Source organism: Saccostrea echinata, unplaced genomic scaffold (genome assembly GCF_033153115.1).
Source record: "Saccostrea echinata isolate AGI-Se365-2 ecotype Australia unplaced genomic scaffold, CSIRO_AGI_Sech_v1 ptg000009l, whole genome shotgun sequence".
Lineage (NCBI taxonomy): Eukaryota > Metazoa > Mollusca > Bivalvia > Ostreida > Ostreidae > Saccostrea > Saccostrea echinata.
The window spans coordinates 40,525,827-40,670,005 of record NW_026889758.1 but is presented as its reverse complement, the minus strand read 5'-3'; the positions used below and the strand labels follow the sequence as shown (position 1 = coordinate 40,670,005).

The 144,179-nt window shown below is 32.7% G+C and overlaps 4 protein-coding genes across 9 annotated transcripts in view; 3 read left to right on the top strand and 1 right to left on the bottom strand.

Moving 5' to 3' along the window:
* The window catches only part of LOC133183723 (uncharacterized protein C1orf131 homolog), a 12,626-nt gene extending 12,471 nt beyond the window's left edge, over nucleotides 1-155 (top strand). Inside the window, exon 2 of the mRNA XM_061318644.1 lies at nucleotides 1-155. This exon is cut by the window's left edge and continues 749 nt beyond it. Within this exon, the coding sequence (XP_061174628.1) occupies nucleotides 1-124 (124 nt within the window). The 3' untranslated portion in view covers nucleotides 125-155.
* Nucleotides 156-7,943: 7,788 nt separating this feature from the next.
* On the top strand, nucleotides 7,944-41,728 carry LOC133182381 (uncharacterized). Of its 3 annotated transcripts, none has more exons than XM_061317214.1 (5): nucleotides 7,944-8,078; nucleotides 15,329-15,454; nucleotides 35,701-36,951; nucleotides 37,233-37,334; nucleotides 38,086-41,728. In XM_061317214.1, the coding sequence occupies exons 2-5, from the start codon at nucleotides 15,389-15,391 to the stop codon at nucleotides 38,266-38,268; spliced, it is 1,602 nt and encodes a 533-aa protein (XP_061173198.1). In that variant the 5' UTR covers nucleotides 7,944-8,078; nucleotides 15,329-15,388; the 3' UTR covers nucleotides 38,269-41,728. The 3 variants fall into 3 exon arrangements, with proteins under 3 accessions (XP_061173198.1, XP_061173197.1, XP_061173199.1); XM_061317213.1 differs by having other exon boundaries at nucleotides 38,083-41,728; XM_061317215.1 differs by lacking the exons at nucleotides 7,944-8,078; nucleotides 15,329-15,454 and adding an exon at nucleotides 34,856-34,947 and having other exon boundaries at nucleotides 38,083-41,728.
* Nucleotides 41,729-50,440: 8,712 nt separating this feature from the next.
* Nucleotides 50,441-84,360, bottom strand: LOC133182380 (ankyrin repeat domain-containing protein 24-like). 2 transcript variants are annotated; one of them, XM_061317210.1, is made up of 22 exons: nucleotides 84,242-84,360; nucleotides 79,005-79,117; nucleotides 76,610-76,740; nucleotides 74,759-74,847; nucleotides 72,512-72,576; nucleotides 63,910-64,038; nucleotides 63,700-63,806; nucleotides 63,361-63,455; nucleotides 62,147-62,251; nucleotides 61,860-61,933; nucleotides 61,605-61,691; nucleotides 60,778-60,867; nucleotides 58,856-58,975; nucleotides 58,697-58,732; nucleotides 58,496-58,579; nucleotides 58,295-58,370; nucleotides 57,909-58,006; nucleotides 56,299-56,457; nucleotides 55,994-56,065; nucleotides 54,091-55,152; nucleotides 52,278-52,343; nucleotides 50,441-51,495 (listed from the first exon to the last, which is right to left on the bottom strand). In XM_061317210.1, exons 2-22 carry the CDS (start codon nucleotides 79,074-79,076, stop codon nucleotides 51,421-51,423), a joined length of 2,892 nt encoding a protein of 963 aa, XP_061173194.1. In that variant the 5' UTR covers nucleotides 79,077-79,117; nucleotides 84,242-84,360; the 3' UTR covers nucleotides 50,441-51,420. The 2 variants fall into 2 exon arrangements, with proteins under 2 accessions (XP_061173194.1, XP_061173196.1); XM_061317212.1 differs by having other exon boundaries at nucleotides 54,091-55,149.
* Nucleotides 84,361-84,613: 253 nt separating this feature from the next.
* Nucleotides 84,614-142,049, top strand: LOC133182379 (furin-like protease kpc-1). Of its 3 annotated transcripts, none has more exons than XM_061317208.1 (15): nucleotides 84,614-85,028; nucleotides 89,308-89,406; nucleotides 110,486-110,605; nucleotides 123,330-123,458; nucleotides 126,064-126,140; nucleotides 128,146-128,234; nucleotides 128,933-129,105; nucleotides 129,222-129,434; nucleotides 129,847-129,947; nucleotides 130,209-130,312; nucleotides 130,472-130,589; nucleotides 130,903-131,204; nucleotides 135,154-135,291; nucleotides 137,880-137,999; nucleotides 138,271-142,049. In XM_061317208.1, exons 1-15 carry the CDS (start codon nucleotides 84,861-84,863, stop codon nucleotides 138,879-138,881), a joined length of 2,562 nt encoding a protein of 853 aa, XP_061173192.1. In that variant the 5' UTR covers nucleotides 84,614-84,860; the 3' UTR covers nucleotides 138,882-142,049. The 3 variants fall into 3 exon arrangements, with proteins under 3 accessions (XP_061173192.1, XP_061173191.1, XP_061173193.1); XM_061317207.1 differs by having other exon boundaries at nucleotides 135,154-135,531; XM_061317209.1 differs by lacking the exon at nucleotides 135,154-135,291.
* Nucleotides 142,050-144,179: the final 2,130 nt, after the last annotated feature.

Below are 144,179 nucleotides of genomic sequence, written 5' to 3'. Positions count from 1 at the left end.
GAATGATGTTGGACGTGTGGACGGACAGGTTGGGAAGTATAAACATGGTGTTCAGTTTGTGACTAAACAGGACTTACAGCCAGGAGGAAGATCAGTGAAAAAGAAAAGAAAGAAAAAGTTTTAGGATATTTGGAAATTGCAAATGATTTATAGGAAATTAATTGAAATTATTGTCTTATTTGTATATGGTATATAGTTGTAAATAAAATGACCTGAAAACTAGTCTTCAAATCTTTTCTGCTTTTTACAAAGTCAGTGGAATCTGGTTGAACAGGAATGGAAAAATTTATTTTTCGCTATATTATTGAAATTTAAGAGTTAAAAAGTTCCAAGAAACATATTGAACTGTGGTATAGTACAGGTATTGTATTGTGTATGTACTTTTAGCTATTTGAAATTAATTGCATCAGTAGGTCAGAGACTACATGTAGTGCAAACCTTGGTGAGCACTATTGGTTATTGCATTTGTCATATTGGTGTGAAGATCTAATTTTGTGGTGACCATGATTAAATGCACTAAAGACAGCACAGCAGGCATTGAAATATGAATCCTGCTGAAGTACAACACATCACACATACTGAGAAGTTACAATGAGAGAGGTTTCATACATGATGGGCTTGTGGACAAAAGTGATAGTTAATTAAGGTTGCATACAGGAAGGGTGTGGTATATAATAATTATCATAGATACCATAGGCATGTACTGATTAATTGTCTGTTCATCTATTTATCTGTATGCCTTTGTTCTGAGAACTGAAAAGAATAGTGTTAGGTCACCTGAGTCACTTAAGTGTTTCTATCTGTTTTCATGCATCCATCTTCCATCACAAAATTTTATATAATGAATCTCCAAGACATCTCTTTTGAAATACAGTTTCAGCATAGAAAGATTGATATTCTCTTGATTATTTTTTTGTATTTTTTCCAAAGAAAATGTAAATATTATTTTATATGCAAATAAGATGCTTTAGAGTTTAAAATTTGCTGTTAATAAATGCACAATATATATATCCAAAATTGTGAAATTCATGTCCTGGGGTGAGGTTCTGGTGTTACAATGGGGCTCTTTTTGTCATTCAGCACAAATACATAAATTCTTTAAAAATCTTCTTATCCCCCCCCCCCCCATATGTATTGCAGACAAATAAAGTGCTTGGTTATGATGAGCAAGGGCATCTCTACCTAAATTGTGAAATTTATGGCCCCTGGGTCAGAGATTCTGGTGTTAGGATGGGGTTCTATTAATCATATAGTAAAAATATATAAATTAATTCTTAGAAAATTTTCTGTGCTCCTGGGCATCTAGCAGGCAAACCAAGTCAGTGTTGTAATGAGCAAGGGTATTTTTGATCAGATTGTGAAATTCATGCTCCTTGGATCGGGGGTTCTGGTGCCATGGCAGACCAGGGTGCTGATTTTACTCTACTTTTAGAGAAGTTATTTCCCTTTGATTTACCTGTAATTTATCATTTATAATGTAAGTGATAGTTATATTGAATAAAGAATTATTCAAGAATTTTTAATGTATAATACAAAAAGTATTTTATAGTTTAAATGGTCAAGTAGACCTGCACTTATGATTAGAATCGGGACTTAATTGACCCTTTTTGGTACAGGGTCCTGTACCCTTTCAGTTGGGAATTTTAACCAAAAAGGTTGCAAAATTTGGAAATATGGATGTCTTTTATTAAGTTTTACTGTAGAATAAAGAGTTACTTTGAGGTCTTATTCTCTATTCAAATTTTAATTTATGAATCATTAAAATCTCAAAATACAATTTTTTTTTTTTTTAGATATAAAGAGCACTGAAAAATTCAATCTGCATGTCATTTGGGAATTTTTACCTAAATTTTTTGGGAAAAAAGAGAATTTTCAATTGGGACAGGGTACTTTTACAAAACCTGGATGCAAGGGTTATTAAGCCCTGAGAATAATCCTGCTATTTTTTTTTAAACAACCTATACAGTGAAATAGTTTTAGTGCTATTTGCCTAATGGTGAAATAGTCAACAAACTATTCACCGGCAGCATTCAATTTCCCTTGCGTTTAAGCTCGGATCTTTTCTGGTTTTCTGACGTGACAAAAGTAATGTTTGATTCGTTATAATAAAACACCTATTTACTGACTACTGTTGATTCCTAAATATACGCGAGCAATTAATTTTCGTGTAATTTTGCGAGAAGCACCAAATGCAAAATGAAATTTATTTGATTTTATTTTTATGGTGCTGAAATCCATGTAAAATCTGTAGATCAACCGTCCACACATGAATTATCGTTCTTGCGATTTGACGTCTAGGGGCCATTTCGCGATATTAAATACTTGCGTAAAATAAGGAATCTACAGTATTCAGACAGTAGAAAGTTTATTGTCCTTAAGACAACAAGTATTTCCATTTGCTGTTCTTTGGGAAATGTTGGAGGACAGTAAACTTGCTGTTGTCTTTATAGCCAGTTAATAATAATACTATTAAGATTTTCTTGTAGTTCAGAACATTCAATGTCATAATACTTATTTTCTTTTTATTATCAATCATCCTACAGAATTTTGTCTTCATATTATTGCTTTTCTTCATAAACAATCTCACACATATTGCTCTGAAGACTTGGGGAAAGATTAGCTGCTGACACTATTACAGAAGATTTTGAGGCCATATACAAAACATATAAACCCACACGAATTTCAATAATGAAAGAGTGCTCAGGTATCAACTTTGTCCAATACAATTACTGTATGTATAGCTGGAAAATAGATGATATGATGGTTGCTGAAATGGAAACATATTTTAGCTGAATGTAAGGTACATGTATATGTATTTCGACTCTTTTACAAATGAAGAAAAATGACTTCATTGCATACATTTCTTTCACAGTAGTCAGTATGTGCAGAGGAAGATTATATTTTATACTTTTGAATTGTAGCACCTGTATGAGACAGAACAAACTTTCTTTACAGCCTTAAGAATAAAGAAAGCAAGAGTATCTTTCAGTGCATTGTTTTATATATGTAAATTTTTTTTAGCTCTACTGGTCAAAGGGTAGAAGAGCTTATGCATTGATAAGGTGTCCATCTGTCTGTAAACAGTTTTTTAGAACGCTTCTCCACCTACATGTTAAACCTGATTTCAGTGAAAGTCTAAGGTTACATGTAAATAACTAGAAAAGAGTAAGATACATTTAATTCTTTATACTTGTTTTTGATTTTGGTGAACTGTGTTTTCATGGTTACTGAAAATAGAATTCTCTGTGAAAATCTATCAAAATACTACTCGGAGCCTACAGTTTTGGTTAGATTTTAAAAATTGGAGGAAATGCATATGTACACAACATGAGATACAAAATTCTATCTATATCCATTTTTTATTTAGAAGAAAGAAGTCAAGGTTACTAAAACTAAAAATTTTGATAAGATTCATTTTAAATACTACATGTATTCCAGTTGTGGTTTCATTTCAGTAATATTTGATACACAAAACACTCAATAATTTATGAAACAGTTTTTTTATTTCAGTGACTTGTGTTGTCTTCAGGTCACCAGAAAAATAAATTTCTGTGAAATTCTTTCAAAATTCTTGTGCATGATATGGTTTCAATAAAAGTAAGCACACAATCTACACAAAGGCACATAATTCTTTTTATCATTTCTTGATTTTGAGAACCGATGTTGCCATGATTACTGAAATCAGAATTGTTTGTAAAAATGCTACTTCTTATATTTCAATCCCATTTCAAAAAAAACTGATTGTATCATTAGACTATACTAAGATATATAATTTAATGTATTGGATTTTGATTTAGATGAACAGTGTTGCAATGATTACTAATACATGTAGTAGAAAAATGTTGGAATTCATTCAGAACTCTTCTGCAGGGTTGTCCCTAAGAAATGAAACAGCAGGGGACATTAAAAAAGTAGATGGGATTCTGGGAGTTGAGGGGAAATACCAAGATAATGAGGGTGGGGGGGGGGGTATGTTATTATAGGTGGGGAAATACCCTAGCCCTAGGTCTTAAGGACAACTTTGCTACTGGTTTTAGTCTGCATGAATTCAAAAAAATTAGGTATAAAAGTAGACAAGATCAAGGATCAAAATTTTATTTATTTGTGATACCATAGCTACTAAGTTTCAAGTACAGACTTAATTATAAGTACATGTATATATTACTGGTACTAAGAGTTACAGTCTCTTTGGAGACTTATGGTATAATAAATTTACCTAAGGATGTTTGAGACATGCTTGAATCATTTCCTATTTTGTATGTGGGTGAAGCATATTTTATATTTACAGTTTACTGGCTTTAAAGAAAAAGACTTATGTTGACATTTCAATTTAAGTAAAGTGGATGCTGTCCAATTTATGTTAGGTTAAGCTCCAAGGACTCAATCTTTAGAGAGTATTTTGTTAGACTGGTCAACAAAGAAGAACAGCTGCAGACTTTCAGTAGAATGAAATAGTTTTTATCCAGCACATTTACAAAGGCTCTTCAGATCACATTGCTTTACTGTTTAAATATTTGTTTTTAATATAAATTCAATGTAAATTAAGTTCTGATTTAACTTCATATTAACTGTATACAAATGTACTCTTTTTAGCTGTTTAGCATTCTGGGTTGCTTTATAAAACTCTATTGAGCAAAGAGTTATAAATACTTAATTGCTAGTTTAACAATAATGAAATCAAATAAGGACTGAAGTATGCATTGTGTCAGTTTAATTGATATAATTTATATATTCTGAGTATTTATGGAAAGGCATGGCAATAGCAAATCTATCATGTTTTATTATCTCTCAATCTATGGATAATTACTGTTGATAACACGTTTTATATTTATCCACAAGGATATTGGCCCAGGATGTTGAATGGATGCTGACGTTATAAGTGTTTTTCTTTCTTTTTTTGCTGAGGATAAATTACAATTCATACCTAGAAGTGAATCATTTTATCTTAAATGGAAGCTGATATTGTCTACCACAAGTTTTTGATTAAATTTGAGTAAATTGCAGGAAACGGCCAGGGTCATTTACCTTTGATCCGACACCGATGAAAGCTTTACTAGGTCATGAAAAACTGATGTCAACACAGGAGACGAGACGTATACTAATAGTCCATTTACATGTGACTGTTTATGGAAATATTTACACTTTCTAAGAAGTTTTCATTGCTGTTTAATTTGTCTAATATCCGATATGACGGCTTGAGTTTGTTGGTCCTTACCTGTGCTAATAGGAGGTAAGATGATTAATGACAGTCATTAGGAATGACATGGGCAGGTTTGATTGTTGATTTTTCATGTTTGATGCCCTCCTAGGAATGTTTACTGGGAAATATCAGTTTTATGCCTTCTTTTCAAGGATTTTACATTTTCATGGATATCTGATTTTTTTGCAGAAGTAGGAGTTGGAGTGAATTTGTGCTTGATAGGATGTGTCATATTATGTAAGTACTAAGTAGAATTAGGTATTTATGTGTATTTTATCTCCTTGAAGAATCATATGCTGATAATTAATAATTATTCATGTTTGTCTTGCTTAATCTACTCCTTGTAAAAGATATATTTTCAAGTTAAAAAAAAAGAATTTCCAAAAGTGAATTCACCCCAGAATGTATATTTGTATTGATTTAAATGTATACAAACAGGTATAAGTGCAGGGAACCTCTCCTCCCATCACACCTGTCATGGACAAGCAGCTAAATTCTCTCAGATATCTGACTCTTAATTCCTAACAAGTCACAAGGGGTCTATGTTTTCTTTTTAGGGTGAGGGGATACAGTCATTTTTTTCATTTCTTTCCTTTATAAATTTAAGAACTATGAAAAATCAAAGGTTTGGATCCCCCTGACACCCCCCTTTTCCCCCCTCCCCTTTCTCTCCATCTAACTATGACATGATGCTTTTACAACTTGAAAAGATTAAGTATTCCTTGTAAAATCTGTTTAAAAATTGCCTTCATCAAATAGCTAGGTTATTTAATAATTACTACACACATTTCATCAGGGGAGGGGGGTTTAAAATAACCCTCTTAGGCTCTAGAGCTCTATATAAACACAAATATATAGTCTTTTTTTAATCTGCATGTGGAGTTCATTTGAATAAGTCAGTATGTACTTTATGATCTATAATATGAATGAAATGTAATGATGATAAAGCTCTTGTCTCAATATAAAGTATAAAAATGTTTGTTTTGTTTAAAACTGCCTTTGAAGTTAAGTTTTCCACTGCATTTCTCTATGAAATATCAAATACATTTTCTTGACCTTAAAGTACACTTTGAAATGGCTATCAATAGCTATCAATAACTGTTTAAACCAAATCCAGCATTTCCTTATAGGTTTCTGGTACATCAAAGTGATCTTTCATTTTTTTTTAAATAAAGGTGCAATTTAATTGTGAACTTTTGGATTGAAAAAAAAAATGTTTTATATTATTTCAGCATTAAGAGTTCATAACAAACCACAGTCTAAGGGAAAGGGGTAAAAAAAAAGGGGGGGGGGGTATTAATAAAATTTAGCTAATACACAGAATCTACAATGGATGAAATTACAGTTGGAAAAATTAAGTATTCCTTTAATTTTTTTTCCTAACCAACAAGATGTCAAATGGTTGTAGAGAGTCTTGTTTATTTCTTTGCATTCAGAAATTCAAGTTTTTGGGGGAGGGATGAGAGGAGGGGGTTTGATAACAAAATTGAATCAGCCATGCAGTGCCATTCTCTATTAATAAAAATTGAAAAAAAAATATGCCTTGCCAAATAAATTTTATACATATTAAAAATAGGGGTTCTATAGAACCCAGCAGCAGTAATCCAAACCTGTCATTCAGAATTACATTTATTCCATGAGATATACATGTATACATAAAGGTCAAGCATTCAATGACAGGGAATTTTCTTAATACCTGACATCAGGTCACTTTGATTTTTTTTCCATTTAAGCAAGACTTGATTGGCTAAGGTAGAACAAGTTAATTAATGCTGACTTTAAGAAATGATCAGAATTCAATTATGCATACAGTTTACCTGTTTTGTAAATGTAAATATTCTTATGTCTTCATGTGTGCAGTACTGTTGTGTCTTCAATTCTGTATGTTGACATTACTGGGTGCACCAAGGACAATTGTTAATTACTCTGTTTCTTGGGCATATTAACTCATTATTTGTGATTTGACTTACGTATTGAGGGTAAGTAATTTACATATAATTTTTGATGACTTTGTATTGCAGAAATAGGTATTTTCAACTCCCTCTCCATTTCACGACTCTTTCCATGGGAAAAAATGAATATTTAAAATTTCAATATGTGTGTTTTATTTTCAATTATTTCATCATTTTGAACTTTTTTAAATATCATGTATACTAAGTTTTCAAATATCTGTGATGAAGAGCTGCAAGTTTATTAATTCATGTGTATAAAAAGTTTCACTCCTACATTTTCACCGTTCACCTGGTTTCCAGTTAGCTTTGAGAAATCAAGTATATAAACGAAATGTTTACTGCTTTTAGCTTTATAGTTTTTAATGACTGACTGAATCTTATTTCAATGGAAACAAACAGGTACAAAATGGTGTTTATAGGTATATAAAAAAAAAACATCAATGTGAATAAAACATAATGAGTTCATCAGAACTTCCCTATATCAATAGGTAGCAGGAAAAGTCACTCAGATGCAAAATTGTGTAAATGATTTGCCAATAAGATGACAGTCGTCATCGTCATGACAGATTTCATAACAGCGTGATTCTTGTTTGGGTATATCACCTGTATAATCCTATTACCCTAGTATTAATGTGCCCATCAATGGATATAGTGATATACAGAAAAAAAGTAACGTAATTTTTTTTAACATAAAAGCATGATAGATATCAATTGTCACATGGTAGCTAGTTCACACATATTTTCAACACATTTTTTTTGTATTTGTGAATTGAGCAGGCACTGAGGAAAGCTGACCACCATTACTGAGCCTTATAGAGAGAATTGTCAGACCACTGAAGCACAACTTCTGTTGAAGAATTGGTGGCAAATACAATTTAATGTGCACAAACCATCAATAGCAGCCGAGATGGATCATTTATTGGCAGGTAAGTTCAATGGCAGACACTCTGTTTAACCTGGACTAGAGTAATTATTTAAAAAATGGTGAAAGAAGGTAAAGCTAATGGCATGTAAATGGTGGCCTTAAGTCATCCCCTGAGTATAGGATGGTATAATGCATTGCACAGGTAGGAAGGTGTAACACAAAAGGTTGCAACTTCTTGTTCGTCTGGTGTTTACATTGATCAAAACATTCAATTTGTCTTGTCATGGACAGATATTGATGAGCCATCATTGCCTTTAAGAGAATTTTTTGAAGCAAGTAGTAGGGGATATTAAGATTTTAATGGAAGTAAAGAAATTTCTTAAGTGGATGCTTTGTTGTTATCAAGATATTTTGAGACATTATTTTGAATATAAATTGGGACCCTGATGTCCAACACTCTAAAACCAAATACATCTCCATCATGGATCTAAATGGACACTTCACTTAACTTCCTGTAGATTTCATTCTGATTACTAATGTTTGGTGATATGGTCAGTTTTTCAATAGAAGTATATTTTAATATGTTAATGGAATGGAGAAGTGTATATGGTATATGCTTGTACCAAAAAGATAAGTTTTGAAATAAGATTTAAGGCCATTTTTATTGTAAATACATTTTTAAAAAATCAAGATAAACAAGGCCATTGGAATGGAGGTACAAAGGGTGTCGTCACATCCCCTTTAAAAAAGAACAGTTAAACATATCGTTTTGAAGATAAAATAAATTCATTATTCATCTGTTTTCTGTAAAAGCAATTAATCTGCTAAATTTTGTTGAATTCATATGTGAAAAATGACTTGAAGAATGCACCAGAACGGAACATACATGTATTTAAAAATTTCTGGTCGAGAAGAGGGAGTACCCCTCTTGGACCCTTGTTTGCACCCCCACCCCTCTTTTTGCAGAAACCTGGTGATGGCTCTTATAAATTAATTGAAAAGTCATGATCTTGAAACACTAAGGGGTCTGGGTTGCAATCTTTTCTCTTGTCTGTGTTGAAGGTGAGGAAGTGAGGACATGTTTTCTATGTTTCCTTTCATTTTTTAAAAAGAAATCTCCCCACATGTAGATAATGATTGGTGTATGTTTGTAGCTAAAAATATTGTTCTTTGATTTCCTGTTTTTCTAAGGTATTAGGATATTTGTTGGATTTCAAATTATTCAGGATAGTAAGTTATAGTGATGTTGTCTGATACTCCTAAAATGATCAAAGTATGAGTGTTTGTAGATCAACTGCTTTTTTTTTGCAAAAATTTTATCGCAATTCATACAAGTAACCAATGATTATATATATAACTGAAATATTATTTCCAGTAAAACTGAAATATTATTTCCAGTAAAACTGAAATATTATTTCCAGTTTTATTTGAACTTTCTATATATTTTTTACAAATATTATTCCTACTAGAACTAAATACCTTGTTTATTTATTGACCCTTTATATAGGCTTGGTTTTTCCAGAAACCTTAAAAGAGGAGATGATGCATTAAGTGTCTTATTTTCCTGAATGTTTCAAAATAGATCGTAACATATGATGACAAATTACATGTATCACTGATGTATGGTCTAGCTACTAATTAGAAAATTTTAACAAATCATTTAAAATTAGCAAGAACTTTAAAAAAAAAAAAAGATAGATTTAGACTTCATAAATTGTACGGTTCCATAACTTCCTTTCTCAAATGTAAGAGAGATTTATACTTCGCAAACAACATAAAAGTAAACAACTGTAAATTTTCATTTATATCAGGATCAATCTGCTCTCTTGTGAGGGGGTGAGGGACAAGGGAATATTGCTCTGCTTTTGCTGTGCTATCTAATGTTAAACTTCATCCAAATTAAAGGAACAACTATATGCAACACCAAACAACATCATTTACTAAATTTCAGCCACATTAAAGGAACAAAATTTGAAATCCAACAAACAAACAACATCAAACAACCAGTACCAAAGAAATCACATCAAATAAACAACATTAAAGTGTTACTATCAAAATAAATTGTATAAGAAATTATTATATGGCCTGTATTGAACAAAATATTCTTTTACAGCCATGCTTTTAGAATAAGTGATTTGTGGAGGTTGCGTACAGTTACTAGAGTTTGACACAGAGAATAGTTCGAGTACTTTAAACTACAACCATTGCTATTCCATTGAATTGTAATATGATTTAAGGACATATGCAATGTAGTATGAACTTTATTGTCTTTTTCCTTAGAGTTGAGTTCCAATACTTAAAGGAACTGTTTGCTACATTTTAATGTCTGTATATGCTGTTGAACACTTCTTCTAAAACAAGTTTGGATAAATAAGACATCTAGAATATATGTTTAGAAATTTTTGTATATTTTTCTTTGAATTATACAAGAATTTTCATCAATTGATATCTTTTCAAAACCCCTGGTAATGTACGTATGCTGATTTTTTGTCTAAGAACATCTGATGGCACTTGTAATAATCATACTGAAGAATATCTTGAAAAATTATCTGTAGGTAAGGTACGTTGGATATACAGTATAACATCTTATAATTAAGTTAGCATGTATGTGCAAACTGAAAGTTTGGACATACTTAATGCATGAATCACTGATCAGATTTAATTTAAAAAATGTGATTACTTTTCGATCACTTAAACGAGTTAATGTGGCATTACTGCCCCAGTGCTGTGCAGCTGTTGCTGTAGGTTTGATTAATTGTATAGAGGTTTGAAGTTGAACTATTTAATCACTGATATTATTCAACAGGACTCTAATGTACCATTTATTTCTTTGCATTTAATCAATTTCAATTAAGAAAAATGAACTAATGACTGGATGTTCATTGCATTGAAAAATTGCATTGACTATACGTGTACATAGCTACCACTTCCAAGCAGCCGGCCAGCATGGACAATTTAAATGGCTTTCTAATCTGGATTTAAATGTTTTCTATAAATACATTATGTACATCCCCATTGTATACAATGAAAGGTAGTGAAATTGACCAGTATATATTTCAGTGAAGTGTTAAATTAGGACAAAGTTACATATTTTATCATATTTTGTGTAATTAATCGTAAACGTCCAGGGAGTCTGTTGTGAACTGCTGACCAGTAGATATTGATTCTTTAGTTATGTTTGTTTTGTGGGGAGAACATTTCTTTTAACTTTGTGGTTGCTTTTCATATTTGGAATGAGGATTAAAAGAACAAATTTTCAAAAATTTTCCTTGATAGGAAAGTTAATAATTTGTCAATTGGTGCAAGGATTTTTTAGTAAAAGGTTTGTATAATGTTTATTATTTTTTCAATTGCATAATCAGCATTTCAAATATAGCTCTATACAGACAAAAACATAATGCACAAGTGAAGTTTTGAGCTTAGAACTATTGAAGGTGAAAAGTTTGAAAGTCCATAATTTTATTTTGAACAAAATGTGATAAGTTATGTACATTCATTTTTTCTTTTTTATGGATGTATGTAAAGAACCTGCAGACAGTACTTTGGCACCAACATAGACCAGTTTTATAATCAATAAGTCCTTTTTACTTTGGTTAATCAAGTATACCAGTAATCAACTCTTTCAATATAGAAAACATCCTGCATTTGGAATCTTTGGAGTGAATGTCCTATGAGTTGATCACATAAAAAAATGTCACAATCATGTTTTTCTTGGGGGTTGTTGACTTGTTGCTGTTAATCCAAAGATCCTTACCAAGTCTTACAATGGAAAAAGTCTTCTAAAATATGAGATTATTTCCTCTGATCTTTACAGACAACTCAGATTAGTTGTGATTTAAAAGTCACCTGTATGATTCGTTATGTATATTTTGTCTTCTGAGTACACAGGTTCTGATCATTTTGATTTGCTCCAAGTGTCACGTTTGAGAACTTTGCAATTATTTTGAATTTGAATGTAGACATGTAGAAGGAACCAAGTTATCAAATCAGGTAATATCTCCTTAAATCTGTAAATAAAACATCTTTGTCATAAATAGTTTTGTAAACAGGTCACCAAGAATTCTAATTCCTATTGGTTTAGTGGTGAACAATTTTTCTCTGATCAGTTTATTTCATACCTGGGTGAAACACAATGGTGTCGGCTTTATAATTTGTTATTCTTTGATGATCATCAGATCCAAATCTTAGTTTGAGGTATTATAATTGTTATTTAGATAGATATAACATGTTGGACTGAAATCCATTCTGCTTTCTACCTAAGTCCTCTTACATTACATCAGATATGTACTTGTGTTAAAGGTAGACTGACCAGTATGTGGTGCCCTTCAATTTGTCTCTGTCCAGGAGTAAAATTAGATTGACTACTTATACCACTAAAGGTGTAAGGTACTTTTGTAAGACTTAGGTATATAAGTACTTCTATAAGTACCTATTAAGTAACTATTTTTGGTGTGTTTGTCTAAAATACTTAAGCATCGGCCATGACTGTTCACTGTCATGTAATCTTAAGGGCTGGATTTGAAATAAAATAGTATACTTTTGCTGTCAGACCATTTTCTAAAGAGCTAACTACAAGATAAAGGGACTTTACATTAGAGAATAGTCATATTAAACTAGGCCTCATTGCTTCATCAACTGACTCATATGTGGCTTGAGGCCTGCAGAAAGATTTTAACATTCACGATCAGGAATATTTCCGTATTGCAGATATTTCTGCTTTTGCAAATAAAGTCGTTTGCTGCAATTTCAAATAATTATCTGCATTATCATTTGTACAGATGCATGATTAATTTGTAGGTTGCATGTGTCATCCCATATAGAACTATGTGTATAAATGTGGTATGATGAGCTTTAATTAATTAATCCTGCAAATTTGTTTTCTTTTTAATCTGTATTATGCATATTAACATCATTTGATATAAAAAATTCTGGAAGTATGGATGTCCTATTTATATGTTAAAATTTGTATCATACTTCAGAGCTCAGTGAATTGTATTAATTTAAGATTTATCATCCAATCCACTGTCATTTGTGAATCAATGATATTATAGTAATACATGTATAAGTATACCATAAATCACTTTTTATTTGTAAGAACTTTATTTTTGCACAATTATCAAGATTGTCTGCTGGCGAAAATTTCATTCTTGCGTATACTTTATATGACCAAAGGTTACAATAAAAATAACCATGATTCATGAAAATTTTGTCTCACTTTTATATACAAGATGAATATCTCTTGGAAATAAGTGTCAGAAAAATTTGATTATCTACGGTACTTAAAATCCAGATTCCATAATATATGGCAAGAAATTTAGGTCATTTAAGGAAATGCCACTTTGTCATCCATTTCTGAATAATGAGAATAGTGTTGCATATTTAAGAGATGAGGACACAATTGTTCCTGAAAACTATAGAATCTTCAAACACTTTATACAATTTCTATTCACAGACTATACACTAAGATCTCTGACAATATTTTTAAGAGCTAGTGTATGCTGAAATGTAGAAATCTTTGAATGGCCTGCAAAATAAGTGATAGCTTAAAGAAGGCTATGTAAGAGGTTCAGCACAAATTTCTGGTGTGCGAGACACTTGAGGTAAAATCTCAACTCTTACTCTCAGCATGTGAGATCATTATGTTGACACTTCAGACATTAGAAAGAGGTGATCAAGAGTTCCCTTCATTATAACCTGCCTAAATCAGGGGATGTAAGCAGGGAGGTTTCTTATGTGCCCTACTGTTTTGTACAATAGGAGTATAACTTGAGGTGATATTATGACCTGGAAGGCACACACTGTGCTTCAAAGACTACACTTATGGGTAGACTTAAGTCTTACGTGGCTATTTGGTACAGTGTATATTAATGGTACAGGTAGACAAGTTTTTTTTTTTATCATTTCATGACATAACATAAATGAAGGGCACAATGACCTTTTCGTCTAGCACTTACCAGTACCTCTAGCTTTTTTTTCTCAACATTGTCTTCTAAATTGCGGTACATCTTTAGCATAGGAACAAGGGTTTGGAGGAGCATGAAATTGAGCATTGGTGCTGAGCATTAAAACATTCATGCTGAGCATTTATAACATTCACAAAAATCAAGTACAACATTGATGAATAACATCAAGACCACTGACAATGAGAATTAGGAGCAGTGAATCTCAGCATAAAAGTGTAAAGGATAATTAACACAAGGCATTTAGAGCATTGATGTTGAGGATTATAAGACCATTGACACATAGAATCATGAGTCTTGAAGCTGAACTTAAATAGAGCACCGAAGAGGAGAATTTATACCAAAATAATATTGAGATTTAAGGGTTTGAAGAATGTGCAGAAGTATAGTATTTTTAGGCAAGACCATGCAATTTACTCTTTGCATTTATAATAGCTGGAGAAATATATATATTCTTTAGTAAACAAAATAAAAAAAACAAACATCAAGAAATATTTATCAATGCATGTCCTAATCAACAATTTTGCATGAATTTTAAAACCCTCTAGAGTATAGAATATGATGTGTCTGCTATTAACCCCATAATGATATACTGAATGTTTTAACTATAAAGTGTCTAGAAACTATGTACTGTGTTATAACCAATACACAGTCACGATTCAGCAATTTGATTTGTACTGCAAATCACAAGGAAGGATAGAACATGACATTAATTTGCCTATTTGAGAACTGTTAGCCTGCTAATTACTGAGCATCCATAGGTTTATAGATTTTTTTTGTACCTGCCCAAGGTGAATGCTGAACCAGAATGTCACAACTATGGTGGATGGTTCTGCCATTGTGTAAATGAATGTGGGCTGTTGTTTATTGACAAGCCATTTGACTTTCAGTGATAATTGCACTTTATGTATAATTTATTCTCCTAATACTCTCAATCTCTACATTATTTGTACATTTCCCTTTCAATTTTATGGTTTCAATTGATAGGATTATCATATTGGAAGGTGTTTTTTTTTTAAATCCTGTGTGCTATTAGTGACTGTGTTTCTCTCCAAGGGTGCAATTTTGTCTTCAGTTTCGTAAAGTAAAAAGTAGAAATTTCTAACTCATAATAGGACTGGTTGATTAGATAAATATAATTTCAATATCAGTCTTCATTATTGCCACCAGTAAGTAAAATGGTTTGATTTTAAGTTGCAATGCCTTGTAAGAATTGTTGGTAATACATGTCAGAAATCAATTTAAAGTTATTATATGTGAAATGTTGACCACAAGTTTAAAAATATTACATGAGTAGTTGCATTTTTTAAAAATTTTATATAATGTCTACGTTTGTTATGTGTTTGAACAGCCTCCCCTCCCTCCTCTATCTGGCATCATGGTATAGAAGTTTACAACAAAAGCAACAGCCATGTCCTGCCCACTGACAGTGGAGCAAATCAGCCACTGTAGGCGAGGTTCTGATATTGACCTTGAGGTAAATTTCTGATTTTTGATACTGGTAAAAGGTGCTTTTTTTTCCTTTTCCTTTTTTTTTAAAACAATATTACAAACTTGAAGCTGGCAGGAGTCACGTATTTGATATTCCTGTTATTCTCCATTGGCTTTCCTCACTGATTTAAGGGGACAGTTAGTTGTATTCACTCAATTAGAATATTCAGACTTTCTCTTACAAGACAGTTTGAAGTATTGATTTTGATGTGTTATGAAATGGGCAACAAGGGAGATAATCAAGACTCTGATTTTCATGCCCCTGCCATGAAATGGCCAAGGCATATTATGGTACCCCTTGATTTTCATCCATCATTTCATAATTCTGTCATTCCATCATAGTTTTTGAGACTTTTTTTTTTGGCTTTCCTCTTAGATAATGAACTATGTTGGGTGGCACATTTTTAGATGCCAGTCTCAAGATGGGACATTATATAAATAGTGCACGTTTTTGAGGGTAACAGTTGAAATTGACACCCCAAGGAAAACCATTGTCAACCGACGCATCAGCAGAGGTTGAAAATGGTTTTCCGAGGGGTGTCAATTTCAACTGTTACCCTCAAAAACGTGCACTATTTATTTTATTATACTGAATGTCTTATTGATTTCGGATGTCATAAAAAAAAATTCAGAGATCGTCGTTAAGTTCACACTTAGAAAGCTTTCAAACTCCCCGCTTCTATTATTCTCAATAAGAAAGCTTCGGAAAAGATTTGCCAACCTCTTTATTGTTTGTTTGCTACTCAAAAAGTCCTTTATCATCTAAAGTTTGCACTCGCAAGGATGTTTCGTCTGTCGTTTGTTGTTTTCAAGTAAGCTACATCGAACGCAAGCTTTAATTGACGTCGTTTATTTGGCTTCTTTCAAACGCACAACCGACGTTTTGAGAATTCTACGGTGAACCGTACGCGCATGATTTGAACGCATGTGATATTTTCAAAATGTTACCTGTTGTCAAGTATGTTGCTAACGCTGAGGGTAACATTACGGATTGTTAAATGCTTCTAAACCAATCAAATTTTAGTATTTAACATGAAAGTATAATAAACCAGTATATTATGGTATTGGCATTCATGTCAGACCATCTATCTGTTAGCTTTTTCATGTCTAGCTCATAACTTAAATACTCTGAGGCCTTGGAGGATTGTCAAACTTTGTCAGCTGATACATCTTGGGTAGAAGATGTGTCATATATTAAAAGTAGGTCACTGTCAAACTTTTATTGAAGATGGTATGGCTAAAAATGGCATAATCCTGTCCAGCTCATATCTGGAAACTATTAGACCTAGAATCATCAAACTTTTTCAATTAATGCATCTCAGGTAGAAGGTGTGTCGCATCCTACTTAAAGGTCACTGTGACCTTTAATTAAGGTGAAAATTTAAAAAAACTAAAATAAAACCTGTTTTAAACTTTTAAGTTACACAATCCATACAGATGTAAGAGTATTGCAGTAACCAGCCTATTAAAAATGTTAAATCATGAATGTACACATTTTTTTATGATAAGGTGTTACGCACATCTAGTTATGTCCTTGTCTTGGGTATGTAGAATACAGATTTCTCAAGAAACATGTGTGGATTTGTGTGCCTTAGCTTTGCCAATCACAAAATTTTTACCAAAATGGCTAACATCAAGATGTACAGCTTTTCAATTCTTTATACAACCATTCCCCACGATAAATTAAAGTCCAGGCCCCAGGATCATGAAACAGACTTAGGTCAAATTTTCAATTGCCTGTAAAATGTTCATTTATTATTGAATTAATCTCCGACTTTGCAGACAACGAGACTTTTATACAGCAGTATTGAAAATTATTTCAGGTTTGGTCTGCTTGACTTCTACAACATTTTAGTACAACATAAAGATTTTGACTAAAGCTTGAAGATGTTTCATGATCCTGGGGCCAGGCTCTTTGACATCATAGACAGCTTCTTTTTCAATAAAAATGGAACTTGTAAATTTACTTACCTTGTCCTTGGTCATTTGCAAAATTATTTTGTTAATAAGTGTTCTGATTGTACACACAAGTACTCTGAAGTTGACATTTAAAAGATGCTCAAGTTTCTGATTGACAATATCTATGTAGTCTTTGGAGATCAAGTCTTCCAACAGTCTTCAGAATTCCCATTGGTACAAATTGCACCCCATTAATAGCAGACCTATTTTTGTATTTGTATGAGGCAGAATTTTTCAAAAACTTCTATATGAAAAGAAGTCTCTTGCTGTGGCCTTCAAATCAGCATTTAGATATATTAATGATGTTTTATCAGTTGACAATATTCGTTTTCCTTCCTACTTGATTCGATATATTCCTTTGAACTCGAAATAAAAGATACCACAGAGTCTGACAAATCTGTTTCATATTTAGATATTTTACTAAAAATGACGTTAATGGTAACCTAAACAAAACTAATGATAAATGTGAAGACTTCAACTTTTCTATTGTCAACTTCCCTTATTTATGTAGCAATATACCATTGTAACCTGCATCTGGAGTTTAGGTCTCTCAGTTGATTTGATATGAAGGGCATGCCTAGGTACATTTGAAGTCAACCTTTCGCAAATTCTATGGTCGATACAATGACCTTGTCAGCAATTTGCAATCTGTCATTAAGTTGAATGTTGGCTGACATTTTTCATATAAATTGTTATGCCATTATTTTCACACTAAATTGTCTCTACGGATTTTTCCGTTTGCCTTATCATGACAAGGAGCACACAACAGGTGAGACAGGTAGGCAGGGGATGCTTACTCCTCCATGAATGGCACCTGAACCCACTTCTGATGTTTTTTGAGGTCCATGTTTACTCTGCCCCAAATCTGTAGTGTTTCAATGGACTTGTGAGCTTGATTACTGTTTGTTATCATCATATTTCACTTTTCCATCTCAAAATTTGGTATTGGATAAGTCAGACATTATATTGACATATGTAGGACATATGATAAGATCTAGATCAGACATTATTATAGCATTTGTTGGACATTGTTGGTATATATGTAATAATTTTAGGTCCAAAATCTGTTAAGAAACAAATACTGTACATGTACAAATTTTACACATGGAAAATTTTGCACTACCTTTGAGGAAATATTCCTCATTTTTTCAGTCATGAAGGTTGGTGTATAACAAAAAATAAACCCCAAAATTTGCAGAAACTCCTACATAAAACATTTTTAAATGAATGAACCATGTAGTTAAGATAAAGTTTTTTTCAAATCTTGGCATTAATGGCTATGTTGGAGCCTATAAAGGGGAAAAAAAGTTTTACACAGAAATACATCAACTGTCACAAAAAAGTGGTTTCAATTTGTAAACTTGACCCCAAACCTCAAAACTGTAAAATAAAATTGATGGAACAAGTGAGTATAACTTGATGGCTGTACAGTAAGATTTTTTTTAATCTTATAATTGTCAGGAAGAGAAAAATGACTTAGGTGAGTGGCCCATAGGTCTTTTGTTTAAAATGCATATAAAATTTTAGATCTCTACAGATTGAGATATTGCTTTAGATTTTGCTTTTATTGAAATACATTAATTGTTGAAATAACCTCATTTTGAATTTCATATGCAAGTACAGTCTACATTTAAGTATGAATTAAACTACATCATGATGAATAAAAGTATGAGTCTCATTAAACTGGATCTCTTTCCTTGTTTAAGACATGCTGTTTTTGTTAAATACAATTTGTTACTATTGCTTTAATAAAAGATGAGACAGAAAGAGAAACTTTGGATTCAAGAGGCTGTTAATCCTCTTCATTAATTAAGTTTATGTAATTTCAAACACATTTACATCAGATTTACCTCTTGTCTTATATAATATAATTTAGAGCAGTGTATTAAATCTACCATTTTTAATGCCAAAACAACAAGCATTCTGAGAGTAACTTGTGTAAGAATACTAGTCCCCTAGTCTCGTACAGAGGGACAGCTAGATGGACAGATGAGGAGGAAACCTCTAATCCCCTCTAGTTTTACCATTAGGTGCAGTACCTTAAAGTTAAAATCAGCTTTTGTTTGTTTTAAGTTCAACTTTCAATTTGAAATAAACATGGCAGGTTTTTGGATCTTTTACAACAGAACATGAAAGTGATAACTCAAAATCTTCTTCTTTCTAATGTCATCAGTCACTGTGGTGCATCTTAATTGATTCAATCTGCAAAGGACCTTCTCTATTATTGTGATAATGATGTCTTCTAAGGACTCATTTATTTTGTATTTCCTGTACAGTACAAACTTGATCAAGTTACATTAACTAAATGTGTAAATCTTTAAGCTGCTGAAATTTTTATTCACACCTGAATTTCGTATTAGTTCATTGTTTTGAAAGCTGCTATATTGCTTCACATCTCTTTTTTTCATTAAACCTGTGTGTCTTTGGATGAACCTTTTTAAAGCACAAAGTATTACTGAAGCCCTGCCATAAAATGGCCCGAGCATATAATGTTACCCCTTTCCGTCCGTCCTTCTCTCATTCTGTCAGTTTTCCGGACATTTTTTTGCTATGCTTCCAGATAATGGGTTGATTTTTGGTTTTACTCTTGATATTATTGACTTATAGATCAAATTAAAGTTTCATGTTGATTGACCCATTTGACCACAAAAGTAATGGCCCTTAGACTATGAAAATTTTTAATATTCACCATTTTCCAGATTTTTTTAATCTTGCTGTGGTTGAAGATTTCTAATAATTCACTGTTCTGAACTTCTTTTTCTGTCTTGTAGATAATGACTTGATTTTTTGTATGTTTCTTGATATTGATGACTTACAGATCAAGTTCGAGTTTTGTGATGATTTAACGTATTTTTTACGAAAAGTTATAGACCTTACACTTCAAAAATTTCTAATAATTCTCAGTTTTCTTGACTTTTTTTGCTGTGCTTGAAGATAATGGGTTAATTTTTGATATGTTTTTTTTTTATATTGATGACTTACATATCAAGCTCGACTTTCATGGTGATTAATCTACTTTTTAATTACAAAAGTTATTGCCCTTAGACTTTGAAAATTTCTAATTCACTGTTTTCCAGACTCTTTTCTTTTTTTGCTGTGCTTGTAGATAATGATCCATGGGTTGTTTTGATGTATTAATGACTTACAGATCAAATATGGGTTTTGTTTTGATTGATCCATTTTTACAAAAGTTATGGCCCTTAGACTTTCAAAATCTCAAATTATTCACTGTTTTTGTACTTTTTTTTATTACTTTGTTTGTAAGTGATCACCATTTCATGCAGCTTAAGTATGTTGTGGTGTAGACAACTTATTCCAGAAAATAAAAGCAACAGTATGATATTTTTTTTGTGTCATTTCCACTTATTTTTATTTTTTACACTCTAGGTCAGTAGGACTTTCATATATTTACCGTAAAACTTGCATGTCAGCGGGGGCATTGGTGTCACCCTGACACATCTAGTTTCTTCATATAGTACATGTACCAGTAAAGGACTTCCATTATGCAGTAACATGACATTTTTTACATTTTTCTGCATAATGTCAAGACTATATTGATATTTGTTTAAATGTACAGGAACCAAGACATTTTTCCCTCATGATTAGATGATATTTAAATTTTCTTTAATTTATTATGATACATGTGAAATTACTTCATCTACATTTTCTTACCATATGGAATTAAACATACATAATGTATTTCTTTTTACGAATACTGAGAGATGCATGGGGGTTCTTACAGAAAGAGTATATACAGGTAAATTTGTAATGAATGAGCATTTGCTCTATGAACCTGCAGTTTCCATGTGTTGTGTGAGCTAGCTAGGGCATCCTTCTGTCCAAAATTCACCCAGAAGTTCTAATATGCCACCCAGTTGCATTTTCCTTCAGCTTGTTGATTGCTTATTTAAAGTACTCTACAGAAGCTTCAGGCACTTAGCTGGTCTGAGTGATAATGAATATAGGTCTCCAATTTTGTTCCAAATTAAGGCTAACATGGCATGGTTGCTATGTAGTGCACTAATCTTCTTGTTTGTCCAGACACATATTTCAAGCTCTTGTGGCTTTTTTAATACCGTGAAACATTCAAATTAGATGCTTTTTATGGGATAAAATAGTCTCCTTCCTCAAGAACAAACTAAAAGAAAATCCTGATGTTATGGAGATGTTATTTTTAGAAAAGTAGCTTAAGTGGCAACATTTGGTTTTACGGAAGTTAAAATTTGAAAGTAAGTCTCCTTAGTGCTTTACATTAAGTTAATTAACTTTATGTTGTGCTTGAAGTTTATGTAAATTTGCATGCAAAATCTCTATTGACTTCATACAGTGAATGACATCAAATGTAAACTGGGATGAATGTAAACTGCAGTCTATGGAATTTTTCCATTAAATCAAGGGGAAAATGTAAGTAGAAACCAGCTATTACACTAAATGCATAGTAGTTGTGATTAAACATCTTGTTCACTGAGCAGAAATTTGAGAATTCCTCCATTAAAACAGGTTGTTGGTTTTCTACACGATTTATGTAGATATAAATGAAAACTACTGCTTTCTTGTTTAATAAAGACTGTTTAAAGGCTAGATCTTATTGTTTTCACAAAAAAAACCAAGTTGCCCCTTCTTTCCCAATTAAATCCTCAGCAACTCTGGATGGCATGATGACATGTTCTTGAATCTTATTATAACACTGCTGGCCATGTCTATATGACCTTGACATCATGAGCTTGACTTCTAGGATAGGACCTGCAACAAGATCATCATAACATCCATGGGTCATAATTGCAACAACATACTGTGGAATCATCATTGTGTGTGGGGGACCAATGTTTGTGGATTTTGAGGGGCACCATTACCCATGAATTGACATCCCCACAAACAAGAAGTTTGTCAAAGTATTGGTTCATTGAATATTCTATATAAATAAGTTACCCAACAGTAAAATTTCAATTGACCCTCACAAATAAAAATAATTCCACAGTTCTCAAATTTGCATTTTTACTTATATTCCAATCAAGAGCTTCAGAATTATAGTCTGGACATCAAACAAGTATCTTGTTGACCAGTAAATTTGATCTTTGAGATATGACCTTGAGTCAAGACACTCCCTAGGGTCTTGGGCAGCAACATGCAAAAGTTTGAAAACATTTCAAGAATAAATTCAAGAGATATGAATGATTTCATGTCAGACTGATGGTCATTCATATCAAAATCAACACGTCTTGTTTCTTTGGGGAGACATAATTCATTTGTTAACAACTTACAGTGAAACCTCATTATCTCAAACTTGGGATGGAGAAAATATTTCTAGATATCCAAGGATAGGGATATCAAGGTTAAAATACATAGAGAAAGAGTGACTGTGATTCCCAACTCACTTCGACATATTCATGGTATTTGAGATATTGATGTCCAAGATATTGAAGTTAAACTGTATGTGAATTAAATATATTTTCATCAACAGTTCAAAGATACTGACTTGATAAGATTTGTACAAAAATTTCAACATTTCACCCTAGTGACTTCGGGGCCTTATGTGCCAGCGGGCACGATGAGGATAGGTGAGGAGAGGTGAGGTGACCCTAGTGACTTGACCTTTAAACTTTGAGTTAGCTGGGTCATGGCACCTGCATGTATCAGCAGTAAACACCATACTCATGTTTGAATTCATTCCAACAAATGGTTCCAAAGTTATGGTTTGGACACTATTTCAATATCTCAATGCCCATTGACCTTTGAGATATAACCTGGAGATAGAATCTTATCACATTTTTTGGGTCATCAACAATAACATCTGAAAATTTAAATTCATTTCAGTTGAGTGTCCATTTCACCATCTCATTGATCAGTGACCTTGATTTTTGAGATATATCTTAAATTGAGTCATTGAGGTCCTAAGCAACAGAGTATAATTTGAGTCTTTTACAATCAAGGTTTTCAGGAGTTATGACCTTGACACAGTTTTATGATATACAAACAGACAACTATGCCAAAAATCATGTCTCTTCCTGTCTAGGGAGATTACAATGACAAACTGATAATTTAGACTGGACAAGAAGACAACACTAATAATCATCTAAATGGACTCCATGTTGAATATATATGTACATGCTTATCAAGAATTATACATGTAATTAAAACTTTATTTGAGTCATGATACATGATACAGAAACAATTAGCAGATACGAGTAAAACATAAAAAAAAAAAAAATCAGACATCAATTCTTTTCATTGATTATTTCAATTACTAATAGTTGTGGCTAATTTTTAGCCTGTTTAAACAAGCTGCAATTTTATACTAATCTAGTCAAGCCTAGATTTCTTAATGTCAGGTAGGATTCCAGCTGAGGATGGAAGAGTTTTTGTGACCTTAGACTTTTGTTTATTAGGGGCAGTGTATCCCTTTGGAGATTGACTTCGATTGAAATGTGATTGAGATGACAAAAAGTATGACTTGTGAATCATTTAATGCAAGCCAAAATAATTACCCACCTTCAGTACAGTTATATATAAATGACTGTATATTAATATAAATGATAACTGGGGCCTAGGTGTGTCATACAGTAGTTGGTTTTATTAGATGATGGAATACAAAGGGGAGGTAAATGATGGAAGTAAGGGGAGAGTTAAAATGATAAAATGCTCAAGGTAAGTAGATGATGGCAGTAAACACTCTTTTAGAATTCTTTGTGCAGAAATAAGTACCTGGTATATAAATACGAATAGGTGTAGTGTTGAAAAAATTTCCAACTCCAAATATTTGTGAATTGTGGATTTTCTGAGTCCAATATTTCTAACCATGGATATTTGCTTTTGCTCCCAGATAATCATAAAAACTACAACAGTGCACATGTAATAATGCACAGTTATTGACTGTCAAGAGATTTTGGTGAGCTGGAGGCTGAGGTAAAATGGAGAACACAGAGTTCATTTCTCATTGATGGATGTTGGTTTGGCTTTTCAGCTGTTGCACTGTAAAGCCATTGTTCTTATTTGTCATCAATGGGATTTTTGCTGTGTGGGAAATTGAATCTTTTTGCTTCATAAGATGCTGAAGCAGATATTTTTTAGACTTTAAATACACATGGAATAGATCATAATAGTACTGTTCATCAGTGTTTCAGGGTAAAAAGGTAAGGACCTGTAATGTGAATTTATTTTGAGATAGGTCTGAATCCAATTAACACACCTTGATGTCATATATCACAGGCCATTAATTGGTCATGTTGGTATTGATAGAAGACCCCAGGGACTCAATAATCAGCTAACTTCTCCAAACAAGGCTTTAATGGCAGATCTTTGGTTGCCATTATCTCTGTGTGTATGTCTATTGGAACATTAAGAACCAAACATCAGAGATGGAGGCATTTTTTGTCTTCTATAGCAACACAATGTTTCTTGACACTCTATTTTTCTCCTTTCTCTCTCTCTCTCTTTCTTGAGATTGGTCTCTTCTGCCTCACAACCAGTTCTAGAGCAACCACTGTGCAAAAATTTTTCCAAAAAAATCCTATGTTAGCTATAGCACAAACATTTTCAAATATTTTTTTTTTTTCATTGCACAAACATTTAAACAAACATTTTTCAAAAAAAAGTCCTTATGCCAAAGCGCAAACATTTAGAAAATGTAATCTTATGCCACAATGCAAACATCAAAGAAAAAAAAAATCCTGTGCACAGTGCAAATATCTAAAAAAAAATCTATGCCACAGTGCAAACATTTTTCAAAAAAAAATTTTTTTATGCCACAGCACAAACTAATACTAATCACTAGTATCAAAATGATACTAATACTTTCACTTACACAAGTACAAGACATTGACAGCTTCCTTGCCATTTCAGGTAGATTTATACCTGTATTAGCAAAAAAGTTGAAACTTCTACTATTTCATTTCCTCTCCATGCAGTTACAAAGTGTGGGAAATATGCTATCTTATTTCTTTCAATTAGTTTCTTTCATTCAGATGAAGCAGTGAAACAAGACAATGTGTATACTCATAAAAAAAAAAAAATCTGAAAAAATTTGCAGAAGTGTCTGAGATTAATGTGGAAATTAGAATTGATTGGGCATTTGCCACTGAGCATACACAATGATACACATCAAACAATAAAATACTTTTTTAAAAAGAAAATTTGCTAAATATATATTAAGATTGAATTGGGTGGTTGGGAATTTTTTTCTTTAGAATGTTATCCTTTGCAGAGTCATTTGGCTATAAGTTTCTGTGTTGCATTATTAGTCTCCTACCGGTGAAACCGGAGGGGACTATAGGTTTCCTCTGAGTCTGTCCTTCCGTCTGTCTAGCTGTCCGTCTGTCTGTCTGTCTGTCTGTCCCTCTGTCTGTCTGTCAGTCTGTCCCACTTGGTTTTCCATACTTTTTTCCTAAACGCTTGCAGATATTGAGCTGATTTTTGGCATGTGAGTGTATCTTGATGAGTTACAGATCAAGTTTGCATTTCGTTACGCTTCATTGATTTTTGACGGAGATATGACATTTTCAATTCTTAAGGGGAACCAGATTACACTTGCCGGTAGGGGAGTAGTATTGCTAATGCAATACTCTCAGAATGCTTGTTCTGTTAGCGATTTGGTTTTCGATATTTTTTTGTTTTTAATATAGAGAGTAATCAGTGCTGCCCTATAGGGTATATAACTATGTTCATCTTTTTTTTTTTTTTGTTTTATTTATCTTTTTTGTTTTGTTTTTGTTTTGTAATTTTTTTAATGCAAATTATCATGCAGTTTGGTGAGGCTATTAAGTGACTGTAACACATTCCTGTGTGTTTTATTTTAGTCTTCAAAATGAGCTGGAATTTCTTCTTTTTTTTTTTTCTTTTTTTTTTTTTTTTGACTTTTTTTTGACTTTCCAAGATTTTCATTTCATTTTCATCCCTTGACAATTTTTATGCAAAACAGTATTTGCCACTTTAAATATATTTGCTGGTATAGTCCATGTGGCTTGCAAATCCTTGAACTCTCCAGTAATTGGAATCTTAATTATCATAGTGGTATGATAGTCACTGCACAGCATTCTGGGTGGAGCAGTGTATGCGATATTGCCTCTGTTGATCTGCTTCCTTCCAGAACAACTCAGGTATTGCTAAATACGGTATGATGTAAAACAATGCAAGACCAGGAGCAAAAACATATATGGAAAATTAGCTCTGGGCAGCGCAGGGTATTTAAGGTATGATTTAAGTCATAATTGTCAGTATATTAATTTTTTTTTTTTACACTTTAATTGATTTATTATATGGGTAGTTTATAAAAGAAGAAAAATTGCAGAATATTGAACAAGATTTTATCCATAAAAGTTGAGGGGTTTAGTATATAGAAATATGACATTTACTTTAAAGTTATTCCATGGAAATGCAGTTCAATTTATAGGTGCCTCACAGAGGACAGGACATCAAACCCCCTCCCCTTCTTCCCCCTTCTTCCCACTCCCTCTAGACCCTTGGGCCTATTTATCTATGGCAAGTCTTTGTAACTCTCAAATTCCTACTAAGAATTAACTTATTGCTTAACCTAATTATTCCAAATTTGTTGATGTTTAGAAGTCTTTTTATCAAATATTGATAAGTAAAATTCCAAGACTCATTGTTTAAACTATTGCTGAAAAAGTCATTTTCAGAGATTGCTTATAGGGAAAAAAAATTTGAAACTTAAATTAATTCCCAACAAAACCTTTTTCAGCAGTATGCTATAAATACTAACTCATTTATTTTTCTTTAACTAGTTACATTAAAACAACTGCACTTTTAACAGCTTCTGAGATATAAATTACTCTGAATTAAATAAAACACTAAAGATTTAAAGTCTTGTATGGATTGATTTTATTTCATGACAATAATTTTTTTTGTACAGAGGTAACATTTCATGTTATATCCATGCACATTGCAACATATTCCTTTAAAATCAAAATACACCCAAAGAAATAATTTTTTAAAATATTATATTGCTTGTAATTTCTTATGATGTTTGCAAAATCACTGGATTTTTGTGGAGCTTGTCAAAGTGATTATAGCAAATATATAATGACATTGGAATATTTTCTGTAAATTGTTAAAATATTGTTTATTTATAGTCATGCTATATACAGTAAAACTTGGTTATAACAAAATTCTGGGGACCTGTAAATTTACTTTGCTATATCCCTAATTTTTTTTTCTTATCTGATAATGAATTTGTTGAAGTATATAGCAAATATACAATATTATACATTTTCCTTCAAGTATGGCTTCCGAATGTGTTCAGGGAATTTATTAAGTAGGTACTAAACTTATCTTAAAGTACTAAAATTTTCTGATGAAATGAATTTCAAATACATGTATAAATGTGTAAGAAAAATAATATGTCACTTCAATAATTTAGATTTTGGAATCTTTAAAAATTCACTATTAAGGATTTAAATATTGTTATTTTTTTTTACCTCTATTGGACACAAATTTATTTCACCTTATCTGTAAATTTGTTGTATCAGAGTTATAACTGTTGAACTTTATAAGGAATTGTTAAGAATTTTGCCAGGGATCCTAAAAAACTTTGCTTTTTCAAGTTCACTTTATACATGTTCACACTAAATGAGCTTTACTGTAGTTTGATTTTCGTGCAACCAAAAAGTATAAAAATATCCTTGTCACACGTTTTTTTTTTTTTTCAAAATGCCAATTTTAACCTAATTGACACATACTTTTGTGCATGTGTGTGTGTGTAGGTGTAGGTGGAGGGATTAAAATTGATTATTTGAAAGCTTAGTTGAAGATTGCATGTAAGCATTGAGAAATATAGAAAGTGATGAAATCAAATGAACAGAAATTCTCACGAAAGTTAAACATCATTACAAAGATACTGGGTAGCAAAGGATTGTGGTTCTCTCTCTGACTCCTGAACAGGGGTTAATTTACCTGTCTCTAAATTGTTAACCTGAAGTCGACCAATTAAAAACCCATCAATTAAAGTAAAGGGTTACCTGTTTGCAGTTGCTCCGAAGATGTTCCGACTTCTTCCTTTTTGTATTAGGATACTAAGTAATTTAAGATTTTGAACATCTTAAAAGATTTTTGTCATCTTGAATTTAAAATTTGGGAAAATCATAAACTGGACTCTAAGTTTGAGTGTTGATATTAAAGTTTCGTTGATTATAACTAGTTTTTCTCTTCCCCGCTGTATGCAGATGCAATTTGCATGTAAACAAAAAGGAATATATATTGTATGTAAAAGGATCTTTAATTTTGGAATTGTGTGAGAAATCACGTAAAATTTTATATATTGGATGATTGCGTTAGTATTCTGGTACAGAGAACATCCATTTTTAATCTTATCCTAACAGATGTGAATTTGTGATTACAAAATACTGAACTAAGGAAAAGGCTGTTATGGATATAATGACATTGTTGAACTAGGAGGGAAAATGTGACCAAAAGCTTTTTGTTGTTTTTCTGCTGTTCGCAAATTTGCAGAAAATGTCAATATTTAAATCAGAAATTCTCTATGAAAAACAGAGGTTAGGATTTCCATGGCAACATGACAGGAGTAAGGTAAGTGATCTCGTGGAGCTTTTCCTGCCCTCTTAATCAATAACCCTTGTTACCTGTAAATTGCATGCTTTTCAAATTGGATGGTGAATATGTGTACATATATATATATTTATCAATAAACAATTAGAAAATCTCACTTGTAGTGCTTACATTTGAATTGAAATTGATTTGCTCACCTTAATGAGAAAATGGGTTAGGTATATTTTTTTGCTGCTGCTGCTAAATAAGACAAATGATACTTATGTATATTATACAATTATTGCTTGTTTTTGAGGTCAATACGATGATTTAGGCATCTGAGGAGTACAATATTCACCGAGCCCGAAGGGCGAGGTGAATATTGTACTTTGAAGGTGGCTAAATCATCGTATAGACCCAAAAAACAGCAATAATTGTTTTATTATATGATTCAATGATTAAATGACACACACTCATTAAGCAATCCATTCCATCTTACTTGTTCACATCTACTGAAGTACTAGCCGAACATAATGAGAGAAACGGGGTTAAAGAAAAAACAGTTGTATTATTTTGGAAATTTTAATTCTAGTTTAGGTGCAACGTAGAAAAAATAAATGTCATGCACATATAAAGGATTGATTTTGAAAAAGGGGGCATTAAAAGGGGGAAAAAAAGGACAACTTGCCTGAAAACAAATCTTTGACTAGCCCCCCCCCCCCCCCCAGAAAGGAAAAGAATTCTCCCAACTCAAAATTTTATTTGATGGGATGTAAATGTCCATAAACGAAGGCAAGGGGCTTTTATTGAAATTTTTTATCCTTAAAATTTAAATTAAAACTTTACATTCTCAAAAGGTGGGGAGAGGGGCAGGCCTCCTGCAACATTACTCCCCACCCCTCACCCAAGAATCTATGTGCCTTAATGTTATGTTCATATGAGTGGAAGTCAGGTGCAAGTGAAATAACTTTCGAAAACTATTAACATCAATTTGGAATTTCCCTATCTATTTTTAGTGCAATGTAGAATAAATAATTCCTTATATTGACCTGGAAGGTCACGTGCAGGTCAATATAACATAGTATTTTTCTAACATTGTTGGATCTCAGCCAATCAGAGAGATTGGAATTATTCAATCATATAATAATAGTATTTAGGTACTACATGTATATGTATGCCAGGCTCTTGCTGTTCAATTTTCTGTTATGAAGGTTTCATTCTCTGTGTAAGGTTAATGGGTGTGACCATTATAAGGGGTACCTGTTTTGTAAGATCTGAAGCTGGTTAGGTTCTAACAATTATCAAAACTCCACATATATAAACATAACAATATTTATATGATTAAGATATCTTGACTGATTAAATTTGTAGAAAATTATCAGTTTTCCCAGAATGAGTCTTGTTTAAGTTCTATTATTGTTTTATAGATACATTACTGGTTATAATTACAAGTATAAGGTCAAATTTTTGCAAACAACCCGAAAAAATTTCCAAAGTATAGAAAAGGGGCATTTATATTAATTATTCGAAGAGAGTTTGACCAAAGTTCACATTTTGTCATAATTCTTCATCATATTTTTATTGCTTTAAGTTGGAAGAGATTTCAAGAATTATATTTAAAGATTGATTGATTGATTGTATGCTGTTTTACGTTCCATTCGAGAATTTTTCACTCATATAGAGACGTCGGTGAAGGGCTTCAAATTTTGACCTTTACTTGGCACTCAGGGCCATGGAACAGTGAGGGATCTTTAATGTGCCAACGCCTGCTGTGAGACTGGGCCTCGGTTTTTATCAGGTCTCATCCGAAGGACCCACAACTTTCACTTCAAAGTGCTGAGCGCATGGCGAAGGAACAGTTGCTATCTATTTTTTATCGACTTAGGTCAGTCGTGGGTGAGATTCGTGATCGAACTCACGACCTTCCGATCAAGAAGAGAGCGCTCTACTGACTGAGCTACCGTGAATGGTGGAGGTGAAATTTCATCAAATTTGATAATAAAAATATTTCATTTTTCCCTAGCCTTCAATTATATTTTCGAAAGTGCAAAAACACCTTTGAAAATCTTTTTCTTTACTCCTGGATATCTGGCTGTTAAACATTTACATGAATACAATAAGCACTTAGCCCTCTACCAGATTTGAGAAATTCATGGCCCCCTGGTCCATGGTTTAGGCTCCAGGCTGGGGCTACAGTTTGTCATATATTGAAACATAAAATCATTTTCTTTACTCATGAGCACATATGTATGATTACTTAACCATTTACCAGAACAGTAAAACTGAGGCTTCCTTGATCAAGTGTCTAGGCCCCAGGATGGGACTAAGTTGGTCTGTAATTTGGTCATATGCTTTAATTGTTGAAATGCGTCATTATATTTTGAAGATCTTACTTGAGGATTTTAGGAGGCAAACTGCATAGTGTGAGTGTTGTATGAAGGAGGGAAATTGTTACAAGAAAAGGTATCTCCTATTATGTTTAATATTTATTTGCTTGCTTTCAGCAGTTTTCTTCAAACAGAATGAAGTTATTATGATAGCAAGGCTAAATCTGTGACATTTGACCAAGATTTACGGACCTTGTTGCTTAAGTCCTCGGAGGTTTCTCACTGAGTTGAATCTGAATGATATGCATTATGTCTGCAAGTTGGAATATAGAGTAAGGGACAATTTAAGGAGAAAAAAAATTCTGTCTACAGTTAGAAGACTTTAAATCATCAGAAAAAAGTTTGAGATGTTTCAGGATTTGAGATACTAAGGTTAAAATACATAAAGAAAATATGATTCAGGGACTTCCAACTTACTTCAGCATATCCATGGTTCATGTATTTGAAATATCGATCTATGTTTGAAATACCAAAGTTAAATTAAACTGTATGTTAACTTTGAAAAGAGACCTAATGACTTTCAGTCCCAACTTTATATCATGTTATATCACCACTCACAAAATGCTCCTGACTCAGTATCAATACCAATCTTCTTGTCACTCAGGTAATTCAATTTGATTGACAGCTATCAGTGCTACCTGAAAATCATTACTTGTCTACAGCAAAGTCTTTCTGTACTGTGAAATGTTGCCCCCCAAATAAATACAAGTATATTCTTATTTGTGTTAATGACAAAAAAATTCTTAGTGCTAGCTAAATTGTTTTATTGTGTTATTTTTTTCTTATGCTATGCTTTTTCTTATGCCTCAAAAAATGTTTAATTCATTATAATTGTATCTTGCAAAAAATTTATCTATATTAGTAATCTTCAAATTGAGCAGGGGAATTATGAGCAACAAATCTGAAATCACAATAAATTACTGAGACTAATTCTTTTCAATGTAGCCTGATCGGAGACAGAAACTGTATTTAATATCAGATTAAAAATCATATCAACAATTTCTGGATTTAAGCTACTGATGTTATGTGTTATTAAATGTGACTATAGTAGCATTTTTTTAAAAACTTTCTGTGAGTGTACTTAAATATTAAAAGATTATATGGAAACCATAAGTTTAATTGTTACAAAATTTTTACTGCTAGTATGCAATGCTTGTGAGCGTGTTGACAATATTTATAGGGATTTATGACCTGTTGAACTTTTGATCTTCCAGGTAACATTAATGTATTAACGAGACCACTCCCACCCGTTCGGTAACATGCTGTTATATGGTATAAACAGTTGGATCTTTATGCAATATTATAAAACAAATATAGACTCACTAGAAGTTGAGGATGAAGTCCATTGTGATTTTATAATAAAGATGGATGATTTTGCAGTTTTGTTATATTGCATTAGTAGGGCTTACATAAAACTGTAATTTGTATCACATTGGATCATGGTATACATGAAATGTACAGGCAGGAGTTCACACCTTGCAGTATATGACTTTATCACCTAAAGTTCCATTCTTGTCACAAAATGTAATTCATAGGCATCATGTAGTTTTATTTTAATTTTCGCTACTAAACTGTGGCTTTTGGCATGAAATGAAAATGATTGTCATTAAGTTAATAGATAAATTTTGAAGCTACAGTGAAAACTGTCTAATCCGACACCTGTGTAGTCCATCACACTGTGAATTCCGATGTTAAATTTCATTCCCATTCTACCATTTTTGATGTCCTTTACACTCTGCAGTATGACACCCTGTCTATTGTGACTTTTTTTGTGAAAATTTGACTCTCGGTGCATGTTGCATTAGACAAGTTTCACTGTATCTCTGACTTATTCTTAATTTTTTCATACACGAACCAGTTTGGGGGATTTTACTGGAATCACCATGTCCAACTGTCTGTAGATATTTTTCGTCTGGAAATGATCTCTGAAACTACTTTTAAATATTTATTTTTCAAGCTTTGTATAATTAATATATACCATTTCATTTGTGAAAATTTAAAAATAAGAGGATTGAAATTATTGTCTGGGCATAGCAATGTGACAGGGGAACTTCAGAGACTCATACCTAATGTAAAGGTAGCTTGTGTTGAGAAATGTGGATAGACCCAGTACCAAGGTCATTTTGGACAAGGTCAAGGTCAATGGGTACAAAAGTATTAAAAATTGTTCTTGCCACAACTTTGAAATGGAAAAACATTAGAAGATTATAATACAACTAATGAAAAGTTCTTTGTGACTCAAGGGTATGTCCTGACCCATAACCGAGGTCAAGGTCCGAAGTTATAGAAATATGAATTTTTTGCCATTTTAAAATATTAAAAAACAAAAACTTGTTTGGAGGAGTATCAGGAAATTGTTTCCATGAGATTCAGGCATGATAAATTGCAGCATAATTTTTCAAGAAGATGGTAGAGTTCTTTTTAAAGCTATTTTAAGGTGATCCCTTTTTGGGGGTTGGCTCATGGGGGATTTGGTTAGGTTTCTACAGCAATTTTAATTCGAAATTTGTGTCTACAGTCCACAGATGTCTTATACATCAATAACCTTTTTTTTTTTTCAAATCCGAGATTAAATAATACCCTGTTCTAAGAAATAATGAAAATTGGGTAGGGTCATTTGAAAATCTTCTTGACAAAGAACCTTTGGGCCTGAAAAGATTAAGACAATGTAAAAGCTTCATGACAAAGTGTAGATTTAAGTTGAAGAACAGAAGGCCCATTAGTGAAGCAGGTGAGTGTTGTGGCCCATGTGTCTCTTTTTTGTTGTTGTTTTTTATTTTGGGGGAAATGGGATGGGGGGCTCACTTGCAATTTTGAGAAGTCCATTTTGATAAGTCATACTGCATTTTTTATATTCTACAGATATCTTTATGATTTACAAAAAGAATAGCTGTTGTACAAGAAAATGAAAGTTTTCTGTGTAATGTTTTATAGATCATTTCAAAGCATAATGTACTCACAATTGTTTTCAATTAAATCTTTTAAATCATTATTCTTGTATGACCATTATGTCACAATATTTTTGGAAAACCTTTGCCATGCAGATACATGTGCATATGCATATGACTTTATGAGCCATATGGCACCCTGGTAATTTAAATTTATGCTTTGATTTCAAAGTACTAATTGGTATAATTTATAGTGGTATAATAAGCATATATAAGGTATAATTAGTGTATGACCTGCCTAGACAAAAACCATTGTAATCTGAAGTGTCACTTGGATTATTGTCTTCTTACAAAAACAGTGTTGACTGATGCTTGACCAATCAAAGTGGACAATAGAAATGTGTGAATTGAAGTCCAACCAATCAAAGAGATCAACACCTGTCACTTTGATCCTTTGAATTTTGAGTTCCTGAGGTGTTTTACTCGGTGTCACAATCTCCTAATCTTTGATTCCTTGATGGTACAGGACATAATGTAAAACAATAATGAAATTTGTGGTAGACTGTTGTAGATCAAAACAGATAACAGTTAATGGTCAAATGCTTAACAATTATTAATTTAAACTGTGGTGCTCAGATATATAACCAACAAAAAATATATTTGGACACTGTGTAATACTTGCATTGGTGATAATGCCTCCAATTTACATTGCTCATGAAGCTTCCTCAAGATTTGATCTCAACGACAAGGTATGAATTGAAAGTTAATCATGCACCTCACAGGTGCCTATGTTTTATTTTTCTTTTAGTTATGGGTAGTTTACAAGGCAAAAGTTGATAAAATGATTAAACTTGCATGACTATGTACTGGTACAAGAATCTGTCAATAATATAAAAAAGAAAAAGAATTATTATTATGGGCAAAATTGCTTTTATTGAATAACAACTTAATCCAATAGCTTTAAAATGTGTGACCTTTGATGATATTGAAGTTTTGGTCATAAAGAAAATATATCAATGTGGATTTGGACATCTAAAATATAAATCCCTGTATTTATACACAGCTGTTTGTTGGAGAAACGGTTCTTAACATCTTCAAAGTAAACTTTTATGCAAGTGAATGGTTAGTTTTGGACCTTGTGTGGATTGTGTCCAATTTTTTTTAGTCATAGTCACAGTGAGGTAGATAGATCACTTTTGTCATAGGTATAAACTGTTCATGTGGTGAAAATTTTGATTGATAATAGACAGTCACCGGTCAGAAATGTAAATTGTGAGTGTCTCGTGTAGCTGGCTATAGCAATGACTTATAATTATTATATTAATCGCCCAATGAGAACTTTTTCAAAAGAAAATTAATAACTCCTAATTTTCAGGTGAATGTCGAAATTTTATACCCTGTAGAAAAGGTCAAATATTTGAAGAGTGTATTTGACTGACATATGCACAAAGATAATTTTAAAATGTTTCTTTTATAAAATGTTTTCTTGACGTGTTTTTCAGGCAATATTTCAAGGACAAATATCTGGCAAAAGACTCCAAGGAGTGAAAAGTAATCCTATATATCATGAAAAACAAAAAAGCGCTGAAACAGCTGAAGTGTCAGAAAATGATTTTAACATCACTGTATACAACAGTTTTCCTTTAAAAAGGCAGAGAAATGTAGATTTTGGAGACCCACCTTTCTTACCTTCTGGAGAAGAAAACCCAAACTTCACCGGCTCTGTTGTCAGGGTAACAGTTTCAGGCCAGGAGAAAGATATGCAACGAGAAAGTTTGAAAGTGACAAATGGCGAAGTTGTCGTTGGTGATATAATTTTAGAAACAGATTATAGGAACACTTCTCTAAATGAGGAAGATGTTATATTGGAATTGGAGAAAATGGCAAAGGAAGAGAACTTGCACAGCGATTCTGTCGCCAGTGATAATAACAATGTCTTGAGCTTGGACCAGAAAAAGCAAGCAGCATTGTTAAAGCAGGAACTGGATGAAATAAAGCAAGAAAGTGTCAAGGGTGTGATTGAATCTGAGAGAAATGGAAAACACTTATGGGGAAAAAATAAGACTTTAACCAATGGGAATGCAACAGTATTGAATGGAAGTTTAAAGACAGGAGAGAGAAACTCTGATTGGCCAAATATTGATGATTTGGTTGTATCCAAAGAAACAGAATTCTGTGAAACAGTGCAATGTAAAAGTGAGCATCTTAGCGAGTCTGTTCCCCTTGGGAAAGAGAATGGAACTTTACCTCAGGAAAAACGGAGTAGTGTTTTAACCAATGGGAAAACAGACTCAAATGGACTCCACAATGGGAAAATTCCAAATGGAAACTTAAAACATGATGAAGTTGGCCATCTGGATGAACAGAATGAATCCAAAAAATCAAAGAAATCCAAGAAAAACTCAAGCAAGAAAAAAGTTAAAGAAAGGAAGAATTCTCTGCCAGACCATATCTTGAACTCTCTTGCTATGAAACCTAAAAAGCCTATCTTAATTCCTACATGTTCTGATGCAAGTTCAAGTGCATACTCTGATGCAAATCACTTAAACTCTTCTATTACAGAGCAGAAAAGTGTCAAATTTTCTGATGACACAGTGTTCAATGAAAACAAGCCAAATAAATATCGCAAAGAGAAAAAGAATGGGACAGCCAATTCTAATCCAGTGTTTGTGGATGATAATGGATTTGAAATCAGTTTGACAGATGATGAAAAAGTCCTGCATTTTTCTAACAGTAGTGACACCAATAGTCAGGTAAGGAATTTTTCTTTGGATAAGGTAAAAAAAGCATTGTGACCCTTATAAAATGTTATTTGCTCCTGGACCCCTTGTCAGAGATTTCTTCAAAAATCCATTCAAAAGCAAAAAAAAAAAAAAAAAAAAAAAAAAAAAAAAAAAAAAAGTTCAGAAATCACAGATTTATGATCCTTGATTATTTCTTTGTACAATATTATAATTACTCTGTCTCTTTCTTTGTTTTTATTTGATTCTTTATAAAAAAAAAATTGGATTACCATGGTAACTTTGTGTTTTAGCTGAGTGAGCTGAATATCCCAGGTTACATGAAGGAGTATGTGATAGGGTCAGGTGATCTTCCACCTGTCTCAACACGGACATCATTATCTCGAGCCAAACTAGTGAGTTCATTTATTTAGTATCAGCTTTATAGTATAAGTCAATGATTCATAATAATCAGTGACCTTGAACTTGCCAAAATGACCTTGGGCCAAGGTCATGACACTCGCTTGGGACATAAGCATTCTATGAGGTTCTAATGCTTCTCTGTTGCAAGTTTTCATCAGGAGAGAAATTATACTTTTTTTTCTAAGTGTAGACAATATCCATTACTGGTAAATGAAAGCTGAATTATCATATCATAAACCTGATCTGATATATGAACAATTCTAATAGTTTGAATCATCCATCAGCTTTTATTAAGAATGTACATATATGTGAAGTGTATTTAACTTGATGCTTTTAACACATTTTGTCTCCTCATATGCAGCTCACAGTTGTTAGATTTGAACTTTGGCTTTTTTTGTCCAGATCTTCTCATACATCTAGTAACATTGTACATGACAGTCAACCATATTACTTGTTAGAGACTTAGAGTTCTCTTTTGTGTACTGAATCAGATTCATTTCTTGGGTTGTCAGGTTGTAAACTGAAGAAAAAACAATGTGCATTAGAGACCAGCCAGAAGCTGTATATGCTTCTGTTATGCCTCCTAGAAAAAAAATCTGCCATAATTATTCCATGTTTAAAATTATCAAAAGGACAACCAGAAATTGCTGCAATAATTTCTAGCAGAAATATACTGTTATTTGTGAATAACCAGAATTCACATTCAGATACTAAGTACTAAATGCTGCCTCCTTCTGTTAGCAGGGAATAGAGGACATTGAAAACATCACAACTGATGCCACCTACAAAGATATGGATCGTGAGTTGGCCAAGAAACATCGCAACAAAGTAATTCGCCTGGTGCTTGCTTGTTTTGTTTTTCTAGCTGTCATTGGTGTGGTTGTCCTACTGGTGGTGTACTTTGGTAAACCACAATCCAAAAGTTGACACAAAACTCCAACTTGTTACTTGTTATCTTGTTACTGTAATTGTCAAAAAACCGGATTTCATGGGGTATTATATGATGTATATAAAACTGTTATGTATTACATGTACATGTCTCTTTTTGTATTTATATATGTGGTTCATATCTGTTTTCATAGTTTAAACAGACTTAGAAATGCATGTTTGCATTTTTTAAAGCTGTGAACCATGCAATCAGGTGGATCAGGACTTATGATATTATATTATTTGTGCATCATCTGGTGTGTAGCAATCCATTTTTTATTTAAGTGGTAAATTTTGAAGTAAATAAAATATCTCTTTGGTAGTATCATCAACTATTGTCAAAGTTTGCAAATTTAATTCCTGTAAATAAATTGGAAAAAATAGTGATTGTTTCATCTCAAGCAAAGTTCAAAAAGCAGATACATGTATATACACCGGTAAGAGAGAGATCATCCATAAGAATGATATACTTAAAATATATTCTTGAGAAATTGCTGCCTTTGAGGGAGTGTTTATTTCCTTGCATATATGGAACAAAAACAACCCTAAATATCTTGAGGAAAACTGGTAAGAAAAATCACATTTTTATGCCCTGCCATGAATATGACCAGTGCATGTACTGTTTGAGATGTCCGTCTTCTGTCCTTCCATCACGTTGCGTTTACCTCAGTTTTAAAGAAACTGTTCATTGATGTTTTAAGCAAAATTCATACACAGTGGCATAATTTTCTGACCTTGACCTTCCCAGTGACCTTGACCTCACTAATACCCTATTTTATGTTTACTTTCAAAGTAACTTTTCAATATGGTTTTATCAAAATTCTTACACTGATACATATTAGAAAGAGCTATTCAAATGTTGCAAAATTTTCTGCCTTTAACCTTCCCTTTGACCCTTGACCAAACTATTTGTCATTTTGCATATTTGTTTGAAATATTCAAATTGTTGTTCAAGATGTTTCATCAAACTTCATACAAAGCTACAAATAAATAAAAGCTATTCAACTGTGTCATAATTTTCTGACCTCGACTATGACCTTGACCTCACTATTCCTTATTTTGCTTTATCTTAGTTTCAAAGAAACTGTACAAGATGTTTTCATCAGACTTTGTATACTGTTTGTATAAGCTTGTCGAATTTTTTTTATCTTGACCTTTCTTCTGACCTTGACCTCACAATTCCTTATTTTGCATTTATTTAAGTTTCAAAGAAACTGCACAAGATATTTTCATCAAACTTTGTATATTGTTTACATAAGTTTGTCAAAATTTTTTTACCTAGACCTTTCCTACAACCTTGAATTTTACATTTTGTTCCTATTTTGCTCTCAGTTCATCTTATTTTATTCCATAAAGGAGTACTTCAAAACCACCATACATTGAAAAATCTCTGTAAGAGCATTTTAACTATACATAATCTTAAGAGATCATATATAAATTTATGGTAATAACCTTGAAACAATGAGGATTTATTAAGCTGTAAGATTATAGATGGGATGAATCAATCTCAGACCAAAAAAGGAAGGTACATTTCTCTTTTACTGTTGCAATACAAATGTACCTTGGGCAGGGCATTCATGTCCTATAAACATTTTTCTAGTTTATTTATTTTAAGGGCATCAATATGTTATAGTCTCCCACTTGCAAAATATTTTAAAAGACATCATTTTGAATCTTGATACATATTATCTGGTATTTTATGCACACACTTCTATTTCTTTTAATTCTTTTTTGTTGATGTATAAAGAATTTCTGTGATAATCAAGTCTTTCAGATTAAGAAGGTACATATCAAGCAGATTGCACTGTTTGGTAAGATATTTATACTGCAAATTAAATGTAAATGGAACTATCCCTACAATTAAGAAAAAAAAATTAAACCCATTTTGAATTTTCCTGACTTTTTAAAAAGAAATAATTGTGGAAGCAAAAGGAAACCTATAAATTTGTGTCTCTCAGTGATCTCTGGAGACCAGTATGCATCATTATTTAGCAAAACGAGAGTAAATTGTGTACTTATTTGGCTAAATTGCTTCTAAGAACAAAATCGGTTAAGGAATTCATTTGCAGTATGAAACTTATTCTGTGTCTTTTTCCTAATTAATGTATAATTCAGTGCTGGTGTTTTAGATGATTGATGTAAGGCATTTAACCACTTTACACAGGATGCAATATTTGTAAAAAGTTTTATTCTTAATGATACTGTTTTGTTGTGTAATCTTAGGCCTTAACAGAAACCCAGGATTACCAGCTTTTAAAAATGGTCACAAGATACTAATGATTGAGATGCTTATGAACAAATACTGAACTTTTCTTTCATTGGAAAAATCAACAAAAGAGATTATGGGTTTGTAAAAGATTAAATGGTGTAATGCAGTATATTTGTTCATGCATTGGTAAAATGTCATTAATCCGTCTGCAGCTGTCTGAAATCAAAGTTATCAAACTAAAGCCAGCATAAGACATATCTATTTTTTGTAGCCATGGCAACTCTAAAACTGATATATATACAAATTATGAGCCACAATATACATGTAGTTTACTTGTATACCAAGTTTTATTGAAAATGGACAAAAACTGAAGGAGTAGCATTTTAAAAAATATTGTTTACTGACAAACAATAAAACTTTGTGCAAGTTAAGAAATAATCCTGTAAATGCAAGAGTAACAAACAGGTTACAAGTACAGGTGCAATGTTTCTCTTCCACTGTCATACAAAGAACAATAGGTAGAGCTACAGTCTCGTCAGATACTTAAGGTCATGTAAACTGTCTATATCAGATCAAGATGAGACCAATGAGCAAACATCAATCACTTGTATCTTACTGTTTTCATTTTACACCATAGTGTCTTCATTTAACAAAAAAACTGTTGCACTTCAATGAAAAAGATTATTGATATACAAAAGTAAATTTTCATGCATGAATGATATTACTCTGAATTGCAACCCATATTAATTTACTGCTATTTTTTTATACAGGAAATTTTGAATTCAGTGAGTTTAATGTACATGTAATATATATGTAACATATCTACCAGTAGATAGAATCTTGTTTCACTAAGCCATATGTGTCTTTTTGGATAACAATGTGGAGTTACGTGTGCCCTACACATCGGATTCAAAATATTGTGCAAATGTGTTAATGATGTCATGCATTATAGTGAGTGTTACTGTAAGATTTTTTAAAATATTCTGCCTCATAAATAGGTGCTAATGCAATTATTTTGTTGACTTTGTACAAACTGCATAATGTTCAGGTTTTTATGTCACGTTTTAGAAAAATGTCATTAAACAAGGTTTTCTGTCAATTTGAAACACCTTTGAGATGTGTATAATTGTCTGTATCTTTATTATGTATACAATTTTATTTGACGTGTAAATCCAAAAGAAGTTTCATTTATAAATTATATATACATGTTCTTTTTTAACCTGTTCAATGTTAAATAAATTTAATGAAAAATCATGATTTTTTAATCAACCCCCTGAAACTTGCCTTACTATCATTTGAACTCTCTAATACAATTCTAATATGGCTATTGTTACAAGGTCCATGAGATAAGATACAAAGCACTCCATTCTCTCCATACTCAAAAAAGCAAACTCATACAAGTGAGACTATTAACTCATACTCAGGCTCATCAATTATTAACAGTCACCTGAGTATAATACAATACTGTAAAGGAACCATAGATTGAAGTATGAAATAAAACAACCAGGAGTTTCTGATGAGAGTGTAGCACTACTGAGTCTCTTGACTATTGAATAAGACTTGGTACATAATAGGCTATACTAAGATATTCCAAGCACACCAGTAGAGCTACCATCTCATCAGCAACAACATCTGTTGAAATCAAAAACCAATAAAGAGAATTATGTATCTTAGTATAGTATACTTATGTGCCAAGTCTTATTGAAATCAAACCAAAACTATAGGACGTGTAGCTTTTAAAAGAATTTCACAGAAATTTCTAATGTAGTAACCATGGCAACAACATTTGACTAAATCAAAAACCAAAATACAATAATCAAATACCCTCTACTTGCCAGTGCTAATGCACTCCCATTTGTCACTATCACCATAGAGACTTCAACAAAACAATATTAAAATTGGATTCCCTATTGTGGCCCCGCCCTACCCCAGGGGTCATGATTTGAACAATTAGAATCTACACTACCGCAGAATGCTTCCACATAAGTTTCAGTTTTTCTGGCCCAGTGGTTCTTGAGAAGAAGATTTTTAAAGATTTTTACTTCATATTTCAATGTAAAACTTGGATTCCCTATTGTGGCCCCTCTCTACCCCAGAGGTCATGATTTGATCAATTTAGAATCTACACTACCCAAGAATGCTTCCGCATAAGTTTCAGCTTTTCTGGCCCAGTGGTTCTTGAGAAGAAGATTTTTTAATGACCCCATCTAATTTTTGTCTTTTCTGGATTATCTCCCCTTGGAAGGGGGCTTGGCCCTTCATTTTAATAATTTAAACTCCCCTTCACCTAAGGATGCTTTGTACCAAGTTTGGTTAAAATTGGCCCAGTGGTTCTTGAGAAGAAGTTGAAAATGTGAAAAGTTTACAGACAGACGGACAGACAACAGGTGATCAGAAAAGCTCATTGAGCTTTCAGCTCAGGTGAGCTAAAAAGGAGACAAAAAATTCCTTAAAGATAAAAAGACTTTTAAAGAATTTCTGCATTTTCACTGTATGATCAATAGATCAATAGAGCCCCTGCTCAGACCCAGGGGCCATGAATTTCAAAAATTTGGAATCATGCACTTAGTTTGTTTGCTCAATACCCAAGGACATGGAATTTCAAGAATGAATTACAAACAAGAGGCCCATGAGCCACATCGCTCACCCGAGTAACATAAACCATGCTGTTCTTTACCAGATTTCCCCCTTGTAATTCCTATTGTGGCCCCGACCTACCCCTGGGGGTCATGATTTGAACAATTTAGAATCTACCCTACCCCAGGATGCTTCCACATAACTTTCAGCTTTTCTGGTCCAGTGATTCTTGAGAAGAAGATTTTTAAAGATTTTTCATACATATTTCAATGTAAAACTTGGGTTCCCTATTGTGGCTCCGCCCTACCCCCGGGGGTCCTGATTTGAACAATTTAGAATTTGCACTACCCGAGGATGCTTCCACATAAGTTTCAGCTTTTCTGGCCCAGTGGTTCTTGAGAAGAAGATTTTTAAAGATTTTTCTTATATATTTCAATGTAAAACTTGGATTCATTATTGTGGCCCTGCCCTACCCCCAGGGGTCTTGATTTGAACAATTTAGAATCTACACTACCCCAGGATTTTTTTAATGACCCCACTTTTGTCTTTTCTTGATTATCTCCCCTTGTAAGGGGACATGGCCCTTTATTTTAATTATTTAAACTCCCCTTCACCCAAAAATACTTTGTACAAAGTTTGGTTAAAATTGGCCCAGTGGTTCTTGAGAAAAAGTTGAAAATATGAAAAGTTTACAGATGGACGGACGGACAGCTAGACATACGGAAGGACAGACGGACGGACAACGGGTGATCAGAAAAGCTCAATTGAGCTTTCAGCTCAGGTGAGCTAAAAATATTTCCTGGAGATTTTAAAAAAAGGTTTTGAGTAGGACCATTTTTAGTCAGCAAGATAAAAACAGATCATTTTCTTCTTTAAATAAAAAACCCTCCACCACAAAATATCATTCCTCAATTAATGCTTTTTGTATTTAATTTACTCAGGGAATTTATTTAATGAATATAGTTTGATTGGCACTGTGTAATCGAAATTTATTGTGTTAGAAATAGATGTTCAGAAAAAAATCTGCTCAAACACTCAGGTTTAAATCTCCACAAGATACATAGTTATGCAGTTTTATTGTGAACATTGTGGCAATGTTTACTTTAAGGATAAGTTAGATTTTTTTTCAAAACACTTCTCTATTATTTGGCCTGAATTTAATAAATCTTGGTTCATAAGCTAACTAATCCATGGATCACAATTCTTATTTATTGGTCAGGCCTGTAGAATGTGCCCCCCTTTTTTTCCGAGTATTTTGCTATAGTTAATTTTCCTCTAGATGTTGGTTCCCCCCTCTTTTTGATGCTGTAAAGTCCAGCACTTGCAAATTCCAGGATTTGGACAGTTAAGGACATACGCAACGTACGTTACCTACTGATAATTTCTTAAGATGTTCTTAATTTAAGATTATAGTGCCATCAGATGTTTGTAGACAAAATATCAGCATGCATTACCAGGGGTTTTGAAAAGATATCAACTAATGAAAATTCTTGTATAATTCAAAGAAAAATATACAAAAAATACTAAACATATATTCTAGATGCTTTATTTATCCAAACTTGTTCTAAAAGAAGTGTACAGCAGCATATATAGACATTAAAATGTAGCACACAGTTCCTTTAAGTATTGGAACTCTTCAACTCCAGGGAAAAAGACAATAAAGTTCAAACTACATTGCGTATGTCCTTAATAAGTTTTTTTCTCCCCCCCCCCCCCCTTCAGACATTTTAGGTTTTTTTTTGGCTTGTCAGATTTTTTTTTTCGGGGTGGGGTGGGGGGTGGTGTTGCCCCCATTTTGAAACCATTGCTACAGCCTGTTGGTGTTGCCATAGCTTCTAGAGCAGGGACCTGTTTTACAAAAGAACTTATGACCAAGATCAAAAACTTAAGGTGATTGTAAAATCTTGCACAAATAATGATTTTATTACAAAGTGGCTGCATAAATATATCTTTCAAATTTCCTTCTTAAAATGATTATAACCATTTTTGTATGAACATAAAAGAGAAAATTACTTGCAAAATTACATTTTAGTCTTAGTTGGCAAGTTCTTTTGTAAAGTGGGGCCACAAGTCTGCTTTTCTCTTTATTACAAGTACAAACCAATACATTAAAACTCGTTTAGTACGAACACGGATATAGCGAATTCACAGATATAGCAAAGTTTTCTTGGATCCCCAGCTTTATAAATTTTACGAATTCCTTATAATGAATTAGGACTTTGTTATAACCGAGTTTTACTGTACAGCTAGTCTCATAACCAGTGCAGCAAGTCTCATGAGAGACTTCTGATTTATTTCCTCTGTAAATATTGATAAATAATCAAACGTTGTAATCTTTCCTGTTTATTTTAGAATTATGTTCATACATATTTAAAATTAAATAGACATTTCACCCAAAATAAATTGTGTAAATATATATATATTCATTATTGCATTACATAAATAATTTACAAACATATAAATGTATATTTGCTGGGAATGATCATCAAATTTTGATCAATACTTGACAAAGAATGTTAAAATTCCAAAAAGGAAGATTGAAAAATAAAAGAAATTGTTTAAAATTCAAGCAAAATAGCTGAACAAATGTGGAAAAAATAAATCTCAGAAAAATGTTGTTCAGTTGCTCACAAGCTTGGCCAGAAAATAAAGGATATCAAAGAAAGGTGGCAAATACACACAAACATGGAATGTCTAAAGACTTATTCACATATCACAGCATGATCAATCTTATCTTAACATTGCATCCATGGTTTTGATTCCATCTGCAAATAGTCAAACCAATTATATAGAACGTTTTTATTCCTTCTATTGGTGCCTTATTCATATGAATGCCTTTTCAACCACTTACAACCTCAATAAGAGAGATCTAAAGTAAATTAGCCCCCTCCCTTCTTACCTGGACAATATTAGCATCCAGTGAAAGTACTCTGTTGTATTAATGGTATCAGTAAGTTTGTGGGAACAAGATAATGATTTTAAATTTGTACCACTGCCAATTATAATGAAGACCATATTACACTGTTCCCAAAATGACTCCCCTATTCTCAAACGATATCTCATTCCTTAAAAGCTTCATTAGATTGTGCATGAAATTTATAATGTATATGTGGACTTCATATTTTCTGTGATAAATGATACAGTGACAGCCATTAAAGCATTAGCCAATCAGAATTCATATGTGCATACATCTGTTTTATTCAATCATTTCATTTTGTATATACTAATACTGCTATATGCAAATGCTTTTATCTTTATATACAGTTTCAAAACATTTCATCAAATTAAATGAAAGTTAAGCTATTTAATTTAAATCAGTCATTTCACTCACTGTATGTGCACACATACAGTATGCATGCACATGTGTGCAAAATGATACTAGCCAAGTAAGGTCTTCATCTTTTGCTGCTTCTTAGGAAATAGCTGGATAAAATGGGTACCCTAAAATGTGGACCCTAAACTTACATGTAGCACCAAATGTCTTTTGGAAAAAAAATTGAAACACTTTTCAAGAACACTTTATACTCTGTCAAATTCCCCGTATAAAATTTGTGAGAAATAAAAAAAAAAACACAAAAAAACAAAACAAAACAGAGTAAAAACAGTATTTCTCAAATTTTGTTTGTGGAAAATAACTGTAGTGTAATTCATTTATCATATTAACCCCCCCCCCCCCCCCCCAAAAAAAAAAAAAACCCACAAAACTGTTTAATCATGACATGATAATTACAACCCCAACATCCAGTTAATGCCTCACCTACATACTGATTTAACTAGTTTTAAAATACTGAGCTTTCAAAAATGGTTAAAGAGTCAAAGGTATTTTTATTATCTTTAGGATATTGTGTAAATCTTTTCTTCTTCAAAATATAAAATTCTCTTCTTAAGAATTCTTTCATCAGTATAATTATTCAAAAGGAAATCCCTCATCAATATTTTTTTAACTTCAGCAACAATACAAAAGAAACATTAAATTCATTACAAATTTAAGGACAGATGCTGACCATGAATAAGTAAAGTACATAATAATCTGCATTAGTAACAAGAGGCCCAAGGTCCTTAACGGTCACCTGAGTATAATACAACAATTTAGAAGTTAAATACACTGATAGATGAAGCTTTGTTGCCCTAAAGCAAGAGAAGTAGGAAGATCAGGATCAACAAACTAATTAGTCTAGTATTCAGTATCAACTCATAAATTAAGTTCTAATCTGTCCCCCACTTAACATTATCACCATGCAGACTATTAACAAACTATTAGTGCTTCTGTACTATTTTTAAACCCATATTAAGACCTCTAGCATTGACCTCTCTTATGGTCTTTGAAGAACTTTTAATAAGATAAGTTATTTTTGTCTCATTTTTATTTATCTATTACTTACAGGTCTGCCTGATTATTAAAACTAAGAAAGTACTTTTTGAATTATATGATAAACATTCTTGCATAATTATCTTATTCTATTAATCTTTCAAATACATTATTTACAGTGATTAATTATCAAAGGTGAATGGAAAAGGGGAATAACTTCTCTCAGTAGAATACAAATTAATAGAGCCCTGTCCAGGACCAGAATGCTTAGACAAATTGTCCAGATGTTCAAAAATCTGGTAGAAATACGCTTACTTATATCATTTAAACTTTTACTCAGTTTGCTTCCAATATGCCCAGAAGCAGAGAAGAATTTCACAGGTACAATGCATTTTCACTACAGATTCAACAAAGCCTTACCCTAACACCAGAACCCAAGACCAAAGGTCAAGAAAATTACAAATTTGGAAGAGTTACCCTCATCATCATAACTATGGACTTCAAAGAATTAACACTTTTCCACTATATTATCAAAAGCCCCCCCCCCCCCCCCCCTTCCTCGCTATGCCAGAACCCCTGACCCTAGGACCACAAGATTTAAAAATTCTGTTCGAAGCTCCCATCTTCATCATAGCTAAGCAATTTATTTATCAGCTCAACACTAAGGAGCAGACAGGATTAGTTAATGATTAATTAATAGAGTTAATGCATTTTCACTAAATAATCAATAGAGCCCCCCCCCCCCCCCCCCCCCCTCAAGAACCCCAAAAACTGAGGCCATGTATTTAAAAATTTTGGAAGAGGCATCCTTGCCTATCTTAATCATGCACTTAGTTTGTTTAAATAATCTCCAGTAGCAAAGAAGAAGATTTTCATAGAATCAATGCATTTTCACTATATAATCAATAGAGCCCCGCCCTAACACCGGAACCCCTGACCCTGGGGCCATGAAATTCACAATTTTTAAAAAGGCATCCTTATGCATCATAACCATGCACTTAGTTTGTTTAAATAATCTCCAGTAGCAGAGAAGAAGATTTTCAAAGAATCAATGCATTTTCACTATATAATCAATAGAGCCCCACCCTAACACCAGAACCCCTGACCCTGGGGCCATGAAATTCACAATTTTTGAAAAGGCATCCTTATGCATCATAACCATGCACTTAGTTTGTTTAAATAATACCCAGGAGCAGAGAAGATTTTCAAAGAATCAATGCATTTTCACTATATAATCAATACAGCCCCGCCCTAACACCAGAACCCCTGACCCAGGGGCCATGGCTTTCACAATTCTGGAAGGAGCCCACCTCCTCATCATAACTATGTACTTAGTTTATCATCTTAATGCCCAGGAGCAGAGGAGGAGATTTTCAAAGAATTAATGCATTTTCACTATATAGTCAATAGAGCCCCGCCCTAATACCAGAACCCCTGACCCAGGGGCCATGAAATTCAAAATTTTGGAAGAGGCTCTCTTGCTCATCATAACTATGTACTTAGTTACTTAATTTAATACCCAGGAGCAGATAAGATTTTCAAAGAATTAATGCATTTTCACTAGATAGTCGATAGAGCCCCGCCCTAACACCAGAACCCCTGACCCTGGGGCCATGAAATTCACAATTCTTGAAAAGGCACTTTTGCTCATCATAACTATGTACTTAGTTACTTTATTTAATACCCAGGAGCAGAGAAGAAGATTTTCAAAGAATTAATGCTTTTTCACTATATAAACTATAGAGCCCCACCCTAACACCAGAACCCCTGACCCTGGGGTCATGAATTTCACAATTTTGGAAGAGGCACTCTTGCTCATCATAACTATGTACTTAGTTACTTTATTTAATACCCAGGAGCAGAGAAGAAGAGGCACTCTTGCTCATCATAACTATGTACTTAGTTACTTTATTTAATACCCAGGAGCAGAGAAGAAGATTTTCAAAGAATTAATGCATTTTCCCTATATAATCAATAGAGCCCCACCCTTATACCAGAACCCCTAACCCCGGGGCCATGAATTTCACAATTTTGGAAGAGGCACTCTTGCTCATCATAACTATGTACTTAGTTACTTTATTTAATACCCAGGAGCAGAGAAGAAGAGGCACTCTTGCTCATCATAACTATGTACTTAGTTACTTTATTTAATACCCAGGAGCAGAGAAGAAGATTTTCAAAGAATTAATGCATTTTCCCTATATAATCAATAGAGCCCCACCCTTATACCAGAACCCCTAACCCCGGGGCCATGAATTTCACAATTTTGGAAGAGGCACTCTTGCTCATCATAACTATGTACTTAGTTACTTTATTTAATACCCAGGAGCAGAGAAGAAAATTTTCAAAGAAATAATGCACTTTCACTATATGATCTATATAGCCCCACCCTGGGGCCATGAATTTCACAATTTTGGAAGAGGCACTCTTGCTCATCATAACTATGTACTTAGTTACTTTATTTAATACCCAGGAGCAGAGAAGAAGATTTTCAAAGAATAAATGCATTTTCACTATATAATCTACAGAGCCCCGCCCTAACACCAGAACCCCTGACCCTGGGGCCATGAATTTCAAAATTTTGGAAGAGGCACTCTTGCTCATCATAACTATGTACTTAGTTACCTTATTTAATACCCAGGAGCAGAGAAGAAGATTTTCAAAGAAATAATGCACTTTCACTATATGATCTATATAGCCCCACCCTGGGGCCAGAACCCCTGACCCTGGGGCCATGAATTTCACAATTTTGGTAGAGGGCTCAATGCTTATTACAATGATGCCAACAGTTTGACTGCTTGATGTCCGGGAGTAAAGAAGAAGATTTTTAAAGATTGCATTATTTTTGGTGGTTTTAGCCCCACCCCTCAGGCCCCAGGGGGGCAGGGACCATGAAATTCACAAATTTTGTTCCCCTTTACCCATAGATGCTATATGCCAAATTTGGTTGAAATTGGTTAAGCGGTTATAGAGAAGAAGCTAAAAATGTTCAAACGTTAACGCACGACGCACACCGCACGACGACGGACGAGAACGGATAGCAATAGGTCACCTGAGTGACTCAGGTGACCTAATAATATTCTTGACAACCATGAGGTAACATTTTCAGACCCTTTCAAAGAAATGTGCAATAAATATTATATACTGTGGCACTTTCCAGGAATGTCAAAAATATAAAGTCTTAGTAGTTTGCCTCCCCTTTTTCTTACATATATTATTCCAAGAATAAATACATGTAATCATTTTCCAACTCAGCTCCTCTTTCATAACATTCAAAATCATATTTTACCCTTAGAATAAATGAAACCTTTTTCATGTTAATCAGCTTTCAACAGTATCTCCCAATTATTTCAAAATATGAGACACAATGTTCAATTTACCCAGCACCTAAGATCCTCTAGATACATTAAAGATAGTCAAAAATATTAATAACATTGCTCACAAAATTTTAGCTACTTTAGTTTATAAACTACTATACATTTCAGAAAACTACCAATACATCAACTTTCAAGTGTTTTAGAAAAATGGTATAAAATTAACATCATATGAAAATATATGTGTAGCATTAGACAAAATGAGTATGATAGAGCAAAAGTTTCCTGAGTTTATTGCGATTATTTGAACAGACTGAAGATTGTCTTGTGACAAAATCATCAGCTACCTCATTCATAAAAATAAACAGGATATGCTGAAGCATTCATAATACATGTATATATTAAATAAGTCACATATATTGCTGCAGCACTCAAACTACATGTTCTGACACTCTTGTAATAAAAAGATTTTAACTCAATAAAAAATACTTTGCATATCCATTTTTAGACTAAAATCATCTATCTGGAATCAGTATCCACTAAAATATGGCAAGTATTCTTCTTCCAAACAACTGGCAACCTACTGCATCTCCTATGAATAAAAAAGCAGCTCTTATCTCCCCTTTCTCCTAAACAGCACTAAAAACTGTTTCTTCTTCATACATAATGGAAGATCTTCCCAACTTCATGACTGGCAGATTGAGATTTTTTTTTTTTTGGCAAGCACCAATTCTTCTCCATTTTTAGCAGTATTCTTCCATACTACGGAGTTCAATTATGTTGTACAAAGCCTGCTGAACATCTGGGTCCATGTGTCCCTACAAAGAAAGACAAATTCAGATTTGCATGTCATTCATACATTTACACACCTCTAAAAAGGCATTCCATGTATAAACAGTATAACTTCACTTTATATAGTAAATTTCCCCCTTTTTAAAAAAATATAGTTATTTACATTTCAGACTGTTTTCACTGTGATAACTCTTTGAATTTAATTTCTTGATATTTAAAACTGAATGTAAATTTTGCCAAGTGAAAAATCTCATGCCTAAAATGCATGTCAATAGGCGAGAATCATCCACAATGTAAACAAGAACGCAGAAATCATCCAATACACACTCCCTTCATCATCTAATGCATTTGGAAATACCACTTGTGTCGTAAATATCCAATATATGACTTTGTCAGCAATTTTGTCCTACACATCAATGGTTTTCTCACAAATTCTCACTCTGTATTTTTTTAATAGTTTGAAATACCAAAAACTGTATCAAACATTGAATACTGAAATTTGACATGAATGCCTAGTGTAATTCTTTTACACAGCATTTATGATAAACATTTACAATTTTACTTCAAGTATAAATGTATATATAAGGGATCGCTGTATAGTTCGTTGGGTATGCCAGGTCATTAACGCCAGTTGGATACATTGAATAATTTGCATAATGGGTAAAATTACCCGTTATGCAAATTATCCCACTTTTCCAACTGGCGGTAATGACCTGGCATTCCCAACAATATAAACAGTGATCCTTAATTAAACTCCTGGCTGATTACTGAGCTCTGTACAACACTTGAGTTGTATACCTGTACTTACCTGTACTGCACTGATTAGGTGGGTTCTATATGTATTGATAACATCCATGTGGTGCCGATCAGTTTCCTGGAAAGTAGACAAGATTAAAGATAAAATTAGTCTAAATCAAAAACTTGACAAGAATTCAGTCACAAAACCACTGAAGATTCCTTATATTTCAGGAGTATACTGAACATTTCTTAATTTAGTTTAAAAAAAAAAAAACAAAAACAAAAAAGCTGCTTAATAGGGATAGTAATTTTTCACACAAAATTGGTGGCCTTTCTTCACATACAAACAGTAAAAAATTGTCCAAATAAATGCCAATTAAATTCACAATTAACTACATGTTGTTGTGATTCCTTCATGGTAAATTAATTTTATATCAAGACTTCAAATGATAGAAATAAAATAAAAGTTCCAGATGTTATGAGAAAATTTCCTGAATTATTCTTGTATTAGGGAATACACAGTATGCAATGAAAATAGTAAAATTAGAAATTCTCGAAAAATGTTGAAATTTGAACTGTCTTGAATAATACAAATCTTTAAGTGGCTATATTGATACATGCTCTGTTAAGTCTCAGTACATTTCTATCTTTTACTAAATTTTGTAATCATTATACAGGCATTTTGTGTGTGAAATGTGCAGTTACACATCAACAGCAGAATTATCTCCCAAGAATGGGTTTCTGTTTTAATGGACACAGTGATTGCTAGCATTCAGTGCTTAGATTTCTCTCCAGTTTTGTTAGAATCTTCATTCATTCTTAGAGCACTTTATGTTTATATATCTTTTCTTATTCTTTTTGTCTGTTTCTAAATAAAGCAAACACTATACTCAATAAAAAAAAAACAAACTGCAAACATATGAAAAATATCTATCACACTTTTAAGCAAAACATGGCAACTGAAAACATGACAACTGAAAAGAGAGACAATCTGCTTCTGCAATGATCAATACCTAGATCACTGGGAGTACAAATTAACTTTGTCACTATCAGCAATGAGTTCAAACAAATTAAGCAAAAACAAACAAAACTTGAAAACCACAGAACAACAAAACCGAATGAAGGACTAATGATGTGCAAAACTACTTATAAACCTTTAGTTCTTTGCAATTGAAAAAAATGAAAGAGGACACCCAACATTATTTACATTTTCTTCCATTAATTTGGGTAAAATCAAAGCCAATAAACATATTGAGACCATGTTGAGACTGCAAGTTATCAGTTTTCTTTTAAAATCTTGGATAAATTACAATTCTGGATTATAATATATATATATCTAAACAAGAATTCTTTAATATATGCAGTGAATATTAGTGACTTCCATTCTCTGTGCTCCAAACAAGATGTTATGTAAGAAAACGTAAGCAGGGTGACATTAGAAGCTGAACACAAGACTCCAGATTAAGACGAAGCCAATCATTTGGAATACCATTACCTGATTGCCCATTGTGATGAAACTGGCTCACTTAACCCTGTAAAGATTAAAGGAGGAGAAGCCAGCCAGCTTGCCTGTGTCGAGGAGCAAATGTGGGGCCAATATAACGATAATGACGCAGGAAAAACACACAATGAAAACATTGTCACATGCAATTTGATGCTCTGCTGTCATTTCACACACAACTGAACCATAATTTGAACACATCAGAACCAAAAATCATGAACCACTATATTCATAAATATGAATGTTGGACTAGACCAGAAAAGTATACACATGTAATCAGACATAAAAAATATCCACCGGGTATTGAACTTTTTGGACATGACAATTACAGAATAGTTGATGAACTTTGAATTATTTCCACTGAGGAGAATTAAAAACCTACAGCCAGTTGTTGCTGAAGACGTGCAACCTGGAGTTGCAGGGATTTGATCTGCTTCTCCTTATCTGCTGCTAAGGGGTCTGATTGCACAAAGCTGTGGGCTGCCACTTCTTTTTTCAGCTGTTCTTGGGTTCTAGACAACTCCTGCTTAAGCTTACTGCTTCCTTCCTCTAGAAGTGCATTACTCTTGGACAATTCCTTGATTGTCATCTCCAGCTGTTCTTTCTCATATGCCAGGATTTCATTTTCTTGCTGCAGTTGCTCCTTTTCTTCCTGTAGGATTGGATTGCGCTGTTCCACCTGAACACTTGCTGTCTGAACTTCCAGAAACTCCTGCTCCAATTTGTCCTTATCTTGTAACAATTCCGAATAATCCTGTTCAAGCTGATTATAATCCTGTTGTAAAGTCTCATGATTCTGAGTAAGCTGGTCAAACTCATTTTGGGCATCCTCAAAGTCTGCCTGAATCTGGTCTTGTTCCTTCTGCAAAAGCCGGTTCTGTTCCTGAACATTCTGTACTTCTTCCAACACTACATCATGGTCATGTTTCAGACTCTCATTCTCAGTTCTTAATTCTTCAATCTCTATCTTTAATTTATCTCTTTCTTCCATAACTTTAGCCATCTCACTGGCTTTCCCAGAAAAGTTTGTAGCACTAAGCTTCCTTTCTAAATCTTCCTTTTCTTCCATCACTTCTTTGTACTTTTCCTGAAGTTTTTCCAGTTCATTTACAAGCTTTTCTAAATCATCATGCATAGCATTACCATCTGAGAGAAGAAACTCATTTTCTTTCACAATATCATCCTTCTCCTGCATCAGTTTTTCAAACTCCTCGTATTGCTGGTCCTTCTCCAGTAACAACTGGTCATACATGTCCTGTAGATTGTCTCCTGCTTGCACTAATTTGTCGTAAGTGTCCCTAAGATTCTCCAAATCCACCTTCAGATTATCACGTTCTTCCACCAGTTTAAGATTTTCTTCCCTTAGTGTGGATACATCCTCAATGGGACTACCATCTCTGTCAGTGTCTGGTTCATCACCCTCTATTCCATTCATCATTACCTGCTAAACAGGGAAAGTCAATAAATAAATGCAAAATGCAATGATCACTCAAACAGTCATTTTTGATCCATTTATTATTTATATAATAGTGTTATTATTTGGATGTACTATGCCGAAATAGTAGTCAGGGTTTGACACATGGTGCACGAGCCGGAGGCGAGTGCACTATCTGTCAAACCCTGACTACTATTTCGGCATAGTACATCCAAATAATAACACTATTATAATTATTACGCTGACTGTTGTTTGTATACGACAATTTAATTAAATTCTCAATCCCAAACCTGTTTGCAGACGTTAAATCTAAATGAAAATTTTCTTGAACATTCTTTAATCCAGCGTTATACCAAAAAGCATTTTATTGACTCCGAAGAACCAGTTCACGTTACGTTGCAATTTTGGTTACTGATAAATTCGATTATTTGTTAGAGAATTTTTCTTTAAGATCCTTATCAATAATATCAGTCTTTTAGAAATTATATTCATTTATTTCTTGTTTTGTGACAAATGTATAAAAACTACGTTTATATACTTGAAAATACATTCCGTAAAGTAGCGGTGTTTGTGGCGTAATCGGTAACACGTTGGACTGACGTTCTCGAGATCGTGAGTTCGATCCCCAGCGTGGGTGCTAAATACATTTTCTCTAGAAAAGACAGCCATGCACTATTTCGGCATAGTATGCTTACGCTATATAAATCCTTAGAACACTATGCGAAAATAGTTGGGTATTGATTATATAGAGACAAACTAACAGGAAGCATAATAATTTATATTTTTCAGTTTTTTAAAAAATATGTATACTGGTATCGTATCTGAGATTCTAATGGAATAACAAGAGCACCTTCTGCATTTTCCCTTCCTTCTCATTTTCTTTGGCTCTCATCTTCTTTAAAACTTCTGCTTGTTGACTAAGCTGATAAAAGATAAAGGGATTTCTGTTTAAAATGGTACTTTACATCAGTTAAACTTAGGAATTGTTCTACTTTTGAACAAACATTGCATTCTATCTCAATATACCCATATTGACACCATACCCCTTTTTCAAAAACCAAAATAAAAGCCCAACATTGCATATCAACAAGATACGTTGGCATAAGTCCATTACAATATAAGAATTTTTCTTTGACAACAGTGTTGTACACTGACCACTTGATCTGAGAGGGCCTTATTCTCCTCCTCTAAAGCATCCAGGCGTTCCTGCATCTCCTCCAGCTCTGCCTTCAAACCTACCACCAGGTCATGTGACTCAATGTCAAAGTCACCAGAATGATTTACTTCGTCACTCATCTGTTGCTTCTCTTCTTCCTATGTCATAAATATTCTTAGAGTGAAACATTCGTAAAGATGTGTTATTCATAAATGTTGCATTTTTACACACTAAAACTTTCATGAATAATCCAAGATGGTAAGAATGTGTCAGTGAAAATGTACTAGCACTTTTAAAAAGATAAACATGTATTTAAAAAACAAAATAGAGAAAAAAAAGATATAAATTTTTTTTTTAATTTGACTTTATCTTTATGGTAATGACTATCAGCAATATGCAGCTGAAAATAATCACACACTCCACTGAGTTTATACAAAATCTGTTTTGACCTTGACCTTTGACTCCTGCATGGTTCCTACAAAGCCTTTACCCAACAGTACTCTTTATGTGAAGTATGAGTCAGACTGAGCCAAGGAAAGCAAATATATTTTGCAAGGATTTTATATGGAGACATGTCTTGACCCTATCCTTTGACAGAAACCTACATCCAGGTCACTGTGGAGTATGAGCCAACTGTTCTGAGGGCAAAAAATATACATGTATATTCTAAACAAGGATTTTACACAAAGAACTGATTTGACCTTGACCTCTCACCTACAAATTTGGTTCAACATCACTGCCAACACCCTTTATTTAAAGGCACTCAGTAGGTGAGTATTTGATTGAACCAAGAGGAGAGAAAACATACTAACGACAAGTTATATCAGATGGATAGACAGACTAAACACTATAGGACACCTAAAGTATGGACCTCTAATAACTATACTTATCATATGACTGTTAATCAATATAAATATACAATAAATACTTGTCAACATGCTCTTCACTTAAGATTCATGCTATAGAAAGCTCTCAGATGCCAAAGAACTCTTAGATAGTGTATGACATCAAATATATAAGATGATAAATCATTATTTGTTAGTTTTAGAACTGACTGACAGGAAGCAAAACTATTATGCAATATCCCCGTCTACAAAAGGAATTTAAAATATAATCAAAAAAGAAAAGTATCTTCTTTTTTATTCTAAATACTATGTGCATTTTTCTTGATGTTTGACAAAGTTCAGTCTAACCCACCACAAAAACTATGTCAGTCATATTGATTGCAACTCAATATTTTCTAAAAAATAATTTATCCAAAATAAAGAGTAAATTTATAACTCTTCCCAACCTTCAAATTAGTACAAAAGAATTGGAAAAGAAATTAACACAACAATGCATCAATAGGATTACTTCAGAACTGAACAAGACATGCATTTAATACATGTGCAGTATAAAATGAACAGTTTCAAATGTGTCTTCACTTATAAAATCATCATGCAGTACCGCAGATGATAGTCTAATCTCCATGTCCGCAGCAATTTCTTCTGAAAAGCAATCATTCAATGATCATTCCAACCTGAACATCTAACTGTCCTGTTACTTAATGGTAATGATTTTAAAATGACCCAATCAGTATATTTATTAATTGTAATTTGAGACAACTGACCTTCTGAAGCTTTTGTTGCTCTAGTTCTTGTTCTAAGGTGTAAATTTTGCTTCTCAGCATAGCAATTGTCTGCTTATCTTCTGTCTTTGTTTTCCTCTCTAATGAACAGAAAGAACATATCATACAATAATACATAGGTAGGCCTTTCTCATCTGCACTTACTTTGCAGTAATGAATCCAAAAGGATACTGACGACTGATTCTCTTTCACAATAGCTGATGATTTTTATAATTTCAATCCATGTAACATTTGCTATCTCATAAAGATTTTTTCTGTGCAGTCTTCTTAATCTGAACAATTTTTTAAAACTTTTTATAACAATTTATACTATTTATATAGCATCACATATACATGTATGTAGGTCAATGACTCAACAGGTTTTATACCTAAAGTGTCAAATAGATCTTCCTCATTATCATTCCAAGCATCGTCTGTGGTTTTACTTTCTACATTCCTGGTACCCTGAAATCATTACCAAGCTACATATACAACCACTTCACTCTTAAGCTTTACACACTATGACTACAATTTTCAAAAATATGGAAATCAGCATCAGAAGTCAAGGTCATTAGAGACAGAATTTGAACCTGTTTATCACTGGTAATGAGCCTCTCTTGTAGTTCCTGGTTCTTCTCTTTCTCTACAGACAGAGCATCCTCAAGTATCTCAATCTACAACATTACATTTACAAAATTTGTGTTTCTTACTTGCATGATATTTTTCAGGCAAAAAATTGACAGTCTCTTTTCAATCAATCAAAAGAACTAAGTCCCATAACCCTAGCTTACCTGTTCTTTCATCTTTTCAAGTTTATCATCTGCCACCTAAAATTAAAACACTGCAGTATTAGAATAGCATTTATCTTATCTTTTTTTTTAACAAATCTTTCAACACGAAGATAAAATTTTTAAACTTCTAAAATACATTAGTTTGTTGCTATACTGTACCTTAGACTCATTTTGTTCAAGCTGTTTTCTGAGTTGAACAACTTCATCCTGTAACTTTCTGTTCTGGAGTGTCATCCTGTTCAAGTCTTCATTGAGTTGTTCATGTTCTTCTTCTAATTCCTAGCATTTGAAACAAAGTAAACCTTGATTAATCTATCACACATCTAGTCAATTTTAATGAAATATATGTAACTGAATTTAAAAATTAACATTCACTGGAATATTCAAACCTACAACTCAAATGTATGTACACCTTGTATGGTTATTGAATGACTGTGTGTTCTTTTTTTTCTTAAAACAATACCAAGGAGAATAAATCAGCAAGGTTTACAATTAATGGTGTTTAAAAATAATTTTTAATGAAAAATTATTTATAAAATATAATATGTAGGAGATCCTGTAAACTTGTACCTGTAAATCCCTTCATAATTAGGCCTAAAAAAAAAATAACAGAATGAATGAAGGGAAATTCTTAAAAGGGGGTGGGGGGGGGGGGTCCAACATGCAGATCAAGGATGTTAAAAGATATTTAAGACTTGTGAAGCAGTTTTTATATCAGTTAGTTATGGAAATTATTCTGAATTTTGGTTTAAACATTTTTCATACAGGCCTCTGAAAAAAAGAAGAAATGATGGTCTACTCTGCGATACACATCCTCTAACATGAGGATAATATTGAATCCTTAAAATTCAGAGTGTAGAAGAAATTAGTTTGTAAATAATTGTACAATCTTGATGTGAAACTGTCTCAAAACAAAAACACATCTAATGAAAAAAAATCAATTAAAACAGAGAGTGAAAAGCCATTTAGAGTCTGAAAAATGCTCTACTTTGTGGATATCAATGCAAGATGGAACTTTCACAATAAGTCTGTCTGTTATAGCTGTAGCTACTATATTTTAAAGTTATGAACAAAGCATTATCAATTAATTGCTTAAAATTCATATCATGAAGCTCCATAACAAAAGACAGGTTAATGTCGAAATCTGATCATCTCTGAAATTTTATTTCCCTTTTCTAGTAAATAATCTTAAGAAAATGTTGTTATATGAAATAGAAATGTGCCTAATACCTGGCCTTCTAATATTATACTTTTGATCTACATAAGGATATATTATCTATGTTAAAATTTAATAAATGAAAACACTTAAAATTCCTCCTCCTTCCCTTCAAGACTAACACTGATGACATCAAGATCCTAGATGAGTGTAAAGGGAACAAAGAAAGAAGGTGCCAGCACCCATGCAGTCTGCCACACAAGGCCAGAATAATCTTGGGGGGAAATCTGCTACATGTAGCTTTGCTTACCTTTGATTGAAATCCCTTTGAAAGAAGAAAATCATAAAAGGCTCAATCAAAACTGACACTTACTGAAGTTTCAGCCTGCAAAATGCTGACAGAATTCTGTATACTGTGTAGTTTTTTAAGGGATACTGATTGGATTAAACTTGCAGATCTATGCGAGTTACCCAAAAGAGACAATCACATTACAACGAAAAGATGCGTGTCTTGATTCAATAATTATTTAGCTTAAAAATATAAATGTCAAGCTATGATAAATAATATTATTTCTGAGTATTATATTTAAATTTTTTTCCCTAAGACATGTGCGCCATGAAAGATACATGTGGTTTTTTCTGTGCCAATGTTTGTCTTTAAACAGGTATATCATGCTGTATGTCACCAGTGAATACTGTATATGCTACAGAAAATGCTACTGATTAACCAAGAACCCTATCTTTATCAAAATTTAAAATTAACTCATAATTATTTTTCAAACACAAGTACAGTGTAGAAGGAAACTGAAGATAATATAAATAAATCTAGGTTTAACATAAAACATGCCGAGTATATTAAAACAAGAATCCACACTCCTTTCCCACTTGCCCATCACATATTTCCCCTCCATCTTTCTGTTAATACCTTGTAAGCCTCCATGGCTCTCTGCTGCTGAAGTTGCTGCTGCTCAGATGAATTCTGGGTAGAAGAACTGGCAGCTGACAATGTTCTTGGCTATAAAAACAAATTTATTATTATTTTTTCTCCATGATTACAGCTATTCCTTGTCATAATCAAAAATTCACCTCATTAATACCGGCTTTAATTGAAATCAAAATATCCAAGCAAAGCAATATTTTTTACCATACCGCCCGATACCAAAAGCATTATGTTATAAAAAAAAAAAATTAAACAAGAAGTCTGTGAGCAAATGCTCACTAATAATACCCCCGCTCTGATGTGAATACACAAGTTCGGTTATGGACAAACACAGTGATAATCAGGAAATTGACATCGGATTTGTAAAAACTGAATCCCAACATATGGCATGCCTAAACAAAGATTGTGCTAAAATTTCAAGCATCTGCAATGAGTAGTTGCTGAGAAAACTACGACAAAAATTTGTTATGTATGATACAGACAGATGCACGGATAAACAGGAATTTGACATCGGATTAGTACAAAAATGAATCCCATTATATGGCATGCCTAAACAAAGATTGTGCTAAAATTTCAAGCATCTGCAATGAGTAGTTGCTGAGAAAACTGCAACCAAAATTTGTTACAGACAGACAGACAGACAGACGGACGGACAGACAGACAGACACACAAGGGTAAAACAGTATACCCCCCTCTCCTTCAGAGCGGGGGTATAATAAATCATTATGAAAAGAGTATTCCTTTATTTGTATAGTTCATTGATCTCTAACAACAGACATGTATATTTTTGTCTGTGTTATGATCATACTTACTGATGGGGCCTCCTCCACCACACTCCTATGCTCCAGTTTAGGGGAGGGTCTTGGTGAAGGTTCTTGAACAAACTCAACAACATCAGCCTGCAACAATAAAGGTCAATTGAAAGATTATGATTTTTTTATTCTTTATTCATGATAACAGGATATGAAGTCACAAAACGAATTACAAAATTGTTAAGGTCCTACTGCCTCTGGATGTATGAGAACAAGCAAGTCAATAGACACAATGCTAATAGTCAAAAGCAATACCTGTTCTGCCTGCAATGATTCCATTACCCCAGTATTATATCCCCCCTCAGCTCCCTGCACCAATTTTGATTTAGCTGTAATACACATTATTCAACACTTGTACTCACTAAAGACAACATACTGAATATTTAGAGAGGCTACAAAATAATTTCAATTTAAAAAATTCATAATGAATCCAGTATCTTGCATAACTCATTCTATGTATAAAATATTATAGACAAAGATTTACATTATTTTGAGTACTAAGCAATAAATTACATGGCTACAAGTGTTTTTACCAAACATACCGATATCATTTTGTAAATCCCATGATGCCCTAGTGGGAGCTTTCTCAAAAATTCTTTTTATTTCATTATGTCCCTCATCCATTGCATAATCCAGTGCTTTCCGACCTAAAAAATGGAGTAAAAAGATAATTTTTAAAATACTTTTCCAACATTTAACAAGAGACACTATGAACAAACAAACAAAATTACACCACCAATTACAACTCATTCTTTACTTTAAACTTGTGTAAATAATTTGGGTCAGGTTCATAACGCATTCCCAATGTTCACACAAAGTCTATCATGTATGATCTACAAGTTTGTCTTGGTAACAAAGTTCCCTTGTTGCTTTGCCAGTGACCTTGAACTTAAAGGACCTTATGTGAAGTTCATTGGACCCTTTTGGTTGTATGCATTCTTTCTGTTGATATAATCATCCAATGTTTCTATATTACAAGATGTAGTCTGAATGAGAAATTTTTTGATAATGACTTTGAACTTTTAACATGTTTAAAATGATGAAGGTCATGACACAGTCTGAGGTCATAAGCAAACCCTCCTCTGCAAAGCATGGGTTTTCAATGTTTCTCTGTTCACAGTTATGAACAGAACATGAATTCAGTGTTCTACCATTATCTTGCCTAAATGACCTTTAACTAATGTTGTAACATACTCTCATATCAAATGCAACCTTTGCGTCAAATATGATTATTTAGTGTTTCTCTCTTAAAAGTTATTGACACCACTTATAAATATATATATATTTTCTTTCAGTCAGAGACCATGTCCAAATGAAGTTGGGTTAATTTTATAGCACAACTTTGTATAATCAATCTTTCTGATGTTATGAGCATCAAATATTTCCCAATCACAATAATATGATCTGGACAAGAATTGCAGTTTCTTGTCAACAATGTTGAACTTATCCCAGTGACCTTCAAAAAGTCAAGACACATCCTCAGATGCTTAGCAATCTTTGTGTTCTGTATAGATATAGCTACCTGGTTTGGAGTAATCAAATGAACTCAATTTACCAAGACAAGTTCAAAATTTACCTGATATCTGATACAGTATTGAAAGATGTAGCTAAATTGAGTTACTTAGGTTTTACTTTCCTATTTTCCATTTTACATGTAAATCAAATACTTTAATGAAATTAATTAAAAATACTTTAATGCCACCATCAATGAATTTTTAACAAGAGCAATGTGTTCCAGCCAAAATATGCAAATTACCTTGTACATCAGGAAAGTCTCGATCGGCTCCTTTTTTAAGTAACCACTCACAAACATCAGTACGCCCCTTCTTTGCTGCAGCCATCAGTGGGGTCCTAAAAAAAAAGTCAGGACTAAAAATAGAAAGCATTTTGAGTGAGATATTAATATGTACTTACAATACAGGAAATCCTTTTCTACCTCTCCATTTCTTAATAATAACACATAATAATTATAATAGTCTTTTATTTTGATTTAAAAAAAAGAAGTACTTTTAGCATATTAAGGCTTTACTTGCATGACAAAAAACAAGTAAATAATATAACATTAACCATCAACATTGTTCCAGTCAAACCTTACACTTTATGATTGTCACATGTGTTGACATCTGCCCCTTTGTCCAGGAGTTCCTTACAGATGTTAAAGTCACCACAATGGGCAGCATAAAATAAACATGTCTTCCCAGTCTAAAAATAAAATCAAAACAGTTCTATTTTCCATTGTGCTTTTTAAAAATCTATTTTGAAGTCAAAAAAACTTTTTAAATTATTTATGTAAGGACTGGCCCACCTTATCCTTGATGTTGATGTCTGCTCCACTTCGCAGTAAAACCTGGACACATTCATACTTGGCATCCATACAGGCATGATGAAGGGCAGTCAGGTTATTACCATCCTTATGGTCTACCACAGCCCCAATCTAATAGGAATAATCATCCCATGTTTTAGTCAGAGAAATCAACACAGAAGGAATTCATCAAAACAAACACAAACAAGAGATGTTTGTGAACCACTTATGCCCCCCTCCCCCCAAATAATTGGAATTTTTCTAAGTTCAAGAGGCAAAACTATGTCAAAAATTGCTCGATCGTACCCAAAACATATTTTTTGATAAATCTGACATATCACATAATGTTGACAGATGGACTGATGGAACAAGACAGACAGACCCAGTGATTACTGTATGGCACTAGCCTGGTTCCCTGTACCTTTTCTGCTTGTGTTCTCCATGGCACTTCAGCCAGGTGGACTACAATCAAGTCAGGGTAATGTTGCCCTGAATCTATGCCCATAACATTGTATTTAGCTATTCATCAATGTAGAAGTTCATGGTGACACCTTATTTTCTATTCGGTATATGTAATACATCATGATGTCATATTTAGCCAAATTTTATTTCTATGGCTAATGGCAATGGCTCAGAATTCAATGATTTTTGTGCAAGTAGTACTGACCAATCTGACCGAATTTACATTGGATTGAACTCCACCTGGCTCTCTTGCCTTGGCAAAGATAAGTCAGGGAACCAGCTTATATATGGCACCTGTATCTTTCTTTATCTTGAACACTAATAACAAGACACCCATTGAAAACAATGCTCACCTGAATAACCATGATCCTTCTGTTCTTTATCAGCAGATTTTTCCCCCTATATATTCTTATGTAAAACCTTGATTGTGCATTGTGGCCCTACCCTACCCCCAGGGGTCATGATGTGAACAAACTTGAACCTATACATGAGGATGCTTCCATATTAAAAAGTTGACCAACCATGGCTTTATTGTTTTTGAGAAGATTTTTTCCTATGTAAAAATTTGATTGCCCACTGTGGCCTATCCAACCCTGAGGGTTTTGAACACACTTGAATCTAAACTACTTGAGGATGCTTCCATATAAATATAATTACTAATGGCTTTGCTGTTCCTGAGAAGAAGATTTTTAAAGATTTTAATATTTCCATGTAAAACTTTCTCGTCCATAGTAGCCCCACCCTACCCTGGAAGTGGGACATAATTTGAACAAACTTGAATCTATGCTATACTGAAAGCTTTCATCTTTTCTGGCCCTGTGGTTTGCGAGATTTTTGAACAACCCCAATCAATTTTGACTATTTCTTAATTATCTCCCCTGGGAAAAGGGTGTGGCCCTTCATTTGAACAAATTTGAATCTCCTTCACCCAAAGATATTCTTTGCCAAGTTTGGTTGAAATTGGCGTAATGGTTCTGAAGAAGATGATGATGACAACAAACAATGGACAAATTTCAATAAGAAAAGCTCACTTGTGCCTTCTGCTCAAGTGAGCTAAAAATACTTAAGGACGTATGGTAGTGACGATTTTGAATCCACCGCGCAACTCCGAATGACGTAAATGAATCGTATGTCGTTCATCTCTTTAGTAGAGTTGGAAATAAAATTTACAATGCAACTTATTTTAAAGATATACTTGATATAAAATCATATAAAATGTGACTAAAATTTCATTGGATTCAAACTAACAACAAGTCGAGGTAATTTTACGACTTATCTTACTTTTCGGTAATGTAAACAAAGCGGATGTTTCGAAAAGAATGAAATGCGGAGAAAACGAGGATTTTCGTCAACCAAATCTATTCAGTGGCACAGCAAGGCTTCGTTGACTCAAAAAAGGCGATGGTGAGCTGCGTCTGACTGAAAATTACTGTGCAAAGATTAAACCCATCATTCGAATCACAAACGCATGACAACTCTAGCCTAGCAAAAACGATCTGCCCAGGTTTGTCTCTAGTATTTGACACCATTTAACTAACATTACCTCAGAAATTCAGTAAAAGTGATTGTGGCTCAGCAAAATACCGGTATTAGATAAGATAAGATATATATATATATATATATATATATATATATATATATATATATACGAGTGAACTGGGTACTATTTTCGAATTGGGGGCAATGAGTGAACTCACAACATTATAAATTAGTGACGATTCATGTTAAAGTTTTTTTCAAAAAAAAGCAGAGATTTTGTGATTAAAAATTGTTATATTCTTCCTTAGTTGTTGTTTACAATATAGATTCGAAAAAGGGATAAAGAGCACTACACTATATTATAATAAAAACAATACCACTGGTTACCAGTGCACACATGAGGGGGTAAATTACACGATTTATATACAATTCTGTTTTGTAATTTATTTTTATATTGTGTGACATGATTGCATTCCGGAATGTTGGTGAATCAATAAAAATTCAAAAATTTATTGATGTTATTCAGGTGTGCTTGATTTTGGAAAAACGTTTCGAGTTTCATGTACTCTATCATGTCTACATGTATGTATTGATGCTTTTAAATTTAGCAAACATAGAAAATATATTAAAAGAAACAGTAATTTATTATAAATGTCAAGTCATATGAGACACAGTTATAACTCAATGTAATTTGAAGGTAACCAGATGCAAGGTGTTGGACACTGTTTAGACAATATTTTCTTCCAAAACATACTAGATAAAAAATTCACTACACTACAACACAAAATAATACTTACCACTAAATTCTTTGGCCTAAAACAGGGCTTTTCTTTTTATTAAGATTATTTCTTTCCTTATTAATTTCCAAGTTATGTTGATGGTGGAGTGTCTGAATTGCAATTTTGACTATAATCATTTTTTTTAATTGAATTTTCTTCTGAGTTCATGAAAGCTAAAAGCATCAATACATATTATAGAGTATGTGAAACTCAATCATAATCATGTAGACCACACAATATGAAAATAAAATAAAACACTCGTTTTGTATATACTGCATCTACATTTACATACATGCAGTGATAGGGAAGAAATCTCAGCTATATAGATTTAGTAGTACATGTATATTATTTGAATAGGTATCCCTAATATTGTGGACATTGAACATGAAGTTGAGATGGAACAGGATCTGGAACCCTTAATATCTGCTATCTGGAAACTTGGAAGGAGTGTTATGGAACTGGGGGTGATATGACAGATGCTCTAAAATGTCAATGCCATTTCAGCAGCTCTTTCATGCTGTGGATATCCTAACTTATGGATCATCAGCTATCATTAAGGTACATTTACATTTGTCAAAATGTTAGGCTGTGTTGTTGTTAGGCAAAATTGTTTCCACTTTCACAACCCAGTGAACTCACCCTTTTTTGTAGCTGACCCTAATTTTTTTAAAATGTTTTTTCAATAAAAATATGAATATTCATTTTAAATTCCCCAATGATAGCATGTATAAAAAAAATTTCACCATAAATAAAACACTATTTCTTTGACTTCCAGTCTATGCAAAAGACATCGGACCGTCAGACCTGACCGATGTGCAGTGCCTCTGGTCCGATGCGTCATTTTTTACACCGGACCAGAATGTCCGATGTGTCTATGTCCAGTTTTGAGCATTATTCTTTTGATGGGGAGTCATGTAAATGTTTGTTATAAGTAAAAAATTTCTCACAAATCCAAATACGTAAATGAAGGTGATTAAAACCATATGGACCATCTACAGTACTATGCGGGAGCAATCCCTTGTAAAAGAAAAGGTGTTAGGCTTACTACTCTGCATTTTCACGTGTTTCACTTTTTTACATCAGGTTTTTTGGTCCAACAAAAATTGATTCGGTCCTGTGTGTTCATTGATTACACAGGACCCAATGTCCTGTGTGGTCCAAAAAACTTTCGCATAGACTGGACATCAGTGTTACTTGGTTGCTTTATTTAAAAAAGTCCACGCAAAAAAAAAAATTAAAAATATGCCGACCAGTACCTACCGGAACTCTAAATTTTTCAAGCATGAACATGATAAAAGTGGAAACAAAGCAGGTTTAACCAATCATTTTTCTTGGCTTTACTTACTAAATTATTTTCTTTGATAATTGGCTAGATTTCACATTAGTAAGCAAGTAAATTGTATTTTATACATGTAGTGATATATTACAGTATGAAGAAAAACATAAAAATATATGTAATCAGTCAATTAGACCTATGTGTCACTTTTAGACAAATACATGTATATCATAGTTGATACCCATGACAAGTTTTAGATAAAGTTGAAAGTACCATATGTAGTGATGTAATGATTAATCGATTAAATCAATTATCTAATCGAAATGGTCCCTGATTATAGATAATCGATTACTCAAAATATTAGTTAAAAGCAAATTATTCCTTTAATTTTTTTATTCATTCTTCTTTGAATTTAACTAAATCCTAAATAATAATCTAATAAATGAATCCAATGATACAAACTATTTCAAAAATGTATTTTGGAAATCACTCCAGAATTTCTAAACAATTTATTCTACTTTTGAAATTGAAGAAATATAATATTTGAAATTAATCAATTTTTTTTTCGATTATAGTGCATTCCATTATTCCAATAATCAATTATGAAAAAAATCCCAATTTCCCATCACTAACCATATGCAAGAATTGTAACTGTTTGATAAATACTAACTGGTATATTAGGTTTGACATTAAATATTATGAATTATACATAAATACAAACATACTTAATTATTGTTTATTTATAGTATCATAGGGACATACAACTTGTATGTTTCATAGTTATTAACTTATTAAACATTTCATGTTTGAAATAAAGCCAACAGGTTTAAGTATGTGAAATCACTAACTGCCCATATGCATGTAACAAGTTTATTGATGCAGACCTCTAGTAAAAAAAAAAAAGGGGGGGGGGTGCAACTGACATCTTAATGAAAATTTACTCTATAGCCAAATACTATTCTCAGAAAAAAGTTAGGAGGACAGACCCCCCCCCCCCCCCCCCCAACACACACAACCATTCTGTAGGCCTGTATTGACTAGATAAGGTGGACAAGATCATTTGATTGTTATAAAAATGAAAATTATTTTATCACCTGAACTAATAACTAAAACAAGATTATTGTTTCTTACAGAGAATTGGAACATCATGATCATATCAGCAATGAGACGAGAAAAGTTTTAAACTTTTTCCACAAAGAACAATCAATAAACAGGCAGACAAAATTCCAGGTCTAAAAATAAATGGAATGAAGGTGTACAATAACAAGTGAACATAGAAGTTTCTCTTGTAACAATCAGAATTAGACTAAGGTTTTGAGTAACGACAAGAAAAGTGTAGTCACTGGATACACTATCATTTCCTATGATTCCCAGTATTATCGAATGCAGTTTAAAACTGGCATTGCCAACAAATTCGATATGGAGTTATTGATGGAAGATGTGAATTGAAAACTGTGTGTGACTCGTTATAAAAAGTAAAGTGGATTCTATCTCAGAATGCAGACTTTTTCAGTTGAAAGACCCCAGAGTTTTATATGAAAAGAGTCATATATCTTCAGTCTGTTTGAAATGTCCATGACATCAGTTGTGGATACATTATTGGTGTTATCAGAATTTGCCATGTCTGTAGCATCATTTTTAGATACAATGTCAGTGTTTGGTACTAAATGTAATAAGTTTTCATTAATTCAAATTTGGTCAAATTACAAATTATTTTTCTTTTTTTTTTAATTGTAGATAGAGCAAATAAGTTTTCAATATGTTAATATATTTTGATTCTCATGAATTTTGCAATATTAAATACATTTCATTATAAAAATTATTTCATTACCTTATCATTGTATGAACAGATGCTAAATACACTGCATGTTAAAAAAAAGAGTAGAACCTGGGAAATTCATCTTCCTTATTTTTAACAAGGTTTTCCATTGGAAAAATGATGAAAATGGCACACAAGGACTGCTAATGACCCAAATGCGTGCCATGACCTTGACTCAAGATCCTTTGATCAAGTTAAATGTCATTTTAAGAAAAACATTGAATTCCTGTATTTTGTATGGAGAACATGAGATGCTCATACTGATCATAAATATTGCATATAACCTAAGGTTACATGTATGTATTGAGTAACTGACCTTGACTCAAGGTCATTCCAGCAAGTTCAAGGCTTCTGGCAGAAAAGGTGTGTTATTTGTACCTGGTCTATTACTCTCATATGGAGGCTAATTGGTAGTTGATACTTGACACAAAAATTGCTTATGACTCAAATCTGTGTCATAATCTGACCCAATGTCATGAATGTATAATCTCCTACAACTTTCTTGTATTAATAATCTCCCGTCCCTCATGCATATGGTTACATTGAGGAGGTAATAAGCTGCCTCACGTCATGTACTGTAAGTTTTTATCTTCATTTATAAGCTCCTGTCAGTGTGCGAGAGTTATGTCAGGTGCAGTATTACAAAGCTGCTCAAGCCCGTAGAATGCTGGGGGGACCTACTTTTCCCGAGTATAGTAGTTTGCTATAGTGATTGGTGATTGCCCCCCCCCCCCCAACGTTGCTACAAGGTCAAGCACTGTCAATTTCCACGAAATGGACATTTAATTAGTTTGGTTTCTTTTTTTTTTTTGCCCATCAGATTATTTTGGGAAGTTGCCCCTCCCCCTATTTTTGGTGAGTTTAGTTTTTTTTTTTTTTGCTTGACAGATTTTTTGGGGGGGAAGGTGCCCCCCCCCCCCACTTTTGAAACCAATGCTACAAGCCTACTGCTTGACTTGTAAACTTATGATACTTATTATTAGAGAAACAAAGGTTATTTTAACCATAAAAAGAAAACTAGAAAAAGATATTTAAGATAAATAGTTTAAAACCCTTCAAATTATAAAACATAAGTTCATCTATTTTAGTGAAGGACTATTTTTGTACTTCGTGGTTCTAGCTCTTAAAATTTTATCTGATTTTGTTAAATATTGCTGTTACTCTACACCATATTGTACACATGCATAGCAAAGTACAGTGTAGTATATTGTGGTGGTGTCACTATTTTCCCTAGCTTCAACAGCATGTATGATGGTTTAGTCAGACTTGTAGCAACAGTTTCAAAAAAAAGGGGGGGGGCAACTTCCCAAAAAAATCTGATAAAGGGAAAAAAGACCAAAAAAAGAGGGCAATATTTCTCAAAAATCTGACAAGCAAATATAAAAAAAAAACACCTAATTTCACTATCCAAATCCTGGAATTTGCTAGTGCTCGACATTGGAGACTAGCATCTAAGGGAAAATTTACTACAACAATATACTTTACTCAGACCCCCCCCCCCCCCCCCCCCCCCGCATTCTACGGACCTGGGTTTTATAGCTGGTTAGTTAATAGTTACTGAATCATATCTAATCTTTCAATATTGCTGAAGATGGAAAATATTCATTCAAGACAAAGATTTATTATTAATTAAAATTAAACATGGAGACATAGAACGAATGTACAATAAGCCTCGAGCATTCTGTCTTCGTCAATTCACTTTATTTCATCCGTTCCACTAAAACGTTAGAAATTATAAGCCGGAGTTTCAAATTCTATTTTTGTTTTTGTTCAAAACAATTCATAGATAATTGTAAACACCTCCTCCAAGTCTACTTTCAACTTTGATTCCGATTCGGCATTTTGTATACGAGTTGCAAACTGGAAGTGACGTGTACACGATAATGTACAAAACCAAACCGGGAAATCGGAAGATTTTCGGATTGTTCGGCAAAAATCTGGTGAAAAGCATTGCCCGCCGTGTCACAAGAGAAAAATAATAACTATAATAAAAATTTGAGTTTAAAACGACAAAATCAGGAGAGTTAGAAACTATAAGCAAGTAAATAAATTGCAATCTCATTATTTTAACGTTTTATAACAGCTTTTTGAGCAGAGGAAATTCGGGTCAGGAAATTCGGGAGCACATTACTCCAAAACTACACACTAACATTATAATTTTTTATTAGCAATTTGTAAAGCAAGCAAATCACTATAAATATAGCATAAGATATCAAACTTTTAATTATTCTTTCATTATTAAAAAATACGTTGTACATGTACATGAACCCATTTTCCCAATAAATTGTCATGATATAAATGAATCAAAATTAATTTGTCTTTTTGGTTTTTTTCTTGCACTATTTTGTTTTGAAATTAAAATTTCAATATTGTAGATGACATCTTTTTCAAAAAAAAAATTTTTATATCGTTTTTATTGTTGTTCTCAATTTTTTAAAAATTGGTTATAAAAATATCACTTTATCATACAGAGTTACCCCCCTTATTTGAGTGCGTCATAATTTTTGATTTACTCACTAGAACCTTTTCTTATAATATTTTATGAAATATATAAAGGTACTTCTTTCATTTTATGTGGATGTTTCAGAGTTTTAATTACTCTGAAATTAGGACTTGTCAGTACCATACTCCCTTAAGAAGGGAATCAATTATCGTAATAATATTCTTCTTTGAGCCCATTTATAGAAATCACAGATATATGATACTGATGTTTCAATTCTTAAACACAGACAATAATACTGTTATATTATTATAAAGCTAGTGTTTCTGCTTTTACATAAAATCACCCACCTGAACAAGTTTGTGAACTACTTGTGGCCATCCATTGCTAGCAGCTAACTGTAATGCTGTACACCCTATTAAAGAAAAGAAAATACAGGATACAACATTGAAGTAAGTTTCCATTGAAAATTATCAACATCAATTCTGCAATGATCCTATCCAATCACAATTTCATCTTTTAAAAATTATATACAGTTGAACTTCTATATCTCCAAAATTGATATCTCAAATACAATGGATATGTTGAAGTGATTTGGAAGACCGATCCCTTATAATTTAAGTATTTTATCCTTGATATCATGAATCATAGGGTATCTCATTTTTTCTCATTCCCATCGAGTTCAAGATAACGAGGTCTGAATGTACTTTGTTTGAATCTTCAAAACAGATATTTTAAAATCAAATCAAGTCAGAACATAGAGTGAAATTACTCATGCTACAAAAAGAAAAAAAAAATATTTAAAAGAAGTTTTACTTTTCCTTCTGCTATTACTTAACTAGAAATTTAATTATACTACGAATTATAAACTTTAATCATTGTTTAAAGATATATGGAAAGCATTCTAGATTAAGCAAGTTTTTAATATCAAAATCTACTTTAATAAATTTTAAAGAAGCTTACAAAAATCCATATACTTAACACATTTTACACAATTTTCCCTTAAAAAAAAGGTGAAAAATGGCTTAAAAATACAGTTCCAGTACCATAATCTAGCACAATAACAAATTTCCTAATAAATCACCTTTTTAATACTGCACCTAATGCACTTTGCCCATGACCAATATTTTATACAATCAGTAAATAATCATGTATTGTCAAGTAGAATTCTGCTAATGGAAATCACGATAAATAAATATTCTACGACCCTTTACTGTTCGGAAATGAGGGAGACATTGATTTTCAATTGTTTTGATGGACTGAAATCACTATATAAAAGCATTAATATCTAACTTCACCCCAAAGGCACAGACTATAAAACCATGATATACATTTTTCGTTCTTTTTTTCTGCACTATGGTACACCAAATTGAAGCAATTTACATATTTTGCAGATCATAAATGTATCAACTAAATATCTTAAACATCTACTTTGCATTAACTTTTTAATCCCTCAAACCCCTGATACCAAAACTAATGCCATCCATGAAAAAAATGTTCCAAAGAACTCAGTTCAGGGAAAAAAACAGTCCCTTTTAATAATCTCTCCTTAAAGATAGCTTTTTTTCTGACCTAGAAACTGAAACACCCTACAGCAAAACTGCATGGCCTTATCATTTGGAAGCAATATGCTAAAAGATTAAATCATTTTTGACATGGCATCAAAAACCTACTTTCGAATGTTTAAGATAGAACAAATCTCATTAAAATTGAATTAAGATATGTGTATCTATTTTCTTTGACAGGACCATACTATTTTGTAATTCACTAGCAAGTTTTAACTCTCAAGATTGAAAGGCACTTATCAGTTTGGGAATGAAACCAACATTAGAGCATTTAAAGCATGAAAATATTGATCTAATCTTGCATTGTTCGCATGACAGTTACAAATTCATATGGCAAACATATCCCCGTTATACCCTGATCTGAACATGAAATGTAAAAGTTCTATTAGATTAGACTCGATTCAGTATTCCGTACCCAGGAAATCTACACTGCAGGTGGCAAAAAAACAAACACAACATTGAAAGCAAACACAAATTTCTTTACAATCACATATGGATTTTGAACTTTTCTACTTTATGCATGACAAATAAACCCCCAATATCTACTTAAAAAATATAATTAAACAGCTTTAATAAGCAAAAATATAATTCTAATGGAAAAAAAAACTTAGGGTTTAAATGACTATTCATAATCAACCAGTAAAATTATTAGTAGTATTTTACACAGTCTATTCTAAGCGACGTCTTTTGACTACTATAAGTTCATATAAAGAATATCCATCTAACCAGGCCACTGAAACATTACTTGGAAAACGATTCACCTGTAATAACCAGATCATTTAACAGATTTTTCTAAGATTAATTACTGGTTATTACTTTGTCTTTAACAGACAGAGTGGATTTTACATTTCATTATAATTACTATTTCAAATTTCAGTGATAATAAATCATACATAGTTGTATGGTACATGTATTCTCTCTTCATGCATTAGTAATCATTTCAGATCTGATCTTTTGGTAAGCAGCTAAATTATTCAGCCATTTTTTACAAGAGAATATATTTGACTGTAGTAATTTGTACACTGTCACTACCTTGTATGGTGAGTACATTAGGTTCTGCTCCATACTGCAACAACTGGTCCACGATCTTTATCTGACCTGATGCACATGCTACATGGAATCTGTAAACGAGAAATTAAAAATGAAATCTACAAAAAAAAAAATGTACATTATCACTTTCAACAGGAAGATAATTTTCTCTTTTTTTCTGGATGCTGGATTTTGCTCAATTTACCAGAATTATAATCTTTTGGCATTGGGTTTTAATAAAATGTTATTTGTTTCCAATTTGCAACTCCTGTTGACCTGTACATGGGTGAATTGGTTATAAGTAATTATATTACTTCTCTGTCCAATATTACTGGTTGTCTCATACCACATTTTTCATTAAAAAAATTACTTTTAGAAGCAGGAGCTGTTGCAAAGTGGGAAAACAAATAAAATTTTAATTTAGGCCTTGACCGGACAAGAGTTTTCGTTTCACAAACAATATTATGGTTGATTTTTCCAGCAATTAAGGTCTTCATTCAATGAAAGAATTTAATTATCTCCAATGACAAGTGCCCTTACAGACAATATCTAAAATATTCAAAAACTTAAGACATTTGACCTTCATTGTTTAGAAAAATTGTTAATAATAAATAGTGAAAATATGTTTTTGATTTTTATTTGGGTCATAAAGCTCTTCCGAAATCTATATATGTCATCTCATCAAGACATCAAGTGGAGACAGAGCAATGCTTCTGATAGAATGTTATCACATCCACATCAGGCTTAATAAGAAGCAGGTGATAACACTACACTTCTTCATGTCATAACAGGGTGGTTATAGGGCACTGATGGATGAATTGTCTGTGTAGTAAGTCTACAAAACTCATCATCACACTAGGAACCAAGGCAGTGACCCACAAACTTACATGTCTACTGACTGCCCAATAACAACAGTCACCAAGTTTTTTCCCCCCTCCAAAATACCAAAAAAATTCCGTATCATAAAACTCGCATAATACCTCTCATCTCTTTGTGTGGTGCATGGAATGAAATAAGTTTTATTAACAGGGAGCATGACACCATTCTGAAGAGGAGCCATGATTCTGTGAAATGCTTGATAGCAACATCATAATCTAAATTGTCAGACAACACCATTTGACCTTAGTTCCCGATCATGCCACACAAGCATGTCTTGTTTTCATCAACAACCCAATAATTAAATGTACCTATTTCACATTCCCTGCTTTAGAATAAACACAGATGCTTATAACAGATCTTTGACCAAACAAATACAAAACAGATGAATTGTAGGTCAGGAGTATTTTCTACACTTGAGATTCCTTGGGAACACAAGGGACAATAATAAAAATTTCTTGATGTATTTCCTAAGAAAAAAAGTACCTTTTTTTTAACAAATTCCCATATATGTTCTTTCAAAATGAAAGCCCCACTGTGAACTTTACTTGCATTGCAGAATCAAGAATTTAGAAACTTAAGTTAAAAATGTGTATAAAGGTCAAAGATCACAAAATTTTGGCATGATTAAAATCAGGGTTTTTTAATCAGATGACATAGGTCAAGGTCAAATCAGCTGAAATGCTCGACAAATTAGAAGTTGATTATTGATTACCAGTTAATCTTATGGTTCACTTCACTTAAGTTCTATATAATTAAACCAATAAGAGAATCGAACAGCTCATTATTCTTGGTCCATCTATGACTGAATAATGGAGATCTAGCTAAAAATTCAAGCATCAAGCATTTAAACAACTAAGCCCTGATTAACAATCAACTAAATAAATTATCCTTTCAAAAAATGCAACAATGACGCTGTTTTCCCTTGGAATTGGAAACTGTTATTTGATGATTGAATGACTTTTGACTATAGCTCACACAGACAATCCCCGGGGTCCCAGCTTGGTGGGGACGAGGGTCTTCTTCTGTAGGAGGGACTGTACTTTGTCCACATCTCCCACCTCTATAGCCTTTAGCAGTTTTTCATCATTCTTGTTCCACTCGGATAACTGAAAATAGAAAATATTAGCAAGCTCAACTCCCAGTGCTAATAGAGGAAGGAAATGATGGATAGTTAATTACAAAGGAAAATTTGAACTGAGTATGACTAGTATGATTTTCAGCATGCAACCTAGTGATATGATTAGTGTTAGAATACAAAATTGTGTAAACTAAAATTTTTCTCACTCATCTTAAATCATATTTTGCAACCAATATATGTTTTTATCAGCCTAAGCACATAAAAAATTCTGTGGTCAGAATTTATCAAATATAATGCCCAACAGTCTTGAGATGGAATTAGCTGATCTCCCCTTTGGAGTATGTAAAGGGAGGAAATGAATTATGATAAGCAAAATGTCTGACTGGCACCAACAGACAACAGCACAAGCACACCCCTCCATAAAACACAAGGCCTATCTGATAAAGCACTATCTTTTTTTTTCTTCCCTCCTTTATCTCGATTCCTACAACCTGCTACTTCCTGGCATTGTATGTGATAATTACTTTGTACTAGCATCCATTCATAACAAGGAAATTTATTTCATTCACTTGAGTATTTATATAGCAGAAAAACATGCTATTGTAGGTAGAATTTCATTCAAGAACTTTCATGTTCAACAGAGTTTGTCTTGTTTTTTTCACTGATGCAATGCACGATAGTATGTGTAAAAGATCATGCATTCCTAATGTATTGTTTATGTCCGTCTACAGTCATCTTTATCAAGTGCAATATTCCTGGCTTCTGCTTACAAAACTTATACTCAATGTAATATATTAATGTCATTTCATCTTAATGTAATAAAAAGTCTACCAAACAGATGCTCCCTCCCTGAAACCTGAACATGCATCTTGACACAGAAAGATTAAACTATCTGTTTTATCTATCAGAGATAGTGAGTCTGTAGCAGTCAAACTAGCACCTCCCTGGCCAACATCCCAACCAAAAACATGGGATTTATCATATCAATATTGTGAAGTAAGACAATTTCTGAAAATCTTTCCTTTTTCTTTGTGTCTGAGAAAACAACAAAATATTATCTCAAAATTATGACAGTATTGATATAATTTGTAATCATCTCATACACTGATATTGGAATGCAATAAAGACTGCCTCAAACAACACTTCCAATAACATTTTTTACAAACTCCACTCACTTCATAACAACATAATGATCTACACTGGGGCTTGTCAAATCAGTAATTTCTTTGTTTCTCTACCCCTGCTGATTTCCCATTTACACCAAGATAGAGTTCTAATTGTTATGAGATTTACATCACTTTTTTCCTCCTGTTTTTTCATTACTAGCTCAGAATTCTGTTTGATGTGTAGCAGGAACTAACTTTTGTAATTAAATTTTAATTAGTAGCACAACGTGAAATTGAGTTCATAGATCTTGAAATAAATATACTGTGACTCTTATTACACGAGACCTAAAACGTTCACTTTATCTTTCATGAAGATAATCATAATTTAATTCTTAAAGCTTTGCTTATATTTTCCCTGGACACATAGAACTTTTCCCTTTTCTTTATCTTTTTTATTCCTTTCCTTTCTTTTCTTTCTATCCATTTTTTTGAATGGCTTAAGAACTGAGTTTTTTTCTTTCCAGCTCAGAAACATTTAACATTACAGAGTATCCTCTGGGGGTACAATAAAAAAAGTTACACTGATTATTAAATATTTTTTAATTGTCTTTTTTAAAAAAAAAAAAAAAAAAAATCATTTTCACTTCTCTGCAAAGAGTCCGAAGACCTAGTGATGGGACATCAGTTAATTTTCATAATCGATCATCAATTGGAATCGGTTACTGCTTCCGATGCGATTTTCGGATTATAATTGGATGTCATAGTTCTGTATATATAAAAAGCAGACTATTACAAGTATTTCATATTATTTCTTTTAAAATATATGAAATATATATTATATTGTTTTCTTTGCTGTTTTGCTTCTTTTACACTTTCTATGTATGCACCTTTTGGTTCTTAATCACCTCTGCTTTGTGCTAGGTGGCTTTGTAACACATAAGTATGGTGCAGACGCCATTTTCTTTCATTACGAAGAAATGAATTTAAACCGGGCATGGATGATTCCGGAATGCATTTTATAAGAAGTACATTTCTGATGATTGATTATGAAAAATAATAATCAATTATTGGAATCGGTAGCATTTTTTCGTCGACAATCAATGTTCTCTGATTATATATCGGTACAACACTTGTAGGATGGTGGACCCCTTTAAAACTTCAGGAAATGGAAAATATGAATACTTACATCTGTTGTGCTTTTCCGAAACTTGAACAACCCAAGCTTTTTACTCTTGTTTTTGGCAATTAACTTTGACATGTCTGGTGTCTCACAAAATCACATTGTCCAAGATGTTACATCTACAAAAAGAAGGCAAAAATATCAAGCACTTTATTCAGATTACTTTGCAAAAAGCAAGATAAATTACTTAAAGTTTGCTTAATTTGCATTTAACTCTTGAGTAAACAATTTAGAATTATATTTATTATTTACTACCTCCCTCATACACATTCCAGCATACAAATGCACAAATTAATTACTCATTTTCTTTTTAATTAATGCAGCAGACAACTTGTGTCATATTGCTAATGTGAAGACACCTGGATGTATTTTCAATACTATATTCATTCTAATACATGTATAGGCATACATACTATGTATGCTCCTCTAAGACATTTTTACCCCCACCCCCTTTCAGGCTCAGTGAATATTGTTCTCCTTGGGTAGTTTTATCACTGTATGTATCTCAAAGACAGCAATAATTGTATAATGTCCCCAGTGCAAAGCTGGGCATAAACAAGAAAAAAAAAATTATTTATATAAAGAACTCAAAATTAAAAATAAAAAAAAGGAAAACTGAAGAAGAAAGAAATTGAAATTAGGTAAATGTGATACAGTGAAAACTGTCTAATCTGACACCTGTGCAATCTGTCACACTGTGAATTGCGATGTTAATTTTTTCCCTCCAGTTTTACTATTTTTCATGATTTTTTACCCTGTGCAATCCGACACCCTGTCAATCTCAACATAAAATTCATCTCCCAGTGTATGTCGGATAAGACAGGTTTCACTGTATTAATTTTTATCTCTGTCTAGAAGCATGAATATATGTATTTGCTTGGATAAGTAAAGTAATCAATTTAACAGTCTGTTCGACCTTTTTTTTTTTCATTTTAAATTTCTTCTGTCTTTATCTGACATAACCGAGGAAAGAGTAGGGGTGGGAGGTGGAGAGGGATTTGAAGCCCATCAAATTGTGTCCTTCATGGCAGAAATTATGTTTTTATATTTGAGTGTAAAAATCTTTTTTCCCTATGTTCTACCTTTATATATATGCAAACTCAAGGACAAATCCCAAACATGAATAATTCATGTAAAATTAACATTTTTCATAGACCATCACTGAATGAAACATTCCAAATGGAACATTTTTATACCGACCGGTTCATAATTTAAGAATCTTAACTTTATGACAAATCCATTAACTCTCTGCATGTGCATGAATAATGACAAATGCATGGATAGCAGTATATGGTCCTATCATTTGTTAATGAGCATTCAGAATGTAAAAAGCTTCTGCCAAAGAAGACATCTCTGTCTCCATCATAATGATTGAGCATTTGTCCTGGTGGTTCAGTTTTATGTAAAAATGTCACCTTGTCCTATCACCTATATAACAACCACTTACATGGTCATTTCTACAGTCAACTTATGTCTTTCCAAACCAGAGATATATATAAAGCAACTCCATTAATGTCAAGTTGATGGCATATTTCTATGATATGTTTCAAAAACATGATTACAGTCATTAGAATCTTTGCCACATTCTGCAAATTTAATATCCTTCATATACTGGTATTTTTTTTCTTCTACATTGCTCTTAGTTATTTTTTTAGGAGGGGTCCAACAATCTAAATTGTCAAATAATTATTCCATGTTATCTATATATGATTACTGTAAGTTGTCTTAATCCCATGGTGCTAACATTTCACTATTTGTTACAAGGGTACTATTATATAAATATTGCATGTAGTTGAGTGTTGCGCCTCGGTTGACAATGGTTTTCTTGGGGTGAAAATTTTCAATGTTGCACACAACTACATGCAATATTTAATACATTATACTGAATGTTTTATACAAATACATATAACAGCGAACCTTGCGCGCATAAATTCTGCGCAGTCACTATTTTTTGGAATATCACCCGTCGTCAAGCAATGTTGACTGTTGCTATGCTCGAGGGCGTGGCTTCATCATTCAGCGGGTAATAGTGTTTTTTAACAAATGTTTCTCGACGAATCAGATTCAACTAATTAACATGAAAGTATAATATTATAGTTTTTTTTCAGGCTTATGGGTATGCATGTGCATTAATTGACAGACACTTTATTATGTGATCTTGCCACCTTTAATATTCACTTTGGTTTTAATTTTGCTGGAAAGTGATAAAATGTGAATAAAGTGAAAATAAAACAATCATTTTAAATTCCAAGTCTACAGAGTATCCAAGAAATTTGACATAATTTTTAATATAAATTGTACAATTATAACCTTTGATCTGGTCAATATGCCTTATTATAGCTATCTGTACAAATAAAGACTTATAAAGAAGAAGATGAAAATCAAATAGTAGAAGAAAATCATCTAAAAAATAATGACCCTTATGATGTATCTATTAAAATCATCATTTAAACATATAATAATGACAACACACTAACAAATTGAATCTTATCAGAAATAATGACCTAGCTAGAATATGAAAGTCAACATACTAGAATACTGAGATCAGTCATTGTCAATAAAATATTTTATTTTGTTTTTCAAAGTAAGACTGGCATAAAAAAAACCCAACTACCTAATATTTCAAAAATATTCTGCAACTTACTTGTGGGATATTTCTTGTTTTGTGTTATGTTATTTTTTAATTCATAAAATGAACTGAGTATGAAATATTAATTCAAACTTTTATAAGACATATATCACTATAGACATAATGGGAACCATGTAAGGATAATTAGACCTTACCAATTGATAATCTGAATGGATGTTTGATACACAAATCATAACAAATTGCTACTTTAAAAGCAAATGTAGAGAAATAATTTTGTCAATTAATAAACAATGCAATTAGCTGACCCTACTGAATGTAATATTCCCTTAATTACAATGTTAGTGTAGCTTCTGAAAGTTCACCACACTAGTCTCCTTGCTGGTTTTGCAAAACCTCAAAAGAAATGGTTCTACAATTTGCATACATGTATAAATGCTCAAGTCTATAATATCAATCATGGAAGTCTGCTGACTGAATCAAATAAGAATTAATTAATCATGATAAATTGTATTCTATGTAAATGTAACTATACATAAACAATTAAATTACTTCCTTACCTCACTGGTTCAGTTCATGTAAAATTTTAATATTAGGGGTCCCACAGAGCCTCTTCAATTTGAATATAACAAGCTTACTTCTCCAAATTCATCATTAATAATATTACATAAATCCACTAAGCCTAGTCTTAAGTTTGCTGAAGTGTTCAATATAACACTTTTTCACATGAAAAAAAAAAACACCACAAAACAAGTCAAACAAAACAGGAAAAAAAATAACAGTGCTGGAATGCCGAGCAAATAGCCCCAAGTTGTGGTCAACAAGATATGTACAACAATTAAGAGACTTTCTCTAGTCAGGTGAGAAATTGTACAAAGAAATTACCACAGGTAAATAATCGCTGAGCCATCAGCACAGGTACAACCGTCAATATTTATTGGGCTTATCTGTGTAAGAAATGTCAATAGATTTTACTGCTGCATGGAGATGCCAAGGACAGGCTTAAGAAAGCTATCAAAGAGAACCCCCTCCCCCGATGCACAAAAACTTTGCTTTCATCCTGACTTGTAATTTTTTTTGTATTATTTCATTATAGAGGTGTCAAACAAATCAAATTCAGGTTGGCTTTTGTGTGTGTAAATTTATTTAAAAAATATTTTATGTGCATTGAAATAAGAATATCTCGCTACAACACTATGACATATCCTACACCAGTGACCAGATTGATGCACATGCAGGTACACTGACTTCATATTTATTACTATGCTCACCTATCTTGAAAAACAATAACCTTATCTTTATGCTTGATTTTAAATTCAGGAAAGAATGGACAATGTTCATGAATTGTGATTTCACATCAGCCTTTAATATATTTCAAACTCTCTTAATAGTTCAAATATGAATATCACTGCCATGCATTGCATATATCAATTATCTAAAGCACTCATTTATTTAACCATAAAAAAATCCATTAAATGTTCTGTAGGAATTTAAATATGACCTAGTTGTGGTATATGGAGATTTTAATTTGTTGCATTCCATTGACTGACAATGACATACTTCATAGCTGCATGAGCAAAAGGATCTATTATAATATGAGAAGGCACCTATAGTCTACAAATTAATACTGTATTCTGGGTTTAAAAACAAACAAGTATCAATATCAACAAACCTTTCATAAGAAAAAAAATCATTATATACATATAGATATATTTGAGCATATGTGCAACACATAGCAGCATTTTATACTGGAACATAATTTAAATTACTGGTCAGGGATAGATACAAGCATTGTCAAAATATTTTCATTTATGAAGATTCAAAATTATAAAAGAAATCATACAAATTCTTAACATATCCTCATTCATAAATGACTCATTTCTCTATGTCTTTCCATTCCATTCACTGCTTCTTTCATTACTGTGTCTTATAAAAGGAACATTTTCCAGACATAATCCTACAAAAACCTTGTACATTTTTCTCCACCCTGCTAACCCTTAAACATTAATTTAAAAAAAAAAATAAATTTGAATTTACATCATCATTTTCATATTAATATCATTTTTTTTTTCAATTTCTGATTTGTGTACTCTTATTGCAGTTCTTTGTTTCCCTTGTAATATCATGGATCTATTTAGTATTGCCAATCCCTGGTTATATGATCTGGCCCTTTATGCAGAGAGATTTAACTTTCTTGGCCTAACAACATGCTTTTGCGTAAATCTGTCTGTAAACGGTACAGCAGTTGGAACCACATAAAATAAAATATACTTGATGCATAAACATAACTCTGACATGGAAGGTTCGCTTTTGAAACTCACATTTTGCACTCTGCCTTTTGACCAGTCAAATTTCATTAAAGATATGTGCATGTTTCAAAGACAGTTTTGTCTTACAGTGTCTTACTCAGAGCAGTTGCTAGGAGTTTACTTATGTTGGGATTACCTATACATAATATGAACGCTTTAAGCATTTAGTCAATGCTTTTGAATATTTGGCACTGATCACATTTTCTCTGATATTGTGAGGGATCATGTGTGTATTGGTGTTCAGAGGGAGTTGTCTCTCCTATCGTTTCCCCATACCTGTCATGCAGGTAAAAGTCATTGAAACAAAAAACAAACTTGTTAAAAAAGCAAGTTACTAAAGAACTTACCTTTCATTATCTTCAAGGTACAAGTACCCTCTACATGCCCCAAGAACTCAAGAAACTTGTAGCGAAACCCACCAAACTACGAAAACACTTGTTATATGCTGCGCATGCTTAACCTTTACTTCCTTTTCCGCCGTTTGGTGGTGAAATATGGAATGTCTAAAAAATGATAAAAACATTGAAGTCCTTCTACCAGAACATGGAGGTGTTAAGCATTTCAGTACTACTGCAGACTATTTTATCAATAATCTTTAATCGTAAAACTTTACATATTTTCTTCCATACACAAGGAACTTTCGACAAACTATTAAAAATAATCAGGAATTTCAGATTTGGGTATGATCCCCAAAAACGTCACTTCCTCACTGTGTAAAATCGAAGCCGAAAGACGATATTCCATCAGTTAGTGCTGAAAATCCACAATGGATGGACAGTTGAATTGGATATTTTAAAAGTACTTTTTTCGAAAATGGAATACGGTTGAATTCAAAATGATTTGGAATTTCGTTTGTTTAGGAATATTTATAGAAATTTAAAAGTATTCTGATATTATTTTCAACGGTTTAGAAACTGATTGGTGCTGATACTGGACGACCCATCGACCATTCCAAATAATCTAGCCATGAGGATTCATGGCAGATTCATTATTCAAATATCAGTTCTAGGTTTCGTCCTGATTAACTATGTTTGTTCAAACAAATACACAAATACATGGGCTTTATATATTGAAGGAGGAGAAGCAGTTGCAAGATCTTTGGCTCAAAAGCATGGTTTTATTTATGTGGACCAGGTAAGAAAAACAATATTCAACAAATACGTATAAGTTGGGTACTCTTAACTGTACTGCCTTTTTCTCATTCTAGCAAAATGTTATTTAGAATTCTTAATGTGTTATTGTAATTGTTAATGCCCTTCTAGACATTTGACTTATTCTAATGTCATTGTGAATTTCAATACACTTGTATGAATTTGGTAATAATACATATATAATTTACGTGTTCACTGTCTATGTTATGTTGGGTAGCAAATATAACTGCAGTATTACCTTTTTGTGGTAAGGTATAAATTTTGAAATTCTTGCAGGGTAATAAAATACATATTTTTTGATAGTAATTCTGGGTCATCTTTTCTTTGAGTGGAAGTTGAGAGAATTCAACATACTCTAATGTTTCATAAAATGTACTTGTATGTATACATGTGCCTGTTTTGAAGAATCTAAGAATTTCCATGGAAACTCAATGTAGAGATAAGCAATGAATTTGGAAGTTTCAGAGAATCTTTTACTGATAAAAGCTCCCATCTTCTCAACCACTATATTGCCTGGAGATTTTCTATTACAGATACTTTGGCTACACAGTTATAGATAAAGGCTTAATTGCCTGTGCATTATCAAAGAGGCTTTATTGAATTTCCCTCATCTCAAATCTTCTCTACATATATTTCCTTAATATAGATTATTTCAAGAGAAACATTATTCTGAAAGAATCTACTTTATATCATTGTTCACTGATTTTTAATGATTGGAACTTTAACTTGATGCAATGTATGCGTCTTCAGTGTTTTCCCTAAGTAAGAACCGGCTACCAGCCAAATTGACCGCTTCTATTGATAAAAATGCCGCTTTGAAATTTAAAAAAAAAAAAATCAAGATTTAATTGATGTAAGGTTCACGGATATTTGTCATAAACCTCAACCCAAAGCCTGTTACAATTGATCTCTAACCCTTTACTTTGAAATGTAGGGAAAACACTTCATCTTAATTGATAGATGGATTTTATTTATTAATAAAAAATTTTGAATTACATTGATCATTTATGTGCACAGAATCTGTTCAACAGATAAAGATGTTGTAATATGCATTATAAATTCACAGTCAGAATCTTCATTGAATATTCAGCCTTTAGCATGAGGGATATTTATTGCATGTTAAAATTACCAAAAAAGTATGCAAACAATTTCTCATTTATAATTCACAAAGAATCCATATCATAGTTTGGTGTGGGAATGATATAAATATTTCATGGCCCAATATCTATGTACAGATTCTTGAGTTTAAATCCTATGGAAAAATCACAGTTATGCTTTCCCAGCTCCTCTAGTTAGATCTGTTTTATATATTATGTTTTTTGTGTTGGTTAAGAAAGCACACACATTTTATACATAATTTTTTCCCCTTCATATATGTATTTAATCACTTATAGAAAATTTATTTCATTAATGAAGAGATTACTAGATCATAGTCATATGGTATACATGCTTTAAGGAGAAACCAATCAAATAGTGAAAAATAGTACATATAAGTCTAATCAGATGTATATTTTGTCTTCTTTTACAAATCATTTACAGCAATAAAATAGTGATGATTACATGTAATAATTAAATAAGATCTTCAAAGTTTTAATAATTATTGACAGAATGCTAAAGGTATTTACATATTCTGGCACAAGAAAAATTTGGGCATCAATACTCATGGAACCAAACACCTGGATTCTGAATCAAATTTGAATCCAATTTGCCAGGTGAATAAGAAAAAGCCTGGACTTTCCTACAAGAAAAACTAATTAAAGAGTAACTTTTTTGTGTGTTTTCTACAGAGGAAAAGTACACTGACATGTTTGTAGAGTGGTAGGATTCCTGTAACAATGGCACATAAACAAGTTTTCGTTTCTCTTATGAATGCATGTAAAACAGATGGTTTGGAAAGCAATAACTTAAAATAGGAATGTTGTATTCTTTGTACATGTTGTATTTGAATATTGAAAACATTTGCTGTTTCTACAATAATTATACATGTACTGCAGACAAATATATTGTAACTATCCTAGCATGTTCTTAAATATTTAATATTTAATATGGTAAAAGTATCCCAGTACATGTATTATAACTCAAAAAAAAAAAAAACCAAAAAAAAAAAAAAACCCCTTGACTAATGCTTATGATGAAATTAATTAATTAATGTTTATATACTAGTATATATATAAGGATGGCATTTATCTTGATTAGAGAAAGACACTCATGGTTAAATCTGACTCCAGTATTTGAAACAAATTTCTCAAGGTCTTATTTTATAATAAGACTTTGTATTTTCTGCATCCAACTTTTGATGTGTCAAAATAGGACTGTTGATGCTTGCAAGAGTAAGATTTTTTATACAGTATGCATTATCCCATATCAGTAACATGAAGAGGGTTTTCTATTCTGCAGTCATGTTTTTCTATTGTTTATATAGTTACTTTGTAAATGGTTCATTATGTTCTTCAACATCAAAGAACCCCAAAGAAGGAAATGAGTGTCAAGCGTTTCAGGGCAAAACAACAGTTCAGTGGTAGTCATGTTCGTAAATATGTCGGAAGCTTCTTATCAAACTTTTGTCACCTGGTTTTGGAGTTACATTCTGTGGGATAATTAATGAGTATTTCATTGATGGTTTTTTTCCATTGATTATTTTGTCATTGACTTTTATTTCTTGTAAATTTTTTTTTGTTCATTGAAAGAAGCTTGTGAATGCAGATGTTATGTTTTATAAAAACTTCAAATGTTAATATTTATTGTAATAAAGAGTTACCGTATTTAAAAAAAAACCCTCAAGGATTTGGATTTTAGTCATAAAAGAAAAAAAATGGTAGGATAATTATATCATTTTTGGATATATGTTATCCTTTTTTTTTTTTAAAGAATAAAGTAGTTTATCAAAAGGTCTTTGAATTTTTCTTCAGAACAAAAATGTAAGCAAATATGATTAAAATTTATTTCATATGTTCACCATAATCGCAGTAATCAGGGCTTAATAACCCTTGCATTTAGGTCAAGTTATTTAAAGGACCCTGTCCCAATTGAAATTTACTCTTTTCCCCCCAAAAAAATTTAGGTAAAAATTCCAAAATGACGAAGAGATTGAATTGTTCATTGCTGCATGTTTATATTAAAAAAAAAAAAAAAAAAAAAAAAAAAAAAAACTTGAATTTTGAGACATTAATGATTTATTAACATGATTAAGATGTGCATAGAGAAATAACCTTCACTTTATTCAACAGTAAAAGTTATTATATTAAGACATCAATATCTTTAAATTTTGCCACTTTTTTCAATTTAAAATTCCCAATTGAAAGGGTACAGGATAGCCAATTAATCCCTGTTATTTATAAATAAATTAATGCATAATAGTTCAGTAAGTGTTATGCATATTGACTTGCATCTTTGAAAAAAAACAAAACAAAACAAAACAAAAAAAAACATATATACAATATTTAATAAAATAATTTTATGAATTTCTGTGACTGTGTTGTGGTCTTGTATATTCTTGGAAATGCACAGGTTCTTATATTGAAATTCCCTTATTGTTGGTAAGATTGTATTATAGTTCTTCATTTTTTGATGGTATGGACTCCAATATTCCGAAATATGCTATATTGATCCTTTATACAAGTTTATATGATTAAACTCCCAAGGTGCAGCGATCACACACGGTGCATAAATGCTTGTGTGGTCATTACTCCTATTGAATGCATTTCTAACTAGCCAGAAGCTCAAGTATGGACAAACATTTTGTCAACCAGGATTTATTCAAAATCAATGTTGGCCTCGGCACAATAGGAATAATGTTGACTATATGGGCAAGATCTGTATTGATTAGTTCAAATCAATTGGCCCTCTGTCTGGTCCAATTATTGCCAATATTTCCTGAATCGAGTTATAAATGTAAAAACATATTTCAAGTTATGATGGTAGATTTCTAGCTAACACAGCAGATGACAAAGCTTTCAGTTAATATGTAATGTATAGTAGTTTTAAACACATTATTTAAGTCAATATTCAAGTGGTATTTTGGATTGTAAAATAAGGTGCATCTCAAGTATGGAATAGTAATTTTATTTTAATTAGGGCATGTATCATTAGATAGATTTCAACTTAAAAAAAAGCTATAGTTTTGAGAGACACCTGGTTAAAAGCAGAATACCATTTTTGGGGTACTTTAAACACAATTTTCATGTTATATGAATTCAGCAAATGGAACGTCAGTTTATAGGCTTAATAAGGTTTTTGATGTATCCATTCATTGTATTTTGTAGATAATGCCAGATTATTATGCATTTCAACATAGAAAGGTAGCAAAACGGTCAGCCATCCCAAGCTCCTATCATCACAGAACTATAGTCCAAGAGCCAAATGTGAGTACATTTAACAGAAATAACCAGTGTAGACTCCAAATGTGAGTACATCTAACAGAACTAACCAGTGTAGACTCCAAATGTGAGTACATCTAACAGAAATAACCAGTGTAGACTCCAAATGTGAGTACATCTAACAGAAATAACCAGTAACAGGGTATTATTTTAACTCAGAATAATTATTTCATTCGGAATATAAAGAATTGAAAAAAATAAGCAACTAAGTCTCCTTACATGTACTTGTAGCTCAAAAGAAAAAAAAATGTTGCCTTAATTCTCTGCATTTTGTGTGTAATACAGCATTGAGTAAAGATTTTGTTTATCTCTCTATAAATAATTTATTTTATTTCTTGTTAATTATTTTTTCTTTTTATTTGTTTGTTTGTTTATTGTTGTGTTTGTTTATTTATTTGTGTAAACAAGGTTGCTTGTAATGGCAGGGGTTAGATGAAAATTTAATGGGGTTAGTTGGCGCATGCCTAAAGGGGTTAGTCGCCGCTGAGCGGCGACTAACCCCTTTGAGCATGCGCCAGTTGAGATAGGTAAAAATCCTGTAGTTAATCCATATACAATGTGTATTCAGTCTGTATTGTTAATCAGTCCACGCGATGTACAAATCAAACGGTAATTAACACGGTAGAAGTATTTGTACTGTCACGCTGCGCTTAAAAATCCCAAGTATTCCGTTCTACAAGTATCCATATATGAAGACTATACATGCCGATATCCTAAAGAAATAACTCGCAGAGAACGAAAATACATACCAATGCATATTCATTACGATAACCGAAAACACTAACAAGTATTTTTACAGTCGTAACAACGATTAAATCCAACAAATAACCAGAGAAATGCGACGATGTATACACTGCCAATACACTGCAGACAACTCCTGTTCGACGTCACTTTTCGAAGTGCGACGTCACACGTTCACTTGTTTTCCCGAACTTTCTGTGTCAAAATGGCGAATAGGCATTGTATGTAATATAAGGTATTCTGTCATCGTAGTACAACACACAAACTTTATTCCTTTAGATTAAAGTTTTCCTTTACTTAGGTAATCAAATATCAGAAGAGGAGACGAAGGTGGGGAGTATTTAGTACAGAAAACAGGTTACAAAAATTTGAAGATCCATGATCCGCCCACTTGTTTCACCTCAGCTAAGAGGTGCATATTTAGTGTGCAAATCTCGAGTTTCAAAGTCGATGTGACGTCACACTCACAACCATCCATCTAAGGGGGAACAGACTGTGCTGAACATTGCTTGTATTATTAGAAAGAAGATAAATACCATTTTGAAATTAATTTAAAGAAAAGAAAAATCGACAATAATTACATTTTAACCTTAAGAGACGAGATCAGTTGAGTTTGAAAGGGGAGGGGGTGGTGGCAGATTCTGAAAAATCTGACCGTTTTTTGCCTCCTCCCAAACATACATGAAGTAAAGTTTTATTTGAGAGGTTAATTTTCTTTTCTTAACTTAAAATTGAATATCTGTCCCTGGACATGTTCGAAATGAATATCCCCCCCCCGCTCCGTCAGAATCAAATGGTCGTCTACTTAGTCGCAAATTATTTTTAAAAATCATCCCTGAAAAAAAGACATGGAATATCTCAATAATCAAAAAAAAAAATATCATATTGGACATTATTTACGTAGTCTTTCCATTTCCAAGCCTTATACCCCACCCCACCCCCCTTTTTAATCATTTTCAATTCAGTGATGGTTTTTATTACACGGAAGCAATAATATTATAAAGCACATATGAAATATTTTGATTTTATTATTTATTTATTAAAATCACCCGCCCTGAAGGAATTATCCAGAAAAAGAGTGTAGTGACTACTGGCTATTGCCGCTAAGAAACAATTACCTATTCTTGCAGAACATTGGAAGGCTCGATTCAGTGTAATAAAAAAAATGTGGCAGGGGCCGTGCCACCCCAACACCCAATAATTTTGCCAGTATGCTTTATACTATAGAAAAATAGCTATTTGATGCTTGTACCTCTATAAAAAAAAAAAAAAAAAGGCGTCTGATGGATTTTTTAAAAAAAAAAAATTGTGCTTGTCAAGGAATTTTGGTAGTCCCCTCCCCCCCCCCCCCCCCCACTGAAATTGCTTCCTACGGGCCTGAAAATTAGGGATAGCCCAGATTAATTTATGGATGTACATACAAGTATATTACTGTATATGTTTAGATTACGGTTAAGCAGAGAGAAAAAAAAAACAGAATCTTTGTTCTAAATACACTTCAAAAAGCATAAGTAATTTATACATTGCAGGTGATTGAAAATTTTACCTACTACGGTTCAAATTTAAGTTAGGCCTAGGTGAAATATTAGAGTTTTCGCAGACAGACAACTAAATGTAATAGAATGAAACACAGACAGAACAAAAAATATACTGTATATGGTATATGCGACCAATTTTTGTAATCCTCTACCAAATTCTGTGTTTCGTGGTCATTTTAAAAAAAATATAATTTTTTTTTTTTTACATTTAATCACCATACATACAAAATTTATATCCTGTAATTGTGTAAAATTTAATGACTCTCATTGAATTACATGTATAAAATATAAAATTTAAAAAAATTCGCTAATACTTATGAAAGACCCCCCCCCCCCCCATGTTCAATGTGTTGTATCTGTAAATCCAATGCTACGCTTGATTTTTTTTTTTTTTGGTTTAAATTGGAGCAATTATAACATTTCTTGCAAACATTAGATGTCTTCAAGCCAATAATATATTACTTCATTATCAAATCCAGTAGAAGATTTGGGTTGATGTGCATTTAGCTTATAGAATAATTTTATAATTGAACGATTTATGAGATGTTCAACACTTTTTTTCTTAAAACTTGGTGGCAGGTGGGCAATATTAATATATAGGCATATACCGGTACATGGGCTACAGTTAATTTTCAGCTTTAACCATACATTTCTTTTTCAGGCACGATAGATAATACAAGAAGGTATATCTTTAAACTCAAATTGTTCGGATCATGCATGTTCTTTTCCGTTTTTAGCATGCTACGGACAACGACAACGTGATCCAAAGTTCTATCATTTTATTACTAACCATTGAAATTGAAAATTTTTAACATAAAGATTTTATTTTTATTTCATCAACTGAAAATTTTCAGTAGTTCTTATGTATTGTTTGAATGGGAAGTTTAATGAACCACAAATTATGTTGAGTATTTATTATTTAGTACTAACGATCTTCAAGATTTCATGACATTTACGGGTTATCCTACTTAAGAAATATTAACGTGCAGAAAAAAATATAATAGTGTATGCTACACACATGGTGTTTTTCTCGGTTAAGCACAAAACTTTGAACAGTTTAAAGAAGAAGCCACCTTTTCTCGACTTGCGGGGATGGGGTGCGGGTGCCACTTTACCCTTTGGCCTTGGGATCTTCTGTATCGGCTTCTATAGATCGACATGTAGATGTTTACTTCTAGTACACATATCTCTTATTAATTTTTAACTTTATAATTGCAACTATTTAATTTCAAGAATTCTTAAAGAAGCTCTAAACACTGCATACTAAAGAGTTCTACTTGTTGAGTAGTTTTCACTCGGCACACCTCGGCCGATTCGTACCTCTGTGATGAAGGTGACGGAATCAGCCGAGGTTTGCCGAATGGGGTAGTTTTATGCAGTTAGAGTGAGCTGCCCTTTGAAGTAAGATTGGTGTTAATTTGTGTGAAAGCCCCCCCCCCCCCCCCCCCCCTTGGGAAAAAATTCCTGGATCTGCCCTTGCAAGTTGCAACAGATTTTTAACATAAAATGGCTATACAAAGGATTAGTAAAAATTTTTTAATATCTGTATTTGATTCTATTTTATACATGTAGATTAATCAAAATTTCGTAAATATGAAATCTCTCTCTGTATGTGCCGTTACTTTTACGTGAAAGTAGATTATTTGATGGTTGTGTTCAAGATCGTAGCAGGTCTCCTTTGCAGAACTGTTGTTTATTTCTATCACTGATAAGTCGATGGTAGAGAGTTGATTGTAAGCTTAACTTAGCAGCCAGGTGATAGATATTACATGTAACTGTATTTAACGGAAAGCTTGTCAAGCCGCTAGATGTTAGATTTTGGATAAAATATAATAAAATAAAAAAAAACCTTTGGTATAATGTACAATGTAATCCGAAGTGGTAATAATTAAGGAGAGCATCATGGATTTAATACACTGATTCTTCATTTGTGACTATAATCTTTTAAAAAATGCAGCACTATTGACCAAAATTTATACTGCATTTTGTAAAGTGCGGACATTTGAATACATTATTTTTGTAGCTTGAAAAATATTTCATCTAAAACTCGATCACCAAAAATTATTTTTATTGATTAACAAGCTAGCCGCGAGTGTTCTTGTTGTTCATGATGAGTTCAAGTCCTGCAGTGAACATCTTTGTGTATATATATCAGGCACGTAGTATCGTTTTTCGAACGTATGTGTGGGGTTTTTTTTTTGGGGGGGGGTATGTTTGGAAAAGGAGGGCAGACCCCTCCCCTCCCTCCCCCCCCCCCAATACTACATGCCTGTTTATAAATAGAGACGAGGAAAATATTTTGTAGCTCTTTATCTTAATTCACTGCAAAAACTATTATGTTTTATCAAAATTAGAATACATGTATACTTGTATTTCAGGAATTTGTTTTTCTCTTAATTGTCATCTGTATGAAAAGATGAAGATAACGAACAGTATTCAATCTGGAAAGTCCAATGAAAAGATACAAATTTGGAGCAGAGCAAACATGGACCTCAAAATTTAGAGGTGGGATCAGGTGCCAGTGGAGGAGTGAGCATCCCCTGCCCCGCCGTGTGCTCCTTGACATGATCGGGAAAAAAACGGAAAAACCCATAGACAGTTCAGTGTATAAATAATGGCCTAACAATTAGTATGAAAAACATCAGTCAGCATTTGACTCAATGATAAGTTCTACGTGCTGACAAGATCATTGTATCGTCCGTAAAACTTGCGAAAAGATGACATCAAACGAGACTGTTGATATCCTTGTTTCATCAACTTGTTTGTCAATAGCTTGCCTCGTTTTAGAAATTGTTCATAGGTAGAGCATGCTCTTGTGTATCGAGAGATGCAGGTGATAAGGGTATATTGCTACATAAGTAAGGAAGGTGACGATTGAAAAGTTGAAGTCATCACGTTTATCATAAAGCTTTTGTTGTTAGGTTACCATTAACGTCTTTTTCTAATAAAAATATCTAAATATGAAACAGATGTGTCAGGCTCTGTGGTATCTTCACTGGGATATATCGAGTCAACATATGAATGAAAGTAATTGTTGTTAATTGATAATACGTCGTCGATATATCGAAATGTCGAGTTGAAGGCCACAGCAAGTGTTTTCTTCTTCTCGTGTAGAAGTTTTTGAATAAATTCCAACCTTCCTGTGAAACAGTACAAAAAATAAAGAAAAATTGTCTTCGCTTATATTACCTTCATAACCGTATACTTGTAGACCTCGGTGTTAATCCTTGCAGAACACACGTATTGAATGAGGATTTTTCTTATCTGTAGCAGACAGCAGCAGCAGCAGCACACGATTGTATCCGATGCAGTTAACATATTAAGGGCACCCATTTCTTATTTTCAAAACAATGTACTAAATGAATTATTGTGACAGCAATTTTTTCCCGGATGAAGACTTCAACAACCTGTCAGGAAGAACATTTGACCCTGAAGAGTTGAAGAAACATATATATGTATGCAAAACCAAACGATCAATTGAAATATTTCTTCTCAATCTCTTAATTTAATAAAATCCAAAAAAAAAAAATAATAATAATAAACAAACAAAAAAAAAACAAAAACACAAAAAAACAAAAACAAAAACAACAACAACAAAACAAACAAAAAAAAAAAAAACATGCAAGTCATGGATACGTAGAGTCTCTGTGTATCTGCAAAAAGAAGTTAACTGGACTTTAAAATGCATTTCTTCCTGATAAATTATTTAATTATGTACAATTTATATCATGTTTACAGAAATCTAAGGTGACGTGTATACATGTACTTCCGATCGATCTCAATACTAATACATGTAATTCCATCTACATTGTACACTGAAAACCAAAATGACTGCATGATAAGACTGAAGCTCTATAATGTTTATGCTAAGAGAGACATGAAGGAAGTTTGAAACACGCGTGCACCTTTTTTCAGTTTAACATTTACAGAATCACGCACATGTATTTTAATAAAAACCTGGTAAGTCTCAATATGACTGTCTGTTCCACATGAGCGCATCCACTTCACTTTAATCTTCACTTCTTTTGTAAGAAAAAAAAACCATTAAAACATTTCAATTCTATCATTTCTCAATCATTTTTCCTTCAGATTTCATACAGTACAATTCAACTTGAAACAATCCGGTATGACATGACTTTTTTGCATCCAAGGGAATAGTCTTTATTTTCAGTGATCCAGCCGAGTGTAATCTGCAGATAAAACATGACTAGCTAGAGTCACTGTTTTTGCATTTCGGCAAGCTACCGAAAATGCCTAGTAATGATAGTTAGCCACTGTTTCCGTTGTTTCCACGTTTACTTTGAATTTTCTGCATTTTCAATGGCCGGAACATATACACTAGACAAAATTGCTAACGCACCACTTGTTATTCTTGTTTGTGAATTGAACATTTACATAATCGGTACTTGTATATCTAATATTCCATCTTTCCCAATACAGTGGAATTGACAAATGTCTAAGTGTCATGACAAAAAACTTCGTGACCTTCTTGCCCGAAAACCATTTTCCCGACATGCACTGCGCATCGTTTCTTTCAAATATATGAAGTTGGTAATTACAAATTGTGGTCCGTGAGGTTGCAACAAAAGCAGTCTCCGAGTGAAAAATCAAATAATACGCAGCGATTGACTATCATATTGCCTAGTATTCATCCAGTGCCTTGGTGTCCATACCCAGTCTACCTAACTTCCGGTTGCCCCAGTTTTGTGGAAGAATCTTGAAATTGTCCTGTGGTGCTTATTAAATGTCATGGCTATCTAAAGTAAACAATTTTTATATTTGTTAATCTAATTGTAACTAATCTTCACTAGAAGAAAGAATGATGTATGAATTGTTTTAATTTTTTTTATATACAAATTTCTCCAAAGCAACCCCCTGCACACGCCATACTAGCTAACTGCCTAGACACGCTTTTCCAAGGTCAAACGTGGCATAGTTGTAATTTTTTCTTGGTTTTTAGTTAGTACAAACATAAAGAATACAAACACAAAGAAAAAAAAAAAAAATTTCTTCCTCCAAAAAGTATGAGCACGATTTTCATTATTTCTACAAATGGTCACGCTTCAGTTAACCTCGTAGTTATTGATAAGTTAGGACATTAAATGTCCCATTTTTTACTTTGATAACATATTTGTTTCTCAAAAACATCATAAACAATTTTAGAAAATTAGCATTTTAATTTTATTTGGTGGTGCGTTAGCAATTTTGTCTTGTGTAGTGTTACCCCCTGTCCGTCCGTCATTTTCCAGATTTTTATGTCTATACTTGAAGATACTACTGGTATATAATGAGCTGATTTTTAGTATGTCTTTTGATATTGATGTCTTACAGATCAAGTATGAGTTTCGTGTTGACTGATCCATCTTTACGAAAATTATGGGCTTATGGCCCTTAGCAGGGACGTATATACTAGTATATACATGCCCCAGCCCTTGGACTTTGAAAATTCCTAACAAATCTCTGTTTTCTGGACCTTTTTTCATTGTGCTTGTACATAATGCGCTTTGGTTTGTCTCTTTCAGATCAACAATCGCAACTTCTCGGGCCTTTCCGAGAAGAGGAAATACATGTACATGTACTACCTCGAATGTGTTGAGTAGGCGTTCAGGAAAATATGGAGACTTCTTATCCATATATAATTATATATAGTCTGGAGCTTAACTTTTTTGAATTTTAAGATCTTACCTGTATCTAAAACACTACAGAAGGGACAATCAATTCTGTCTATCCAATACTTTAATAAAGGAAGCGACCACGGGCACCTGACGTTACTTATTTTTCTTTTAGTATAAAAAATTTAAAAAATATTATATAGACCCCCTACCTAATCTTTCAGAAATAGGATGCAACCACAGGCACCTGACGGCAAAAAAGTGGGGGCAGCCCCCCCTCCCCCCCCCCCCGATACTATGTGCCTGATAAATGCGCTGTACCTGCTGACTTTCGTCGACAGTCCAGACGTCGGGTAACATCGATTATTTTTCATTTGAGAAAATGTCGAGCAGTTATCCGTGTAAATGGTCGTCACATAAGGCTCTTCCATTAATTTCATCATGCAGTAATTTAACCCCCCCCCCCGCAATAGTTTTGTCGGCTCCTCATAAATAGTTCACTATAATTTTTTTAATTTAGTGACTTTTTCCCCTGTAAACTAAAAGCATGGCAATCTAGATCTTCGTTGTATGAACATAAGGAGAACATAATATTCTTTCTGGGTTTGACAATGAAATCAGATATGTATTGATGTCTTCTACAGCATGCGTGAATTGTAGTTACATTATTTTTTTTTTTTAATTTAAATGAAAAAGATTACTCGAGTTAAGCAATAGAACATTTAGAAAGAAAATATGTACATAAGTATATGCAAAAAATATAAAATTACGAAAAATACTCATCTAAATAAATATACTTCACTGCACAATTATATAGAAAGGATATTTGCGTAAATGTGCGAAAACATTATCAATGAAACAGAATTTAGTAGTAAATTTTATGTCTAAATTCAAAGATCGAAGATCGGACGCATGTTTTTTGTCCTGTCTGCCCTTCATTCTTGCTGTCTACGAAAAAAATTAATACATGTACAGTATCTGAATGAACTTTGAACTGTAGTTTAGATGAATATGTATTGATCACAAGCATAAACTTGCATCATCTCAACATTTGTGTTTTACGAGGTGTGTACGGCAAACAACAATATTAGGTTATCGCTATACATCTTGCGATAATCTTCTTCTCCATTTTAGTGCATGGATTTATCCCAAAAAAAAAAAAAAGTAAAAGAGGATTTAAAACATAATTCAAAGTTTTACAAGTCACACTTTGTTCAGGAAGGAGGAATTTATCGCTGTTAATAAAAGAAAAACTAAAATATTTTGTGTGTGTGTGTGTGTTCATTTATTTATTATTGGCATAAAATATGATTGCAAGGTCTACTTCTTTCGCGATTGGCTGAGTGTGATTCGGAAACTTCAGTACTGCCAAATACCAAATACGTGTATCCTGTGACCATCATCAGCGGAGGAAAAACCTCCATTAGGGGAGAAAGAGATATTGAATATAAGGTACATTTAGAAAGTGCATATAGATTAAAACCCTTCGATGTATTGACTTTTTTTTTTCAGAGAGCCTTATCTGGATTTTTTTTTTATTGAAAAGCCGACCTCTACCCCATTTTTTGTTATTACGTTGTGATCAAACCTGCCATTTTTTTCTGCCGGAAGTGGGGTGGGAATAAAATCTAACCATTGCCCCCTGAATTAAGAAGCCCCCTGATTTAAAAATCGGATTTCTGTGAAGCTGTTTAGTATTTCGTTTATAAATTGTTTCCTTGGTCTACACGGTTTGTCTGAAGTTTTAAGATTCAAGAAGAAAATTAAAAGAAATTAAATATTTCAACTGTGCTGTATGTGATTATTAAAATCGGGGTGGGGGTATCGAATTTGGATATCGATATAGACTCTCTAAGTAATGGTCAACGTGAATCATCTGGTTGATTGTTTTTAATATATCGATCTGTTATTTCACGGGTTTTACTTAATTACAAAATGATTTAGGATATGGCTATAATGGATATAATTTTGGGGCTGGCAATATTTTTTCGATTCAAATCAAAGTTGAGAGAGAGAATCAAGTTTAATTTACTTTTTACTTCTCCTTGAAAAATCTGACAAAAAAAAAAAAATAATAATAATCTGAGAAAATTGGGGTTGGGTTACATTCCTCCCTATTTGTCCCAGTGTATGCAAGACAGATTAGGGGACGATCATTTGATTCTGAAAGGGGGTGGCTGGAAATTTTTCCGAGTCCAATTTATTTTTTTATGTCGGTGAAGGACTATTTATTTTCATAGCATCAGTCAAAGACAAATTCTTTATTTTCTTGCCAGTCAAGAACGGATTATTTATTTCCAAGACCAACATTTTAGAGGACAGATTATTTATTACCCCCTCCCCTCGCAATCAAATGGTCGTCCCCTTATTTGGTTCCAAAAGCCCCCCCCCCCCCCCCCGGTAGGATCAAAATGTATTGATAATTGACGATTAACGTTCTTTAAGCTTTCACTGTAAATCATTTCTTTAAATTTTGATCTTTTTATTTAAAATCAATCGACAGATACAAATAATTTAATTTTTTAACAGAATCTGTTCCCTGCATTATCATGCTCTTGTCATACTATATATAGCTGCTCTTGACTGTGACGTCACATCGACTTGAAAACTCGAGATGTGCACACTAAATATGCACCTCTTAGCTGGAGTGAAACAAGTGGGCGGATCATGGACCTTCAATTTTTTGTAACCTGTTTTCTGTACTAAACACTGCTCGTTTTCGTCTCCTCTTCTGCTATTTGATTACCTAAGTAAAGGAAAACTTTAATCTAAAGGAATAAAGTTTGTGTGTTGTACTACGATGACAGAATACCTTATATTACATACAATGCCTATTCGCCATTTTGACACAGAAAGTTCGGGAAAACAAGTGAACGTGTGACGTCGCACTTCGAAAAGTGACGTCGAACAGGAGTTGTCTGCAGTGTATTGGCAGTGTATACATCGTCGCATTTCTCTGGTTATTTGTTGGATTTAATCGTTGTTACGACTGTAAAAATACTTGTTAGTGTTTTCGGTTATCGTAATGAATATGCATTGGTATGTATTTTCGTTCTCTGCGAGTTATTTCTTTAGGATATCGGCATGTATAGTCTTCATATATGGATACTTGTAGAACGGAATACTTGGGATTTTTAAGCGCAGCGTGACAGTACAAATACTTCTACCGTGTTAATTACCGTTTAATTTGTACATCGCGTGGACTGATTAACAATACAGACCGAATACACATTGTATATGGATTAAATACAGGATTTTTACCTATCTCAACTGGCGCATGCTCATAGGGGTTAGTCGCCGCTCAGCGGCGACTAACCCCTTTAGGCATGCGCCAACTAACCCCATTAAATTTTCATCTAACCCCTGCCATTACAAGCAACCTTGTTTACACAAATAAATAAACAAACACAACAATAAACAAACAAACAAATAAAAAGAAAAAATAATTACAAGAAATAAAATAAGTTATTTATAGAGAGATAAACAAAATCTTTACTCAATACTGTATTACACACAAAATGCAGAGAATTAAGGCAACATTTTTTTTTCTTTTGAGCTACAAGTACATGTAAGGAGACTTAGTTGCTTATTTTTTTCAATTCTTTATATTCCGAATGAAATAATTATTCCGAGTTAAAATAATACCCTGTTCAGTGTAGATTCCAAATTTGTAAACTGCATTTGGAACAACATCAAAATGCTGTATAAATATAATTTAACTTTCAGCAAAAATATGATCACAAGTGATATTGTAACTATACTTGTAAACAGATTTTCTATGCTGGATCTTTTTTTTTTTTTTTGGTTTTAAAAGGTTTTGTGGTATAACATATAATTATCTGAAACTTTTCCTACAATTTGAATTGTAGTCAACATTTACAAAACTATGTGTGTTGAAAATAAACAGAACACTAAATGACCTGAATGATCTTATAAAGAAAGCTGATGACACATTTAAATAATGTGATTTTAAATTTGTGATTAAGCCTTGCCAACATAATGTTATCTATTTCAGAAAAAAATGTCCACTGAATCACATACTTTGCATTAACCTGTAAACAGAGGGTTATCATGTTTCCGAATAAAATGACTTCTTTTGACTGCGTAACTGTATAAATTTGACAGCAATAAATTTATCTTAATGTCATTTTTCATTTTTTTGAAATCTTTTCACCTGTGTGTGGCCCAATTTGAATAGGAAATGATTTTGCAAAGATCCAGCTTTCACATTTATTGCTCTATTTCTGTTCCAGATATTCTGGTACATGAGTATTGTGTATGTAATTTCAAAAAAATTTCGTTCACCTCTGAGTTCTTTTAAACCTTCCCATGCTTACAATAATGAGTAAAAATTCATTTGCAGGTATTATGGTTTAGTCTTAAAGGGTTAAGAATTTTTTTGAATGGCTTTGTAGAGAGGGTGATTTCAAATTGCAGGTGATAGCACAAAATAAAATAAGGTGGCATTTGAAATAAATAATATGCTCAAAATCAAATCCCAGTACCATTGGAAAGAGAAATATAGTTATCAAATAATGTCATCTTAAATGTAAACACTTGAAACTTCGATTAAAATGAACCATTTGTTTGAATTTGTGCCTTGGTGTGGTATATTGAACAACAAAAACCACAGTTAAACAATGAACAATACATGGGAATTTTATCTTTAGGCAGGAAAGGAAAAAGATTTGAATCTTTGTCATCTTTAAATATCAGTGAAAATTTTGAGAAGTATTGAATACAAGAGGTGTGAATCATTATGTGAGTCAACAATATTGAGACATTCTCTTAGAATATGAAGTGTGTGAGTTTGACAAATTTATCAGAAAGACATGTCTGTGAAGACCCAATGATGTAATTTATTGCCCTTTTACTTGAAGAAAATTACTCTGCAGTGCTGGACTGGAGAACTTCACTGTGTCTTTCATTTTAAATTTTAGGGTAAAAGAGACTACTTAATCAATATTCTGTAAAACCAAATTGTATTCATACTTGGTGCTTCATTGCCTTATTTAGGGATGGTGTCCTGCTGTAGCAAGCTTGAGCCTTGGTTTACAGATAGGATCATTATTCTCAATATTCACAAGTTCAGCAAGGGATTTAGAAGATGTTTTCTTTCTGAAAGAAACTCGGTCTGCAAATACAAGGCAGAAAATCCATACACATGTATTCCTTAACTGCATAAAAATGTCTTCCCTGGAGACTGGTCTGCAGTAAATATGTACAAGTTGTGTAAGCCGGCATCATTTGATTGACAAAATGGTTAATTATTGCTGTCTATGCAGATCTGAAGTTATGCTCATAAATTCTCATATGGGCCATCTTCTGGCATATTAGTTGGCTGAAGTCGATATTGGGATGCAAATCTACCATCTCTTCAGATCATAAGCCAGGATAGCCAATACAAAATTCCTTCTTAAACTGGCTGTAATCAAGATTTTATTGATATTGCCATGCAATATAGTACTGATTAAGTATAATATGGGGGTTCCATTGTACTTTATTTTTAGTTAGTATAGTTCATTTGATTTGTGGTCATGAGGAAATGTTTTGATAGAATTTTGCTCTTGGATTAGAAAAAAAGTTACAGTTTAGTTTCAGCTTTTGGAGTAGAGAAAAAATTACAATTCAGTTTTCTATTTTTCTTTTCTAAAAATAAATGTCATTTTCATAATCAAATTTAAGTAAGATTGGACAAGTGGACACTCATGTCAGTTATGAATGTTCTTGCTCCAATTTCTGCAGATCTATTAGAAATATTGGGTATATACTGTCAAAAAATATTTAGAGTTTGCAATTTGGGTGTTGGATTGATCATTGAATAACAGTTATAAAGATAAGGTTTGGGAACAATAAATTGAACTTGATATTCTTTGGCTAGAACTTGATAGACCCAAAAGGCTATGCAGTAAATCAATTTTACATTATTGATGATTTCTCGTTCTTTGAATTGGACATGTACTATCAAAGTGTCACAAAGGTATTTTTCTCCTATTTTGTTGAGAGCAAATTAGTATATACCACATTCTTGAATTTGCATAAGTGATACATTGACCACATCAGTGGCCTCTTCTAGAAGAGATTAGCCTCCTTCTGAATAGATTTAGGTGATGTTACTCAAGGTAAGATAAATCACAGGGATGATAAGATCTTGCACTGAATACAATGTTGTACACAGGGGGAGATGTTTTGGGATCTCCAGCTGGGTTGCTCTGAGGGGTTAGATGCAGATTAGCAGTTCCATTAAGATCTCTATCAGCCTGACTACTTATGTTAGCTTACCCCATATCACACCATCCTTTGCTGTCAGAACAGACACTCTTCCCTCTTTTCTCGCTGACTTTTACTAGGAAGGCAGATCACAATGATTATCATAATCAGCTAAAAGGATCAAACAGCTAGAGATCTGAGTTTGGGGAGGATAAAAAATAACCATAAAATTGTGATAGTGCTAGTTTCTTTTTTATTTCATCCAACTTTCAGACTCATCTTTCAAAGTGTTGGGGAAACTTTATCTCTCTTCGGAAAAAAATGGGCTCTCCTCCCTAAAATCACATGAAAGAGAAAAGGATGTCTGACCTAAATGCCATGAAAGATGTCTCATTTGACTCTGATATGTCTTAAAAGGGAGCCTGAAACAAACTCAAATTAATATCCCCCACTTTAGTGAAAGCAGGGAGGGGAGGGGGCAATAATGGTATAAGAATATGTATGAAAGGCTGAAAGCTATAGCATAAGCAAAAGAAGCAATAATCAGAAGCATTTTAATTCTTTTGAATGGTGCCATGATAATATATCCATTTCTATTTGTTTTCTCTGTGATAACTCTTTGAAAGTTAGGAGAGTTGATTTCGTGATCATTCTAACGGAATGCAAATTTCGCCAAGCGAAAGGTCAGGAGCTAAGAAGGCCTAATATGCATGTAATTCTCATGCGGCTGTCTTTGTATTTGACGTCAGTGGGCGGGGACTATTGAAATTGACATGTGAGGCCTCATGTAATTTAAATCTATTAATCTACATTTTTAAAATCTAAATTTACAATTTTATTTCAAAATGAAATGGAAATATAAGGAATCACTGTCTAGTTAGTAGAGTATGCCAGGGCATCAACGATAGTTGGAAACGTGGGATAGTGCAAATTAGCCCACGTTTCCAGCTATCGTTGATGCCCTGGCATACTCTACTAACTAGACAGCGATTCCTTAAGTCAATCATCAATATACCGGTACAAGATGATGCACTGTATATTTGTAAATGTATAAATAGATTTATATGAGGTAGGGTTGCACAATAATATCAATATTCCAGTATATTGTGGTTTGTTGGCATAAATTATTGTATTTTGATACGTTTTTTGCTCACCTGAGCTGAAAGCTCAAGTGAGCTTTTCTGATCACATTTTGTTCATAGTCCGTCTGTCTGTCTGTAAACTTTTAACATTTTTGACTTATTCTCAAGAACCACTGGGCCAATTTCAACCAAACTTGCAACAAAGTATCCTTGGATAAAGGGGATTCAAGTTTGTTCAAATGTAGGGCCACACCTTCCAAGGGGAGATAATTACAAATTAGTGAAAAATTAATGGCATCTTTTAAAAATCTTCTCAAGAACCACTGGGCCAGGAATGAAACTTATATGGAAACATCCTTAGGTAATGTAGATTCAAATTTGTTCAAATCATGACCCCCTGGGGTAGGGTGGGACCGAAATGGATGATCAAAGGTTTACAATTAGATATACATAGGAAAAATCTTTAAAAATCTTCTTATCAAGAACAGCAAAGCCATGATTGGTCACATTTATATGGAAGCATCCTCAGGTAGTGTAAATTCAAGTTTGTTAAATTATGACCCCCGGGGGTAGGATGGGGCCACAATAGAAGATAAAACTTAGAGGAAAAAAATCTTTTTAAAAACTTCTAAGCCATGATTTGTCAAAGAAATATGGTAGCATCCTCAGTTAGTGTAGATTCAAGTTTGTTCAAATCATGCCCCTTCCCCTTAGGGATAGGTTGATACCACTCATAAAATACTGAACTCTTAGCCAAAGTCCTCAGGTGAGCAATGTGGCCCATGGACCTCTCTTTTTCAGTAACGATATAACGGCAAAATACTTGGGCCTGGGATTTCTAAAGTAATGTATGAAATTTAAGATGTCAGAAACATTTTCAATCGTGCCAAACAGTAAGGTTGCTGTTACATGGTTGCATTTCATTGCAAAACTGTAGTGAAATCAACAAGAACTTTTTTGTTACAATGTATTTATAGTAGTTATATACAGTCTGCTTATAAATGGAGGTTAATAAAATAAGAAAAGATCATTTTAACTGTCATTGAAAATATTGCAATACACAATACAGTTATATTGCAATAAGAAATTCACAGCCTATACGTAGACCAAATATGAGATATGAGGTAAATTTTATATATATATATATATATATATATATATATATATATATATATATATATATATATATATATGTATATATATATATGACATTTTGATGTAAAGCTAGTTGTATTTGATATTTGACTTGTGCTTTCTTTATGAACTTCAAAGATGACAGTGGATGAACCAGATTATAAAACAGTACAAAGGGGCCACTATAGGATGGTCTGTCTGGGTTTATGGGTTCTTATTGATCCAAGGAGACAAAGGAGCCATGGATACAGTTTTTTTTTCTTTCAGACACAATCTAATTAGTGACATTAGCTATCATTTCTTGGTCTCCAATCTTCCTGCAGCAGATGTCCATGTACATCCATCTGTCAAACTCCTCTGTTTGTGTTTCTTTGAGTTCAAAATGGTAAATTATGAAGGAGAAGATGATAGCTAGTTAGATACCAACAAATAAGAGAACTCAGCAGTATGATTTTGTTAATTACTAGACTAGTAGTTCCTTAACATTGACAGATAGCCTGTAGTTGGCTTAAGAATACTAGAAGCACTGTGATAGAGTGTTGTATTTAAGGTCAGACGACACGATCCTCAATAATAAATATTTTTCCCCAAGAATTTGTCACTGAAGATCTGCTACTTTAAGAAGTTTCCTCACAAAAAATTGAGGTACCTTACCAGGCATTTGTGCAAGATACCAGAGGGTGGTGTTTCCTATATAATCCTATTTGAAATCTCTTGAATTGTCAATATCACAATATTTGTTGTGTTCATTTTCAAAGACATTTTGAAAACGGTTTAGAAACCACAAGATAATATTTATATGAATATTTCTTGTATATTACAAGGAGAAACAAAACAGATATTTGAGGAACGTGTTGTCAGACCTTAAACAGGGGAGAATTTCTTTGAAAACAAAAGTCCATCATTCATTGCTAAGTTCAGCCAAGCAAGGTGATTGGCTGCTAAATTCATACTCTGTGGTACAAGTGTTAAAAAAACCATTGACTCAAATCACAGGTATGTAACAATTTGTTCAATGTCGTGGAATCCTATTACACACCATTGAATAGGTCTCTGGAAAACTTTCCCCTGTTTTTCAACAAAACTCTTCATGCCAAAAATTTTAAACTTAATTTTAAGCAACAAAGAAAAGTCATTGCCTAATTTTGTGGAGGAATAACTATTTTGTTGCTGTTCTCATCCTCCTAGTCTTACAGAACTATAGAATTACTGGGCTCACCCAAATTGTCCTATAAGACCTGATATATAGAGTTACGGAGGCACAGTCAACGGTTTTGTTTGTACCAGGTGATATATTAACACTGTCACCAAAACAGTCTGACCCAGGCCTGTTATTTCTTGTGATCACGAAAATTCAGCAGTCAAAGGGCAGTGTTATTATTGTTTCTCTCCTGTCTTCTGATGGTATATTTTTTGCCCTTACTGACAGGATATTTTCTAAGCAGGCATAGAATTCTTTTAATTGAAGAGACTCAAAACTTAAAAAAAATCTTTCCTTTCTTTAAATGGTGTATCATGATGCAATCAAATTCCAATTGGCAGTCATTATTGCTTAATGTATGTAACCATAGTAGTGAGCAAGTTTTGATTATAATCAGATGATATCACTTACAAGACCTCTTAAAGGGTAGCCCCAGTTCAAACTTTGTCAGAGTTTAGGTGTATTCTATCTACTGTTTTTTTTTTTAGTTTTGAGTTTTGGAAGTAGAATAACTTTTTAATGTCTGCATGCCAGGTGGTCAGTTGCTAATTTACAACAAGCCATTGGTCTGAGGAAGATCTCCAAGATTGTTGTCAAAATCAGTCAGTAGATGGTGCAGGTATATTAGGCTTCCTGTAATGTGTCCTTGTTGGTAATTTTTTTTTCAAAGGAGTTCATGTTCATTATGAAAAAATTCACGAAGTGATAGATAATGAACGTCCAGAAAAATGAGGATTGCCTTCTTGCAGTCATAAATACATCATATTTCTCTTTTGAAATCCCTCTGGTGTTTTAACACATTCATTTTCTTAAGGTTTGTTAAAAGTTCATGAAAAAGAATATTTTAAGACATTTCATTACTTTAAAGGTGTCTGCATATAATTGAAGGTGATTATACAATACCGACTCTGTTCTAGAAATATGCCGATGGGTGGCGTTAAGGTGCTATAATAATCCCTCGGTAAAGTCTCTCAAAAAAGAAAGTAATTTTCATGGGTAAAAAAAAAACTATGCTGATAGCTGCCAAGTCTAAAAACCTCTGCATATCAAATAAATGCCACTATTACTCAAAATTGTTTGTTATAAGATCTCCCAGGTAGAGAAAGCTGTTGTTTTTTGGTTTAGAGGGTAAACTTGTACCAGGGTCTATTTGAAATGTTTCTAGACTAACATTTAGATTTTAAAAAAGAACAGAGAAAAGCATTCAGAAAAGATTAATGGCTACATCAGTTTCATGTCCAGTAGGAAGAATGACCCTGATTCTCAATTATTTTAATCTTTCATGCTCATAAAATTTAGTATTTCTAATCTTAATTCTGGTTATAATTTATTGTTCTAACTTTTAATTTACAACAAAATCGATTTGTCTTTTGAATTTATTTTCATATCATATTTACAATGGATACATAGAATTTTTACATCAGTTATGTAATCTGTCTGCCTGTAAACATTCTAATTAATGGGTTTTTTTAATACTGTAAACATATTCCACAGGATCATTATTCCTTGGAATCCCAATTTTGGTTCAATAGAAAATTATGCAGATCTTTTGGATTGCCATTGTATGTCTTAAAGTACCCTGTTACGAATTTCCTCAAAAATCTGTGACCGTGTACATAGCACATGGGTAAATATTATCCCTTGTGAAAAACATCTATATACATGTTACGATGTATCCTTTCTGAATCCTATTAGATAGCTCCAGCAATTGATTATCTAATGCCAGTAGCTCTAAAACATTACTTAAGTAACTCCAACACAACATAAACCTTCATCAAAACCTCATTAAATCTTCCTGACCCCTACATGACCCATACCATACTCAATATTCTAGTTGTAGTAATTCCAAAGATTCTCAGAATCTTCGACCTTATTAGGATCTCACTCTTGAAATATTAATTCTTTTTTATCATTGAAAAATCAAGGAGTTGTTTAACTGATTATTCTGCAGAAAATATCCAACAATGCAATACTAAATCTTTTAGTAGAATAGGTACAGCATATGTACAGGGACAGGGTTATTTAATCATGCAGTTTAACCAGCATTGAATCTGTTTATCATTATACAGTATAGTCTGTGTTACTACTTAATTAATTGTACAAGAAGTATTCTTTAAGACAATTTTTCCCCATTGTAAGACTTTTTCGTCACGATTACTCATTAGTCTGTGAAAACAGGAAGTAGTAAGGCTATCTGTTTTTTCAGGATTTCAGACATTCTTAGAATGTTAAATGGGATGAATGATCCAGAAAGTTTGGCAATTTATTTATATACAAGATAAAGAAGTTCAATATCACTTATCTTTGGTGAGGAATGACGAGCTATTTAGAGAGAAGACCATCTCCTCAGTTTGTGATGTTCCATTTGCTGTTTAATCAACTAGGAACATGAAGAGAATTTTTGATACATCTTTGTGATGACCGGCTAAAAATTCTAATAACACAAATAATTACCTGCTACTTGTTTGCTAAAAACTTCCCAAGATATATATCTGAATGATTCCGTAGAAATATAGTCTTTCTATCAGACTATGGGAATGGGAAGAAACTTCTGTTTGGTTACTACTGAAAATCTGCCAATGATATGGTAATGCAACAAGTTTAGGGATCATAAAAATGGAAAGAGTTCACTTTTTTCAGTTGAACTTCATCAAGTAGAAATCTATTTAGAGAGGATATTTTTAATTCTTTGAACCAATTTTGCATACAAATAGTGCATAAGTTTAGTCATTTTGGTTCTTATTTTTAAAAAAAGAAAATTTTTGCCGAGATTAGATGTGTAGATTTCTCTGACAAAAGAGAAGTTGATGTTTGTATTGAGAGAACTCTCTGTCCCTGATGACAAGCGAGGGATGAGGAGGAGGGATAGGAATGTTGTCAGAAGGAGGTTGTGTTTGTGTAACAGTAACAGGAACATTGATAGATATAGCCTCCTTACTACAATAAACAGTCCGCGTTCTTCACTAACATCTGCTTCTCAAAGATTCTTACAGAGACATTCACCTGCGTTTGGTCGAGGTTATAGCCAGGGTGTATAAACTTACTGTAAAAATTGTTTCAGTTACACAGAATCATGAAAAGCTGTGAACTTTATACTAATACACTTTCTCTTTTTTGAAAGAGATTCTTTTATTATAAAAAAAAATATTTTCAGTGAAATATCTTGATATTTGTTATAAAACAAGTCACAATTAAGATATAGAAAAAGATAGGTGAAATAAAGGTATAAGAGTTAGACAAAAAAAAAAAAAAAAAATTCAAAAGGATGGAAATGGTTGTGAAATAAATTAGGGCAACATACCCAGAGTTTGCTGTACAAAGAAACATTCAGTAAAAACAAGTCACAAATATAAAAATGAAAAATATAAAAGGAAAATTCTGGGTAAAAAAAATTTATCAATTATATCAAATTAAATGAAAAAAATATTTATTCATTTCAAAATTTTAGACTTGCATAATGATTTTCTGCTCAGGGGAATTTTTTTTTTTACAGGTGTTGAACGTTGTTTGAATCGCTAACATTATGCTTTATTTATTTCTTTGCAGGTAAAGTGGTTAGAACAGCAAGTAGTTAAAAAACGGGTAAAACGTGACAGATACTACTCAAGCAGCATCAGCTTTAATGACAAATTCAATGACCCAAAGTGGCCCAGGATGTGGTATCTGGTAAGTGGGAATCTGAATAAAAAGAAAACAGGGTAATTGGAAATTACCACTAATTTAGATTTGGAAAGGGAGTAAAAGAATTGCTTCAACAAATAGAGCCAGGATAACCGAAAAGGTATTGAGGGATGTTTCATGTATTTATCAGGGAATAGGGGAGGGGCATGTAATAGAAATGGTGCATTTAAGAGGTGGTCCAGATTTCCCACACAAACCGTGCACAGAAAATTGTAGAGTGCACGAAGATAAACATGTTTAAATATTTTGGAGGTAGGAATGTCAGATTAATATAAAGTTTCATTAATCATCATTAGGTTTAAGCTATTCATATTCATAATTAATGAAATGATAAACTCTACTTTATTCCCCGTATTCCCTTCTGAATTCTTATAAAGCTGTCATTGTGACACACAGGTGAACAGAATATTTGAAGTATGCACAGCAATGCCTAATTTCAACTTTAATGAAATATGGTGGTATTTATTAATTTGAGGTTGACGATCGAAGGACATGACCGGAGAGAAAATTGCATGTACATCATAATACATTGATATTCATTTACATTTTAATCAATATTTAAGATGAGGTTTTTTTTTCTGTTTTTTTTTGTGTTAGTATGCACTTTTAAGTTTTGGGATTGATTATTTTAAGGAGCTTGTTTAGTTCTTAAAAAGATGGTTTGTGCACTGAGATTCAGAAGATAAATCCACAGAGATAAATCTATCATGGCTGTAAACATTAACATTAGAATTTGAGTTATTATGGTTTATTTTTGAATTGAAGTGTCTCTTTTTAGCTTCCTTGGAATTATACAAAGGCTTAGGAGTGGAATATTTACTGCCAACAAAGAATTTTCAGAAGTGTTAAAGACACTTGCTAAACATAAACTCTGAGCAAGTTTCATATTCATCAGGCTCATCCTGCAAAACCATTCACATTTCAAAGTATGAATATCAGAATTTGATCAAAATTCCAGTAGATTTGGGTTATTAGTTTTGATCTCTTATTCATTCATAATCTGAAGAAGAAAAAAAAATCAAAGACATGAATTACAAGTTTTTACATCGATTAGAAAATTCTTTCAAGTTGAAAATATGTGTATATTGGGAGTATTGATGTTTTTCAACCACTGGCTTCCCGCAAAGACGACTTTGAAATTTGTTTACTGTAAATTCAATTTTAGCATCTGCAGGCTTCAACATAAGAAACAGTCTGTAACATGGAAGGTTAGAATTGAGATAATGAGAATAGGCAATTTCTAACTTGTTTTCTTGGAAGGCCCACACATTACTGGTAATTAACCCTTGTTAAATTGACAGTTTCAGAAACAGAAGGGGAGAGAACTGGGCTTGGTTCTCCAGCTGCGTATTAATCATTGTTTTCACTTTGAAACTAATACATTTCTATCTCATGGTTGATGCTCCTGTGAGGAAACTAGATTGATTTTGCTTGCCAAAACTAATATACTGGGCTTGTTTTTGTTTTTATTTACGTACACTGAAAATTGTAAGTTTGGAATTGGATGCTGTTGTTGGCAAGTCTACATGTTACAGAGGTCAAAAACTCGACCAAACTCCACAATCTCAGTTCTTGTTTTAAATTAATCTGAAAGAGGACAGAAGCTTAGTAAAAAGGTCTCGCTGCTTTTGTTCATGTTCTTATTAGAAAATATAGTCTGAAGATGTTTGAATTGAACATGAAAAGACAATGACTGATAAGCTGATCATTTTTTGAAAATTGTGAGTAAAATGAAATTATTTGATGCTACCTTAATATGAATATTTTTTTTTATCTTTGTAGCATAAATCAAGATTTATTATTTATCATTGTTCACTAAAAGTAGGGATGTCAACGAGTACCCGGTTTACCGGGTACTCGCTCGAATGTCCGAGTATCGAATACTAAAATCGGTACTCGGTTACTCGGATGTATATTTTTTTCATATTTCAAAGTGCATATATTTATTAAAAACTTACCAAAAAATGTGATTTAAATATGCATTGTCCATGTCTAAACAGTAATTACCGTCACCTACACCAGTTAATACCCGTTATCGCCTGTGGCTGTGTTCGTGTATATACAGTAACTAATCACTGGACACTGTACACAGCCATTGTCACCTCTTGTGACCCTAATTTTTGAGATGGCTTTCATTATTTGTTTTCAATGAACATTGTTTAATTATGATCTATTAATTATTCTATGATTATTCAATTAGCATAGGGAAACGAAATCGGACATACATAGAAATACCGCTACCGATTCATCAGACTGTTCAAAGTGAATAAATATTTATAAATAATCGAAGATTAAAAAAATTTTAAAAGCGCATAGGGTGGAAACAACCATATATTAAAGGAATCACTTTTTAGTTTGCTGTGCATACCAGGGCATCAACGGCAGTTGGAAACGTGGAATAATTTATGCATAACGGGTGGAGTTGTAAATATCGAGAAATTAACATGCTTAACTTTCAGAATTATCACAAAGAAAGCATTTGCAAACATAAATAATATACGACTCGCGATCACTACAGAGTCCATTCCCACTGTTCCCAAAGATATTCTCTCTCGCTGGTCTAATCATTACAAAGTTGCGTCCTTCTCTTCCGTTGACCAAATAGTCTTCATAAATAAGAACTGTAACGCATTTGTAATCATCCCTACTAAAAAAGTCATCTTATTTTTAAATATAAAATTTTGGTGGTAAAAATACACTTTTTACTTAATGCTAAATTTTCTTCCCATGCAAATAATGTTCAAATGTGTGATGTATATTTAAAGTTTATAGCATGTATACTAGTATCACTATATTCTTACTGCAAATGTAATGGTAATTGAAGGTTTTACATAATGCTTGTTTTGAAAATGAAAAAAACGACGATTTATAGTAAGAATAATGCTCTCAGGTTGTTTTTTTTCCTAGGTAATTTAGTCTAAAATTGGAGGGTGGATAAAGAATAGATTGAATGAAATGTTTATAAGGTTCTCTTTTAGGATTTTTAAGTACCTCAGTAAGAGGGGGAAATTTTTATCAGAGGTTGTATTTTCCAAACAGAACAAAAATGCCATTACTGAACAAATTACCCTTATGCAGGTCTAGTTTGTGTAATATGAAACTAGTATTTAACCATCTGGTCTTTTACAAGAATATTACATGATTTCTTTCACCACATTGTCTTGAAAGCAGAGAATGTCACATATTATGCTTTCAAAGATATACTAATTTGTGCTTGTTGTTGACCAATTTTCCTCCTAAATATAAAAAGAAATACTGGTATTGTCACACATTTAGTGTTATAGAAGTCCCCTGTTTAATAGCAGACAGGAAGGCTAGATAATGTTACATAAAGAGAACAAAATGGCTCAGTAGAAGAGGGTGACATTTTCATTGATATTCCGAGAACCACATCCCTCTCCGGTGATAACTTCTAAGAGGAAATATTCTGTGAGTATTGATTCCAATGCAAAATGCTAACAATGCAACTTTGCATGCTTTCGAATAAGAGACCCCTCAGGAAAAATTAATGTCATATCCAAAGACATAAATCATAATGTAGAACTGACTTGTCTGTGCATCCAAAGCTTGCCTGTAGTGGCATCTTCAGGCCATTTTTTTTTTCAGTGATAGTAGAGGGCTTTATCATTCTGCTAGGACTCAAACACAGAGGAAAGTGACCATTTTGCACAATTTTTTGACATTTTAAGTTACTGAATTGTTGAACTACAATGACTTCATATACTTTTGCTTAAACCTCTGAGGGTCCTTGATTAATGAATGAACATATTTACACATCTTGATAAAAATATTTCCATATTGCAATTGGTGCATTTCTGATCTGACAAGAAATAAATTTGATTGATAAATTCTATAATTGAGTGAAAGTTTCTTCTTTTCTTTTAGTCAAACCTTGTCAAATATTTCACACGCCCACTTATAATTTCCTCTACACACAAATTGTAATGAAGTCAAATTACAACATTTATTAGCTACTAGAAATGAAAAACCTATGCATTTATTTTATTTTCTCTTCGCCTTCAAGCCAGTCTTTATGGGTGGTAAGACACAGTTTATGACCAATATAAACAAGAAGATAACTATCATTGAGCTGTCCAATTTGATTTAGTTGCTTGTATTATTATTGATGCCACATATTTGTACTGGGAGAGAAGATAACTATACTGATGCTTTGCACCACTGGGTTTAAAGCCCCTGGTTTTCAGGAAGTTATAGGCTTGTTTGTATGATGTTTTGGCATTTGACTACAATATGACTGCAGATAATATCCTGATATTCTGTCTCTGGCAAAGCTAGATGTAGTTTATCAATTGTAGCTGATTTATGAGAATGATCCCCTTTTTGGTAAATTTTGAAAAACCTTGATGATGGTTCTGAGGATACAAGGAGTGGTAGACTGCTGTTTGAATCTGTACAGATTGGCAGAGTAGGAGGAAAAAGGAATTTCAAGGCAACATGAAGACATTTGATGTTTGACCTTCAAAGACAACTTTGATACTGATTTACTGCCAGATGAAAGGTGGTATGTGCAAGATTAAAGGGGAATTACATATCCCTTTTATAAAGTTTAGCATGCAAAGGGAACAAGGTCACAGGATCTCAGCAAATAAGAGAGGACAGCTCATTCTACATGTCTTATTGTTCTTGGAAATGAAATGACATTCACTTTGTCAAATCCATGCAGATTTAATTTATAAGACTGTCTATAAGAACATGGTATGGTTTAGGGCTGTGTATTGAGCAAAAAAATTTGATGCGATACGATACAATATTTTATAATGCGATATCTGATGTATTGGATTCTTCAACAAGTCTATCAAAAAAGTCTTAAAAATAATTGAATGCATTAATTTTTTAAAAACTAATTGTTTTTTAAGCCATTTCGAAGATCTTGCCTCACTGTCTCTACAAATTACACTTCAAATTCAAACTTTTAAAGACTGTAAAACAGCATGTTAAAATAAAGTTGTCTATGTATTTTGTAATATTTATCTAAGATGGGTATCTCCTTAATGATTATATCATTATTGATCAATTTTAATTCAAAACAGTGAAAATATAATCTTTGGTGATTGAAATTCCCAACTTTTTCACAGAATTATGAGAAAATCTGCCTGTCCTATACGTATTGGAAGTTATTTTTTCGTTACAAAACATTCTTAAATATGGATACGTATCGATATATTGATACAGCCCTAGTATGGTTGGGCATCATTCTGGCTAATCCTCGGTCAAAACTTGACAGATTATGTCTTTGTTCAGTCATAAGTTGAAAACAATTATAAACAATTTTAGATCAGTCAGTAACATTGTGTAATAATACAAAAATTATTGTGTGCATATTTCATCACGAAATAGCCATGTTTTCTGTTTCGGGAAAAATGTGTATAAAAAAATACCATACATTTGTTTTTGCTTGTGGAAATATGTACCAAAACCACACTTACAAATTATATGTGCCATTTCAAGATGTTTAAGAGATATCGATACCTTTGCTTGATTCATATGGTGTATGTTTTGTCATTTGCAAGCTACTTTGCTTTCAGTTTGATCCTGAGCTTTTGAGCAGATTTTTTTCTGAACCTGTGTTTCTTAAATTCTGCATCATATTTTAGTTCTTACAATTAAAGTTTGGATTCTACAATGTTGATTAAACTACATTCAATTAAAAACCCAAAATTAGATTCCATTAAAAAAGCATTAAGAGTCGAGGAACTAGACTTTGTGAGGAATGTTTTTTTTCTTCCAGAGTATTTACAGTATGTACTGTAACTGTTTTTGATTGTATGATATACTTGCTTAGCAGGTATTGTATTGATGAAATGCATATAATCTTTATGATCACATATTTATAACAACCAGAAGATTGTTCATTAAGTAAAATTATGATATTTAAAATGTATTTATGGTCATCTGTTGTATGCTTTTTTTTTTTTACTTCATTCATTGGGGTAGGAAGGGCCCAAAATGAGGGATTAAACTTTTACTTAGGAATACATAGAAAAAATCTTTAAAAGTCATCTTCTCAAGAAGAGCAAATTTAAGCCATGACTTATCATGTTGATATGGAAACATCCTCAGGTAGTGTAGATTCAAGTTTGTTCAAATCATGACCTTGGGGTAGGGAGGGACCACAATGGATGATAGAAGTTTTACTTAGGGGAAAAATCAGCTGATGAAGAACAGATGGATGATTAGTGACTCAGGTGAGCATTGTGGCCCATGGGCCTTTTGTTTTTTGTAATATTTTATGACTAAAAATTTTCATCATTGACTCCCACTCTTTTCTGAATATACAAGATAACTTTGACAATTCTGCTTATAAAATTCAGTAAAAATTAAGACTTTAAAATAATTTAATTGCTTGTTAATTCTAGAAAAATGACATTTTGTGAGTGCAGAAATGTCAGATAATTGGTTATAATATGAGATAATTTGAAACTTTTTCTTTGTCACATTTTTTAGACTTTTTAAAAGTGATCATGTGTAAGATGCAATTTTATTGCAAAAGGATAATATGAAATGCACTGTAGGTTCTGTAGCACCAAAAATGTGTATTGACCCCCATTTTTTGTTTTGATTTTTAAATAAGCTATGTGTTTTGATTGATACTAAAAATATTCTTGGAAAAAAAAGAATTCTCAAAACTTTTGATAGCAGGACCTAACCTCCTCATCTTGTATTGATTTTTCATCATTTTACAGGGATTTTCCACTGCCCTATATTTCAGCCCCATTCCCAGTTGCAAAACCCTCCATTTTCTCCCAATATTCCACCTCAATTTTTCCTTCAATTTATTTATGTTTAAAATTTGACCAGGATCGGAATTCTTACAAAAGTACGGATTGGAATTCCCAACAAACTGTATGTAAATTACAATTAATTTTCATTACCAAAAGAACAGAATGGTTTAATTTTAAGATTTTGTTTTGGTAATAAACTTTATTCTGACTCGTTTCTTGAAATTTAGTCTTGCAGTAGCTCATAAAATTTCCCAATTCTTGATAAATCGTCATAAAATTCCCAATTCCAAGGGCTCAGGCCCCATTCGCAATATGATATGGAAAATCCCTGTTTTGTATTCAATTGTCACATTTATTACCTTATACTTGAAATATACCAGTCGAAAATAGGTTTAACTTTCTATTCTCCTTGAATTTTACTTATTAATATGAAGTTGTTGGATTATTGTGAGGAACTTGAAATCTTTTGGGGCTAAAGTCAGTGTTTATCATGTGTTTATTTATAGTGGTAGAAATATAGATCTATTAGAGAAATATTTACTGAATTAGAATGTTGATTTTGGAATTACATGGAAACATCTGATGTGATGGAAATAAAACTATATTTAGTTGCAAGACTCTTGAGTATTCTGTAAACAAAAAACTCTGAAAGAGCTGATTGACTTCTGTAAAAGTGTTTGAGGAGTGTCTGCAGTAAATCTTTCAAGAAAACCAGCCATAAAAAGATTAAAGAAGTACCGTATGATAAATGGCACCTTCAGCAGCCAAGAAAGCGTTTCAGTGATGTGCCTCTTATCAGAGCTAGCAATAAATTGATGTGTGTAAAAGGTAAGCCGAGTATCTGTATTATGAAGTGAGATCTGTGTTGTTTGGCACCGTGTTGTACTGAAGGGGTCCCAAATACGTCTGCACATGCCTGATAATACACTCAGAAAGGAGGCATCATAAGTTAATACAAAGTCTTATCACCCAAACTCTTGTTTCGTTTGGGGAGAGTTTTGGCAAAGTAAGGTACAATACTGTTTTGAACTTATCTCTTTACTGACCCATGCTCTGGTCATGTTATAAGTGTATGTATTATCAGTTAAAGGCTTGGAAGAAATTGAAAAAAAAATGAAGTAAATATAAGCTTCAAAATTCTTGTCATATATATTTATATAATTTAAAAAAAAATGAAATTAAGGGAATTGAACGGTTAAAAAAAGGCACACAAATATCGTAATTACCTGTATTAAGATCTTGCAAAATATTTAGAGTTCATCTTTGTTTCATTTTGGAAAATGTATGAAGGCAAGAATCTTTAGCTTCCACAGTGATATTTACCGGTAATTTAAAAAACATATCCACAACCAATGTCAATTAATGAATCCAATAGGAGCGCTATTAAGTATTACATACTTAAATATTGGTACCTTTATCAGAATTTATTTGATAGAAATAGCTATTAACAATAATCAAGTAAGAAATAAATGATCTTCAATAAATCATTAAAGTCAAGTTGCTTTTTCAAATCAAATTTTAAACCAGTTTCTATGCTAGTATAGAAAGAAATGAATGTTGTATTTCAGCTGAGGGGAAACTGAAATTTAATAAATATTGACTTTTGATGGGGAAATTGTTCTGATAGGAGAGAAAATCTTTAACTGCTTTTGTGTGATATAATATTACCAGGCTTTAATATTATAGAATTTTAGATAATTCTATACCCTTCCACACTGTGCTGGAATGTTAGCATTTGCTGCATTGTTTTCTCCCTAATTGTTTTTGGCAGATAGAGCCGTTGACAATTGTAGAATTTCCCTTTATGTTGAGCAGTAGCTGGACAATACAACTAATGACAGACTAGTAGCTTTAATGGCAGCTTTCTATTGATCCAAGTACAATATTTTTCCAGATATGAACATAAATATGTGGAGATCCACAAATATGTGCCCTGATGTTGTCAGAGCATCGGGATTGCTTTCTAATGACACCTTAATTGGACAGTAATTGTATCGAAAAAGTGCAATCCGCACATTTCAGATGATTTAAGTTTGCTCTAGGAAATCTTCTGTCAAATGAACTTTATCTAATATCCTGTGATCAGTCATAAAAAAACATAGATATGTTGGGTCATATAGACATTGATAATCTGTGGTCTGACAGTAGAAATATTGACCTTGATGCAGCCCAAATTGATGGTAGTTTTGAGATTGTTTTTAGACCTTAACAGGTTAATAACTATGGTTGGTGTCTGGGTATCTGGTTGTAGGTAGATAAAGAGTCATTATTATCATTGTAATGAGGTATAATAGGATGACATTTTGTTCTGTGTAGAAGTCTAACGTCATCAGATGCAGAATCAGTGTCTAGGTGGAAATCGTTTAACTTACTTCATTAGGACATCTGAGATTTACAAAAATAAGAAAAGTGAAAGGCACTTCTCTGTCATCAGGTAATCTTTGGCTTAAGAGGAATCATAGCTTATGTTTGCAAAACACTGCATACCTTCAGAGGAAATGATCAAAGTATAATCATTCTACATATGATCTGTAAATCCTCATTTATTGGTTTGTCCCATCCATCTGGGTTAACAGTTTTGTACTGGTTGTTTGTTGTAACCTATTCATACTGGAATCTTCACATTTTGATAAATCAGGATGAGATGTGTTAAATACTGCTGCCATGTGATTTTCCTTGCCCTGTTCTTGACACAAGCAAATAAAAAAATAGATTCTTTTAACATTATGTGGAAGTAAACAAGGTTCAAAATGGTTGAAAACCATTATCAAAGATTATTATGGCCTTGACCTTGGCCTTGAAGTCTGAGTAGATTAAATTTAAGCATGTTCCACATTGAGGAAAAGTTTTAACTTCTCACACTGGATTGCCATTTTGACCTAGCTTTACTTTCAACTCTAACACCGAGATTGGTAAATGTTATATATTTATGTAATTGGTAAACTATGCATGCATGTACCATGTGAGTTAAACTACCCTGATCTTAACATTTGACCACATTTATATTGATAAATTATACACTGTTATTTCTGTCATTGATGACCCATTTTGATTATGTGTACTCATTAAATCTTTGCTTAATGTTGTTGTTTTTTTTTTTTTAAATACCATGCATTTCAAAAATTGATGATTTTTCTTCAACAAGCTGATCTTAATGAAGCATCTAGTGTTAAGTCTCTTGTAAACTCAGAAACTTTTATTCATTAATGGAAATAAGGATTCTTCAGTGTGTGTGCACTAGGACTCTCAACACAATTATTGTCCAAGGAATATTCAAAATGTATGAAAAAAAATCAATTACAGCTTTCAGGGGATTTAAGACAGTAATACTGACCCAAAAATCTATACTTGTATTGATTTTTTCCAGAAAAGAAACAGTAGCAAACAAGAAAAAAAATCTGAAGACATGCAAACAAGTAGAAGTAATGACAGTGCAGAGATCCTTGTGTGTGTGTGTATCTGCAGGTTCTTATAAACCAGCTCTTGTAGCAGACTTCTTTCTGAATTGTGTCTGCACAATTCAATAAGCATACCTTCAAATTTATATATCTGCTTTCATTGAGAATGCTTACATTTAGTCTTAAAAAGATTTTTTTCTGAATTAAAGATACATGCATCATTAATCCTAAAGGAATTTAGCAATGACATACCGGTAGTTTCAATTAATTTTGAATTTTCATCCTCTTAGATTTTCTTTTTATGGTATTGTACATGCATGTACAGTAAAACCCCATTATAACAGTGATAGATATAGGGAATACCTGATTTACAACATAGTCATATCTTCAAACTAAAAGCTTCAAAATGATGAAAAAAATAAACTTGATACTCCAGACAATCTAATAGTCTGTTAACAACAAGATGTTCATGCTAATTGGAAGTTCCATGTTCCACTTATTTTTAAAAGCAGACTTCAGATATTGACCTGGATGGGAGACATGTATTTTGGGCAGTTGGTTTGGAAACAGTAGGTAATTCAAATCAGTGGCAGCAAGATTGAAGTGAGATATAAAGTGATGCTTACAGGTGATGCTCAGGCTTCATTGGTACATGTAGAAGCTTCATGTTCAACTGTGTGGGGAACTTTTGAAATTGATGAAAATGAAACATTGTTATAATATATACCTAGTATATAAAGTATTACTAATATTTATAGACAGGTTTAATGTTGCTAGATCATCCATTCTCAATTTGGAGAAGGAATGTGGAAGTCAAATAGTATGTACTTATAGCTGTACACTATTAAGTAAATTGTAATCTTTTCAGTTAGAGAATAGGCTCATTTGAAAGTCAAAATATTTCTACATTTAGCACTTCTGCACACTTATAAATAATTTGCATACTGAAACCCATCTAAATGTAAAAGTTTCTGTTTAAATATTAAATACATGTAAGATTATATATATATATATATATATATATATAGAGAGAGAGAGAGAGAGAGAGAGAGAGAGAGAGAGAGAGAGAGAGAAATGAAACCAAGGGTATAAGGTTATTACTTAATCAGTTAATCGTGGGCTGCTGTTGGTTTCTCATAACTGGTCAAGGTTGAAATGATTGTCCACAAAATTTATATAAAATCGGAATAATGACCAATTTTTGGTCCACTAAATAATTGGAAAATGACCAAATTTTAGTTCACTATAATATCTGCACTAGAACCGTGATGAATAACACATTGTAAAGTTTATGATATTTATTAAGACGATCAAATGGTTCAGTTATAAGCACAATGATAAACTTGATTTATACAACGTTATTTGATAAAGACAAAGACGACGAACCAATGGTCAATCCAGGACGTTTCTACTCTAAATGACTCTTCACTAATGATTTTGTATACATAGACTTGGTACTGTTTGTACGTACCACTGTCTTACACCCGAAATATACAGAGTTGCTACCTACTGCAGACTGACTTCTAAACACAAAACAGCTGTCTTTTATAGACAAAAGTTGTTATGACATATAAACATCAGATACCAATAATGTCACAATCAATATCTAATTTGTAAGTTAGTGGGTTTTAACCAGTAAAATTACTAAATAATGTTGTATCTATATAGAACATATACAATATAACGCTTTGTCATTACAATACATAAATCAAATTGACAAAGTTCAAATAAATTAATTATTGTTCAATTCTTTCGTTCATTGTTTATTGACAAATATTTTAGTAGTTTATATACATCGGGTTCAGGGTCCGTTTATTCGGAACTTGTCAACAACAGTTAATCCGAATTTCACAGGTAAACTAAGCGGAACGTGATTATAAATATATATATATATATATATATATATATATATATATATATATATATATATATATATATATATATATATATATATATGACATTTCCATGGATCCCAGAGTGACATATGCACTTTCCTAATTGCCCATATCATATTAATGGAAAACCTTTGTTTCACACTCTCTGCCCCATCATAGATAATGGACAGAGATACCAATTGACAAAGTACACATTAAGTGTCATTGTGTCAGGAGGTTTTTACAAGTACATGATGGAAATAAAATGTCTGGGATAACCACTACACTTTTCCAAGCTGACATTTCAGCATGAGATACAAACACAGATTCTGACATGGAGATAATCAACAATAAGAAGTAGGATTGTTTTTACAACCCATAATTCATTATATATTTATAAGAAGCATTTGGATTACAATTTGCACATCTGTGCGATAACGAGAGAAATTCCATGAAGTCTATAACTGGATCTTATATTGTTGACTAATTAAGTAAATATTAATTGCTGATATGTCTCCACAGTTCCAGAAGACTTTGTCAGCCTCGCACTTTTAGTTATTATATTGGTACATGTATTTTTAGCCTGGACCATTTATGTCATTTATGACATTCTTCTAAGTTTGTTCTGACAGAGATGTTTTCCTTTATTTATATTAATATATTCTTTGGAAATTCATGAAGATGTTTTTTTCAGATAAGAGGTGGTGGACTGGATATGAATGTTAAGAGTGCCTGGGAGCAGGGTGTCACTGGTCGGAACGTGGTGGTCACTATACTGGACGATGGCATAGAGAAGGACCATCCTGATCTGATGGATAACTATGTATGTGTAACTCTGTGTAAACCTCCTAATATATATCAAACCCAGTGGAACCAAGAAAAAACTTCGAGATATTAGATGATTCTAGATAATTGAAGTTAAAATATAGATAGAAAAGGTGGTTAGGACCTTTAACTCACTTCGACGTATCCTTGGTATTTGAGATACTGAAGTTTGAGGTAACAAAGTTCAACTGCATATTTATTTAAGGAATAACTGTCTTATTTTTTGGATTCATGATGTGATCAATCGAGTGGCTTGCGTGATAATTTGCATAAACGCCGAAGGCGTTTATGCATAAAATTATCACGCAAGCCAATCGATTGATCATCGTCATGAATCCAAAAAATCTGACAGTTATTCCTTATATTTACATGCTCCTGATTCTGCAAATTCCCGTGCTAATAGCCCCGCTTCTGTCTGTATTTGTCCCGCCCCGCACGTGATTTTTTTTAACCGCGCCTTTCGGTGAACCAGTAGATTTATGTAGAAATAAAGTATTTTTACAATTTGTAATTTTATCTCGGACAAAGACATTGGAAATGTAAATATTACATTTTCAACAGTGAAATACTGTAATTTATTTATTTTATTGAAAATAATGTTATTTTCACAGTGAAAAAAAAATTTTTCCACCCCTTCACAAAGAGTGTTCGAGAAAATATTCTCTATAATATCAAGATTGAATAAACCCTGACTCTGACTAAAACAGCCAATATTTCTCCAAATTATTGCTTATTTTTTTTTCTACACAATTCCTAAGCTGTGACATCTCACAACTGCTTAGTTTTGACATCACAGTCTATGCCACTGCGTTACATGTATTTATACATATACCAGTATGTGCCAAAAAATATGGTAGGTTGGTATGCAATAACTCTTTTTTTTTTTTTTACTTTACAGCATCAGTTATTTTTTTTCTTCATATATATATTCATATATATGCTTATATATGAATAGCATCTAAACACATGTACTTTGAGAAACACATTTTTGCAGTCTGAGAAAACTACTAGTGAACAAAAGTATGGTTTAAAATCTGGGTTTGGAATAAAGGGTAGTAGGGTCAGTAGGTAAAGTTAGGGTTGGTCAGGCTACCGGAACCACACTTTTTTTCTAGCCCTATCAAATTAGACTAATTTCATTGACCCAAAAATGTATTTCATTTTGCAAGAGCTAATGTTGTTCTACAGAGAGTGTATCTGGTTCTCATGGGAGCATTATACAGATCTTGTGTAATGGGGAAATATGGTTTGTGGAGATTAATGAAGGCAAAGCAAAAAATACTTAGTGGTGGAAAGAGTAATGGATAAAGTGTTGAGGGGGAGTGGAAACCAGAGGTAGTTTATTAATCCAGAACCTCTGTAATTGAACTCAGAGGCTTCTCCGCTCATTAAACATACATGATGTTGCTCTCAAATAGTAACACCTACTGCCTGTTTTCTGCAATGGCCTTTACATGTATATATAAATAGTGTGTTTGTTCCTTGCACAAGGAACAAAAAAAAACCAAAACAAAACAAAAAAAAAATCCCTAAGTATTGAATCTTGTTAAAATCTGTGATCACATTTAATTATGACAACAAACTTTAAAGTTAATGTGCAAAAATTTTTAGGAGATAAGTGCAGTTTTCTGTTTCAAAATGAGAGTTCCTGCCAAAAAAATGTGAAAGGTCAGTCTACAGCAAGTTAAGTTTCTGGATGTCCGATGAAGTTGTTGAGAAATGAAGAGAAGACATCTAAATCCACATATTGGAATCCGAGAAGTGATGAGTGTGTTTGATAGTAAAAAGGTCACTGTCACTCTAGCACATGGTACTTTGAGAAATCTGAAGATTCAAAATATTGAAGTTAAAAATCTAGAAAAAGTAGTTGGGACTTCCAAGTCACTTTGACAAATCCGTGGTATTCGCAATGTTGATGTTCAAGATACAAAGTTAAAAAAGATACTGTAGACAAAACTCATGCATTGGCAAAGGATATTGTATGATAAATCATTTCCTTCCTTGATCCTCCTCACTCCAATTGTAAGAATTAAGTTTGGAAACTTTTATTAATGATTAAAATGAGTACATGTTTATTGATTTGAAAGACGGATAAATGTGTTATAATTTGAACTCTTAATGTCAAAGATCAAGGTTGCTAAGCAATGAAGTCATTAAATCTTCACACACATAGTGGGTTGGAGTTATTTAAGATATTGAGGTATTAAACTTTGTCCTGATTTGAACACAAGGACACATTTTAATGCTCATGCAGCTTCACTTGGCAATGAGATAAAAATCATGTCCATGCTGCAAAATCTGGAACCACTAATGGACTGAATTTGGTATGCTTTTGATGAAGACCTAAAGATTTTTTCTTCAAAATTTTGACCTAGGGTTGGTTTTACTATTGCATAAACAATGCAGTAAAATCTGCGATGAGTTGAACTCCATAAAGATATTTGAAGTTCAAGAATTTCAAACAAAAATTTAGCAGGAAGGCTGTTTTATTGTTATGTTGTATTTTCTTCTATAAAGACTCATTACATGTACCTGAGACTTTTGACTTATCTGAGACTTTACAGCACATTTTTAAATTTTCCCTGTTGTGTTTTGTTTTATAGGATGCTGATGCTAGTTATGATGTAAACTCTCATGATGAAGACCCACAGCCTCACTATGATTACACCAATGAAAACAGGTGATTGTATAATCAGTGTTCAAAAAATGCAGTTTGTTTAAGACTTCACATTTTTCTTACCATATTAAGCCCTAAATAATTTCATTAATCCGAAAACTAGCTTTCTAACTGTTCAAACATCCCCCAATGAAAAATATATGTCTGTAGTTCATGAATTCTCTAAATAGAAAATTGGTCTATTAAAAGTGTATTGGAATGAATTCAACTTAAAAGCATATTGCAGCAAATACCTGTTAAAATCAACTGCAAAAAGTGAGGAAGTTTGAGATGTCTTTACTTCTCAAGAAAATTGCATGGAAATGTGATAAAACAGAGAAGCCCAACTTCAAAATTTATATAGGTATATTTATTGTATAAAACTTAAATTTCCTATCATCTGAAAGTTTGGCCAAATTAGACCCTTATGATTAATGTGTTCCAGGTATGAAAATCTTTCCGTGAACATGATGAAGCCATACTTTATAAGGGATAGTTATTGTTTTGCAATTTTGCATCAATATGCATAATATATCTGATATTAAATACAGCCTGGTAGAAACAATATAACAGACAAGAATTGTGTGTAAATTTAGGATAAAGCAAATGAAGCCATGTGGGATGTAAAATTACAGCTCTGAAAACCTAGCATGTCTGGAATATTAAAACTTCTTAATGAACTCCTGTCCAGATTCCTCTGTTTCCAGTAATGGCTGCCTCTCTGTGTGTTCTGATGATGTGATCAGTCCTCCGTATTGATTTGACCAACTATCTTCCGTCTTAATTTGTTCTACAAGACTCTGAAATGCTTCCCTGTCCCTCTTTAGGAACTATTTGAGATTTCCATTCATTGCCCAGAATCTGTATTAATGAATTTTTTTTTTCTTTTAATTGCTTTTGGGTCATTTGTTTAAACAAGTGCTAGAAGTTTGATTTGTATAAGATATGTGACTTTTAATCATAAGAGTTTTTTTTGGAAGTTAATGAAGATAAAAGAGTGGATGGTTTGGCAGTTGTTATTGATTATGAAGATGCTAAAGCAACACCTTAGAGTTTTCTAGAAGAATTGATAGGAATTAAATATAACTGTCATGATATGACACAAATCTTAAAGATTTGTTATGATATGTGAAGATTGGTCATATCTTTTTTAAATTATTTTTTTTATTTTATTTGACCTAGATGGAAAAGAAAATGAAAACAAAAATAATGATGAAAAATATTTTTTAACTATTATCAAAATGCTTTTAAATGTTGTGAATATTGCAATGTTTGTTTTGTTTTTGTTTTTTGTTTTTTTGGAAGGGGGGGGGGGGGTGATGATCCATAAATGTCTGTTGATTTGAACAGTGGTAGACATGATGTGGAAATTTCAGACAAGGCATCAAGGCTTGGAAGTAAACATTTATTTTAAGGATAGATATATATCATGCCCTAGAATCAAATGCTTATAAAACATACATTTGGTAACAGCAGGAGAAAAGAATCCCACTTTATCTGATAATGTCTGATCGATTTCCTCCCGAAAAATAGGAACTTGTAGTGTATCAGAGATGTTGGTACAAACACATAGACATTAGCAGTGGTTGTGGAGCTATAACTGTAGGGGGAACACCTGTTTGTATGCTTTAACTAGTAACATCTGTGGCCTAAATCCAATCAGATGGTGAACCCAGTGTAGATTTATGACAGACCCTGCATTTGTAATTTGTTTACCTTTGGAAGTCAAGGTCACTTTTGAGATCTTATATATATATATATATGTCAGCTGAAAATAACATAATATTTCTTAATAGTTGCATTTACAGAATCATTGCACTACATAGTGTTAGGATTTTTAAAAAATGACAATTTCAGATTTACTAGTAATTATAAGATTTAACAATGTCAAGTCTTTATTAAAAAACATTTAGTGTAATCATTGACTTTTACTTCCCAGACTCCATCCTTATGTCCAACAAAACATAATTCAATATTAATTTTTATGAACCTTTATGCAGTTTTCATTTAGTGAATTCTCCCATTGTAGGCATGGCACCAGATGTGCAGGAGAAGTGGCTGCCAAGGGAGATAATGGGATATGTGGGGTTGGGGTGGCTTATAATGCAAGGATTGGAGGTAAGCAGACTTATGACTGTTCAGTAGAAAATTAAGAATTTCATAGATTTTGGTGTCCTTGAGACATAGCTCTAGGGATATATATGAATATTTATACCCCCGCTCTGAAGGAGAGGGGGGTATACTGTTTTACCTATGTGTGTCTGTCTAGCTGTCTGTGTGTCCGTGTGTCTGTCCATAATAAATTTTCGTTGCAGTTTTCGCAGCAACTACGCAACACAGATGATTTAAATTTTAGTACAACCTTTGTTTAGGCATGCCATATGGTGGGGTTCATTTTTGTTCAAATGTGACGTCAACTTCCAGTTTATCCGTGCGTCTGTCCATACCAAATTTCTGTCACAGTTTTCTCGGCAACTACTCAGCAAAGATGCTTGAAATTTTAGCACAATCTTTGTTTAGGCATGCCAAATGGTGGGATTCATTTTTGTATGAATTTGATGTCAACATGAGAGGGTATATTCACATCAGAGCGGGGGTATTACTAGTGAGCATTCGCTCACAGACTTCTTGTTTTTTCATCCATTTGTATTTACACACCTTGATCTTTTTTTCTGTTTTTGAGATAGAAAAAAAAATCATATTCAAGAAGATAAGATCAACATTAGATTTGAAAATCCAGTTGATTTAGGAATTTGTCAGTTGGTATTTCAGACCCCATTTTACTTTGTTTAACCACATATTCTTCTGTTTGATAGGCGTGCGTATGTTGGATGGTGATGTGACAGACTCTGTTGAAGCTCAGTCTCTTAGTCTCAGGAATAACCACATAGATATTTATAGTGCCTCGTGGGGTCCAGATGATGATGGTCGAACAGTAGATGGTCCCGCAACACTGGCCAGGAAAGCTTTCTATGATGGAATTACAAAGGTCTTACTCTGTCCTCTTGAAAAAACTCTAAAAAGATAATCTGACCAAAAAATAAAACTGACAAAGTAAACGAGAAGTTACTGCAGGATTGAGAAATCATAAGTTTATTTTTGCAGGGCCGAGGTGGTTTGGGTTCAATCTTTGTGTGGGCATCAGGTAATGGGGGTCGTGATGGGGACAGTTGTAATTGTGATGGCTACACAAACAGTATCTACACCCTCTCTATCAGCAGTGCCACTGAGTTTGGTAATATTCCCTGGTATTCAGAGGCCTGTTCTTCCACTCTAGCTACCACCTACAGCAGTGGATCAGGGGGTGAACGACAGATAGTAAGTCATTAAGGAGATCAGTTGAAACTAGAATATAGGATATATTTTATATGTGTGAGTTTTAGACTTCTTTAATTTTAAAAGAAATCTGCCATGTTGTGCTGGAAATAGTTACTTAATTTTTGTGGACACAGTCATATTCAAGATTTAGATATACTTCTCATCAGTTACTTATCTAAGAAAGTATAAAAGCAAGCCTTGATTATCTGGACATTTGTGTTCCCAGGCAAATTGCATGGATTAATGAACCATCCACATTTCTGTATGAAATGTACCCTTAATAATTTTTACATACAGATGTAAATTTCTTCCACACATTATTCTTGTGGAAGGTGAGATGTTAAGATAATTGGCCTCCAGATTACTGTGGCTTGATTGTATATACTATTTCTTGTTTTCAAATATGTTGTAGGTGACCACAGATTTGAGAAAGTTGTGCACCGTCAATCACACGGGGACCTCAGCAAGTGCTCCCTTGGCAGCAGGGATTTGTGCCCTTGCCCTGGAGGCAAAGTATGTCCAACAACTAATGTTTAAACTTCAATGTAAATCTACAGATTAGAAAAAAGGCTGCAGTTGAATATAAGAACAAATTGAGTTGTGTACATGTATATCAGCTTCAAAAATGTGATACTTTTTTTTATTACTTTTGTATATACTGCAGCATTGATTTGACCAAAAAATAATTGGATGATAATATCAAACAGGAAATACAATTGTTAAATGTCATTATTATATTTCTGAGGATTAACACACAGTCTTTCATTTAAAAAGTCCAAGTTTAACCTGGCGTGACATGCAGCACATTGTTGTCATGACAGCACGCAAGGCAAATCTGGATGCCCCAGATTGGACAACTAATGGTGTCGGCAGACTTGGTAAGAAATGAGCAAAATTAATTTATTAGGATGTTTGTTTTTTATTCAATTTTTCATGATGACACTTAGACAAATTTTGAAACTAGCTTTGATTAGAGAAACAGTGTGTTGTATGGCCAAAGGGAGATAACTCAAAGAAATGTCCCAATGTTTTTTTAGTTAGCCATTCGTTTGGATTTGGTCTGATGGATGCTGGGGCCATGGTACGTCTTGCTCGCAACTGGACCACCGTTCCACCCCAGCACATCTGTGAGATCCGCTCCCAGGAACGCAACAAGTAAACATTTATCCTGTTAAGATGCCTTGCATTTAAAGCAGCAGTTCCATCATGTCTTAAATTGAGTGAATCAGTGTTTGACATTAAGGGTTTTGAGTTTTAGAATACCTTTATCTCTTGATGATTTATTGATTTTACTTTCTAATGCTAAGCTTGGAAAGTTTAAATTTGTATTGGGTGAACGTCTCTTGTCTCTATTTTTGATAAACAGTGGTTCTATCACAACTCTTCCAAAACTTTAATGTTATGTAAATTACTTCAGATTGTTCATTCTTATGTTAGACAGATAACTAAATACTATTATCTTATGTAGGCAAATTCCAATGAATGGCAAGATGGTAGTTTCCTTGTTTACCGATGGATGTAAGGGTACCAACAATTACGTGAAGTATGTTGAGCACGTCCAGGCCAGAATAACCCTCACTGCAGCCAGGCGAGGGGAGATAGAGATCTACCTTACATCACCAAGAAACACTAAATCTACTCTCTTAGCTCGACGTGCACGAGACATATCTCGGGAGGGCTTCAACAACTGGGCCTTCATGACTACGCACAATTGGGGGGAGGAAGCAGAGGGTACCTGGTTCCTTCAGATAGAGAATGGAGCAAGCTCATGTAAGTATCCAGTGTAACAGAATGAACTGCTTTCTTGGCTGAACACTTCCTTTAATTTTAGTCACTTAGTGTGGAAACACTGGAGTATGTTGGTTCATTTCTTCTTTTTTTTTATTTAAAGAGCATGAACTTTACATACCACTTCATTTTTATATTAACATCTTGTTTGTTACTGGAATGTTTTCTTGTTGACAGGAGGAGTGACATATTTTTTGTAGATATAATTTAAAAAAAAAAAATATTTTGTCACATAGTGCAATTCATAAACATACATATGCAACCCACATAGAGATATACATTCATCCACACACACATACACAAATATTTTATCTTTCAGAATTAACACTGGGTATACTTGTAACAAAACTAGGATTTCAGTTTTAAGCCACCTTAGTCACTTAGGGAACCCATTGCTACCTATTCTCATCTGTTGTCATGCATTATCTGTGAACTTTTGATCATATTTAGCCTCTTCTCTGAAATGGCTGGACTATTTCAACCAGTTTTATTCTATAGGATAAATGGATAAAGGGAAGCAAAAATTGGGCTAAGTTGGTGAATATAGAAAAAACTTCTTTGAAAATTTTCTTGACTGATATCAATCAAAATTGTAAAAGACATGACCATAGGTAGGTCTCAGGGTGGGGTTAAGTTGGTCATTTAATGAAACCACTATATACAGGATTATTTTCACCTTTTCACATTTGCAAACAATTTTGCCCCCTTTTAAATTCACCTAGTCACAGTTCTGTTGAAGAAATTATACTGTGTTCTTTGAATTCTCCCAATTTTAAACTCGCCCACCTGTGAGTGGGGTGAAAATTTCCCTGTATACAGTAATCATATCCATGGACTTTTAGCAGGAATAAGGTTTGCATGATTACTGTAAATCACTTTTTATTCGCTAGAACTTTTTTTTTTCATGTAATTAAATGAGACTGTCTGCTCACAAAAATTCCTTTGAAAAATTTATTAAAGATTATACAGAGCAATGACCAAAATTCATGACTTCTGTCTTGCTTTTAAATACCAAGGAACAAATTTGAGAAAATAAAGTGTCATGAAAATTAAGTGATCTACAGTATAAGAGCAGTTAGCCATCTACCATAACAGGGTTCAGGCTAGCTGCATAACTGTAGGTCTCCGAAAAAAAAATATTGACAGACCGAAGAGCTACAGTGCCACCCATAGAGAAAACTATATTTACTGTGCACAAAAAATTGCGCTCGATTCCTGTTTTATTTCTCTAAATTCTTACCTCATCTACACAAAAACTGGATCTCAAGAAATTCCTTAGACCTCTATCAACTACTGTTGTAGTTTACATCTGCATGAAGCACTGTGGACGGCATTGTCTTGCCACCCAAAATGGCAGTGTAAATAAGCGAAATTTCCGATGGTCTTCATTTCAGGACCAGTAGGACTATTTCCAAAGGTTCCAGGGAATGTTTTGTTGTGGAAATAGTAAAATAATATCTTCGTAACAGCCGGTTAGTAATATTTTGAGATGGCAGTTTATATATACAGAGAAATAAATCCATAACCGAGCACAATTTTTTGTGCGCAATAAATATACAATTTTTTCTATGAGTGGCACTAGCTCTCTGGTCTGTCAATATTTTTTTTTCGGAGAGCTACAGTTCTGCAGCTAGGTTCAGGCCCCAGAGTGGGACTTTTCTGGTCATACGTTTGAAAATTTATTACATTTCTATAATTTTTGTTTTTTAATCACTTTCCAGAAAAATAAAAATTAACTATTGAAAAAAAAACTAGAGGTAATCTCCAGAAATTGAAATGATAAAAATAAAATAAGTTATTTCTCTGGATGCAGTTAAGCAGTGGGAAATCTGAATACTAAGCAAATATTCTGGAAAAAAAACATTTTTATTTCCTTTTTTAAATAAGATTTGGTAAAATTGCTTTTGTACCCTTAAAATTTGGAAATAATACATATAAAATAGAGCTCGATATTCTGGTATATTGCGGTTCGTTATCAAAAAAATATCATATTCCGATTTGTTTTCCTGTACCGATATACCGTCAAAATGCTTGGGTTTTAGATTTATAAAGTAAATATGAAATTTAAGATGTCAGAAACGTTTTCAATCATGCCAAACAGTACCAAATGGTAAAGGTTTCTGTTGTATGGTTGCATTTCGTTGACAAACTGTAGTGAAATCAACTAGAACTTTTTTGTTACACCATATTCATGAAAGTTTTAAATAACTCTGCTTATAAATAAAGGTGAATAAAATAAGAAAAATGCATTTTATCTGTCATTCGAAATATTGCAATACATATCCCAATACAGTTCCAAATATCGCAATATATCGCAATACGAAATTCCCCACCGATACCCAGCCCTAGCTAATATAAAATGTTTGTTAGAAAACCAGAATTTTTTTTTTTGGGAAAGCTTGGTTTGACTGGAATGTTTAACAATATTCTTCATATTCAAAACAAAATTATAAGTCTACAAACAATAAAGGATTTAAGATTTTCTTTTTTTTTGTTTTTGCTAGGCTCTCAGAGGTAGGCTAAGTAATTGTGTTCAGAAGTTGTTAACAATGCTTGTAGAACATCCATTTTTTTTGGTGAAAAAATTGTCAAGGAGTCAAGCATAGTGAAACCAAAGTTGACATGGGAAATCAACTTGTTATAATCCATTTCAATCCTCCCAAATCAAAGTACTGATACAAACTATTTTGATGGAAACTGCAGCAAAATATTACAATTAGCTTATACTGAAATGCAGGGCATTTTTTTTCCTTCTGGGTAGTAAATTATAACAGAGATAATATGTAGATAAATAAGTTTTTCCCTTGTTTTTGAGTAGAGACATTTTCAGAACACTTTTGAAAAATATCCAGTGTGAAAATTGCAATATATATCTTTTTTTAAATTTGTTAAATTTACAGGGAAAAATATATTGGCCATCTGTTTTGGGTACTAATGCATGAAAAGTTTGCTGTATGTTTTGTAAGAGTCTCCTTTTTTCTGCTTGCCTTATTTTTCTGTTATATATTCTTATTATTTCAGATTTTCTTTATGATGCTTTCTTTAAATGTAATTAATAGAAATAAATCAGTCTTGTTATTTACGTAGTACATTTTCTTACTTCCAAAAACAAAGTTCTACGGATAAAAGAACCATTTTGTACATATGTTTGTCCATTCCATTGTTTGAAGCATAAACTTATAATGGAAACAATAAGAGTGTTGTACTTGAAGCATGCTAATGAACAAAGAATACGGCATGATCTGGTGCCAAGATCAGGTGGGCAAAAGCATCTTTTCATTCTGGGTACCAGCTGGTATGTCATGGTTCTGAATAGAAGTAATAAATTAAGCTAGTTCATGATTAGTAAGGCTTGAAAGAAAATTATTGTCCCAAGTGTAAAAAGGTAAAATTGTTTTGTTTTTTGTTTGTTTGTTGGTTTTTTTTTTTGGCAGACCTTGAATAACGGTCCTGAATCTGAAGTGCATATCCTAATAGGACAACTCTAGTTTTGTATTTTGATTTAAATATACGGTTTACAGCTTTGATATTGCTTATGTTTATTTTCATATGGTTTTTGCTGTTTCAAAGTCTTAGTTATTAATCCTTGTACAGATTGTATTACTTTTTCATTATAAACTACACTTTTCTTTTTTCAGTGTCTTTATTGTGTAATGAAAATAGTAAAATTGAAGAAATAGTAAGGGCATAAATAAGAATTTATATACATATTCTGTTTAGGATATCTCGGAGTGTTTTGGTTAGACTTACTTTATTTAAATCAATAGCTTTATACAAATTTTAGGTGAAATTTAAGGGATTTTTTATATATATACCAAACTGATCTTGTGTATGGATTTTGTTTTGCTGGCCAACAAATGAGAGAGATAAAATGGACACTGAGCCAGATACTTACTCTCTGAAGTGTGTTTTAATACATGTTCTGTTGCAGTCAGATGGGCAGAGATGAAAGACTGGGTTCTTGTGTTGTATGGGACAGAAGTCCACCCCCAGGACATGCCCAAGACCACCACCAGCACCACAACGGCTGCCGACAGGAACAGTCTCCATAAGCGGCACAATAAAGAGGGTGGGTTTCCTCCATTACCTAACCCTGAAGTCAATAAAATCAGGGGACACCATTCCCGTTATTATGGGAACAGGAATCGTCCAATAACATACCCTAAACAAATCAACACTGACTATGAGTATTACTATGGCAACCATCCATCGCATGAGAAACACATTTGCATTTTTGAGACTTTGGCCAAGAAAAACAACATGTCTACTGGTGAATATTTGAGGATGGTGCGGTCTAATCTCTCGGAAGGCAAGCCATACTGTCTGTTGCATGCCCAACCTCTCTGAGATGTTGTCAGTTTTAGTTCTACAACTTCACTGTGGTCCTATATATCTCTCAACTCTCCTTAATTTTATTTCGTCAGAGACAGATATGTTTACATCCTTTTTTTGTAGCTTGCATATGCACTGAAACAAATGCTAATGAAGTTTCAGAAAGTGAAATGCATTCAAAGTGCATGACAGCATATGGATGCATGGTAGCTTAATAATAATAACTTACAAATGAAGTGGTATTGCATCTTCAAATTTGTTAAATAGATGTTAGAAGTTAATGTTTGATAGTGGTTTCATGCTTTTCAGTGGAGTTGTATACAATGTTACTTTTCTTTTCCAACAAAATTTAAAAAAAAAAAATTTCGTTTTGTGTTTTTTTGGGAAATTGGAAATATCCTTTATCATTCCGTATAATAACTACAATTAAAGACTTTTGCTCTTTCTTAACTACATGTTCTACCAATATTAAGCTATTGTCTGGAAAAACATTTTGATATTAAATAAAGTAGGGATAACTAGGCATTTAAGAAAGTAATCACACATTATGTTATTTTCTGTCATTGTTAGATGGGTGGGGCATCAAAAATGGCAACTAGGGGAGAGGAAAATTGAAAGTGCAACCTTATTATGTAAACCTCTACCTATAATGTTGAATTGAAATGCTGCAGGTTGAATGTATAAGTGTCAACTTCTAATTCTGTTAAAATGCTGAAAGTTCATTGCCCAGGCTTGTCACCAACAGGGAGGTGTGAGTTTAATATAGAAAGTGTGAACATGACAAGAGTGTTTACTGTAGAAAGATGATTAAAAAAAAAACAACCCATGTAATCTGTAGCACAGTGTTAAATTGTTACTCTTCAGAGGTCATGATTTTACATATATAGTCCCATTTAAAACACATCTAAATATATATATTTCTAAAGATTTTAATCTTTTTTATCATATACATTCTCGTATTATTTCTTTACCTGCAAAAATCTAATGATAATGCTTGATATTTCCCAGTAAAATTCATCCAATAAAATATCCATCAGTTCAAGTTACAGAGAAGTCATTTTACTCTCTTAATTGCCTATTCACACCTTCTCAAATATATATATAATGCACCACAAATATTACACTTTTAAAAAAAATTTAGGGTTTATATCACACCAAATTCTATTGTAAGGAGTGTATTTGTTACTAGGTAGTGCATATTAATGCTTGGTATATGAACAAATAACATCTCATACTGTACACTAGCTCTTTTGTTTAAGGAGGTAATTTATGTCATCTTTTTTACACATTGAGTTATTTAAAACTTTTCACAGTAAGGCAAGAAGCAATCTTAAATTATCTTTCTTTCACTTTCTGGAGAGAGAGAGAGAGAGAGAAAGAGATACCCTACAATTATGATACAGCTGTTGACTTGTACGAGGTCAAAACAGTCATTTAGCTATACTCAACAAGAACAATATTCACACATTCAAAGGCTTGGGTTAATATTGTTTATGAGAGCCGTGGCCAAATAATTGTATTGACCAAATACAGTCAATGAATATTTTATTATATGAACACATTGATTTGTTGACCATTTTCTCATCAATTACCTGCATGAAGAATGATACGAAAATCAGAAAGTACTGCATAAAGTGTCTTGTCATTATGCTGTTTATTTAACATTAATAATCAAACAACCAGGAATAATTTCACTATTACATGCAAGGCTCTTGAGCAATGTTTAATAGTCAGAAAATAGTGCAGGGGTACATATAATACTGTAAACCAACTTTATTTGTGTGCAAGAAATATCAACAAGTTTTAGTGCTTTCTTTTCCTTCTGGAATATTTCTTGTTTCAAACTATCTATTTACTTGTGGTTTTCATGTAGAATTTTTCATCAGTCCCAAAATCTAATAGCCGCAGATGAATTTCAGGCTGATGAATATAAACAAATAAAAGTTGTCAGTTTTAATAGATGGTTTACAGTATCAATTTTTTTTGTCTGGATAATGGTATTTCAGCCAATCAGAGTGAAGAAAATCATTAGTTCATATCATAAAAACTGAAGTTATCTGAATTCCATCCCATTGATGTAGTTGTTTTATGTAGTTTATGTGTGCATGATGTTCTTAATAAGTTTCACTTGTCCAGTTGTGATACAGTATAAAACCATGCTAAATGGCTGTGTCCAAAGCTTTAGAGACAGTTATAGATATTGTTAGTGTAGATCATTTTATAAATCATCTTTCATAAATCTTATGAAGAATGACATGCATACTACAGTATATCTTTATGAGTATTTTCATTTCTTTGAATGAATGCTGGATATTTTTGTTACAGCTGAATTAAAGGATTGGAAAATGACAATTTATGGAACAGACAAACACCCCCAGAGCCAAAATATTTCTCAACCAGTGTTTTCCAAGCAGGCAAATAAATGTCCAGAGGGCACATGCTTTGGTTTGTATATGTGTATTTTCTGTGATGTTACTTATTGTAAATTTTAATTCAGTGATGTTTTGATTAAAGCAGTGCATTATGCACTCAGTCCATAATATGAAAAGTTTGATAGCATTTGGTTCACGTATTGTAGAACTTATAGGGTAAGGAAATGATTTGAATATGAGAGGAAGTTGGATGTGACTTTTGAGTGTACGAAGAGTTTTAGTGTACTTGTCCCTTCGAGTACTTATGCATCAGAAATGTTTAAAAATTTTATTCTTTGTTTCAGAATGTAAAATTGGATTCTACAAGCACAAGGATGAGTGTGTTGCAACTTGCCCTGAATATTTTTATGGTGACATGGAAACGGTCATGTCAAGAAAAAACAGCTCAAAAAAAGCCAAAAAAGAGACCATGTTTTTTCGCCATGGGACTTGTAACCCATGTAATGAGGCTTGCAAGACGTGCAAAGGTCCTGAACTAGAGGACTGCTTTCAGTGCAAGAAGGGTTATGAGCTTCGAGACAACTTATGTCGCAAGAAATTAATCATGAATTTCTTGGACCCAGATATGCTGAGTTTCTTTGTCTGGGTCATCATCCTATGCACCTCTGCCATCTTGTTGTTTGGGGTCATTTTTATCATCTTACAGGCAAGGGACCACAGAATTCTCTGTTGGAAAGAGAAAAGACATTTTGATGAGGGTAAGGGAAAATATAACGGTGTTAAATCTGCCAGTGAAAGTGTTGAGAGTGAACAGGATCACTTAAACGTGGTGGTGAGGAACGTTCATTATCGACATGACGATAATGAATTCATGTTGCATAGACCATTACCTCCCCTACCTGTGTCCCATCATGACCCCCACATCACAAGACTCTTACACCACTATAGAACTTGAGGACTCAGTTTCTGAATTAATGCTGTTATTGTAGTTTTGTGTTCATATCTGTCTGCTGAAAATCAAACCATACTGCCAAGAATGATTCAGTGTTTGGATCAGTGCATAGTAATGCCAAATCAGTGCTGTTATAAAATGAAAAGTAAAATTTCAGGGTTTTTTTTTTCATGTGAACAAGTTGCACCTTGACAAGTAGGTTTTCTTGATGCTGAAGTAAAAAGGGTTGTGCAATGTTCTGCTGAATATTTTAACTAACCACTTCATTTGTTTACAATCGTATTCTCTGGTTTGTATTTTTGATTGTTTTTGTATATTGTACAAATATTGTATTTATTGTTACAGTTGATGATTTTATCTTATGATGAAATATAATGAATTTATAATGGACAAGTACCACTACTAATCATATGTTGTTGAAAGTGTCTGTCTGTTGTGTAAGGGCATTTAAAGTCAGCAACATGAACTGGTATCACAATGTTTGATTTGAGACTTGGATGACCTTATTATTAAAATTGAAATATTCATAAAAAACAAGAAAATATATATTACCTATCAGTTCTTTATGGAAAGTGGTACATTTATTTCAAAATCTCCATTAATATCCAACCTCACCCCCCCCCCCCCCCATTTATAAATTTGATTTATAAGTCAAATTTTCAAAAATTTAAATTATGTACATTTGAAGCACATGTACATTAACAGAATATGATAGATTTGCTTTTGTAAATAAAGTTTTCTGTTAAGTTTAACCTTTATTTGACCAGTAGAGCTGCATTTTTATGAGCAAATGATTTTTTTTTTAAAACAGGCATTTTTATTTTGTATAAATTTTATCTTGTACCCATTACATATATAGATTGAAGTACACATGTATATATGTGTATAAAGGTCAACAGCATACTAAGCAATGTTGAAATCTCTGTGTAAGCATTGTGTTCAGTGTTGGTTATGTGTCTTATTGTTTATGAGGTGTGTGAATCTCGGGGTGAATTTTGGCCAGTTTTCTTTATCTTGTAAGATTAGTCTGCTTAATATTGTCCTTAAATTATTAGTTCATTCACAAATGTACTAGAAATCCAAAAACATATTCACAGCACACATTTTTGGTATTCTGGTGCACATTGTGTCATTTTGTTATAATTGGTGTATTAGAAACTTTTTTGTAAAGAACAAATGTTACCAATGTCCTCAGTAAGATTTTTTTTTTGAAGAGACAAACTTTTCTTTCAGGGATTATAATGCTATTTTTTTCTGGTTTATTAATAGTGGATATGTGTATATGCACTGTTTAGAATATTGCATGAAAACATACGTGACTGATGCAATTGAACGTGGCCTTATTCAATCTATGGTCAAAACACTGGGTGATTTTGTTTTAATTGATACCAGTTACAAATGAATTGTAACCATCTTGGGACACAGAAAAGAAGGTGCCCAGTAGACCAGTCATATAGCAAGAAAAATATTGTGTTTTTGCATTTAAAAAGTAAATGAAAGATAAATGCATGCAAGAGCCACAACAAGCAAGTGTTAAAACAAGAATTTGTTGGATCTTGGATTTTGGCTAGTTGCAATGTTAAACCAGCATCAGTATTTGACCACTCAGACTCTTTGCTAGAGGAAAGCTCATCTTAAATACTTGTTATATTTAAAATGATATAACAGCAATACTGTTTTTTGTAATTGTGAAATGCACAAACTGTAATGCATAATTAGATAAAAATAGCCAATGGATCTAGACCAAACATTTTTTTATCGCATTTATGAGAATTTTTTATGTTCAGTTGTGTTAAAATATTTTAGAGGCATGCCATTTTTATGTACATTTACTATTTTGTGATAATTGATGCAGCATTAATATGATTTTAAAAATATGTTTTTTTTCCCTCAACCATTTACAACTTTCCCACCAAGTCAATGGAGGCATTCACAGATAATTTTTTAACATGTTGCTTGTAATAATGTTGGCATATTTATTCTGTTGTCACATTTCTTATTGAATGGAAGTACTCCTACCAATACACAAGGCACATTGGAGCCCCTAACTATGGTTTACTTGATTAAAAAAAAAATATAAGTAAACTATTTAGTGTAAAGACTTTGAGAAGTTATATCTGTTGGTTCAGAAGATTCATATTTTTAAGTTTTCATTTTGAAATAAACAGTTGTTTCTGAGAAGGAGTTATATTCTAACTAGTTACTAATTTCTCTTGCTATATTTTGTTTCTTGGGAAAGTCCCTTGGTGACACTGGGAGTAGTTTTTTTCCCTCCTTAACTATGACAGTGATTTTGGAAATTGACAAAAGTTATGATGTATAGTTAGGTAGTTATATATAGTTAGAATCTCTAAGCGGAAGCATTGAAAGTGTTGTGTCTATATGTACTGTTTATAAGTGTGTAAAGAGAAGTGGTGGAAATGGCTCAGATTTGTCTAATTAATTCACATGTTTAGTAGTGTAAGCTAGAAAAATACAGTTTTTTTGTTTGAACACCATCTTACACTAAAACTTGACTCTGTATCCTTATCTGATAATGAAATGGTTACTTTTAGCTCTCAAATTATTTAAACTAAAAGTGAGAAAATTTGTCATTCTTTTATTTTTGAAAGATATATGTTTGTTTTTTATTTAAAGATGACAAATAACATTTGAAATGTCATTCTTTGCACAATTTTGTACATGATGAAATGTATATTTGCTTATTTCTTGGAAATATTTCATGTAGTGTACTAGTCAGAAATGCCATAATTGATTAAAAACCAAATGTGGTTTTTATTGCACAGATATATCCACTAGTTGTTTATTCTGTACATGCTTGAAGGATGAGCAAAGTGAAATTTTGAAGTAATTGCCAACTTTGTGTTTTGAACAAAAGTACTTTTTTAGAATGATGACTTAAAATATATATCAATAACTTTTCTTAACTTTACTAAAATGCTAACACTTTGATGCAGATGTAGCTACATTAAACATTTCATCTCTCTTACGTTGTACAATACATACAATTTTTGTTATATTTTTCTCAATATGTTTTTTTTTCTTGTGAGATGTATATAATTTCTATGAAATTGAGTCATAAAATCTATGCTGTTTACATGGTCAGCTATTTGACATGTTACTTTGGTCAGTATGTTGAGCAATAAATAATAGATCTTTATCATTATTTAATGAACTGTTGTTCCTTCTGCAATGTGCTGTTGTGTGAAGCTGCAGTAAGACAACCTCTTGTTGAAAAAAGAAAGGTAATGTTTGTGTATAAAATTCCATTATGTGTGCAGAGCATCTATAGATAAAGTTGAAAGACCTCATCTCTATCAGCAAAAGAGAAGAAACTTGGCAGGTAGAATCCTTTCTCTTAACTCGGTTGAGATTCCTTGAACTGATGCCTTCACTGAAACCTGTGAAGGATCCAGCCGAGCCGAATCTCGGCCAAAATTATCCGTTCTCAAGCCTTGTTTGAAATCGTTCATCTAGAAGTACATACTTCTAGTCATTATTTGAATATTTGAGTGCAAATTGGGATATACATGTACATGTACTTGGTATGCATTATCTATCAAGAGTTGTCGTTGCCGAGTTTCACAGATTTGATAAACAGGGAAGCATACAATTTAGTCTTATAACATGTGGGTTATTTAAGGGTGCATCCCTTGATAAATATATTTTAAGCTTATATACAGCTGTACATGAACCAAACCCGCATTGAAGATTGATGTTTGTGTGAACGCTTTCAGGGTTGTTTTTTGGATAACGTGACGGGCTTGACATATTTTTAGTTCTACTAGTCGTAGAGCTTATACACGTATGATGGTAAAGTGTCCGTTTGTTTAAAAAAAATCGAAAGATTTGGTCCTTTAAATTCTGGTACACAAGTAGACTACAGTAAATAATTCTACATAACGATTTTTGATTTCGATTACCAGTGTTGTCGTGGTTACAAAAATAGAAATTTCTATGACATTCTTTCAAAACGCTCCTAGTATACGAGGGGTGATCAAAAAGTTCGCGAACTATTTCTATATTTACAAAACCACAATTGAGATCAGAATCAAATTTGGCACACAAATAGTCATAAATTAAGAAATGTTTTGGTCCATGTTTATGACGATACAATGTGAAAATGACGTCAATAGGTAGATGACTTGTGACAAAAAAATGGGTGACTCGGTTTTACTCGAGCATGGAACGGCTGTAAAGTTTAACGTACATCTTGTAAATTCCTTTGCAGCGGCATATAAGAATTTGTACAATGTTTATGAAGACAAGGAACTTGCAGAAAGTTTAATTGGATGATTGTTTTAGTGAGGAAGGGAGATGGTTAAAAATGATGTTTGCTCTGGTGCCCATTGAAAGTATGCTGGGAAAGAGATGTATCCGTAGTTGAGCAATCTGTTATGAAAGATCGCCAAGTTACAGTTAGAAAAGTAGTTCAATATCTTAACAATAAAATAATTATTAAATTCCTAAAATATCATCTACTTTAGATTTTAAACATATCAGATATAATAAAGAAACGCGCCTATACTTGATTCACATTTAAAAAACGACGCATTCAAGAGAGGAGTCAGATTGTGATGGTCACCATGCTCATTCTGGTGGATGATATCCTTATCCACCCATCCTATTGCCCAGATTTGGCCATTTGTGACAAAAAGACTATTCTTGTTATCAAAAAATAACCTGCATGATAATAATTATAAGACTCGGAAAAATCTTTTTGCTGCTGTGAACAGAACGCAAAAGAGCATGTCACGTAACCGCCTGGACCACGTGTTTCGCGCATGGGCAGAACGGTGGCAGATGTTATTGAAACCGGAGAGGACTACTTTAAAAAGTATTGAAGTTTTTAAACTTGTTATTTATTTCTTAAATACACACTGTCTGAAACCTAATTTAGAAGTAATGCAATTAGTTCGCGAACTTTTTGATCACCCCTAGTATATTTTTGCTAGATTTCGATGAAATTTGGTATACACTTCAGACTAAGATAACTGCATGTAAATGGTTTTGCCAAGGTTACTAAAGCTGCATATTTCTCTGAAATTCTTTCAAAAAACTGAAAACAGTACTACTCAACATATTTATTTTGATTCTAATGAAACTTTGTAGATATTAAGACTACAGAGAGATATCTAATTTTAAAAAAAAAAATTATCGAGGAACATTTGCCATGGTAAATTTCCTTTCAGAAGGCTCACCCTGCAATTTTGGTTCGAATTTTTTTTTAAATCAAACTTTACTACGTCAATGTACACAAAGCTGTGTAGGGGTTAAAATCAGGGTTCCTTAAAATACGAA

What these genes read in the sequence shown, in the direction of transcription:
- LOC133182381 (XM_061317213.1), top strand. Translation starts at nt 15,389, where the DNA reads ATGTCCTGCCCACTGACAGTGGAGCAAATCAGCCACTGTAGGCGAGGT. An exon ending in GTAGTGACACCAATAGTCAG is followed by an intron (nt 36,952 to 37,232) that starts GTAAGGAATTTT and finishes TTTGTGTTTTAG; the next exon opens with CTGAGTGAGCTGAATATCCC. An exon ending in CATTATCTCGAGCCAAACTA is followed by an intron (nt 37,335 to 38,082) that starts GTGAGTTCATTT and finishes TCCTTCTGTTAG; the next exon opens with CAGGGAATAGAGGACATTGA.
- LOC133182380 (XM_061317210.1), bottom strand. Translation starts at nt 79,076, where the DNA reads ATGTCAAAGTTAATTGCCAAAAACAAGAGTAAAAAGCTTGGGTTGTTC. An exon ending in ACATGTGACAATCATAAAGT is followed by an intron (nt 63,456 to 63,699) that starts GTAAGGTTTGAC and finishes CTTTTTTTTTAG; the next exon opens with GACCCCACTGATGGCTGCAG. An exon ending in AGGCCCTCTCAGATCAAGTG is followed by an intron (nt 56,066 to 56,298) that starts GTCAGTGTACAA and finishes ATCTTTTATCAG; the next exon opens with CTTAGTCAACAAGCAGAAGT.
- LOC133182379 (XM_061317207.1), top strand. Translation starts at nt 84,861, where the DNA reads ATGAGGATTCATGGCAGATTCATTATTCAAATATCAGTTCTAGGTTTC. An exon ending in CTATAGTCCAAGAGCCAAAT is followed by an intron (nt 89,407 to 110,485) that starts GTGAGTACATTT and finishes ATTTCTTTGCAG; the next exon opens with GTAAAGTGGTTAGAACAGCA. An exon ending in CTGATCTGATGGATAACTAT is followed by an intron (nt 123,459 to 126,063) that starts GTATGTGTAACT and finishes TTTGTTTTATAG; the next exon opens with GATGCTGATGCTAGTTATGA.